This window comes from Malaclemys terrapin, chromosome 9, assembly GCF_027887155.1.
Source record: "Malaclemys terrapin pileata isolate rMalTer1 chromosome 9, rMalTer1.hap1, whole genome shotgun sequence".
NCBI lineage: Eukaryota > Metazoa > Chordata > Testudines > Emydidae > Malaclemys > Malaclemys terrapin.
The window spans coordinates 103,351,954-103,495,129 of record NC_071513.1 but is presented as its reverse complement, the minus strand read 5'-3'; the positions used below and the strand labels follow the sequence as shown (position 1 = coordinate 103,495,129).

Sequence of the window (143,176 nt, the reverse complement as noted above, 5' to 3'; positions counted from 1 at the left end):
TTATAGCACATGCCTCGTAAATGAAGTGCCTGACAAGCCCATTAAATGAGTAAAAATAAGGTTCAACGGTGGTAAAATATGACAGCCATCAGTTTTGCTAAAAGAATGTATTTGATACATGAACAATGCTGCTCGGTGCAAATGTATATTATATTGGCAGCACTCCATGCTGTGAAATTGCCTGACATTAATGCCTGAGAAAGGAATAAGCCCATTACCACAATACTGTGTATTGAGGAGATGTCTTTAAAAGGCCGCCACTGTATTACTAGGGGATAAACTCCATAATCTAATTAATTCTGTCAGCCAGAGAACTTCCTTGCAGGGCAAAGATCAAAACTCTACGCATCTTCTCCTTCACCCAGAAAGAAGAATTTCTTGTACATCCCTTAAGCTTATTTGTAAATATTTTGCCTCCCAACTCAGAAGAGTTTTCAGAACCCGTGCAACTGAGAATTGTTGGTATGCCAAAGAAAATGAATCCTTAAAGTTACAGGCTGCTTATTTCTCCCCCTGTCTTCTCTGGAGATGCATCGTGATACTGTCACTTATGCTTGTGGAGGCTTTCAAGTTTCTGCTTCTCCCCAGCCCCACCACACCAAACTCTGGCACCAAGGGCCTGCGACGTCCACTGACTTCAGAGCGATCTGGATCACGTGGTAATCTGGGCTCAAACAAACATGCATTTTAATACGGCTAAATGTAAATGGATACATCCAGGAACAAAGAATGTGGGCCAGACATACAGGATGGGGGACTCTATCATTGGAAGCAGAGACTCTGAAAAAGGTAGGGGTGTGTGTGTGTGTGTGTGTGTGTGTGTGTGTGTGTGTGTGAGAGAGAGAGAGAGAGAGAGAGAGAGAGAGGGAGAGATCAGATGAACATGGGCTCCTGGTGCGACGCTGTGGCAAAAGTGCTAATGAGATCACTGGATGCATAAACGGAAATCTTGAGTAGGAGCAGAGAGGTTATTTTACCTTGGTATTTAGCACTGGTGCGACCGCTGTTGGAATCCTGGGTCCAGTTCTGGTGCCCACTATTCAGGGAAGATTTTGATACATTCGAAAGGTTCAGAGAAGAGCCACAAGAACGATTAAAGGATTAGAAAACTTGATTTATAGTGATAAGCTAAATAGATTGTGCTCCTTGAGTCTAACAAAGAGAAGGTGAAGGGGTGACTTGATCACAGTCTGTAAGTATCTACATGGGGAACAAATATTTAATAATGGACTCTTCAGTCTAGCACACAAAGGTCTAACCAGATCCAATGGCTGGAAAGTTGATGCTAGACAAATTCAGATTGGAAAGAAGGCGTAAATTTTTAACAGTGAGGATAATGAACCATTGGGACAATTTACCAAGGGGTGTGGTGGATTCTCCATCACTGGCCATTTTTAAATCAAGAGCTCTGCTCTAGGAATTATTTTGGAAAATTCTCTGGTCCGTGTTATACAGGAGGTCACACTAGATCAGAGGAGGGCAAACTACGGCCTGCCCACGGGCCCCTCCTGCCCAGCCCCTGAGCTCCTGGCCCGGGAGGCTGGCCCCCAGCCCCTCCCACGCTGTACTCCCTCCCATGCAGCCTCGGCTCGCTCTGCTGCTGGTGCAATGCTCTGGGTAGCAGCACAGCTGCAGAGCCCGGGCCTGACCTGGTGCTCTGTGCTGCGCCATGGCATGGCTGGCTCCAGCCGGGCAGCACGGCTGCCTGTCCTGGTGCTCTGGCCGAGGGCAGGGGAGTTCAGGGTGGTGGTCAGGGTCAGAGGTGTGGATAGGAGGTGGGGCGGTCAGAAGGCAGGGAACAGGGGGGGTTGGATGGGGCAGGGGTCCCGGGGGGGGGCAGTCAGGAAGGAGAGGGGGTTGGATGTGGCGGCGGCGGCCGGGGGGGGGGGAGAAGTCAGGGACAGGGGTTCCGGGGGCAGTCAGGGGACAGGGAGAAGGGGTGGTTGGATGGGGCAGGGGTTCTGGGGGGGCAGTCAGGAATGAGAGGAGGGGTTGCGAGGGGTGGCGGGGGGCAGTCAGGGGCACCTAGGGGCGGTCAGGAGTTCCGGGGGGGCCATCAGGAGGCGAGAAGCAGGGGGGGTTGGATAGGGGGCGGGGGCCTCCCCTAACCAGCCCCCCATACAATTTTGGAAACCCGATGTGGCCCTCAGGCCAAAAAGTTTGCCCACTCCTGCACTAGATGATCACAGTCGTCCTTTCTGGCTTGGGATCTACATAGGGTTTTACACTGGCCCATTGTACACAAAGGCAAATTTCACCCTAAATGGCTTACTCCAGATCGCAGGGTGGAGAACAGAACCTAGGACTCCCGAGAACCTGTTTGGTGCTCTAATCACTAGTCTATCCCCCCACCCTGGTTTTCTAACAAGGACCACCGAATAGGTTAATAATAGTGACGAGCCTGAGAACTCCATTTGCGGGCTCCCTATAAGTAGCCATCTATTATGAACGCCATACCCTGGAAACAGAGCCATTGAAATCTAGAGATAAAACTGTAGCAGCTTTATCCAAGAGAACTGAATAATCTGTCTAATATAGTTAATTTGGTAGTAAATCAATGAATCACAAGGAATAAATTTGAAATATTACAGGAGAAGGGGACAAGCCACTATTGATTTATAATCTGTAAACAACATGCATCTTCCAGGAGTCAGCAGGGATGCATTTGCCGCTTGTGATGGTGTGTCATTGTCTCGGAGCTTTTAATTCAGCTCTTTGACCAAGTTCTTTTCATTAACCGCACACTCCCAGCCGGAGCAAAATGAATCATTCCTTGTGCTCAGAGTGAAAATTAACCCCCACAGCACCTTCCTCTACAGTTGTGTCCCCTCCTGCTCCTTCTTCCTTTTTATGTGTATCTACACGTCAGCAAAGCCACCGCACCTAGAGCACGTTGAGGGGAGCATCAGCAGGCTAACCTTCAAGCACCCAATGCTCAATCTCGAGTGCCCCATTGAGTAATGGGTCCATGCCCGTGAGTAAGGGCTGCAGGAGAGCTACTTGGAATCACAGCTCTGAATCTTGGCAGGCTCCACTAGCCCTTCATCTTGAAGTCATTGTTTGTAGGCCTGGACTGACATTAAACGTGGGAGGCCTTATTTTTTGGAAGACAGGATTAGGGAGGTAAATAGATCAGCAGGCTGAAAACAGAATGTTTGTGCTAACTAAGATAGGTCAATGGGTCAGCGAGCTAAGAGACAGAATGAACTAGCTAAGACAGGGGAATGGAATACCCAGGGCCTACGAGAGGGGGAGAAGGCGGTATAAATTACCGGGGCCTGGCGGTCCGGAAGGGGGCCCGGGGCCCGGCTTCCCCAGTTTCCCTCCCCCCCTCTCGTTGGCCCTGTTTAGCCGGTCTGCCCTTGCTGGGGGGCCCGAAAAATTTTTTTTCACCGGGGCCCGAACCTGCTCTCAGCAGCCCTGGAATCCCATTTGCAAAGAACAAGATGGCAATGGATAAAATAAGCCGGGAATGCAAAAATAAAGCGTAGGTTGAACATGGACTGTGTGAGGACAGAGCATGCAGTACAGGAACCGGTTCCTACACATTGACCAAGCCAATTCCAAGCTGTGTAATGCAATGTATAATAAATGCAATGAAAGGGGTAAATGTAGATAAAGGGAGAGGATTTCTATGTAATGTGAATCTGTAATGTGCCCTGCATCCGACCCCTATGCTTCAGTCCGATCACTTCAGCGTGGCTTTGCTGGATGCCACATAAAGGAACCCGAGTAACAAGAGTGGCGTGGAACTGAGTTCTTGTGGATCTGAGTGGAAGAGGTCTCGGGGGGAACCCCAACAGTTACGAGAGCCACAGGGACTTTTTTCTCTCTCAACAGAGTTTGGACAAAATGTGCCTTTTCGTTGAAAAAGAAAAATGTTGGGGGAAAATGTCAATTTCGGTTACGCTTGCTAGTTTTTTGAAGAAAAAACAGCAACAAAATTTTAACTGAAAAGCTTTTTTAAAACTGTTTTTGACTTTTATTGAAATGTGGGACATTTTGATGAAAATATAAATAATTTTTTTCATTGTTTCCCACAAAAAATAATTGGTACCATTCAGTTTACTACCTTGGGATCTTTTGAACACGACGTGCTCTGCAATGTTACTATCCCATAATGGCCCCTTCTTACTGTCTGGCTCAACACTGCGTGTTCAGAGTCAGACCTGCTGACATTAGTGACTAACTATATTTCTACTACTGCAGACAGGAAAAGTGAGCTGGATTCTATCCTCCTTGTGCCTCACCCACAGCATTGTATACTAAGAACCAGTCAGTTGCACCTGTGCAAACCAAGTCTCATAGAACTGTCAGGCTGGAAGGGACCTTGAGAGATCATCGAGCCCAGGTACCTGCACTAAGGTAGGAACCAAGTACATTTAGACCATCTGTGACAGGGCTTTGGTCCAACCTGTTCTCAAAAACCTGCAGCGATGGGGATTACACAACCTCCCTTGGAAGCCTCTTCCAGAGCTTGCCCACCCTTATAGGTAGAAAAATTTTCCTAATATGTAATCTAAATCTCCCTTGTTGCAGATTAAGGTAGTTACTTCTTCCCCTACCTTCAGTGGACTTGGAGAACAATTGATCACTGTCCTCTTTAGAACAGCCCTTCACATATTTGGAAACTGTTATCAGGTCCCCCTGCCGTCTGCTTTTCTCAAGACTACATAAAGCCAGCTTTTAACTTTTCCTCATAGGCCAAGTTTTCTAAACCTTTTATAATACTTTAGCTGTCTGCTGGACTCTAACCAATTTTTCCACATCTATCTTAGAATCATAGAATATCAGGGTTGGAAGGGACCTCAGGAGGTCATCTAGCCCAACCCCCTGCTCAAAGCAGGACCAATCCCCAACTAAATCATCCCAGCCAGGGCTTTGTCAAGCCTGACCTTAAAAACCTCTAAGGATGGAGGTTCTACCACCTCCCTAGGTAACCCATTCCAGTGCTTTACCACCCTCCTAGTGAAATAGTGTTTCCTAATATCCAACCTAGACCTCCCCCATTGCAACTTGAGACCATTGCTCCTTGTTCAGTCATCTGCCACCACTGAGAACAGCCGAGCTCTGTCCTCTTTGGAATCCCCCTTTAGGTAGTTGAAGGCTGCTATCAAATCCTCCCTCACTTTTCTCTTCTGTAGACTAAATAACCCCAGTTCCCTCAGCATTCTCCTTGTAAGTCATGCGCCCCAGCCCCCTAATCATTTTCGTTGCCCTCCGCTGCCCTCTCTCCAATTTGTCCACATCCCTTCTGTAGTGGGGGGACCAAAACTGGATGCAATACTCCAGATGTGGCTTCACCAATGCCGAATAGAGGGGAATAATCAATGCTCCTACTAATACAGCCCAATATGCCATTGGCCTTCTTGGCAACAAGAGCACACTGCTGACTCATATCCAGCTTCTCATCCACTGTAATCCCCAGGTCCTTTTCTGCAGAACTGCTGCTTAGCCAGTCAGTCCCCAGCCTGTAACGGTGCATGGGATTCTTCCTTCCTAAGTGTGGCACCCAGGTCTGGATGCAGTACTCCAGCTGAGGCCTCACCAGTGCCAAGTGGAGCCGGACAATTATCTCCCATGTCTTACATGCACTTCTATTAATACACCCCAGAGTGATATTCACTTTTATCTCACCTGCATCACATTGTTGGCTCACATTCAATTTTTGATCCATTATAACCCCCAGATCCTTTTCGTCAGTACTACCGCCTCGCCAGTTATTCCCCATTTTGTATTTATGCATTTGATTTTTCTTGCCTTAGTGAAGAACTTTGCATTTGTCTTCACTGAATTTCATCTTGTTGATTTCAGACCAATTCTCCAATTTGTCCATATTGTTTTGAACTCTCATCCTGTCCTACAAAGTGCTTGCAATGACTCCCAGCTTGTCATCATCCACAAATTTTATAAGCAAACTCTCCATTCCATTATCCAAAGCATTAAAGACAATATTGAATAGTACTGGACCCAGAGCTGACCCCTGTGGGACCCTACTAGATACGTCCCCAGTTTGACAGCAAACAATTGATAATGACTCTTTGAATACAGGCTTTCAACCAGTTGTGCACCCACCTTACAGTAATTTCACCTAGACCACATTTCTCTAGTTTGCATGGGGAACTGTGTCAAAAAGCCTTACCAAGATCAAGCTGTATCATGTCTACAGCTTCCCCCTAGGCACTAAGCCATTAACCCTGTCAAAGGGAAATTAGGTTTGTTTGGCATGATTTGTTCTTGACAAATCCATGCTGGCTGCTCCTTATAACTATATTATCCTCTAGGTGCTTACAAACGGATTGTTTGATAATTCCTTCCAGAATCTTTCCAGGTATTGAAGTTAGGTTAACTGGTCTATAATTCCCTGGGTCGTCTTTGTTCCCCTTTTGAGAGATCAGTACTAACCTTTCTCCAGTCCTCTGGGACTTCACCCATTCTCCATGAGGTCTCAACGTTAATTGCTTCCAACTCCAAGATTACTTCAGGTGTTTCCTTAAGTGTTCAGTTAAGTATTCAATGTTATAAGCAAAGTAATACACCTTGCATGGAATGATTTGATCTACTCCTACACTGTACTTGAGTTCTAAAGTAACTTTCAACTCAGGAAAAGGCCCCAGCATCACTGTCGACAGCATAACATTCATCAGTGGGAAAAACACAAATCTTACGGTATGCCAGGGAAAGGCCTAGAAAACACAGACGGCATTACACAAGACAATCATTCACTCTCACACAGATAACCGGCTTCAGCACTTGGCACTGTACAGCACAGAACAGAAAGATAGTCCCTGCCTCAAAGACCTTACAATTTACATCAAGAAACAGATGGATACCGACGTATAGCCTGGACCCGTTCTGAAGATGGTTGGGGTTGCACAGGTGTGGGTGGGAGGATGTGCACAGAGGGCATAACATGAAGTCAATCGAGTTGCACAGGTGTTCTGAGAGCAGAATTTGGTCTGCAGAACCTTTCTTGCTGGGGATGATGTAGGAGAAGAAAAAGACCCAGCTTGACTTCCAGGTTCAGTGTGCAGTGCTGGTAGTTAGAAAAAAATAATTTTACTTATAAACTGAACACATGTGATCTGGAGCCAATGAGCCATAATAAACGTGGAATCCCACATTGCCATTTATACAGTTGGTCAGATCCTCATTTGCCTTCACGTAGGCCAGGCAAGGCAATGGAAAAGGGAAAAGGGGACATTTTTCATTCTTGGTGGAAGCTTGGGGACCTATCCCACTATAAAAATAGGGTGTGGATTTAAATCTGTGTAATGCTCCTGACTGCCTAGTGACAACAGCTGGGAAATTTGAACTTCTTAGTCACCTCTTTTCCTAGGGAAAGAAAAGCTGAGTTATTTTGAGAAAATTCAAACGTTGTATGCAGTGCAAAGGTTTGGGTCAAGCTCTCCAAATCCCCAAGTTCGTAGAATCATAGAAGATTAGGGTTGGAAGAGACCTCAGGAGGTCATCTAGTCCCACCCCCTGCTCAAAGCAGGACCAATCCCCAACTAAATCATCCCAGCCAGGGCTTTGTCAAGCCGGGCCTTAGAAACCTCTAAGGAAGGAGATTCCACTACCTCCCTAAGTAACCTATTCCAGTGCTTCACCACCCTCCTAGTGAAATAGTGTTTCCTAATATCCAACCTAGACCTCCCCCATTGTCTAGCTCCATTGTATTTTTGGCTTATCTACAAATTTTGTGATGTGAATGAGACTTACACTTACATGGGAGATCTCTCAGCACTTTATACACTGACTTACAAATTTATTCACAGGGAATCACTTCCCTCATTGCTGAAATGCAGCTGTCTCTAGGGTGGCACATAGCAGCTGTTAAACAGCTTACAACAACATGGCACTACACTTTTTAGGACACAACATGAAGAACAGAAACAACCCTTAACTGAAAGTAAAGGCAGAATTTGAGCTAGGCAGAATATAATGAACTCCACTGGAATATGTCCAATGAACATCTTATTCTTGGGGAAAGTGCCAGGCAGTCTTTAATGCCCCCAAAGTTGGGAAGGTCTCCGTTTTACAGCTCATCCCAAAGCAAGCATCTAGGCAGCCAGAGAAATATCATCATCTGCTAAGAGATACCCAGCTTAGTTACTAAACATATTTATGGCAGTGATGGAGAACTGAGGAAATGGAAGACTCTTGGATGTGCATGTTATGGGTAGCTCCATCTTATCTATCATGACATCCCCCATCTGTGTAATTCATATCAAGATGCCAACCCACCGTGCAGAAATGTAATGAACTTCTAGGCTGGAGCCTTGCAATAGGTGTGAAAAATTAAACTACATGGTGCCAAGTCTATAGGCAGAGGTTATGGGAAGCAATATACCAGCATCGCCATGGCAACATCACACCGTGACTTTGATTTTTTCAAGGCCAGGACAACGTATGCATTTTACAGAGCTGCTAATTGTCTAGCTCTCTGCTTAATGCACACCAACACAGCAGCATATTTTTGCTAAATGTCTCGCTATTTGAGTTTTGCTGCCTCCAGCTACCATTAACATATTTTGCATTCATGCTTTGTATAAATTCCTGGTAATGCTTCCAGCTAAGGTTCCTAAATACACATGTAATTTATATTTAATGAGACAGTTAGCATGAGTTAAGCAAATGAGAGCTGGTTAATTAAAGCATATGTAGAGAGGATTGTGAGGATTAATCAGTTAATATTTGCAAAGTGCTTTGAAAAATATATGCACTTAAGTTTTGTATTATTATTATTACTGAGTTCAAACGAAGAGATACAGTCTATCACATAGCTGTTAATCTTTAATCAATCAGTTTCTCATATGATAATCTCTGTGGTGTCTAAAGGGTTAGGTGTAATAAGACATTAAGTACAGGTTATGTGAACATCTTTCCTTCCTCAGCTGCTAGGTTGCTATTCATTCTTAATGGGCTAAATCATGAAGTATTAAGTAATTTTACATGGCAGTTTAACTGAGTTAAGACTGAGAAAAAGTTGACTCCAAGCCTGAGAATTCGGCCCTAACTTAGCCGCGAGAGGCAGCGTGCTCTAACGGCTCCCACCTGGGCTGGGAGGAAGGATTCCTTGTGTTCTAATGCCACCTACGCCTCAGTTTTACTGCGGGGCCTCAGGCAAGGAGGCCAAATTCCTAATGTAGCCACAGGCTGTAGGCGACTCAGTGTTTGTGTGTCCAGGGCCCAATGGTCAGAGCTGTGAGCACCTGAAGCTCTGATACACGTCAACCTGGAGCACTGGGGGCTCAGCACCCCGAAATTCAGGCCCCACGAATCTCAGGAGCCAAAAACGGAGGCATTAGTTAGGGACCTTAGCGATGCCAAGCCTCAGTTTTCCCATCTGTAAAATGAAGCTAGTGATACGTCCTTACCTCCCAGGGGGGTTTCATTGGTATTCTTAAAACCCTCTGGCTTTGAGGAGCACCATATGTACCTGTAATGCCTATGTGTTGTTATTTCACGATACGGTAAGTGAAATAGCAGAAGTTACAGAGCACTGGACTGGGACTTGGGAGGCCTGAGTTCTATTCCCAGCTGTGCCCTGGCCTGCTGGGTGACCTTGGCAAGTCACCTCCCCTCTCTGAGACGTGGTTTCCCCATCTGTACAATGGGGACGTCCTTTGTAAAGTGCTCTGAGATCTGCTGATGAGAAGAGCTAGGTGATATTATCGCCCGTCCTCACAGATGGCCCCCAAACACCATCAGTATCCAATCCCAGCACTCCCCTTCCACAGGGGCCAGTCCCTGTCACCCCACTCTCAGACAGTCACCTGAGCCCTTCCCCCCAAGTGACATCGCTGAGACGCAGCAGCACAGGCTGTATGGGGCTCTTGGGGGGTGGCAAGTGTGGGGCAAGTCAGTGGTGTGGGTGGGTGTATTCCTGAACGGTATCAGGCTGAATCATGGTGCACAGAATCCTTACGCCAGGTCAGGCAAGCAGCACTGAGAGGACCTAACAAATTCTCTGGGAAGTCAGTGAGATTATTCACGTGCCTCAGAGCATCATGGGATCAAGGCCTGGTGCAGCTGGAATAGAACACCAGATTGGGGAGCCCTGGTTTGCCTTGTCCAACTCCTTTTCCCTGGCTGTGTTTGGCACACTCCATGCCGCCAGACGGGCGGGGAATGGAATTCTGCTCTGCCATGTAGCCGGGGCTGCATTCGTTCTAAAAAGCAGAGTTCCCCAACCCGGTCTCCCGCTTCTCTTAATACCAGTCCTTTAAATCCCCGTGGGTTTGGAAAGCTGCCTGGCAGAGCGAATAAAGAATAACTGCTGTGAAGGGGCAAGGGCGCTTTCTCCCCGAGTCTGCCCAGGGAAACAAAATCTGCTTGGTCAGTGTTAATTTGCTAGCGTACACACAGTTAGATCGGCCCTCAAAAACACCCGTGGGACCACAGACTGTCCTAGTCAGCTAGGAAATGACAACACACACATCTGGCTGCACGGCTGTATGTGTCCCACCTCCGTCTTTCATGCACCAGGGCTGGATGACAGGATGCAGATGTACTCGAGAGAAATCCGCTGCACAATGAAGACAGACCGTCCTGGACCCCCACCCCATTCCTCACTTGATACGAACCAAACTACAGGAATGTGGGTGTTTAAAACGTTCAGTGCTTAAGTCAGACGCACTTTTCAGGTCACCCAGCAAGAGCATGGGACGGAGCGAAGCACAGAAATCCCCACCACTCCATCAGACTCTGAACTAGGTTTAATTGACACAAATCGCTCTCTGGGGTGGATCGCCTGTAACGCAAACAATCTCCTAATGGCTAAGTGCCACCACGTGGCAGACTCCATGCATTGCAGCCAGAAAACAACTGCTACCTGTGAAGGATGGAGGATTATTCGTGTTATTTCCAGCCTTTATTTTCAATGTCATCAGAGGGGAATACCTGCAACCCCGACGGATGGCAAAAGAATTTGAGCCAGTGCTGAGAGATGTGCAGGCTGCTGCCAATCATTCCATTGTCAGCCAATGACAGCCAGGGTTTAAAAGGGTCACAGCAAGTCTGGCCAGAGCTGGATGCTGATTTGTTCCCATTTCTTGCAACCGGGTCAGATAAATGTCTCCTGCCTCCAGGGTTTGGTTTTTGTGTAGGTGGGGTCTGGGGCCCGAACTGCAATGCACAGAACCTTAGCTGCCTCCATCAGGGAGCCCCGTTCTGCATGGGGAGGCTCCAGTCAGCACTTCCCACAGGCATCCGAATGGCTAAGTGCCAGCTGGAAAGCCCAGCTGTGGAACTGCCCAGCCCTGAAAGTACAATGTTAATCATAAATTGCTCATAATAATAATGATTATTATTAGGCAGATCAGACAGCTACAACTTAAGACCACGTAGTCCTAAGAATAATGTGTCTGCAGTTTGTACGGCTACTCTCTGCTGTAAAAGCAAACAAGGTATTTTATTCTTTTGTAACTAGGCTGGGCCTGAGGCCCTGTTTACTCTCAACAGCAGGCAGGCCAGTGCAGGCTAATAAATGCTAGGATGGTATTTCAGTCTGTCTGCATGCTGGGTGGCAGCAGTGCTGTTGCACCGGGCAAAAGAGAGAAGCAGTCGTGTGGCAGTGGGGCCCGATCTGGCTCCGCTAGGGCCTGGTTTTCAGAAAGGCAAGCAATACCTTGGCACACCTCATTTGTATGCGCATTTACTCTGATTGTGCATGTAACTCAGGCAACTGTGTTTGCCAATAGATGTCATGGTTCCTCTCAGGGAGCACGACCTGCCTGCACACGAGCTGCACCCTGAACACGTCTGACTCGGAAGCCCAGAGTTTCTGAAGAGAAAACTCATCTCCCCCAAGCAACTACCCTGGACGCTGCTGGTTTGCTGGCGGCAAGAGGTGCACATCTCATCTGACGTTCCTCAGGTGCCCAACACATGTGACAGGATCCCACTTCATAAAGGATCACTCGTTAAGCAACTGCACCTTTCTGCCGAGTGTTTTCCTGCCTCCTCCGAGATACCTAACGAGTCACAATGGAGGGCAACGTTCTCTTTGCTGATTAGAGAATGCTCATTTACAGACGGGTGCTCCATCAGTTTAGGCCTTTTGAATATATCATGCCAACGGGCAATATAAATACAGATATGGGGTATATTTTTCCTTGTGTCACAAACAAATGGGAGTGAGCCAGCCTTGGCCAGTGGGCTGTGGGCATGTGGAGCGGTGGTGGTGGTTACTACTTGGCCTGGTTTCAGCTCGATGGATGGAGCACGAGCAGTACATTCGGAATTTGCGCAGGGCGGGCTGCTGGTCTGGGGTGTTGGTGTGTGATTTTATTGAACATGAATAAAAGTTGGATCCCTATTCTGTTACCTGGCATCAGATGGCTCATTTTTCAGTATTTTATTTACTGTTTATAATTAATATGATCACATTGACAAAACATGGGCTCGATCGGAACCTTAAATGGCATCTTACTAAAGCTCTCAACCCACTTCACGCCCAATGAAAGCCTTACCACAAACCTGTAAGGGACCATAGGCAAGCGCTGTAGTTCCCGATAGGAAAAGTGAGACATGATAATTCACTCTGCTGGGTTTATCTAATATGCTTCCGCCTGTGTCTGAGCGTATCGGCAGGCTGGCGAGAATTCAGTGCAAAAGAAATTCACCAACGAGGAAACTCAGCTTGCTGGGGCAGTTTAATTGGAAAAGATCTGACAAAGCGCATCTCCAAGAGACCGAGCCAAGGTCCCACAGCAGCCAGCAGCAGGAATAGGACCCAGGAGTCCTGTGCCAGAGTCCCTTTCCTCCAGGGTCTGATCCAAAGCCCAACGCAGTCAATGGAAGTCTCACCATCAATGGGCTCTTCCCCACCAGACCACACTCCCTATCAAGATAACAGTGAGCGCCACACGCAGATTTGCATTCAGTAGGAGATTGTGAATGACTGCTCACTGCCTGCTCTTTAAGATTCCCAGCAAGACACTGTACGTATCGTAACACAGATCAGTCACACGGCACATCAGCTCTAAAGAGCGGGACCAAACGCCGTAGAAATCTTGTCTCTGTTCATTTCGTGGGAAATTATATTCCCTCCAAATGACCCAGATCATTTAGATTGCTAAACCGAACAGCTATTCCGACTCTCTGGGTTGGCTGATGTGACAAAGTGGAGATTTTCTGTAAAACTTTTACCACCCCTGTGATGCGCTTCAGTTTCCCTCTTGCTTTGCATTGCTGCACATGGAGTGTAAAGGGTTTAGGGGTGGTTCTTGAGGCAGAGACGGAGACAGGAGATGTTGGTTACAAAACTGTCTGGGGGGTGCTATGAATAGGTTGGTAAACTGCCCCTATCCATGGAGGATCCAGAAAGGCAATGGGAACCCAAGGACTGAAGCGTCGACACCTAGCCCCTCCAGGCAGGCGGAACATGTGAACTCAGCATGGCTCCACAAGAGGAAGACAATGGACCAAGAGGTGACAGGAGGGTGGGATAAGTAGCTTGGCTGGGTGGAGCCCGACACTGGCTAGCTGTCTGAACCTTTGCTCCTCTCCGCTAACCTGAGGGCTGCCGACGCTGGCTTCCCTGGACTAATAAACCCTACTTGCTATTGAAAGGCTGTCTGGTGCCCCTGCAAATACTCGCCGAGATGCATTGATCCCTGAAGAGGGCAAAAAGTCTCTGACCAAGAGTCTGTCTCAGGTGGACTCACCGGGCAGAGCTCGAGGTTAGAAACAGGAAGACTGGAGCCTAGAGGGTCAGTCTTGGAGGCGTTGGGGTCTCATGGTCTATCGTTAAAGAAAAGTGGGGCTGCTTGGGGGTCTGACACACAGAAGGGGCTCCTCTACGGGGCTGTTTAAAAGCTGGGACATAACACCGATCTTGGGGATCTGTGATCGCTTCCATTCCCTGAGATCAGCCTCTTTGTATCAGACAGGCCCCGTCATCGGAAATTGTTTGATGCAAGATGGGTATTGTTCAGGTCTGCAGGTGCTTTAAGAGGACAATAGCTGGCTTGGCTTCTAAAAGAAGCCACAAAGTTCAGACGCACAGGCACAGTCTTGGAGGGAACTGCTATGTCCCAAGCCAGAGCGGAGCTAATTTTCACAACAGATAATGTATTGAACTCATCCCACCGCTTTCTCTTGGAGAATTCTCCATGGATGGAGCACGAGTCTCTCACACACATTCGTTATTCAGAATTATTTGCCAGATCGTTTCTTCATGGCCCCCTGGGCTCCTTTGCCAGCATTTCACGGCATACCTGAAAGGTGAGCGGGTTTGAGAAGATGCAGAGGTCACCTGGTATGGCTTCCGTGTTCCTCAGCCGGTGTCAATCAGCATTGTTCTGTTGAAGTCAATGGAATTCCACCAATTTACACCATTGAGGATATGGCACCAGAGGTTTAGATGTAGGATTTTGCTCCAAGCCAATTACTACTTTCTGTCTGTGATGGGCTGCAAACGACTTGGGGCAGGAGATACCTTCATCTTTAATAGAGCTTATCCGCTCCTCCGGGGAAATTGCAGGTACCCGGAAAGCCCAGTGTGAGTCTTTTGTCACAACAGCTCTTGCTCAAGTCGCCCTGGGGCTGTGCGGCACCTGCTCAATGGAGCTGTTTTCTTGCAGCCTCTGGCTTCCTGGTTCACCACATTCCTCACTCCCGACTCACTCTCAGAGTTTCCGAGGCGCTTGAATATTACACACTCTACAACCTTTAAAATAGGCATGTGTTAGAGGATCCCGCTGGAGAGCCAATAACAAGGTCAGACGAACAGACTGCTTCCGATAAAATAAGAACCCGAGCCAAGACAGAACCTTTTATGACATTAGAAAAAGGTCGTTCACTCATTTTAAGAATTCTTTTTCATTCCCAGGTGCCTCTGTGCGTTTTGACTAAGACAGTAATTAATAGATTTGTTGCTGCACCACCATAAAGCCTTTTGCCTGGGTAATTGAAGCCCTGGAAGAAGCAAGATTTTAAGCTTTTCAGGACAGGGCCAGTGTTTTTGTTACGTGTGTTCGCCATGCCTAGCATGGTGATCGGGGGACTCTAGGCACAACCGCAATACAGACAGTAATAATGAGACTGGAAATTGCCTTTCCTGAGACATTTGCAGCCTGGTTTTGTAGACCCAGAATGGCATCACTTCCATCTTATCTGCCACATTCGACCCCATCTCTTTCCCAGCCTCTGCCAGGCACAGGGAGAGCACAGAAACACAGCATGTGGCTTCGGCAAAGAGGAGATGTGGATCTGAATGTTATTGGCATATGGAACCCCTGTGGGAGAGCACACAGCCCCTGCGGCATCTCAGAGAGGGCATCTTTCTCCATCTACTCCCAACAGACTCCTCAGGTGAATCAACAAAGCCTTACAGCCAGTGGCTAATGGATGTAACCAGATGGTCAGGAGTAGATTATTAATCACACTCCACCAGCACCAACACTGTCCTCAACTCATTCCCCACACCACACCAGTAGGTACACACATGAGCATAAGATGCGACTGGAGTTGTTTCACTAGCTCCTTCTTAATAACATCTCCCTAAAATGATGTCACAGACTGGGATGTAACCAACAAAGCTGTTTGTATCAAGACTTTGTTTGGGTAACTGGTTTTGTGGCACCAGGACAATTGGTGCCTGGTGTCTGACTTACCTACCACTCCCCCTTCAGGAATACCAAGGGCACAGACGTAGGCACTCTAGATCCCGCACATTTCTAACAAAAATAACTTTGCATATTTTGCCTGTGCAATATTGTACGTGCATTGTTTTTCTCTAGCTATTCGCTCGTTTTTTATTTTTGTCTATGGTGAGTAGCATGCTATATAGAATTATGGAATCACAATCTTTTCTTATAAAAAAATCAAAACAAAGATCAAACAAAAACACTACACACACACACACACACACACACACACACACACACACACAAAACTAAGCTCCCACCCAGCTCTAGTTCCAACTTGAGCTGGCTTTGTTTACCAAGGATCACACCCTACCTAGAACTCTCTGCAGCAGACAGAGACATCCAGTGCTGAGTGATATAATTACTTATATACACTACCATTACAGGGAGTTTGTCCACGCAGGTTTATGAAAACAGTGGACACACAAAATGAAGCAAAATCAGACCCCTGCGTTTAGCCGCACCTGCTCACAATTCAGCATGACACAGCAAAAGATCAAATTCTACCCCCCACATCTTTATTACAGCTAGACTTGACCTGATCTCAACCGGCTCTGTAAATCTTTTCTTTTCCTCATTTCCATTGCTGAATCTGAGCTCATTTTAAAAAATCCACACACACAGAGAGAGCTGGGCAAAATTTTTTGACCAAAACTTTTTTTTTTGCCAAAAAATGCAGATTTGGGACAACTGAAACCGTTCACAAATTTGTATAGAATTCACTGAATTGTTTCGGGGGGCGGGAGGATCACCAAAATATCAAAATATTTCATTTAATCATTTTCAAAACAAAATATTTCAATTTTTCAGTTCAAAATGACTTTTCCTTTCAAAATGTACTTCCATTTTATTTTAAAAAAATTAAAATCTTTCAAAAAGCTCAAAAGCAAAATAACACATGTTGTTTGGGGTTCAACCCAAACAAAAAAAAACTTTTTTTTTTTTTACTTTTTGGTTCACTGAAAAATTCAAAAAAAAAAAATTATTTAGGGACAACCAGAAACAATTTTCTTTCAGTATTGCCAACGAACCAAATAATCCAATATTCACATAGTGCTAGAGTCCTGATGACTTTACACCCCTGCTGTGAAGAGAGTGAGGGCTTTCCACACACACTGGCCCTGATCCTGCAATTGGGCCCATTACAACAAACTTCTCCATCTCACTGGGGCTCTGCACTGGTGCGGGGACCACCTGCATGGATCCATTTGCAGGACCAAGGTTGTATGGTTCATTCACGGAAGATCTTACTTACCTAAAAAACTGACTGTGTGACTTTATTCCCTCTTCTCTCCCCGCTCCTCCCTCCCCTAGGAAGTAAACCGGTTTTTCCTGAGCTCTTGCTACACTGTTATCAGCAACACAAAACAAACCAGAAGAAAACCCTAGAGAACATGAAAGTCATTTGCTATTGTTGCGATCTTGGGAAGAAACTTCATTTTCTTCGGGAAGTCTGAAGGCCTTTCTCAGCAAAGCTCTCGTCAGCGACTGCCCCTTCATGAGCTTCCAACTTCTAACCATAAAGAAGTTCAGCTACTGACTTCAGTGGAAAAGCCATGGGATCGGTAGATGCTGGTAGGTCTGAACTCTGGTAGCCTGTGTGCTGAACGTGAGATCCTGGGAAGGAATGTACCAGTCGTGGAAGCCTCATAGAGCTCTGTTGGACTCAGCTTACTAAAGCAAAACCTTCTACCTAATGAACTGGCCCAGTGGGATTTTCAGCAGCACTGCGTTAAGCAAGGTTAGACTGTAGGAGGCAATTGGTATGTGTGTGTGCACAGAGCCTGGGGGTCAGGGCCAGGGCTTTTAAAATGTCTGACTCCAGCAGGTTCAATTTAATTCAATTCATGACATGAAAATTAAACATTCAATGTCTTGGCAGATTAAATATTAGAAGGAAGAAACACCAGGGCTCTGGCATTAACATTGGGTTTAAGTCTGGCACATTCGTTTTCCAAACCTTAAAGCCCTTGTGACTCTGGAATGTTATTCACTGTTATTGGATATTACTAATATCGCACCCACAGTGCACCAGACGCTTACAGGCGGGTATGAAGACCCGGTCCCTGGCCTGAAGAGCTTATTCTCTGAGCAGACATTGTGCCAATGGAGGCTAGGAGAAGGGATTAACTGAGCCAAATCTTCTTGGACTCTATTTCTTACTTGGACATAATGGGTGAGATGTTACCCTGCAAGCTCCTGGGGCCAAGGGAGGGAGGTTTGTGGTTGCACTGCAGCTGGAGCGCCTGGGAGGATGTCCGCCACGTGAGCCAGAATTGTAGGGCGCATACGTTAGAGCCGTCCTCTCCCACCCGAGAGGTGCAGTGGCTAGATAGCAGTGTGGGCTGCCACAAAAGGGTGGCGCTCCTGGCCCTGCTCTCCCGTCTGCTGCCCCCTTCTGGGCAGCTAGTGCTACAGGGGATGCAGGGGGAGCGGGGACTGAGCTCTTGCAGGATTCTGACCCACCCAGGCCATAGGGATGAGCAGGCACGCCCCTCCTGTGTCCTCTATCCCTTCACACATCCATACAGCGGCTGGCCAGAATCTGGGCCCAGATTTGCCACGTTTGATCAGTACCAAGTGAATTCAAAAGCAGCTCCCTCCTCTAACCCTAAAGAGGCAGAAGCCCAGAGTAATCAGACAGCGGCTAATGCTTCCCCATGCCTGTGTGCCATGCAGAGGTTTACCATGTTCTGGGAGATGGTTTCCAAAAGAAAGGAAGGGACTTTAGAGAGCAAACAAACTGCCCAAACTGCAGGCTAACGACACCCATGTTAAAGGCAGAACTCGATGGCTCCGGATTTAGCTGCCTTCGCATGAGCTGAGAAGTGCAGTGAAGGGGAAAAAGGGAGATTAACATCTTGAAATCTGATATTGTCCCTAGGCATTAGTTGCACAAAGGTTCCTGGGGAGCGCGGCACTCAGAGCCCCACATACATGGGGACAGTAGTTCTCCTTTAACCCCGACTGCCTCAAAAGAACAACCAGTGAGACAACAGAGAAGGGGCAAAAGACTGTGTCAGCCAGTGACTGTGACTATACTGCAGAAGAAGGGGCATCGGAAGGGAGCTTGGTCCTGTGAAAAAGACACCAGTGCAGGAATCAGGACACCTGTGTTCTGTTCTCTGAACTCCCCTTTGCATCATTGGGTAAGTCATTTTAATCACTCTGTGCCTCGGTTTCCCCATGTGAAAAATGGGGATAATAATACTTGTCCACCCTTCTGAAACACTGTAAAAAGTATCTAGTTATTTTTTTACAAACCTAAATGTCTCAGCTCAGTTGGCTTATGAATTTACAAATCACCTTGCTCACCACTAATGTGCAGCCACCTCTGAGGTGGAATATGGCAGCTGTAACAGCAACACTCCACAACAGGCTGTGGAGAGGGGGGAAGCTGAGATGTGCCCTATCCAGCAGGACACAACACAGTGTTCTCCCGCACTTCACGCAATCCACTCTGCTGAAAACAAACATTGGCTCAGCCTATTCCCACTAGATCAATTAACCCAAGGAGCTCTTCTGAGGGTGAAGCCTGCACTCCCAGGGCTTGGCTGCTTCTGCAGCACCATCCGCCGCTCTTCTGGGGCCCACCGAAAATGCCTGGTAGAGATAAATTCAGCTCAGAGTCTTCTGCCAAGGGCCCTGTGGCAAACAAACAGCAGACGCAGGGAGCAGCTTTACCTTTGTGAATACCAAAGCGAGACAGCCCCATTAAACTCAAAGGACTATTGTCCCTTGTGTATTTCCGCTTGGAATAAAACGATGTTATTGGGGCCAATTAATCTTCAAGATCAATTTATTGTCATGAGGCTAAATTTCAGTTGTGTCAGAAATGATGGTGCTGCGCTGTGAAGTGTTGGCTGACTGGGTGACCTCTGAATATGCCGCTCCTGCTGTGTTTTATAGTCATAGTTTTTGCTTCTAACCGTGTGTCTTTTTATGTCTCGTGTACCAATGGATCCGGCGCACTTACTGTGTCACACCCAAAATGCCCTTAGTCAAGCCAAAACCTCACTGAAGTCATTTGACAGGACAAGTATCATTGTCCCCAATTTGTTGCTTGGAAGCGGAGGCAGGTGCACTAAGTGACTTGACAAGGATCACCCAGGAAGTCTGTGGCACAGCTGGGAGTTGAACCTGGTGCTTCTGAAGCCCTGGCCTGGGCATTGAACCACTGGACCATCCTGCCACTCACCCCCTAACGGGGAGAAATTCTTGACTTCTCAGCAACACAAAGGCGCTGCTGGCGCTATTTCCAGCAAGCTAAAGGAATCTCCTGAGCTGGACAGCTGTAAAGTCCCCGTCGGCTATTTATCTTCCAGTCAACCCAACTGATTTCCACATCATCCAGTGAAACTAGGTTACTAAATTCCTCCTTGCATGGAATGGATTTTCCTTACTGTCTGGCACACTATAGACACCCAGGGATACAGTAGATGCTGAGATCTTTTATAAGTAAGGGGATAAGTCAGTGAGCCAGCAGCTACTGATCTCAATTACCCAGTGCAACTCCAGAGTAACTCCACTGGCTTCCCTGGAGTTCTTCTGGATTAACAGTCTGGCCCCAAACTCCTCATTTAAACAGGCAATCGCTGCGTGTGTTATGGTCCAACCAGCGGCTTTCACTAAGGGACGTACTTTGTATGTTAAAACACCATTGCAGTCATTGCTTTGAGAAGCAAATCCTCAGAATACCAGGTTTTCCCCTGTACTCCAAATATCTCCAAGAACAGTCCATTTCTTTTTGTCCCGCTGGAATGAATTCTGAGCTGAATCGTGGTGTTGCAGCTTCAGGAAAAAGCTCTTACAAAAAATAATATTTTTTGTGGATGTTCCTTTTTTCTTCCTTTTACCAAAAGTGAAGAATAAACTTTTCCTGCAACTGAATAACTTTTCTCTAATGACAATGGCCGTAGCTACAGCCTCAGAAGAACATGGGTGGCAAGGGGGGCAAAACCAAAGGACCCATGAAGTTCTCTCTCATTTAGTCACACGGGGTGAAATTCCTATGCAGCAGGCTAGACTAATAATGTCTGTGTACCACTGAGTCTCCCTTACGTCCTCAAAGTAGGACTTACGTGGGACTTAGGCAGTGCCTGGGCCTTGTACTGACCTGCACACGGGTTAATTTCATCCACTATGAAAGAGTGTAGGGTCTGCTGGAAAAAAAAAATCTGAAAGATTATAAAACATGTTTGAAAATCAGGGTATTAATGTCTGATATGCCCACTCTAGTTTTGTGTTTTTGCAACGTTTTTGTCTTTATGTCGCCACCCAGTGGTTGTCCCGTGTAAGTACACATACTATAGAGTAGCCAACAATTAAAGTAGTTGACTAAAGCGCTCTGGTACAGCAGCACAGTGTAGACTGGTGTCAAATTTCTTCTATTAGGTATGTCACCAAATGGATGCCAATGGTTTTAAGCTCTTTAGAGCTTCAACCACAAGAGCAGCCCGTTACCCTATCCTGGTATATTTTAAAGACGTGATGCATATTTTACACGGTCAAATGGAAATGAAGCAGATCTCGCGTGGGCTGGGAAGGTGTATTGTGCATTGTGTTTAGTTCCCTGCACGGAGATGAAAATGTGACCCCAGTTATGTTCTCATGCACCTCAGGTTACACATAAGAAATACACATAGTAATTTGATGCAAAACCAATTCTGTTACAAGGAAATCCCTTTAGCCACATATGTTTGGGCTGCTATAAGCCACAGTGTGGTCCATGAAAAATTAAGGATAACACAGACCACAAATGTGTCATGTGCTGAGAGACCCATTGGGTTGATGCATGTTTTATGTGCATTTAGGGCATAATTCAATGCTCATTCATTTTAGATCACTGCCTCGGTGAAGTAACGGCACTGGACATAAATATTTCAATGACACACTCCGCTGACCTTCTAAGTAGCAGGCTGCCTTCAGTAATACGATGCCGACATAATCCATACCAGGTAAGTACACGTGCAAGAGGGAGAACTGGAAGTTGTGGTGCTCACCAGCTCCACAGTTCACAAAGAGCAGGGTCATTCTGAACCGTCACAGCAGCCTGCCCCACCACCCGCAGTGCATAGGCAGGGGCAGAGCCCACCAGCCCCTCAGCTCTGGAACAGTTGCTTTCACGTGCCTGGGTCTTGCCAGCCGTTAGGCGGAGAAATATGCAGCTCCCGTAGAAGTTCAGAAACACGTGTCCTCTCTGATCTCTGACCATCACAGGAACCTGGCTGTCTCTTGTCTTAGAGGGTTAAAAATTTGGGGCCATGAGCATTTTTCTGTCCTGTGTTTGTACAGCACCTAGCACAATGGGGCCCTGAGCCAGGACTGGGGTGGCAAGGCACGACTGCAATGCCAGTAAATGCTGCATTCTGTCTTTAAAAGAGTGAGAATCGTTCCCAGCGGGCAGTTTAGCAGAAGGCTCGTTTTAGCCACCGCTGCCCATGTCTCATCGATCTACAGCTGCAGGTTGTAGCTTTGCCATGGGACGTAGCCCGGGGAGGGGTCAGAGGTAGGCTGTAGCTCACCAAGAGTGTTTGAGATGGTGATCTGCAATGCACAGCCACTGGAGGGCAGGGAGGGATCTCTGGAACGGTCCTTACTTCAGTCTGGATTAAGGGGAAAGGGTGGAACTTAGTCTCAAAGCAACCACCGGCTGATCCCAGCACAGGACAACATCTTGGGTCTGCCCTCCAACCAGTGTAAACTGAAACCAAATCGCTGGATACTGGGGAAAAGAAATGTGGCCCTTTGATAACAAGGCGGGGAGGATTCTGAAATCCCCAGGGCCCCATTCTCCCAGTGTGGGAAGGAAACCCCATCTGGAGGGGGCAGCCAACCCGCTTCAGGCTTATAGGAGCTGTGGGACCCTCCAGAGCGGATATCGGGCAAGGTGAGATGCAAGATCCTATCACTGCCTGTTCCAACCAGGCAGTCTCCTCCCCAGGATCACATGTGGAGGGGAGACCGGATCCCCGGGTTTCACACAGGCAAACTCCCAGCCATGTTTAGCCTGCGTAACACAGAGAGAAGCTGAATAAGGCTTTGGAGCAATAACAATACATAGCAAACAAAACCCCGGGTCACTGGCCGCCTCAGTGGAGAAGCCAAGAGTTGAGTGGACGTGGGGACTGAATTCCCTTCCCATCCCTCCAGGTCAGGAGTGAGGCATGCTCGGGTCGGGGTAGGGGGGAGGTTGCACTATCCCCACTCATGCTGTACCTGCTCTGTGGATCGACAGAGGACTTCACTCCCCAGGGTGATCAGTCAGCACCTTTCCCAGCTGCTTAATTATCATGGTGGTAATTGGTTAAAGTGCATGTGCCACACTGCCCTCTCCTGGGTGGAATGAGAACTGCTCAACTGTGCCCTGATAAGCCCTATGCTGCTAACAGCAGTTCTCCATCAGCTCATACGGTAGCGGCGTGTGCATTTGGAGCAGGAGTGGCCGCTGTCTCTGGGAGGTTCCAAACGGCCACGGCATGCAGCACGTTCCCAGCCACACAGGACAGCAGTGCACTGCAGGAATCCATCAGGAGCCCTTATCTGCAACACTTTCGGCATTATTGTAACAGCACTTTGTATTCTCAACACACTGTTCCTTTTGCAGGCGTAGCGTGTTTGCTGCACAGCACCCAAAATGTCTGGTGATGAAACAGCAGTGATGAGCCGAGATACAGACCCTGCCTCTTGGTGTGAGAGACGCGACATGATTCTCTCTCTGGGATCTGAGATTGTGCATCCACCTCACCTGAAACCGTGCCTGGAATGACATCAACCAATTTCAGTCACTGTTTCTGGTGGAGTGGGTAGTCCACTGCGTCACCTAGGAGTTGCTGTGCCTGACGGCTCTCGTAACACATCCAAAGTGCACCCCCGCTCAGGAAACCTGCTTTCTTACCGGATTACGAAGGACCAAGCCAATCATTAGAGCGTGAGCCAAACTATGCTGGTTTGAGATACTGCGTGCTGCACTCCCCGAATTGCATAGTAAGTACTGGAGGCAGCCCATTGGAATCTGGCCCAGGTCAGAGGAATCTAAACACTATCATCTGATGACTGGTTGGTGGTCCCTATGCAATACGTCTGGTGGACTCTGCCCATTTCTGGGTGGGTAAATATCCACACAAAACCCACCCTCACAACTGTCAGTGTCAGTTGTGAGGCCAAGAACCTAATGGTCACGGTAGCCAAGAGGTCGTTCTAAGTGAGGGTAGAGGCATATTGGCAGAAAATGTTGTGGAGGAAGCTTCTATTGCTACACCTATTCCATGGTTAGAGGGCTTGAGTCTCCAGCGCTATCCGGAGACTAAAGCAAATTGCCATGTCCCTTTCCAGCTGATTTTCCCTGTTCTCTGCAGATTGCGAGCTCAGCAAGGGGACTCGTTCCAGGACGGCTGAGTGAGGCTGCAGGACTGGCAGGTCGAGAGCAGGGACTGGACCCTAACTCTGCGCTCAGGAATAACTCAGAAAAGTCAATGGAGGGGCCTGGGTGTGAAGCTGGTGCCGGGGGAAACCAGGCCCATCAGGCCTGTAACTTGCTGGAAAGGTGGAAGGCAGAGAAAGAAGACGTATGGGTAATGAGGCAGCAGCTTGATTGTCCACTGACTGCACCGGATACCCAGAGAAAGTTGCGACTATGTGAAAACTCGCAATTACTTTGTAAATAACAATGCAAAGTGAAAGACACGGGGAGACCAGCCCCATGGTTTTGGCTCAGCGTCCAACCTTGCAGCTGCCCCAGGTAAATCTCAGGTAAATCTCTCATGGACTAGTGTTTTCCCCAGGTCTAAGCGGAGTCAACACCGGGCCTGTCGTCCAAGGTGCTGTGTGCCAGTCACTCTCCCACCCTTCGGCAGCTGTTCATTTCCCTGACGTCTGTAGGGGTCCATCACGGCATCTGAGAGTTCTGAATACGAAGCAATGGGCAGGAACAGGTGCTACTCTGGGTAGCCCATTCTTGATGGGCCTTCAGGCATCAGGGGGGGATAGCTCAGTGGTTTGAGCACTGGCCTGCTAAACCCAGGGTTGTGAATTAAATCCTTGAGGTGACCATTTAGGGATCTGGGGCAAAAAAAAAAAAAAAAGTTGTGGATTGGTCCTGCTTTGAGATCCCTTCTAACCCTGAGATTCTATGGTAATGAACATGTTGCATAATAATCATGGATTCTCCACAGTCTTGCACCTTCTGTAGCCAGAGGGGTGTGCAGCATGGCTGTGAACTCCTCCCACTCCCATTCAGTGTCAGGTTTGGTCTACACTTCACAAGTTTTACTGCCATAAGTGTATCAGTAAAGGGGGTGGTGTCTTACCAACACAGCTGTGCTGGGAAAAGTCCTGGGGTAGGCACATTATACTGGTACAAGATCCTTTAAACTGGTCTAGCTTATTCTGCTTCAGAGCAGAGTGAACGACGCCAGCATAAGCATTTTTGTACTAGCACAGCTGCATCTACACTGGGAAAGTTTTGTTGTTCTAACTGAGCCAGCACCGTGAAAGCGGCAAATCTTTTAAATGTAGACAAGACCTTGGTAGAGTTTTGCAGCCTTTTATATTCACTCCCCAAGGGTGGGAATGGCTATGGGAGGGGCACAGAAACCTTAATAGTCTCGGTAGGAATATGGAGGGACACTGAGTTCTCATCTTTCTCTCTCTAGGTACTGAGGTAGCTCCGGTTCCCTGACCACACCAGCACAAAAACCAATTGAGAGAAAGCAGACAGTATAACTCGTACTAGTCCAGGATACAGTCATACACAGTAACAATAAAGGTTAGTAATAGTATAATAGTGAGCAGTTAATGCCAAGTGTGGTGGACATCTTATTGTAGAAAACAGAGCTGGAACAGACAAGGTCTCTGTATTAGACTGCTTGGGGCAGGAAGTTTGCCCATTCTATGCTCGGCCTGCACTGAGCCCACTTTCCCACTCATCAGCTAAAATACTTTTGCTCTAGTAACTTATCTGTCTCCACAGCCTGGGACAGAGCTTTTCCCTACAGGATATTCTCTAGCGCTTTTGAACAACAGGGCATCCGTCATCTCTCAAGCAGTGGTGACAAGACCATACCATTCCCTGGCTTCTTCTCTGAACAATGAACGGAGTCAAACAAGGAACAAAGCACACCTTGCAATACAATGATTTGGTTTTACAGCTTTATGTGTAACAAACCCAACCAGCTGAGAGCTGCAAACAATTTCTCATGAGCACCCTCTCCCATTGCAAACCCATTTTGCTCCGCAGAGGACGTTCCCCTTCCGCGACCATTTGAACCGGCATGTTGTTCTCCCAGGAATATTCCCAGAGAACAAAGTTGCCAAGTTTGCAGACTGTAGGTGGTACATTGTATATAGGACAGGACATTGCTTGAGACCGTAGCAGAGCAGGCCAGGACTCCCCGGAGCCCAGCAACGAAATAAGCCAGAGAAGCCCTTGGTTGCTCCCTTCCCAAGGATGCAGCAGCACACGCAGGTGCTCTGCATTAATGACTGTGGTGTTGATGACAGGCAATAACAGACTAGGAGAGGTTCTGATGCTCTTGGCATCCACGAGCACGTGTCACCTCCCTAGGGAGAAGAGAAAAACTGAGCAACATAAAAGAAGCAAAATACTCACATACTAGCTGAGAGAGAGGGAGTTGCAGCCTGCAGTAATCAGAGACCCAGCAGCCATCCTAGGGCTGGAGCCAGCTCTCTTCCCCAGATTTAAAGGGCCAGCTGCCAGGAGAGCATGCTGGGAAGGGCTCTTACAAGCAGTAAACCCAAAGTGTGGGACTCAGAAATCAGGAAGATCTTAGTGAAAGCAGGATGCGTTCCTGCCTGCGTGAGGGCTAGGGAGTTGGATGAAAGATAACCTGGGGTTTTCAGGAATTGCAGCCCTGGGTTTGAGCTAGTTTGAGCTTGTGTTTGTGTATTAAATAGTCAGATTGCTTTTGGACATTAATTGATTCCCTTACATGAGATTTAATTGTCACCACACATCAAGGTTTTATCTGGTATGGGAAACTCATAATTTTCAACACAGCAGGGGAACAGCGTTCCCCAAAATCTCTACTGAGGGTCCCAGCACGGAGGCTCTGAACAAGCCCTTTCAACCTAAATTCTTCCCCCAGAGCGCTCAACCTGTGCACGGAATGACGCAGGTGTCCTGGGGAAAAATAGTATGTGATCATGTAATTAAAGACTGTAGCATGATGCATACACACAAAGGGAGCTGAATTCAGGGTGCACAGGCAACCTGAATTCTGGCATTTCCTAAGGTTTGAGTGCTTGGCTTTGCCACCTACAGAAAGTTCTTTTAGCATAGTTCTTTGGTGTGTAATTGTATAAAGAAAAGAACGCATGCACAGGTCTTTGGTGCAGTATCATTACAAAGAAAGGTGTAAGAATCCTTAGGAATTAAAAGTGTTAAGAACTAAAGATAGGTGTTCCTACCCCCTCCCCTATAAACCCACATCAACAACTTGTATGGGAAATACAAGCGCACCATCCCATTCCAATAGGGGGCTCCCTGGGACCCCCAGAGGATGAATTGTCACGGTTGCTGGTTTCCAGCTATAGGCCTGTAGAAATTAAGTACATTATTTTAGAAATGAGATATGGAGCCTTCTGCCTAGGTGACTGGTTCAATTACCGTTACCAGGAGGTGACCACAAGCCATTTCCCTTGGATAGGTGTTAAGTGGCCTACATAAAATTGGAGGGGGTCGTGGAGAGAAAAAGGCTGAGAACCCCTGGACTAGATGACCTCCTGAGGTCTCATCCAACCCTCATCTTCTGTGATTCTCTGAGGCAAACCTGAGCAAAGAGAACATTTGCTTCATGTCTCTGTGTGATTTCGACGGGACCAGCGTCCTTTCCCCCAGGAACGATGCGAATGCTGCTGTCGCCTTCATTTAAAAGCCCCGCAGCCGTTGCAAGGAGCTGCACAAGGACCGGTCACCTTCCAGTTGCTGCTTTTGCACCTGTTCCTCTTGAATGTGTCGAGCCAGATTCTGCACCGCATTGTAGAGCAATTCCACTGACCCCAGGGGAGTTAGTCCAGCTTTCTAGGGGTGCAAACGTCCTCAGAGTTTGGCCTCTAGCTTGCCGGGTGCATCACTATTGCCTTTGTCTATCTGTTTGCTGGGCCCAGCTCACCCCCGGGACCCTGCTGCCCTCAGGGCTCCTATCTTTAGAAGGCCAGACCCCCAGTCCCTGCCTCCCTCCCAGAGACCACCAACAGCTGCTGTTCCGCCCTGTGCCCCAGGGGCTGTAATTATTCATCCGCTTCCCCCAGGGACACTTTACCCTACCCCTTGCCCCCGTGGCCTGAAGAGCGAAGTCTGGGTTCCTGGCCAGCACTCCTGTGCGTCAGGCCCTTTCCGCAGCGCTGATCTGACAGTTGTTGGGGCTGGTGCGGGCTCAGCAAGGAGATTTCATGGAGTTACCCTTATCCCCCCGGCTCCCGCCCTTGGGCTTGGAAGAGGAAAAAGCAAGGTCCTTGCCAAGCCCAGCCCAAGCTAGAACCCTACTGAGCGATTCTCCCCCGCCTGGGTTGTCACCGACCTCTGTGCTAAGCGGGAGTTAGCTGCTACCAGCTCAGAACTCTGCACTCACGTTCCACTGCTCCGAACACGGGTTGCCTCTGAACTCGTGAGGAAAGGGCTATGCAGGGTGCAAGGCAGGAGAGAATCAGGCCCTCTGAACTCCTCTAGCCAATGCACAATTCTCAAGACACACTTCAGCTGCCCCCTGTGTCTACACCTGAGCTGTGATGGAAGCAGTTTGCATGGTGCAGGTCTCACTTTCCTCACTGGAGCGCGTCACATACAGTGAACCTGCCTGTCCTCCTCCCTGCACGTCTCCCCACCGCTAAGAACTGCTCGTCAACAACAAAATTCTCCCTCTGCTCCCTTTGAGGCTACCCCATCTTCTGGCCAGCCGCTGAACTGCCTGGCTAATGTAGAGTTGACACTGTGTGGTGCTCTCTGGGGTTGGTACAGCATTGAGCACAGGGCTGGTTCTTGTACTTGAAGTGCCTTCCTTGAGGGGATCTGCCCTTGTGATGCACCATCTATGGGTGGTCCAGCGATGGACATACATCAAGGCTTCCCTCCCTGGAAAGCTATTCAGCATCTCCCCGCGATCTAGAAATCAGGCAGGAGTCTTCAGATGTTGTGAGAGTCAAAGAGTCACATCTCCCAAGCACCATGGCAGGCGAGGGTCTGAGCAGCTGGGGAGAAAACGTACATGAGGCCTGGTGCAGGTAAAACATATCCCTCGGCAACCTTCATGAATGAGGTCCAGACCCAATACAAACCACTGGCCACTTTCTTTCATAGAGCAATGCAACAGTCTTCATTCCTCGGCCTAAAATCCCCTCCCCTCCCCCATGCTGCCAGCACTCCCTTGTCAGCAGCCCGGCTCTCCTTCTCGTGCGGATAGCCCAGCCGCTTTTCAAAGCTCAGAGTCTCACTAGCTGCAGCTGCCGCTCAGACAGGCCCCTAGCTAGGACTGTGTAGGGTCAGTGGGTGTCTTTTGGAAGAAGGCTGGGGTCTGATTGGGGTGGGGTGTCTCTCTTTCTTGGGCTGGGGGTAGAGGCAGCTCCCTGGGGGGAGTCCAGGGCTTTTACTGAGCTCCATCAGCTTCTGTTCTCAGTAGCCATCTGGCCACCTGTTGCCCCCACCTCCCCAGCCTCTGGCTACCACTGCTGTGGCCACCACCCCTCAGATCCAACAGTGGAACAGCCAGACGAGCGTCAGACAGGCTGCCTGAAACCAGGCTCTATCAAGCAGCCATGGGAGGAATTACAGCTCTGCTTGTGGGCCAGCTAAATGCGTGAGGATCCCACCAGTGTGCAGGAATACGTGCCAGGGCAGCCAAATGCATGGCTGTCACGTGAGCGGGGGGACACCTGGCAGGCCTAGGTGAGTGCCCTGCAGGATTAGAGATGGATTGCAGCTCTCTCGAACTCTCTTTGCAGCCGATTTCTCCAGCAAGCAGCTGCCATCTGCATCGGGTGTCTTCTGCCGCGGTGGTTCAGAAGTGGGATGGGTGGGGACAGACAGGTGTCTGGCTGGGCTCCACACAGGCATTGAGATTTGGGCTCAGTCTAATCGCAGTGGTCCATAACGGGGGGCCATCGCTGGCGATGCCCTGCCTCCGGCCACCACTACTAGAAACCTGGCTTCCGGCAGCTGCAGCATCCCTTGCTGAATGTAGCCGATACAGTGCAAGCAACACGGTCGCCTTCTGCTGTTCTGGCCATCCTAGCTGGGCTCTTGTCTGGCCTGGGGAGAGACCGTCCTGCTCGGACGCTGACTGAAGACTATTGGCAAATGACCACCCTGTCTCAGTAGCTGCTTGTATTTGGTAGAGGAGCAGAACTTGCTTTTCCTTTCAGTTTACGAGCAATACGGGCCTGGCCTTGCCGTTAAAGTCAGAGGTTGGCTGGTAGGAAGCCACGGTCTAGAGCCCCTCCACTCACACTCAGCACGTGCCCTGCCCTGCTGTCATCTGCTCTTTTCTTGGTTTGCCGACAAGATGCCAAAAAAATTCCACCCTCATGTACCTCCACACCAGCAATTCGATTGGCCCATTCTCCCTCAACAAGAAAAGTCCTGCTGAATCCAATGGTACTGCAGATCCGCGGGGTTTTTCTTCCTGCTTCTATTATTATTTGGCATGGGGATGACGACGCTTGGGCTGTGGTTACATTTTTTAAACCTCATCTTCTAATCTCGAATTATATCAGAGCAGTAGGAAGCTTTCAGTTCCTGTCTCATCCCGTCTAAGAGAATGTCCCCAACCAGGGTGGGGAAGTGATCGCTGGCACTGAAAGCGGGGCTCTTGGTCTCGCTGTATATTGGAGTGACCTCTAGTGGCAAGCAGAAGATATAACCCTGGCAATCTTTATTATCCTTGTCAGCGCACAGACTAAGCACCACTTCACACTGGTGTAGTTTACAAGCACTTCGGCACGGCTGCAGTCATATTGGTATAAAGCTGTTTACACTGGTATAGCCGTACAGGAATAGGTCTGAGCGATGGCATCTTTATACCAGCATGGCTGCATCCGGCTAAGGGATTGTCCGGGTATAATCGATACAGATTTGTTTTAAAAATCACAATTCTGCACCTCCTAGTGATACCCGTTCATTCACTGGGTGGAAGCCAGGCCTTAGTAAAAACCAAAACTAAACCCAAACTATCCAGGAAAAATTGTCAAACGGGCGCTCATCCTACCCTTGCCTTTTTAGTTAACTTCATTTCTCACTCTAGCATTTCAGTCTTCACAAGCGCTCTGGGAGGCAGGGAAGTATTACCGAGCAGAGAATGGATACTGAAGTGCTAGCTAGCTGATAGAGAAAACGAGACTGCTTTTCTGTGATAAAATTGTTTGTTATGTTCAAATTAAGTTTATTCTAAACGTCACAATTTTTCCAGTTTTTCCAGTTTCTCAACAAAACAATTTGCATAGAGACTTTTTCAATTAAAACAAACAAACACTGAAATATTTTCATTTAGGCTCCATTCAATAACAAACATGAAAGTTTCATCACAAAAATTTTATTGCAAATCATTTCATCAAAAAAACTGGAAAATTTCAACCAATAAGAATTTTTTTTCACAAAATGCTGGTACAGCTTAAAAATCCCTTTTTAAATCAAATCATCTTTTCAGCCCTCGCTAGTAGTATTTGTTTCTTTTTTTAAGGCTGAGAAATTTCACACTTTGGAGGAGAAAGAGCAAACCTTTCTCAGACAGGTTGATTAAAAACAAACAAAAAAGGTAAATAGCAGCTCTCTGACATCATTTAACATTCCAACCCACTAAGCAAGTCCCACAAATGGGCTGGTGGTCAATGGGCGTGATGCATTTATTTATTACAGCTGTTGCATTTTATCATGTGGCTCTCTCTTCTCCGGATACATAGTGCATTGAGCTGAAAGCCCATGCTGGTCCATGGATATAGTTCATAAAGTCATGTGTGTGTAAAAGCCAAAAACAGGGTGCTTGTTTCCATGCACTGCAGCGAGCATTTATGCGGTTTGAACATGTTCCCCAAAGTTTGTACACAGAGCTGACCCCTGACTGGAGACACAGACATCTCTTTGTTTCCACAGAGCTGTGACTCCATCCTTCTCTGAGCAGCTGTCACATTCCCACCACCTTTGGACTCCATCATCCCATTTGGTTCTCACGAAGCCTGGTGATGTCTGAACCTGGGGATATTCTGAACAAAAGGAGCTCTCAGCCACACCTGTAGCTGTTTCCATCACTTCCCTGCAATGCAGCAGACATTCTAGGCTTCAGAATGACACAGTGACAGTCCTGGAAGATGTGTGTTGATTTGTGCAGATGGCAAAGGGGGTGGGGGTGCTGCAGTGAGGGGCCTGTGCTTGTTTGGCATTATTTCAGTTGTGGTGATTTGTGTCTAGGTGGGTTGCCCTGGGACATTTGTGTGGGTGGCAAATTGAGAGGCTTGTGCTGCAGGGAGGAGCTTTGTGCATTTACAGCAATTGTGTGCACTGGTTGTGGTGTGGATTTTTAAAGAACTGTAGCAATTGAGTCAAGTAATTCGTCATCTGTGCAGTCTCCCTCGTACAACCAATTAAATTGCTGCATCCAAATTAGCTGCAAAGCCAGGGTGGTAATTGGTTGAGTTACTTCTGATATCCTAAAGATCTAGTACTCTTGGCATAGCATAGATACATCCATGAAACAGCACGTCACGTCACTCGAAGTCAAAACTGACGAGAATTTAAAAATTAGATGGTAATAGACTGCGAATCTCAGTGAGGACCTGCTGATATTCTGCACCAAAAAAGCTCTCAGCCGTGCTTGTAGCTGCCTCACACTGACTGTACGATGTGGAATCTTATTCTGTAGGTAATACAGCTGGGAATTCTGCACACGTGTATACAGTGAGACATGCCCTAGCTCTAATTGAGAGGGACTTTTAAAGCACAGAATGTGTTTGGAGAGATGGAAATTTGAAAAACTGGACATTTTCTACTAGAGGCCAATGGGAGACGTGGGTCTGAAAGGTTGCCAATACGAAACAAACATAGTTCTGGGGGCAGTTATTTCCTGCCGTTTATTTGCTTTCCAATGTAGCCCCTGCTACCATCTCTCTCCCGTTTTCCTTCCACTCTATTTTTATGATGTCCCAAAAGAGCTTCCCCCTACCCATGCCTGATCTCAAGACAAGGCATGTGGCAGAATGCCTGATGGAGCTGGTGGGACAAGCCAATTTGAAGAGGTCTCATCCACCCAGTCTGGCCCACCTATACCTCCCCCACCCACTACTTTTACATCTTTAGGGCTTTATCGTGCCAACAAGCATCACAATATCTGAGCACCTTCCACGGAAAAGTGGTAGCAATTGTGGAGTCCCGACTGGCCTCTCTCCCTTGGTTTCCTGTATAATCCTGTGGCATTACACCCCATATTCAGGATAGTAAAATTATGATGTGAGTATAGCATAATTATGATGTATTTTGTGCAAGAGAAGGCATGTGAGATATCATTGGAAAGGTTATGATTTACTGAATGATGATCATATTTGTATGCATGTATTGTTTTTGTATCTGACATTCAGAATACTGTCTATGCATCTATTACAAATGTGTTTACACCTGGGGAACACCCACTAGACAGAATGCAATCTGTCTAGATTGCGGGTTGGAAAGGCCCATTAGGAAGAACAATAGGTCTTAGAAGATGCTAATCTCTCATCAGGGATCCTTCCTAGTAAAGCCTTCCTGGGGACACTGCAAACAGCCTCGGATGTATGGCTGGAGGGTAAGGTGAGCAAGTCACCTGATACTGGACTCCATGATAATATTAGTATTTTTCCACTGATTGGGGAAGACTGGAAGACAAAGGATTCCTGCCATATGTAAACCCTATTTAAGGCAGAGGGACATAATCATGGTTAGTTCTTCACTGAATCCCCACCCAAGATGACTGCTGTAAATATCTAAGAAACAAAGACTGAAGGAGGGGAGAAGGACAGAGCCCAGCCTGGAAAGTTGTCTAGCCTGTGAATGAAACATCTGAAGTTTTAAACTGCAGGCAAGTACAGCTGGCCTTCAAGAATCTCTACAATCTGCCTAAAACAACATTTAGGGTGAGAAATTACTACTTGTAACCAGATTCTTTAGTATTTTAAGCTTAGATTGCGTGTTTGTTTCATTTGCTGAATAGTCTGTTTTGATCCGTTTGCTATCCCCTATAATCACTTAAAATCTATCTTTTGTAGTTAATAAACTTGTTTTGTTTTGTCTAAAACCAGTGTGTGGGGAAATTATAACTTGGGGCAGTTTGGACTCCAAATTTTGATGCTATCTTTAGGAACCTCACATTATTTTAGCTTGTTCAGCTACAAATCAAGTTGTGACTCGGGAACAGCTTCGTGTCTGATTGTGTGTTTCAGTTGCACGCATTTGGAATGTAGTCTTTGGTGCCTCTAAAGGTGGTTGATCACATGGCATTTGTCAGGTTTCCTCCCCTTTTCTGCTTCCCTAATCCCATTTTAGGCTTATTAGGTAGACTCAGGAAGTTTCAAATAGACTATTTGCAAATTATAAACCACACTTAAAAAAACCCCCGTGCAAATAAATCCACTGTTTTATTTTTTCAGTATCACAGTCTCAGTAAGGGAAACAGACCAGATTCCTTCCATGACATTACCCACCCTTCTCAATCTCTCTGGACACAATACAATCGAGTTAAAATATAACCAATATTTTGCTACTTCTATTAAGTTGGAAGAACATAATCATTGGTATTATAAGCGAAGCACCAAAAGAAGCCAAGGATGGAATGATCTGGAACGTGAAATCTCACACCTTTCCAGCTCTTACAGAAGCAACAAAAAGGGGACACTAGACAAGGAAAATGTACTTCGCAAGCCTTTTGACTCACATTAAGAAAAATAATTAAGTTCAATAGCCTTATGAATCCGTGGAGAAGAACACAGATGGATGCAGGTGGATAACAAAAGACTATGGTTTATTGAACAAGATGGACAAGGCGATATTCTCTTTACATTCAATGAGTTCAGGAAAAAAGAAGCAAAACATGCTACTCTCACACAAACGTGATACTTTGGTTAAATATCATTCAGAAGTTCTATGTTAAACCTGGTAAAACTATAGGACGAACAGTCAAAAAATAATAGGGTTGCATAGATGGATTATTGTCAGTGTACAATTTACATTTATGGGTTAGCTGTTAGAACACAGGGTGCGTTTGCAGCTCTGAGGGAGTTAGCCACTTGACTAATTAATTTTACTCTATGGCTAATATCTCCTTGCCCCAGGCTGAACGTTTACCCTGAAGAGCTACATTAGTTACTTCTCTGAGGTGGTTAGCTGTATTGCAGTGCATAAACACAGGTGGAGACACAGCAGAATCTACTTAAAGAGAACACTGATACAGTGAAACTGTTTATTGGGACAAAGACAGTACTGTAGTTAAGGGGGCAGTGTTTGTCTCCACCACTGCCCTCTGCTGGATAGAGTCTGAACTGCGTCTCATTATAGGCCCTGTGCTGCTAATTGGTAATGGAGAGACATTTCTAGCGCAAGAGGCAGGGCCCTGTGCTTTCAGCGCAGGAGGTGCTGAGTTCTAGGCCTGCTAGAGCCATTGTGTGCAGCATAGTGACCACGACCGTGACATTATTAGAGAACCACAAGGTCTGTTACAGCATCATCTTAAAAAATAAACTGTGCAACTGCTACCGATAGTGATTAAAAATATCTTCTCAACAGAAGCAACCAGCTATTGAGGGATATATACAGCTCCAAGCTGCACTGCCGAACCTCCCATCACAATCAGTGCTGCCCCATAGGTGTCTCCCAAACCAACAAAATGAGGGGAAGTCAAGAGAGCTTTGGAACTCAGGAGATAAGGGGCCCCAAGAACTGTCTCCTGCACTGGCAGATGGGCAAAATTCAACTGCAGATCTGGAAAATGATGGGGCAAGTGCAAATTCAAATGTTCCCTGGTGCTGCAGGATCCCTTCCATAACAACTCTGCTTGGATCGAGCTTCCCAGGGGGCAAGGCCCGTGGGACAACCCAGATCCCACTTCCCCCTAAGTATTGTGCCCATCTCAGTCGTATCTCAGCACAGCCGCACTGGCTCTGCAAGGCTCCCAGCACTGAGAACCTGCTTAGGGTGGCAGATGCCCGGGAGGATATGCTGCGTAAGAAGGCCACTTTTAATTATTTTACTGATTGGCCATGCTGGGTTACAAGAGCACAAGGTAGGCTGGGGATTCTGCAGCCTTAAAATAAAAACATTGTCTTTGCACTGCCTCCAAAACGTTCCCACTCGTGGAAATCATCAATCTGCAATCGACAGTTAGCTTGCACGCAGGCGAATATTAATCAACAATCCCGCATAAAAAAAATACACACGTACATACATCAATCCAGTGTGGTAAGTTGAATGAATAATCTATGCTGGAACAGCTGGTCTGATTTGGCACAAAATAAAAATCTCAAAAGTGGACTATAAAAAAATCCATTTTTTCCTGTATTAAAGATGAATTGTCTCAATTCCCATCTTAAAAGACCTGCCTTGCTGCAATATAAAAATACTGAAACATACAAGATCCTTTTGTAGAGCTAAGCAGATTTCAGCTGTTGTAGATTCTACCCTCCCTCCCCACGAAGGAAGTCAAATGATAAAAAATAACCTACCAATTAAAAAATGTTTTTTTCACAACAGTAACCAGAAAGTCCTTTAAAAGCCATGAGGTTAACCTGCTGCCTCTGTCTCCCATTGGCATCCTCCATTCTCCTCCTTGTACAGTACATGTCTTAAGATGGCAGGCTGGATTTATTTTATAGCACGCTGACTCTGATCAGAATGGCTACGGTGTCGACTACCCTGGGATTAAGGCACGATCACTCAGTTCGCCTAACCTCGCTCCTCAAAGATCGCTACAACTCTTGTGCTTTGGACGGAAGACCAGGTGGTGGCAAGAACATCGACCAAGACCGGGTATGGAAATCCGTTTGCTTCCCGCTCTTGTTGTACGAAGTGAGCTGCACACATCGAAGCTTCAGGCCGCATTAGTGATGTGTGCCTGCCAGCTAAGGAAACTCAGGAAGCAACGGGCTTCACTGCCATGCACTTTCTGTTCTGTTGCTTGTCATAAAGCACACAGGAAGAAATGCAACAGAGGTGGGAACGACACCAGCAGGGTTTTCCAGCCTTTTGCCGAATACGTTTTAATTCAGAGCAAGGCAATAGGCCAAGGTACTTAAACGGAGCAACAGAAGGGTCGGTTCCCTGGCTTTCCATCAGGGAAAGAGCACATAGCCCAGGCTGGGTCTTATTAGAATCATCACTGACACCAACCAACCAGCCAGAGCTTTAGCTCTAAGGGCCAATGTTATGTCTGGCATAAGCAGCGGCCACTCTACTGATAGCAACAGAGTCATTCATGGCTGCTTCGGCCTGTGCTGAATCAGGTCCTCGATCTTCCACCTATTGATGACCTGATCCTTGCTCAACAGATGCCTATTGACTTCAACAGGAGCAGGGCTGGGTCCTTAGGGCCCGATCCAGTTCTCATTCAAGTCAACGGGAGCTTTGCCACCTAACTAAGCATCTTACGTCCCATTGACTTCAATGGGACTTGAGCACCTTTCTTGAATAGGGATGCTTTCCAGAATCGGGCCCGGAAACAGGAGCAGGATCAGGCCCTTAAAGACTTTCCTAATGGGGATAAGATGGAAACTGCAGCCTCCAGTCGGGGCGCGGGAGGGGAAAAACATCATTAGCTGCCAATAGGAGCTGAGCTCCAGGGCTCGGATTCTCCCCGCCTTGTGACGTCCTTTAGACTTGCACAAAGCCACTGTAAAATGCAACCGTATTCTGATTTGGCAACTTTTTATACCTCCCGGATGACCCAAGGGGCAGGACCTGGTCTTGGACCATTTGAGAATTGTCAGTACAGAAACTGCCCCCAGCCCCCGTTCCATTTCACAATACATGCAGGTTGGGGGAATGCAGGAAAAGACAGAAAAGTGGCATTCTCGGCAGTAGAAATGTTGACTGTTCCATGAAATATAAAAATAAACATTTATAACATAAAAACCTTGCAAATGGCACCAGCACATTTGCCAAAATTGTCAAATAAAAAGTACACGATGCATCTTGGGATCGTTTCCTTTAAAACTCCATTAACGCTTCTGACGAGATGGATGTGGGGCAACTGAAAGAGCAGGAGACAAGGGCAGTCAAATCTAGCCACAAGCGGGGCTGTTTCCTGAGAAGAGGAAGAGAGAGCTTCCGAGTCCCCTGGAGAGAGGCAGAGGGGAGAGCAGGCGCGCTCCTGTGCAGTCTGGAGACGTCGGCCGGAGTCCATTCAACAGCAGGGGATACCAACAATGCAGAAAACCCCCAAGTTATTTCTAACTCACCTAAGCCTTCTTTTCATTCAGAACAAAGGTGCGTTCTTGACTCACACTAGCTAACAGAGGCAGTGTGGCCTGATACATAGAGCACTGGACTGGGACTCAGACAACTGGGTTCTAGTCCCCTCTCGGCCACGGGCCGGTTGGGTGACCTTAGGCACATCATCAGTCCTCTCTATGCCTCAGTTTCCCCAGCTGTAAAATGATTTGTAAACTGCTTTGAGATCTACAGCTGAAAGGCGCTGCATGGCAGCTATTGTTCTAACACAGGGTAACTAATCGGAGGTAAAGGCCTCGTGAAGACCAGGCAATTTGTATTTTTCACACGAGTTAGGTCAGGGTAAACTAGGCTGCTCCATAGCCTTGAACTCGACCTGCTAGCTCGTGGGCCAGCTACTGACTGCCCTGTCTTTGCTAGGACTTTCCTAGCTGGGAGTTAAGAACACGCCTTTTTTTTTCCTAGCGAAGACGTGGCCTTGGGGCTGGATTGGGGCCCATCCTGCAGACCGCTACAAAGGAGCAGAGGGGCAGAAGCATTCCTTACTCCCTTGTGCCAGCACGGTGCACCATCGCTTCGTGCGAGCAGGCTCTGGAGAGCCGCTGCGTTCCCCACCTCTCCGTGCGCCCAGCAGCATCGTGACCCTGGCAGGTCAGGGAACCAAGTGATGCACCAAGCACAGACTCAGTGCAGTTTACTGCCTCTCTGGGGTAGCAGCAATTCAGGGAGTTTCCCTCCCAGGCTGCTCACCAATGCACAGCCACTGACTTGCGGACTGGCCACCTAGCCCTTATTGGCTGGATAGGCTTAAGAACTTACTGTACATCTATGGTCAGTTTTGCAATTCAAATGTATTTTCACAGAGACTGACAAAAACGCTAAGGCTGAAAGACCTGGGAGGCGGTTCGGGAAGTACTCGTCTCCCATGGGGCGGGTGGGGACACAAGGATCAGTACAGGAGAGAACCTAGGCAGGTATCTTTGATTGACAGAGGATTCCTGCACTCTGGGAAGTGATTACGTCATCCTCACATGGCATCTTAAACAAACCGAGACTGGGTGCTCTTCTAGAAAACACGCTCTGGTTCAGCCACAAGTTATTGGGCTCAATGGTGTAAAGAAGACTAATTTCCCCCATTTTTACTGGGTGAGGTTCTCTGACCCGTGCCGTGCACAAAGTCACCCCAGATAATCATAATGGTCCCTTTTGGTCCTATGGTCCATGAATTTATATTCCCCTCTGGCTCCACCACTGACAGCTGCATCAAGAAATTGAAAACTTCTTAAAAGCAATACATAGGAGATGTACAGCAAGAGCTGAAGTTTTATAGCCCCTTATTCAGAGGCCTGACTCAGACACAGAAGCACGTTACGTGCGTCACCCAAAGGGTGTTTCCTAAGAAGTGACAGCACAACAGAGACTTTGTAGACAGAACAGTTTTTCCTCCAAAGGGCGTGAAGTCCGAGCAGCCTGCTGGTAGATGTACGAAGATGCGTTCACCTTCATGCCAACTACCATGGAAAATATCAGTTGCTCTGTGTTGATTTGGCTCCGTTTTCTCACTCAGTACTCGGGAAGATGTGCATTCCCGGTTACAACAGAAAGCTGTGGGTCATCTTAGTCACATGTTAATCTCCATCCTGTTTCTTGATTTCTGCATTGCCATAATCCACCTCACATCTTGGACTTTCCCCCCAATTGTCTCCCTCTCTCTCTCTCAAAAAAAGATCAAGCCACTAATTGTCAAAGATGCAGCTGTAGCTAAAAAGGGATTCAGAGGGCTGGAAAAGTGGTGTCAGATCAGCTAGCTAGGTACAGCTGGCCAGCTACACAGTGGCTAGATTTTACTGTGCTACTAAAGTGATCACAAACAACCAGGAAACCAGAATGAACATACACTACTTATTGACATGACATTTAAAAAGGAAGAAGTCCTGAGGATGGAACTCGAGTTGGGTAAAGGAAATGAGAAGCTCTCCTGGGAATTCCAGTAACGTTTGCTACAGAAGAGAGTCAGTATCAATGCAAAGTCTAGCTTTCTACTGCTTGTAATGGAAACCTATAAAACAAAAGGGAAAAATCAGTTAGCACAGAGCAGGGGTTCTCAAACTGGGGGGTCATGATCCCTCAGGGGGTCACACGGTTATAACGTGAAGTTTACGAGCTGTCAGCCTCCATCCCCAAACCCCGCTTCTCCTCCAGCATTTATAATAGTGTTAAATATGGAAAAAAATGTGTTTTTAATTTGTAAGGGGGGGTCACACTCAGAGACTTGCCTTGTGAAAGGGGTCATCAATAGAAACATTTCAGAACCACTGGCATATAGCAGAGTGAGGATGACTGGATCTAAAGCTTTCTTCTAGTTCTTAGCAGCCCTGAGGCTGGTTTAACTGTCTGAGTGTTGGTGCATTCAAAAATTCAGAAGTGGGGAAGGTGGACTATTAGGGTCAGTAAAAGGTTCGGGAAACACCTGGATAGGTCCCCGGAAAAGGCAAACCCTTCAATTGCTCTCAGTCTGCGAATGGCCCACCAGTGAGAACGGCACTAGGCACTGATTCAGCATCTAGTAACCTATATGAAGTGCCCCCAACATCTCCCCTCCCTTTCACATAAGCTAGCCCCACCCCTTCCTCTCCAGCTATGGAAGCTGGAGAATGAAGGGACCCCAGCCTCAAGTGATTTCAGAAAGCACTGTGCTGAGATGCTCTAGTGACAAGGGCTATGGAAAAACCACAGACAGGCCGATGCACGCGGCAAGTCTAGCGCTCTACAGAAAAGCCTCAGCCCGGTCATCCACCAGCCAGACAACTCTTTGAAGGTTTCCTAGTGTGTAGGATTGCTCTGTGTAGCAGGATGAGTCAGCCGAAGCCCATTGCTTTGCTGCCTTCATACCATTCCCTCATCCTGCGCCTTGAGCTAGTCACGCGTGAAAATGAAACTGTCAAACCCTCCTGTTCTTTTCTTTATTGTGTGTTCTCAAGAGGCATAATTTAGCTCTTAGATGTAAGCTCTTTGGGGCAGGGACTCGAGAACAGACGGTTTATGGAGCAGGATCGTGTGTCTGTAGGGTGTGATGTGATATTCTCTCTATCTATCCACACACAGCAGCCACCAGAAAGTAATGTTTTTCAGGCTGGTTATTTGAACTGAGTCACCAATGTGAACGAAGTGCTGAAGCAGTTATGGGCCGCTCTTCTTACCTTTTGGAGAAGACTCAGGTTTAGAAAACTGACGCACGGAGCTAGGCTGGCTTGTAAAACCATGACTGTGATCAAAGTCGTCCAGTTCTGTGACTGACGGTGGCGGCGGCCTGTCAAGAACAGAAAGGAAACAAAGTCAGGAAAAAAATTACAGCAACAATGAAGCACCCAAAATAATACCCCGGAGCACATCCTGCATGTTGGCAGCAAAGGCGTCTGTGCTGTTTGCTCTCCTGGGCTGAACTTTTATTCACAGATTTCATTCACAGATTCCAAGGCCAGAAAGGACCACTGTGATCATCCAGTCTGACCTTCTGCATAGCCCAGGCCAGAGCCCTGCCCCACAATAATGCCTGAGCAGAGCTTTTAGAAAAGCACCCAGTCCTGATTTAAAAATGGCCAGTGATGGAGAATCCACCACAACCCTTGGTAAGTTGTTTCCAATGGTTAATTACTCCAATTGTTAAGTTATGCATTATTTCCAGCCTTTAAGGCTTTTAAATAGTCTCCTTTTAATAGATGTGGTCAGAATTTATTGAATGAAAAATTGTGCCATCTAAAAATAGGCCTTTTCTCACAAACATTTCTCAATGTTCTCCAAATATGTCGCATTTATTTAACTGAACATTTTCATTGGATAATGGTTTCAATGTGTTTTCAGTAAGCGAAACATTTCAATAGAGAAATTCGATAAAAACATACCGTGATAAATTCTGCAGTGAAAATAGGTACATTTTGAACTTTGCAAAGTGAGAACAGGTCTGAAATTCTAATATTTGTATTGATTCCTCCCCCCCACTGACCAGCTCTACCTTTTATTCATTAAAAAAAAAAAAAAAAACTTTATTAGTCTCGTCCCAGTAACAGGGCTTAAAGCCACCAAGTTCAACACTAGCGTTTGACCCCCCCTTGCAGGTGCTGTATCAGTGCGTGGGAAGGTTGTAATATGGGCCCCCAACCACTCAAGCACAATGTGGCGAATCAGTAAGATTTGCCCAGTTGCAATGGATTGTCTGTACTCAGGCAGTTGTCTGACTTCAGTGTGTCTGTGAGTCCGAGAGAGAGAGAGAGAGAGAGAGAGAGGCAGTGCACGTGTCTCCGTTTATTAACGCTGCATAGAGACAACCGTGGTGTCCATTTGATTTCAGACATTCAAAAGCAGCCGCCCAAACTCCTGGAGATATTTAACCCACTCAGAGCCACCTGGCCACTTATCAAGTGCCACTGCCCAAGCTCAGCTGTCTTTGCCACTGTAAGATGGGGACCCTTCAGTGGCTAAATGCCATGGACCCATATAAGCCAACACCAAGGAGCCCCTCACAGGGCCCTGCACCTTCCATCCCTGTTCAGTGTTCAAGCCCCTGCACTCCCCCGCCTCCTGTCATCTCCCAGTATTTGCTCCCTGAGATTCAACCCTTTGATTGTTTCCTCGGCAGATTTGCCCAGTTTTACAGACTGGGCCTGCAGCTCACCGTGCGGGTTTGTCACTCTTGGGTCTCTGAGGTTCAAGCCTTTCTCTTGACCTTGGACGCGCGGATTCGCTTGTGTCACGCTGAGGGGGAGAAGAGAAGAAGGCAGGTCACTGGGGAGCCATATACTTTCCTTACAAAACATGGGCCAGATTGTCCAAAGTAGCCACCTGCGACTGCATGAAAGAAGCCGTGACCACATACACCCATTCAACAGGGAGCAAACTGGGAACTCCAAAACCAGAACCACCGGCTTCTTGAGCCAAGCTCCTTTTGCTGTAAATACAAGGCAGGTTGTTATGTTGTTGGGGCCTGTTACTAGCAGGCGACACAACTGTATGCATTAAGCCAGAGGATGACACACACAGATCCATTGTGCACAGTGAGCCAGAGATCTAGCTGACAGTTTGCATGTGCAAATACATGTCATTTGCACAGGCACATTGGGTCAGGCATATGCAAACGAGTGTCTGCAACAGTGCAAGCCTAACTTTGAAAATCTGGCCAGACAGCGGACAGGCTGACCTAGCTCAGTGGCAGACATGGGCAGACTCACGCTATGCCATTTTTAGTCTCTACAGAACCTGGAGCTACACTACTTCCTACCACCTCCCAGCCCGCCCTTTGCAGAGTTACTTCAAAAGAGGCGTCGATCCCCTGGTTAGGCGACGGTTTCTTTAGAACGGAGACTAGAGGAGCTTGGGTTGTTTAGTCTGACAAAGCGAAGGCTGAGAGGGGATATGATTGCTATCTTTAAATATATTAGAGGGATTAATACAAGGGAGGGAGAAGAATTATTCCAGCTTAGTACTAACGTGGATACCAGAACGAATGGATACAAACTGGCCGTGGGGAAGTTCAGACTTGAAATTAGACGAAGGTTTCTGACCGTCAGAGGGGTGAAATAATGGAACGGCCTTCCGAGGGAAACGGTGGGGGCGACGGACCTGTCTGGTTTTAAGATAAAGTTAGATAAGTTTATGGAGGGAATGGTTTAATGGTAAAACATAGTAGTCAAGGAAAGCCAAGCAATGGTGGGTAAATAGTATAATGACTAACGGGGTCGGGCTGGAGACTCTTGCCTATATGCTCGGGGTCTTACTGATCGCCACATTTGGGGTCGGGAAGGAATTTTCCTCCAGGGCAGATTGGCTGAGCCTCTGGAGGTTTTTCGCCTTCCTCCGCAGCATGGGGCAGGGATCTCTAGCAGGAGGGTCTCAGCCGATTGAAGTCACTAAAACACAGGATTGGGGACTTCAACAGCAGAGTCCAGGGAAGGGTCTTGCGGCCTGCAGCATGCAGGGGGTCAGACCAGATGATCATAATGGTCCCTTCTGACCTCAAAGTCTATGAGTCTATGAGTCTATGAGACGCAGTTGTTCTTCCCTCAGAATGGCCAAAAATGGACCAGGTCTATGGTGCGTTTAATCTATCTCCTTTACCTGGCAGTGGCCAGCACTGACTGTTGCGGGAGGAGGTGACTTTTCAAAGTGCAGGCCACATTTTCATACAGCGACAGTCTCACGGCCACCTCCCCGCCACGTGAGTCATATTACCCATCCCTGGGGCAACTACAGCAAATGCGTAGGTGGAGAAACACCACGAGGAAAAGTACTTAATGCCTCTTCCACTGTCTTTGAAGGCAATTTGGCAGCTGGAAATAAAGAGAAGCCAGCACCATGTGACTAGTTACTTCTCCACGAACCGCTGGTGGTTCACAGATAGCGGGGGAACCTCTGCCACACCTAATTGTCCAATACTTGCACCAAAGGGGGAACGTCCCTCGGACTTCAGCAGAAGATCCGTTTCTGCCAGCTAGCTTGGAAACTCACCACAGTTATAATTCCTCTCCTGCCTAGTCTAACTGCAGTTCCCCTTCTTGTTCGCTGAAATGGCCTCTTCCGAAACGCACGAAGGGAACACCTAAGCTGCGCTTTCAGACCCGCAGCAGCAAGTCTCGGAGCCCAGGTCTAGACTCGGGCTTGCGCTAAAAGCAGCAGTTACAGCTCAGGCACCGAAGCGTAGACCTACCCTAAGCTGCTTGTTCTCAAAGGGCTGCGCCACTGCACGCCTGGCACTGCTACCGCATCTCCCCACCCAAGACTGAGTCACAAATCTGACCCAGCTGGCGTGCAATCGGCAGAGCACCAGGCCACATAACTCCACTCTACTGCCAGCTTCCAGGAGGTTAACCGCAGGAGAGGACGGACTAATTCACGGCCACGCAGACAGCACGTTTCGAATCATATTGTGCTCCACACATCAGTCAACTCTGGTATAACAGGTCCCTCACTTCACTCTGGCTCTTCGCTCTTCAGTCCATATGATCAATGAAACAGAGCCCCATCATCGTTAACGGCTACCGCCCAAAGACGGTGAGCATTACAGCCGTGGCTTGCTGCCGCTGCACACGCCAGAGGAAATCTGCAGGGTTTCAGACACAAGCTGCAGAATTTCTTCAGGGGCTTGGGGCCAAGATGAGATGCTGAGAACCCACAACGTGAGAGGGCTTAAACAGGTGCAGCAGGTCATGGTGCTCAGCACCTTTCAGGATCAAGCCCTTTAACATTTTCCACTCGAGCTACTCTCCTGTTTTAACCCTCCAAGTGCTGGCATCTACAGCCCCTCTTGCAATCAGGACTGACACCACCTCTATCTACCCCACTTCACCTATGCCTCAGCTACCCCATCTGGAAAATGGGCACAAAACCACTTGCTTTGTAGGGGTGTTCTGAGGCCAAGCGTACCTTCCAGTCTTGGTCCTGCCTTTTCTTTTCAAGAGAGGACTTCTCTCGGTCCTTCGTTTTCTTATAAGCCTTCTTTTCCTCCGCCATCAACAGGCGAGCTATCTCCTAACAGAAAAAATACAAGACCCATGTAAGAGAGCTCTGGCTTTATTTTGATTTCAAGCAAATTGAATACTTCCCACTGTGTTTTACAATTACTGCTGTTCTCAGAGGAGCTAGGAATGGTGCTTTTTGCCCACTTCCCATCACGGGCACTTTGATCCCCCATCTGGCTGGCTGCAGAATGATAGCCGCAAAGCCCCTGGGTTTCGAATTCATTGTACATCGTATTAGCTGGCCTCACCATCGCCAGATTGAGCGGGAAGCTGGACAAAACGGCCAAACCTGCTCTTCCAATCCATTGGCTTTATGGGCACGCCAAGGGGCAAAGCGTCGGCAAAGTTAACAAGTGAAGGGTGAAATCCCGACTCCACTGATGTCAATGGCAAAGGTTCCCTTGACTTCGTGGGGGGCTAGGACTTCACCCGAAGCCCTTGCCAGAAAAGAGGCGACACTGCGGTGATGGGGCAGATTATACACTGCATGCATCGCCCATCGCTGTTGGTTTCTGATTTGGTGGCAGGCTAGTCTGAATCAGGACACCCCCTTTCTGCCCTTTGTTTCTTCCCCCCCGCCCCAAAGGTGGGGTTTCTCTGACAGTCATAGAATCATAGAATACCAGGGTTGGAAGGGACCTCAGGAGGTATCTAGTCCAACCCCCTGCTCAAAGCAGGACCAATCCCCCTCAGGGCTACTAGAGTCACTCGTACGTGGCCAGGAGCTGGCAATGGAGGAAAAGGCTGGGCTGCAATCAGGAAATGCAATTTACTGCCCTGAAGTCTTGAGAGAGTAAGAAGAGGTGACAAGCAGACAGTGCCAGAGGGGGGACCTGAGGCAGACAGACATTTCTCATGAACCACCATTCTCAGCCGTTGGGTTCAAATGATTAAACTCTTAGAGGGACAGGGGCTCACCTCATCCTGGGCTACTTGCGCTGCCCTCTTATCAACCTGGTTGGCCTAGAAAAAGAAAAGCAGAACCTGAGAGGCCTCGAGTCAAATCGAACAATAGCAAAAACACGCTGCTCGGGGCCTGCCTAGAATCACACCGCTCTCTGCTCCCCAAGCACGTCAACCCTCCCCGTGTTTGTCTCGCGAGCCAGGTTAAAGTGACCAACTTGGTTTTTAAAACCCTCCAGAGGTTTTGCTCTAGTCCTTCCCCCGCCCACCCCCAGTCACAACTCATCCTGCTCCCCACCCCGTCCAATCCCAGTCTCCTGCATGGCTTTTCCCAGCATCAGCGAGAGAGACTCCTCCTCTGCACCTTCCATCTTCCCATGCTCCCCTCTTGCATCTGTCTACCCCCTCCGCCCTGTTGCTGATCACCCCTTGGCTCTCCGCCCCGCCTGTGCCACCTAAGGTGTGTCTGTCTCGGTCATTCCCAGACTCTGCCCAGTGCTCTGGGAAAGACTGGGTGTGCGTGAAAAAAACGATACAAAATCAAGTTGCATTTACTGAAAACTGCACGAGGTCACTGGTCCAATGCATGGAATAGGACCAAAAGCATTTAGGGACAGATTTTTCAAAGGTATTTAAACACCTAACTCCCATCGCGCCTAAATACCTTTAAAAATCTGGCCCCTTACAGGACAGTTGCCCATTAGCTCTCAACAGCAGCTGACACTGGCCAAGGGGTTAATTCCCTGTCTCTCGTTAGTTAATTGTTGCCGTCTCTGCTCACCAGAAGTTCTTCCTCTTGCAGTTTCCTAGCGATCTCTGCATCATACAGCTCCAGGTCCCTACGGGCCACTCGGGGTTTGGCATAAACAGCTTCTTTCGTCCCCCTCGACTTCAATCCTGCAAAACCAGGAGAGAAATCAAATCTCTCAGCTCCCATGCAGCTCTGAATGGGACCACCCCCACCCCTCCACCTGCAATAGGCTACTTTCCCAGAGGCCCAAACCGGCTCTGCTCAGAAGGTCCAGAGATCCATTACTGGAGACAGCGATGCAGGAAAAGCCTGTCTGAAATGCTGGGCTCTGCAAAACCAGCCTGGGACAGGCTCTCGTGAGATTTCTGGCCATTACTGTCCTGATTGGTTCACAAATTCAGCAAGGACAGCCCTTCTTTTGGAGAGAAAATAATTAAACAAAAACTTCTGAATCTCATACAAGGTTCAGTTCTTGTTCTGGGCAGAAAGTGGGGTCAAACCACCCCTATTTTAGATGGTTTTCACAATGGGACATTTTTAGAGCCAGTCAAGACTCCCTTTGCACCAGGTGTTGGACAGAGAGTGGGAGGAAGCTCAGGGGGTCTCCTCATCCCTGTTGGACCAGATACAAGGATGCTGCACTTTATCAAGGAGAGTCCTATCTTGCTTGCATCTTCAGACGCTGGGCTACAATAGTCTGATCTCAGGATCATCCGGCGAGTGCCTCTCTCTGCATCTGAGATCATCCCTCTCTACCCTCAATTCAGCAATTACAGTCTGCTCCAAATTGAATAATCTCTACCTACCGCCGCAGCGCAGACTCTTCCTACATGGATGGAAGGGATTTTCCGTCCATGTAGGTAATCCACCCCTCCAAGTGACAGTAGCTAGGTCAATGGAAGGATTTTTCCATTAACCCAGCCACATCTACACCAGGGGTTAGGTCGGCGTAGTTACAGCACTCAGGGGCGTGAATTGTACATACCCCTGAGCAATGTTGCTCGACCAATTTAATTTTAAGGCAGACCAGGGCTTAGCCAATCTTTTCCCCCCTCAGAATACAAAGAGGAACGTTTATTTCATTGCTTCCAAGGCCAGAAGGGACCACTGTGATCATCTAGTCTGACCTCCTCGATAACACAGGTCAGAGACCTGCCCCACAATAATTCGTAGAGCAAAGCTTTTAGAAAAAACACCCAGTCTTGATTTAGAAATGGTCAGTGATGGAGAATCCGCCACAACCCTTGCTAAGTAGTTCAGCTGTTAATTACTCGGACTGTTAAAAATTGACATCTTATTTCCAGTCTGAATTTGTCTAGCTTTAACTTCTAGCCATTGGATTACGTCATCCCTGTCTCTGCTGGAGTGAAGAGCCCATTATCAAACATTTGTTCCCTATGTAGATACTTACAGACTGTGACCAAGTTGCCCCTTAACCTTCTCTTTGTTAAGCTAAACAGAGCCAATATAGAAAGACAGCAGTAATTTCCATATTACTCCTGCCCACCTGAAGTAGGAACATCCGGCACAAAGCGCCAGCTATAATTAATGCCCACAGGAAGAGGAGATGAGCTGCTTGGCTATTTTAATCATTGTGCAGTTACTATACATCCAGTGGAATGCTATGCCATGGTCTCCCAGAGGAATGACTGTGACCCTTATTGATACACACCCCTTATTAATAACTTGCATTTCCAAAAAAACAACTTCTGCAGGAGCTTCTAAAAGAACACATGACTCACAACACCCTGCAAGGGGGATACGTTGGATCATCTCCACCTTACGGAGAGGGAAGCTGTAGTGCAGAGCAGTTAGGTGACTACTGCAAGCTCCTACTAAGTCTGGGGCAGAGCTGAAGCTAGACCGCAAGTCTCCAAACTCTTGGCTTTTTTCTTTAGCAATGAGACCATCGTCGCTTCGCTGGTACAAGAGGCGTTCGAGTAGGTGTTTAAATTCTAATGGCATATTTGGATTTTTAAAGTGCACTTAATCCGTGGGCTCTACATGCATGTACAGCAGCACACCACAAAATGAACCAGGAAACACTTCTCTAGAAAAACAAACAAACAGAAATTCTCTCTCTTTGGCAAAACACTAAGAGCTTGCACAACAGCTCCGTACCCCGTGGCTCCCATTTAGGGATCTAAACACACAGCTGGACTTACAAAAACAAGAGCTCCTAAGGGAGGTGGCCAGCAGCCACTGAGGACAGTGGGAAAACTGCTAGGTGCTGAGCGCTTTTGAAAAGCTGTCCCCAAAGAGAGCGCACCCCTCACTCTGGGGCCAGTGTCTGCCCTCGTTTACAACCCCAGTGAACGGAACAGGGTGGCAAGAGCGTGGCTGAGGGCAGAATCTGGCTCATTCAGCTTAGGGTTTGCGTCCCCGGCCTCCACTGTTTTTGTTTTAGTGCCAGGAGACTGCGGAGCCAGTAATTATTGTTATTAGTAAAAGGCTGTTTCCACCAGACAGCGGGAGTAGAGTTCATAGCAATTCCGTTTCACCCGCCCACTAGCATATACCAGAAAGAGTCCGAATATGAATAAGGAGGGTCTTATTAAGGAAGGGAGCCGTCCTGATACAGAGAACAAGAGCCAAGACCATTTTCTATCTCTCTAGGTACTTGGGCAGCTCCGATCACCGTCGTGTCCAAAGAGTCGACGCAGAACTATCTGTATCACACTGGAGCAGTGGAGACCCGGGAACTTTCCAATGGCATTTCTAACACAAGCCTAGGAAACAAACTGGCCGTCTAGACAGATGGGGCCCAGACAGATATTCTAGACAGGGACCTTGAGAAGAACCACGACAACCTGACAAATCAGGCTCACACCCCGCATCCTTCGCCCAACCCCCTTTCTCTGTTACCTGGGTCTCGATGGCGGTCTTTGTCCCTTTCCCAGTTCTCAGCGTGGGGGGAGGGAGACGTTCTTGGCCCGTGTCCTGCTCTTTTATAATCGCTCTCCTCACCCCTCCTGTGATCTTGCCTGTGCAATTCCTCTGCGTCACGGAACCTCACTTCACAAGACCCCCTGGGGGACATGCGGTCTTGGCGGTGGGACCTTTGGTTTTCCGGGTTGGATAACCAGCTGCTGCTGTGGTCCTGAGCTGCCTCCAGATCAAGACTGGGAGGTCGCCTCGCTCTCTCCTTGCTCAGTGGCTTCCTGTCTCTCCGCTGCTGGCTTTTGCTGTGGCCCCAGGCTGCCTGGTCAGTCTCCAGGTCCAGTTGAAGAGCAGGAGGCCTCCGAGGCCTTTCCTGGCTCAATGGCCTTTTTTCTTTTTGCTCCCAGGTGGCACGTCCCACCTCTGTGCCCAGATCAAGGCTGGGAGGTCTCGGAGGCCTCTCCTGGCTCATTGGTTTCCTTTCCTGCCGCTCCCAGCTGCTGCTGTGGTCCCAGGCCTTGCATTCAACTGGTCTGTCCAGATCAAGGCTGGGAGGTCTCCTGGATTTCTCACGGTTCAGTGGCTTCCTTTCCAAGCTGCTGCTGCGGTCCCAGGGCTCAAAGTCAGCTGTCCTGTCCAGGTCAAGGCTGGGAGGTCTCCGAGGCCTCTCCCGGCTGGCTGGTTTCCGCCGCTCCCTGCTACGTTGGTTACCGTCCCTGGTCTTGCTCAGCAGAGGAGAGCTCTGAGACTCCTCGGCGGTGGGATACTCGCATTCAGTGGCATTATCAGAAAGAGCCAGGGAGGCTCTTTGGGATTCTCTCCGTTCACGCACGTGCCTGTCACCACTCCGGGCTCTGCGGGGCCTCGAGTACTCAGAAACCTGCTCCCTGGAGCTACCCCTCAGATGGTCTGAGCGACGAGGGATGGGACAAACAATGAAGCAGGTTAGTGACACACAAGTTAATGCCAGCGAATAGGGGCGAGCTCACGCAGCATGCAATGGCACAAGCGTGACATGGAATTAGCGGAAAAGGCAGCTCCACATGGAAACAGGTAAGATGGGCAGCACAAACATGCAGGGTCAGAATGGAGCCTAAGGTACAGGTGGGCAACTGAGAGTTACACAACACAGTGGGGACCTAATTAAGCAGCTAAACTAGGAGGAGTAAGTGGTGGACGAGGGACTGACGTGTTGCAGGTTTGGTTTGCTATGCACACAGCCATCTGGATCCTCATCTAAAGTCTGAGTGCCTGAAAAAACAAGGCTGGGTAACTCGAGAGATGTGGGGGGGGGGGGCCTCTTGCTGCTGGCTAGGCTGACAAAGAGCATGGGACCAGCCCATTTCACGGTATTTCCTCACTTCCGATTGCTCCTGGACCCAACCAGAACCAGGTTCGCAAAGGGCAGCTTAATGGAGAGGGGTGGAAGGGTGTGGGAGAGGAGAAACGTACTCAGGCCTCCAGAAATGTTTCAGTGTCAGTTCTGAAGAGAGGCTCAGATCGGGTCTCAGGTCTTTCAAAACCCGTTTGCCCAGCCCTAGTTTTAGCCCTAAGATTTCAGTAAAGGGGGAAAAGAAGATCATCACTATGTGTTCTCATGTGGGAGGAATAAAGCTCCATGCTGTGAAATTAAGGCAGCTTGGAGACAGGCCAATTCTACCTTTTTATAAGCTCACCCATTACCATGGTATCCGAGCACCTTGCTTGAAAAGTAAACCGAGACTAACAACCCTCCCTTTGGTGAAGCAGAAAGCAGGAGGTCTGAGGGCCTTAGTTCCCTCATTAGAGAGCTCAAGTCTAGACTCTAAGTATCACTGTGGAAATTGAAAGGCCAGATGGTACTTGACAAAACTTACACACGGAGTTCAGAAAATGGTTCCTGACCTCAGCAATGTAGTTTTAAAAAAAACACATTCCCCTTGGTCGTTTAGCAGATTGGCTTCATCTGAGCTTTCCACGAAGCGGGTGGAAATCCTCTTTGGTTTTGCTTTCACAGTGATAACTAGATACAAATGTTTAACGGTGGGGGAGTTAGACGTGTGCCTGCCCACAATCTTCTGTTCCATTTAATTTCTAAGAAAAGTCACGGGGCAGAGTGAAGTGCTCCATGCAGCAGTACGGTGCAGCATTCAGAGCACAGCCATGAAAAAGAGTTCACACTAAGCAGAGATGACTGTAAGCAGGATTGCAGCACAATGAAACAGCGAGGGACTTTCCTTCTCCATTGTGGACACAGTTTCATAATAGCTAAGAGAGACAAGGTAGCTGAAGTAATCTCTTTTGTTGGGCCAACTTCTGCTGGTGAGAGAGACAAACTTTCAAGCTACTCTGAGCTCTTCTTCAGGTCTGGGAAATGTACTCAGAGGGTATGTCTACACTGCAATGAAATACCTGTGGCTGGCCCGGGTCAGCTGACTTGGGCTTTCAGGGCTTGGGCCGTGGGGCGGTAAAATTGCTGCGTAGATGTTTGGGCTTGGCTCTGAGACCCTAAGCCTGGGCTCCGGCCACCTGTGCTGAATATCTACAAAGCAATTTTTAGCCCCACAGCCCAAACCACACCTGGGCCAGTCACGGCCATGCCCTGAGTCTTTTATTCCAGTGTAGACGTAACCAGTGTCTCACTTTAAATATATCTTTAAATATATTAGAGGGATTAATACAAGGGAGGGAGAAGAATTATTCCAGCTTAGTACTAATGTGGACACGAGAACGAATGGATATAAACTGGCCGTGGGGAAGTTCAGGCTTGAAATTAGACGTAGGTTTCTGACCGTCAGAGGGGTGAAATATTGGAACGGCCTTCCGAGGGAAACGGTGGGGGCAACGGACCTGTCTGGTTTTAAGATTAAGTTAGATAAGTTTATGGAGGGAATGGTTTAATGGTAAAACAGTAGTCAAGGAAAACCAAGCAATGGTAGGTAAATAGTATAATGGCTAACAGGGGTCAGGCTGGAGACTCTTGCCTACATGCTCGGGGTCTTACTGATCACCATATTTGGGGTCGGGAAGGAATTTTCCTCCAGGGCAGATTGGCTGAGCCTCTGGAGGTTTTTCGCCTTCCTCCGCAGCATGGGGCAGGGATCACTAGCAGGAGGGTCTCTGCCGATTGAAGTCACTAAAAACAGGATTGGGGACTTCAACAGCAGAGTCCAGGGAAGGGGTAGGGACGGTTTTATGGCCTGCAGCATGCAGGGGGTCAGACCAGATGATCATAATGGTCCCTTCTGACCTCAAAGTCTATGAGTCTATGAGGTAAATACAAAGCCCAGTTTGCCAGGGCTGAGTAAGTCTGCTGTGAAAAGTGACAGCTGTACGTTTGTTAATAACACTTTTCACAACAGACTTACTAACGAGCAATAAACAAACTACAATGATTTGGACGTGTATATGCGCATATTTATTTGGTTTTCCTAAAGCTAAATTAAGTATTTCAGGAAAAAGCGTGAGAGCGGCCACCAGCAAGAGTTGGTGGCCGCACTCTGAGGCCACCAAATTTTTTCCTGAGCAGCCCTGCTCTATGCTGACGGGAGAGAGCTCGGTTGGCTTAATAACGCCACGTCCGCGACAGGAAGTGCCTATGTCGGCAGGAGAAGCTCTATGGTCGACATAGTGCTGTCCACTCCGGTGCTTAGGGTGGATTATTCACACCCTTGAGCACTGTAAATTATACCAAAGTAATTTGCAGTGTAGACATAGCCTGAGTACCTTTCCCAGACCTGGAGCAGAGCTCTGGGTAAGCTCAAAAGCTTGTCTCTCGCATCAACAGCAGTTGGTCCAATAAAAAAATACCACTTCACCCACCTTGTCTCTCTAATATCCTGCAGCCAACATGGCTACAACGTTGCATAGGATAGCGAAGCTCATTTTAAGGTGGCTCTATTGCACATCGTTTGTGTTCTGTTTTAAGGAAAGCACAATTAAACGGTTACTATCCTATGAAACAAGGAGCCAGTCTTGGGGATCAAAACAACTGGGTCTCTTTAAATCATACTGTTTAGAAAAATCTCTTCAAAGCTATAAGAAATGCAGCCTACTGCAAACCAATCTTGAAAGCAAATCTGCGTGACTTCTATACAGGATATATATTGATTTTAAAAACAACAAAAAAAACCAAGAGCTGAAAGGATGAGTATGGCAGTGTCTGTTAAATGGTGAGTTTTCCTGGACAATTTCAAATGGCGAGTGTTATCTGCAGATGATGGATAGCGGTTTAAAAAAAAAAAAAAAAATGATCTGGATGATTTACTGAACAATGATTAGAAATGAAAGGAAAGCCAGAAAGCCAGGAGTCAGTTTCTGCACAACACTAACTAGTGCCTACAACCCAGCATCACCTATGATTAGTTTAATCTTGTCTGCACAGCTCAGGAAAAAAGCAAAAACAAGCCAACCAGCCACCTCTGACAGGGAGAAGAAAGGGAAGGACGGCATGAAATGCTGAAGCTTGGTTGGGAAAGGATTGTTTCGGTGTGGGTAACTCCGCCATGCCAGACAACCTGAGCAGGAGATTTGGTGTCAGTGAATCTTAGGACAGTTAGCTTCCACCCAACCTGCAGTTACTGTGGTGCCCTGCAGTAGATGTAACATAAGCACTCTTAGGGGTTGGTGCCACTTTATCAAACATTAAGAGACTGGTGAATAGGACAATATTTTCCAAGGCATAGATGCTTCCAGGACAGAATCGCTCTTCTTTTGTATTTCTTTTTCTTTTTAAAAATAGGGATGGTTCTGAACTAGAATCTCAGATCCACACCCACTCTGAATATGGGGGAAGCTTGGATCCAGATCAGAACACTTTGCAGATAGGACCCACAACACGTGAGGATAATACAAACCAATAACAATGGGTCCTTATCACCTGGCACTCAGGTACTTCACAGGTGCCAGAGCAACATGCTAGATGCTCTCGGTGCTTCTAGAGAACCCACTACGGTTAGCTATCTAGTTGCTAAATGCAAGGAGAAAAAAGGCCATTATTACTGGATGATTAAGGACCTTCTACCCTGCCTCTCCCATGGTTGGATCATGTTTCTAGACTGTAGATCATGACAGGTGGAAGAAGTCTGGTGGGAGGGAAATGTCACCATGCCATTTTGCAGCCTCCCTTATGATATCCTGCTCTCCAGGCGCATCACGCATGGTGCTGCATATCTTCTTAGCATACAGGTTCAGAGAATCATAGATCTTTTCCATCTCTAACTTGTGCTATGAAATCTAGCCAATCCTCTCACCCCAGCAAGAGCAAGATTATTCCCCTACAGCATGTCTCCCATTGACTTGCCAAGTCGAATTCTAAAAGCTTCCAGCAGGAGGGGTCCGTCACCACTTTCATTGGGAGAATATTTTGTGTACGGTAGATCTCATCATTCTGATGTTTCCATCTAGTTGCTGCTACGCAGTTTGTGGTATGAACTTTCTGGCCATCCTAAAGCTTATTTCTGACTGAACTTTAACTAAACATTTTACTTGTGAGGGCAGATGAAATATTTAATAATCAGACACAGATCTTAAGGTCATAAATCAGAGGTCTGCTCTTCAACTATGCAATTCCTGAATCAAAAAATGGCAAATCCTTTCCCAACACACATTTTCAGGAGGAAGAACGTCAGAAAGAACCGCCACCAGCAAATAGAGCAATTTTCACGCTGTTCAATAATTAAACACCCTGATTCTCTCCTGACCTGGAGGGAGGATGTGTTTGATCATAAAAGCAGGTCCCCAAGGAAAACAGCCCTGCAGATTACATTCTTTCCATGATTAACAGATGGAGTGATAATCTTGGTGAAGATGTTCTTTCGAGACCCTCCTGTTTTTCAGTAAGTCATACCAGTTGAATATACTGGTTCTAATGCTGGATACATACCTGATAGGAATTCTGTTTGAAAGGCCACTCCATAGACCAGTTATTCGTTACACACTTACACCACTGCGATATTTCAGATGACACCAATCAACAATGGAAACACGATCCTTAAAATTGCAGTGTCTAAATCACCTTAAGCTTTCTTGTTAGTACACTCCACGTTAATAAATTAGACACATATACTGTCTGCCACATATCATCTTTAAGCACAAGCAGGTTTTACACACATACCGTCCCAACCCTATAACCCATTTTAACGGAACATTAAAATAAAAATGGGAACAAGAGCTTTATCTAATCTCCCGGTTTTAGCCTAGGGCCCAATGAGTCAATAACAAAACCCCAATAGATGTCACTGGGTCGTTAAGCAGAGCAGAAGAAATGAATTTAAACCAAAATCCCAGCTCTCCCAGCAGGAGGTCAAACTGGCTAGCTCAGGATCACCGGTACTAGCGTGTGATCCTTGCGCTAGAGAGGAAAGGTTACCTCCGTTCTCTGGGTAGTAACTGTCCTCGTGAGCGGTGTGTCCCTGGGGTTCTGGGTAGTGCTTTTTACTTTTCTTTTCCTCCTGCAGTTCCTTCTGCTGTAGGATGCGGGCAATGTCCTAGAGGTGGAGGAGAGACAGAGTCAGGACATTTCCCGAGAGCACTGGGAATTCTCTCTCTCCTTCACTTATTATCACCAAGGAGACAATAAGTCGTAGCTGTGGACGCCTCTCCTGCTATTAGGATGAACAGAATGCCGTAAGTAACAATCCTTCACATTTCTGAAGGCCCCCATCTAAAGATCCCAATGAGCATCACAGACTGTGATTTCACCCTCGCAACATTCCAGGGATTTAGTTCATTACCCTCAGTTTACACAAGGGAAGACGAAGGCACAGGGAGATCAAACAACAACCTGACCCACATGCTGGCTGGTACACCCCACAGCTCTCTCTTACCAGAGGGAATGAATGAGGGGACTACACGGCTCTGTCCTCCTGTCCTTTGCTTTGGGGACGAGGGATCCTGCAGGTCACCCTCTTCCCCATCAACCCCCCAGTGCACAAATAAGCATGCAAGGAGCACCAGGGAGTGAATCAGCATTGACTGTGATATGGTGTTCTACTCCCCGCTGTAGTTGTGAATATCTGAATGGGTTAATTTTAGCTACTGCTGGCAGTAAGTATAGATTTTATTTTACACGAGGCCAGTTGTAGGTGCACTGGCGGAGTGGTTAAGGCATTTGGCTACAATCCCGGAGGCCATGGGCTCGAGTCTCGCTCGTTCTGACGCTGAAAGGCCACCTCCAATTACAAAATGGGCACCGGCTCCATGGGGACCATGTCACTCCCTTGCGGATAGTCAGCTGTGAAAGTGATGTGCCTTAACCAGTCAGCCTGATGAGCCATTGGTGCAGGGAGTTGACTGTTGTAGGTCTGAGCACCGGGCTGGCAGCCAGGAGTTCTCGAGTCCTATTCCCAGCCCTGATGCAAACTCCCTTGGTAGAGTCAGACAAGACACCGGTGTCTCACTTTTCCCATCTGTAAAAGGTAGTTCCACCTCCTCACATTCAAATCAGCAGGTCTCCAGCCCTAGCCACATACAGATCTTGCAACTGCTCCTCAAACACCCAATGGAAGCAGAGCTCGAAATGGCGATAGGAGGATTGGAACTGCCACACTGGACCAGAGCTGCGGTCCATCAATTCCACTATGCTGCTTGAACAGTGGCCACTGCCTGATGCTTTAGGGGTAGGTGCAAGAAACTCTGAAATAGTCAATCATGGAGTATCCAGCCCAGAGGGGAAGTTTCTTCCTAACCTGTTAATTACTGGTTGCCTTATGCCTTGAAGCGGGAGGGTTTACACATCCAATCAAAACACCTTTTTTTAAATCCTCATATCAAATTTGTCTGGAGATCTTCTCAATAACTATCTGAATGAACGATCCTTTTTTGAATCCTACACTAAGCTCTTGGCTCAGTATCTTCTTGTGGCAGTGAGTTCCACAGGTAAATTATTAATAGTGTAAACTACTATTTCTTGTATTGGGTTTAAATTTGGTGCCTTTCCATTTCACTGAATCCCCTTTATTTTATATTATAAGAATTGCTCCTTAGGAGCACCCGATTCACCTTCTCGATCTACTTTGGGTTGTATATACTTCCACCCATCGCCATAGTATCTGAGTGCCTTCCACCAAACAAAAAAATATCAAGAGCGATACCAAAATCCCTGTCTGATCCTTCTCCCTTCTTCAGGGTCAAGGCTCTGCTTTGGTAGCTAGTTGGGGTTTTTTTTTTCCCTTTCTCTTTTTTTTTTTTTTTTTTGGGGGGGGGGCAGGAAAGGGGTTTGGGAATAGAAGGGGGAGTATTTCCATCCCTACAGCCTTCATCATTGTATAGCCATTTGTCATGCCCCCATCACTTTGGTTATGACCATGGCACCTCCCTCACTGGAGGTTTTTAAGAACAGGTTGGACAAACTCCTGTCAGGGATGGTTTAGAGAATATTTAGTCCTGCCTCAGTGCAGGGGACTGGACTACATCAGCTACTGAGGTTCCTTCCAGTCCTGCGTTTCTATGACTGTATGTGGAAGGTGCGAGGTGCCCGTTCTGATGTTTGAAGGCGATCACCTGCATTGTCCAGCCCCGAAAGCCGGGATGCCCAAAGCAAGGAAGGCGAGACTGAATTTTCAAGCTCCAGGCTTTCAGGATCCACAACGAGGCTATTAAAAATAAAACCCTCTCTCATACCCACCCACGCGGCAGTGCAAAGCACCTTCCTCTTATCTCACTGCTTTTCCTCCCACTAGCATAGTTCTGGGTTGCGTCACTGCCAAATGCGAGTTGTTTATTAGCACCGGGGTTTCCAGAGGCAGGTATGAACTTGCTTCAAACTGGGTGTTAAATACAGGGACTGCTGTACGTCAAGCACAGAAATGCATCAGTGTAACGGCCAAGGGCTGGCGGGAAAGAAACGGGAAAGGGATCTTTAGAAGAAAGGAACAGTGCCTGGTGCAGAGGTGTCAATGCAGCTCACTGGACGGGCAGTAAGACAGCAGGATCTGCCACTTTCCTCACTAGTTTTCCTTCATGATGATTATTGGGAGGGCGAGACTGTAGTGCCTGCGAAGCAACCGGCTGCTTGGGGGCCTGTTCTTTGGGGGACCCCCATATTCTGCAACTCCCAGGGCAGCCTGATTGCGACGGAGGGATCAGGGCTGGGAGAGGAAAGAGGAACTCAGCACTAGATTCTGGTAGCAGGACTGGTGGGAGAAGATGCTGTCTTGGGGCACTGCACATTAAAGGCCAGGACGTGGTGCGCCAAGGCTGATACAAAAGCAGAGGGAACCAATTCAGCTGTCTCCAACTAAACCATGCCTAGAGATAGAGAAAGCTAAAGAAAAATAACATGAGGAATACGTCACGAGGTCCCCCTGGAATCCAGAAAGGCTGAGAATGAACATGGCCAGGCAGGCAGTGCTTATGGTGGGATTCAACATCCCCCATTTTGGAACTGCAGAGAGACGTCCTAACATCCCTGGCACTTGGGCCAAGGCTGCAGACAGCGAGCGGCCATTTTGGCCCCGTGAATCTGCTTTGAACACAGCCGCCCAATGGCACCTGGGACACACCATGATTCAGAACCCCAGATAAGAATGGTTTCTTAGGAGAAAAGCACCAAGGTCCTACTCTCTCCATTCCATGTCCATGTCAGCGGGCAAAGACGCTGATACAGCACCGCAGACCACGGTCTCCCTGGCCTAAATACTCTGCCCTCGTTAGGAGACGCTCCCCCACCTGGAGTGAACCCGATGGGAGAGCTGAGGAGAGAATGGCAGCCTACGGGTTTCTCTGCACGGTGGGTTAGTCCACACCAGAGGGATGGAAATTTCAGTCCACACCAGCGTATCATGTGCCAACTGGCCTGTGGACCCTGCTGGTGTGCAATAAAAGTTCCCTCGTGCAAGTGAACATAGGAGCTACATTAGCACTATGTTAATCTAAACTCCCTAGGTTTTTCTCCATGCCCTAGACTGGAGTTATGAAGCAGCTGAAGGATTTTAGAAATGCCAGTCAGGGAGAGGCAATATGGATTGGTGGCTGAAGCAGGCACAGTGAGTCAGAGGACCTGGCTGTTACTGACTCACTGAGACACCACGGCAAATCCTTTCTCCTCTCTGTCCCCATTTTGCAGATGAAGAAACTGAGGACAACAGCTTCTTCCCAAAAGTGCTGTGAGGATTTTGAAGTGCTAGCAGGAAAGGTGCTACGAAACTGCAAAAGTATTGTGGTTATAAACACTTCTGGTAAACACGCCGGAAACGCTTCTATTTCTGCTGTGGCATTGAAGGAGGTACTACTGGGATTTAAATTCACACGTGGGATTTCCATTATTTCAGGGTTTAAATCAGCCCTTTACGGTAATCTGCATTGTAGGGCAGGTGGAGGCCCCAAGTGGCATTTACAAAAACATCCTTTTGCCTGGTTGAGTTAACAACCACCCCTCCTCTATTGAGTACAGCAAGTCTATAAATAGATCGACTTAAGCATACTACCTATCGGGCTGGGACAGTCCTGGACTTGTAAATCCATATAAGCTGGTTCTTAGAAAGAGGATTTTTGACCAGGTAGGCCAAGTGCTTCATTGCAAAACCCTGTGCGACGGACAGCGGCCATGCCCTTAGCACACAGCCACTGCCATCTGCAGTCATAGGACGCTATCAGCGGGACAGGAGTTACCAGATATACTCAGTCAACAATCCACCCTTGTGTACAGTACGAGCATAAACAGTCTGGCACGGCTCCAGTGACTTTATCCACAAAGTCACAGCACAGGCTGCAACAGAACTACTAACTAAAGCCCCATCCTGCAAGCTGGTCTCCAGGAATGGACCCCTTTTATTAGGGACATAGGATACAGGATATTAAGGGGTCTCCTGGGTCAATGAGTCCAGTCCCCTGCTAATACGGGCAGCACCATCATATAATCCTGTTCCTAAACGTCACTGGGGTTCTACCCATGTAGGTCAGCTTTCAGGATCGGGACCCAAATCTGCACAGGCTAAAGAACTCCACTATGTGGTCTGTGTCTGTGCTTGCTTTGCACACGGGGTTATGCAGTCCAATCACAGAGGGCCCAATTCTGCCACCCTGACCCCTGTTGAGAGGTACCTTTCTCCACAAGGAGCCCCCGTGACCCCAGTGGGATTCCGGTGGAGCCAGAATCCACCGTGTGGAATTCTGAACTCTGCCCAATCCATACTACGGGGACGAGTACCATAAATACACCAATATAAATACATGCAAGGGCACTGCTTATCCAGAACATCTTAATAGGGCTCGGGTCTCTCTCCGTCCCTTTACCCGGAAAAAAGGCAAGAACCCCAGGTTCAAGGACAGGAGCGGTTGACAGGCTAATCCAGTGTTTAGTTAATTTCACCGACGTTCAGGTACCTCCCATGTGCCAGGGAGAGGGGTGGAGGGAAAGTGACAGACTAGAATAAGACGACAATAATACCACCACCACCAAGCTCTTACTGGGCACTTTTCATCCATAAGATTTCAATGTGCTGTACAAAGGAGGCCAGTATTATTATTCCACTTACGATCATTTCATCAGATTGTTAACTGCTGCCCCGACTATGGGCCAGGAGGCACCTGCTGCTTTTAGCTCAGTTCTATTTGTAAAGCCGCGAGGAAGGATGTGGTCTCAGAGAGAGCAGAATACACTGCCCTGGCAAAGCGAAGGGAAGGCTCTGCAGTGCTCCACCCATTGTCCCGCTAGGCAAGTTCACTGCACAAACCCTTTGGTTTGTTAATATCACTTGCTTATTTCCTGAGGGCACGTTCACACCCTCTTCGCTTTTCAGTGCGTGTCTGGGCAGCTGTTGGTCACCTGTTTAGTGTCCTGAGCCGAGATGATTCTTTGGAGTCCAATAAGGCGACAAAAATCAGATTGCCAGCAAGTCTAATTAAAGGGAGAAATTCTGACCTCTGAAGTGCTCCTAGAAACCATGCAGTGGTCAATGCCCTCTGCTAGGTTACAACGCCCCCAAAAAGCAAAAGCCGCTAGCTATCACTTGGCCTTCCTTTAGAGTCTTCATTCCTATTTCCCCGAGTTAGAAGAGAGACCGCACATCTGTTCCTCTGCAGAGGAGAAGCTGTGCCTCAGAGAATCCTTTTAATAAATAAGGGCACTGCTCCCCGGTTGGCAAGGCAGCTTTTCCCTCGCTCTGTGGCTTCCCCGGATAAATAGCCTGGAAGTTGGGCTCAGCAAAACGATTTCAGTCCAAACCCCTTGGAGAGCATGGACCCCTATGGCCAGACTGTGTTTTCTCATCCATTGGCTGCACTGGAAGCTGTGTGCGGACACCACCCCAGCAGGCGCTCCTTAAGGGATTATGCATCAGGCAGGCACAGCACATCCTAGAGTGCAAGGCGACTGACACGGCTCTTGCACACCTTGAGCACAAGGACTGATTATACCCCATTCTTGCACAGGGGCATAAGGGGCTGCATGAATTCCCCTTGCACAGCCTCTCCCCTCCTGCATATCCACACGGAGCTGGGCATAATCCAGCCCCCACCAGGCAAACACACTCTTCAGCATTGGTTTGGCCAATGGCTGGAATATGCCTGACCTGCTTTTATAAAAAACAGCCCCACTTCCCCCGCATCTTGAAGGGTTACCTCGTCTTTCTCCTCTTGTCTGCGCCGTTGTTCTGCTTCAATCACCAATTTCACCTGAATTTCCTGAGCTATCTCGCAGTCCTGCCGTTCTCTGGAAGGCAGAAGGAGGAAGAGGTTACACACTTTGGACATCAGCCAGACTGCAGAGCCAGAGGAGAAAGGTACAATGGACTCCAAGCCCAGCATTATTATTTATTCTTTGTACTACTGTACCACCTGGGACTCCTATCATGCAAGGTGCTGTACAAACACAGAACAAAGATATAGGATGTCGGCTTTTTGGGCCGGGGACTAATTGCAAGACACAAGACAGACAGCCGGAGAGCACTAGGAAACAAGGGACAGCATTGGTTGGCATGAGAGGCAGTGGTCCCCAGCACACCAACGGTCCAATCATCGTCAAGTGTTTTTGCAGGCATCATGGCGAAGGAAAGTTTTGAGGGAGGAGGAGGAGGAAGCGGCTTTGTGGATGTTTGGGGGGGGGCTCCTCCCAAGCAGGAGGGGCTGCAAGGAAGAAAGCATGAAGGCGTTTGAAAATGTAACAGCCGGGCAGCACAGGGCGATCATAGTAGAGCATCGACTGCAAAAGAGAGAGGATAGGCAGGGCAGGGCCTTGAAAGCAACAAGTGGCTTGTTTGCTGCTGTAGAGAATGGGGAGCCAGTGGAGGGGTGACAGGGTGAGAGTTGCAGGTTAGGAAAACGATCTTTGCAGCAGCATTCTGAATGGATGCGAGCGGGACTAGACTGCATTTGTCAAGGCCAGAGAGAAGGATGTCGCAGTAGCGGAGGTGTGAGATGACAAGCACCTGGACAAGACTTTTAGCTGAACGAATGGCTAGAAAAGGTCACATCTTAGAGACGGTGGTGCTGATTCTTTCTGTGTGATTTGGACAGAGCGAGGACCTAGAGTGAGATCAGAGTTGAAGAGGACATTGTGGTTCTGGGCTGAGTGACAAGTGGGGTGGTGGTGCTGGCCACAGAGATCGAGAAAGGAGGCAGCAGAAAGGGTTTGGCAAAGGGGCACAGCGATTGGGGCTCGGTTTTAGGCATGTTCAACTTGAGCTGGCAGCTAGACATCCCCAAAAGGAAGTCAGAGACACAGGCTGAAATTTCAGTTTGGACTGAAGGAGACAAGTCTGCAGTAGACAGGTAGATCTGCATGTTATCAGCACAGAGATGGTAGCTGAATTTGTGTTTGCAGATGAGGTTATCCAGAGATCTGGTGTAGAGGGAGAAGAGAAGGAGATGAAGGACAGAACCTAAATCACTAAGAAAGAATTTTAAACTCTCATCAATTTTCCATTTTTACTGAGGTTTGCATCTCTCTGCATTTCACTCAGCTCAGGCAGCGAGACTAGCTTGATACGATGCACTTGCGTGTCTGGTCACCTTCACTTTCCAGTTCTCCTGCACTAGCAACATTTGAATTCACAACTGAGTGTGTGTGAAACTTTCCTTCTGGAGCTCTCAAATGCAGGTGAGCTCACCCGGCTCCAAGCATGGATCATGGTTTGGTCTTGGGCAAACCTGATCTAAGCAGGGATTTGCAGGCTCAAGTGAATCCCATGCAAAACTGCTGCCCAACAGGCTACAACGGGGGCAGAGGAAGTGTCTCTAACATTCTGGACCAGAACCTCAGGAAACCTCAGAGGACACGGCACGGATCTAGGAAGAATAAACCTAAAGGGTCAGATCCTGAGAGGTACCGAGTGCCTGCAATCCCCCTTGACATCTCTGAGCAGAGCTGAGGGGCTCCATTCACCAATGCCAGGCAATCTCCTAAATGTGAAAAACACCCCTTCCCGCAGATGGCTAAGAGACTGCAGCACCGCTAATCACTTCCCCGAGCATGGGAGGCAAAGTCACTGCCTCTCGACGCACAGCACTGTCTAGAGTGCTTGGCTGTGTGGGAATGAAAAAAAAAAAAAAAAAAAAAAAGACACAAAAGCGTTTTCTTGCTCCTGATGAGAGTCTCTTGGAATGCAATATACTAAGCTGTTTACTAACCACTGAGTTGCACCAATGGGTTATACTTTCTCTTTCATTGTTTGGCTGGTAATAACTGGGAACTTGGATTAATTGCTTGAGGCATGTCTTTTAAAACTTTTAATGTAGTGAAGATGTTTCCATTTTAATTGAAGTGAACTTCAGCCCCCTACAAGTCAAGTGGAAGCAGCAGGTGCCAACACCTCCGGACATCAATTGTCCTTCATCCGCAGATTTTCAGAACAAAGCCCAGTGGTTCTGGCTAATGCTTCCCGGGTCTATACTTCATTTTCACTGCATTACTTTTAAAAATCTGTTTCATGAAAATACTTCTGTTCATATTAGCTCTGGCAAATAATTGGAACAGGGTAGTGTGGCACAAAGAGAAAGGGTGGGGAAGAGATCAAATCAATTTAAAATGGTCCCTTTAACAGATGCTTCGTGGGATGGGGAGCAATCCCGTGAAACCCAAAATTACATACCAGCTCAGGGTGGGTGGGTGTGGGTGTCCTTGCATTTATCTTCCCCCAGTTCTTCCTAACTTTGGAAATCTAGGATTTAAAAAACCCTCAGAAAGCTAGGATAGTCAAATATTGATTTCTTAAGAGATTGTCCGCTCCTGCTTCCTTACTCCCCAGTCCCCTTCCAATGGGAAATCCTCCAGGTTTAGCTGTGGTGGTGAAGTCGTTCTCTAGACTGGAAAGAGGCAGCAGGAGCTCACAGAGGATTAAGAAAGCGAGATCCCATTGCACACCCATCACGTCCCCGGCCTTGCACATCTCTTCTGGCAGAGAGGCTAGAGTACAGGAGTGGAACTGCGGCGGACGTGATGCTTTTCCAACCTTTAGCAGGAAGCTTCAGCCGTTCTGCCAGCAGAGCAGCTCGCTGGGTCCCAACAGCATCAAAAGCTGCTGAGAAACGGGGCTAGTCGGCAAATAAGGATGTTCGCTGCAGACGGTAACATGAACCTCATGCGCACACACACGCTCAGGCAATTTACATGTTCAGAGTAGGTAGCGGCTAGAAAAATAAGTATGTATTTTATACACACATACATTCACTCTTCCTTCGCCTCTATTCAGCCAAAGTGATTTAGGGACATCAAAACCGAGAGGGTGAACAGGGAGTTAAACGCTTAGGTCAGAGAGTGATTTATGTTCGTCCAGGCACGAAGTGAAACCCTTGCTTTCCTCGGAGAGATTTTTATCTAAGATTAAGGAAAACAAGAGAAAAAAAAAAATCAAGTCTCCATGGGAGAGGGCGAGTCGCCTCTGAAACATACTGCATCACAAAACAGCGTCTGCCTCCACAAACTCCTAAAACCTGACGGCATAGTGCAGAGGGAGCAAAGTCAGAAGATCCACTACTCAGTAGCACACACACTCCCGATGGGAACATGCCGATATCGGCAACTCTTATAACAGGGGGATTCAGCACAATACATGGCCTTTTTGTAGCCCTTTATATGCTCGAAGCTACGCCAAACATTCGCCACCAGTGACGGGGGTGACTAAGTTTCCCCACTTCACAGACAGGCCAAATGAGACAAAGGAAAATGACCTGCCCGAGGCCAGGGGGTGAATCAGATGGCAGAGCCAAGATTAGAACCCACAACCACAGCTGGGTGAAATTTTTCGGCGGGAAAACGTTTTTCAACCATACAAAGCAGATCCGAGTGGACTAACCACGCTACCTGCCATAAGCTAGGGATCCAGTGAGAGCTTACAGACACTGATTTGTATTCCGTACAGCGGAGAGAGGAACAGGAGCACAAGAAGAGCAAAAAGGTGGACTGCCCCTGGCACGGACTCTGTTTGCTAATGATCAGCTGAGAACAGCAGCTCAGAGGGCAGCGACCCTGTGAAACAAGCGCTTGCGCGACTCCACCCCCCACTCACATGTCTTTGTAGCGCTTCTGGATTTGGGCCCGTGCTTTCAGATCCTCCTCTTCCTGCAGCTGCTTGGCCACCTGCAGGTCATGTTGCACCAGGCGGTTGCGCTGAACGTTTGTTGCCAAGTGATGTTCAACTGGAAAGAAACGGAAGAGGAATGTCAGTATCAACACTGGTATGTAAATGGACAGGCGGGCTTCAAAGAGGGTGTGCTTTGCATCAGGGAAATGCCAGGCAGCACCTGAAATGATGGGAGGGGTTCTCCCGCGGGCGTAGGTAATTCACCTCCTTGAGAGGGTGTAGCTAGGTCAATGGAAGAATTCCATCCGTCTATACCGAGGGTTCAGTTGGCTTAACTATGTCGCTCAGGTGTGGGGGTCGATGTAACTTTTTAGCATAGACCCGGCCTAAGTAAAGGGAAGCAGGTTTTGAACTGGGACAGCCTCAATTCATTACAGTGCCTTTTTACCATACTGAAAGGGCTACTTATGTCCATTCCAAAATGAGATCTGCTCATCTTAGGGTTCGCCACAGAGCTCAACACGATCCTTATTAGATTAACCTCTTCATTTTCACTACAGAAGAAATTGTAAACAGCCATAACGTGATTGGCTCGCTAAAGTCATTCCTGCCCCAAACTCAGCGCTGCAACGAGCGACTAAGTAACAGATAAAGCAACTGGACAGCATCGAGGTAAAAAGGACGACCAAGGTTTCCAGGACCCAGCCTGAGACATCTTAAAGAGGCCTGATTTTCAAAGGACAGGTGCTCAACACTTCTGAAAATCAGACTCCTTTAAGGGGCCTCAGGCTGGTCACCTAAAACTTGAGGCTTCTGAACTCCTTAGGCACTTTTGAAAATCTGGGCCAATATTTTAAAAACAAAAACACACCACTGGTGTAAAGTTTTACCAGAACCACCTTAAAGAGATTTAGAACCAAAGAGATCACTTCACCCACCACTCAAATGCAGCCATCGCTGGGGTTTAGCATGGCAGCTGTTTAACAGTGCGCAGCAATTGTTAACGGTAGGAAGAATAATCTGATTCCAATTCAAAGTAGCGTTTTTGTTAGCAACACTGATCTCGTAAGGGGGTAGAACACCCAACAACAAAACATGTAAATCCCTTCTAGAAAACCCACCGTTGCTCCAGTGACTTTTCTGCCCTCTGCTTCCCTGTCTCTGCACTTTGGACCCTGCTGGGACAGAGTCAATGCAAACCGACAGACACGAGGCACTTACTCTCCTGCTCCTGCAGGCTGTGAGCGAGGGTGTGATCCTCCAGCACGGCGAAGTCTCGGCACACTGCGTGGGGGAAGGAGAGCGGCAGAGGGTCAATGCCAGGAACACAAAGGGTTCAGGAGCATGGGGAAGACAAACAGTTGCGAATAAATCGGAGAGAATCTCCCCCACCCCCACCTTCTGAACTTTCCTTTCCCACTCAGTGAGTAGTTTTAGCATGCACTTCCTTCTCTTGTCCTCACCTTCAGCCCCTATCCAGTCCCCTGCCTGCATCTCTGCTCACGTTTCTTATGACGTCCTGCCCTGCCCAGGCTTTCAACACAGCCAGCTCCAAGCATTCAAGAACCATGAGATAGATGCAAAAAGGGAGATTCATCGCGCTCTTTGTATTGGTCTTCTGGCTTTGCACCTTTTGGGGGGTCACATGTGCAAACTTGTTCTCTGCAACCATGTGCTAAAAGCTGAGATTCTGTTGCGTTCACTTACCTTCAGCGTTCAAAGGCTTAAGACAAACAACGAACGCGTGAGACTCACCATAAAACCACGAAATGTACAAGGGGTAAGGTCAGGCTAATGTCCACTGGTGACTCCTTGGAACTGACTGGGTGGGGTCCAACCACGTGGCATTAATTGATTATTTTCGCTCAGTGCCCCAGAGGAGGGCAGGAAACAGTAATAATAAACAGCCCTCTCCAAGTCAGTGAGAATATGCTCTTTATTAGGGTTACCATACGTCCTCTTTTTCCCGGACATGTCCGGCTTTTCGGCAGTCAAACCCCCGTCCGGGGGGAATTGCCAAAGAGCCGAACATGTCCGGGAAAATGGCGGCTCTGCTCTTCCCCGACTCTTCGGCTCTGTTTAAGAGCCGGGCTGCCCGAGCGCTACCGGCTTCGGGCAGCCCCCGTGCCTCCGGACCCTGCACCGCCGGAGCCCGGGAGGGGAAGTGCCTGGCTGGGGGCGCAGGGTCCGGAGGCATAGGAGCTGCCCAAAGCCCGAGCGCTACCGGCTTCACGGTTTGCCGGACAGCCTCCAGACCCTGCGCCCCCGGCTGGGCGCTTCCCCTCCCGGGCTCCAGCTGCGCTGGGGAAGCGCTGGCTGGGGGCGCAGGGTCTGGGGGCTGCCCGGGAAACCGTGATGCTGGTAGCACTGGGGCAGCCCTTTCCTCCTGGCTGGGAGTGGGAGGGAGGAGGGGGCGGAGTTAGGGCGGGGAAGGGGCGGAGTTGGGGCAGGGCTAGGGGTGGGAAATGGGCGGGGCCAGGGCCCGTGGAGGGTCCTCTTTTTTTATTTATGAGATATGGTAACCCTATCTTTATGCACACTCAGTGTCAACAGACCTTTCCTACTGTAGCACCCAGTTGATCAATTGTGGGGATTCTTGCCCACAGGCAGAGGGGAGTATCTAATCCCCTTTGCACAGACATCTCAGACCACACCTGTGCCTATGTGGTAGGACGGATTTATACTGGGAAGGGTTGGAGCCTGGCGGGGCTGGCCTTAGGGGTGGGTCACCTGGGTGACTGCCCGGGGCGCCGGTAATCTAGGGGGCACGGTGTGGCAGTGTAGAGGTGCGCACTGCCAGTGCACAACCAGAAACTGCTCCCGGCTGGCCGGGGAGTGCTGTAGATTTCTCCCTGCTCCCTCCCAGCCGAGGAACATGGGGAGGGGAAGAAGTGACGCACAGATACTGCTCAACCTCCCCCCCTCCCCCCGCAAGTTTCTCCATGTCCCCCAGGGGTGCAGGGGTTAGGGATGAAGGGTTGAGGACATGAGGGACCAGGGGAGCCCACAGGGGCTAGGAGCGCTAAAATAAATTCACTCAGGGTGCCATTTTCCCCTAAGGCCGGCCCTGCCTGGCTCCAACTCTCCAACCCTGTGGGGAGGTTTGTTGGTTTGTTTACAAAAACTCAACATTGTCTGTGGAAAAAATTGACAGAAAAGATTGGGGGGGGGGGCGGCGAGAGAGTGAAAGGGTTGAAGAATTTAAGATTTCAGCAGGAAAAAACCAACCCATTTTCCAACCAGCTGTACTCAGCACCCTGAAGGATCAGGCCTAGGAGCGCAGGCTCCCATGGAAAACAACGGCAAAACTTTCAGTAAGTGCAGGATCAGGTCCTTAGCACAAGAATAAGACAGCTCTCAGTATAAATTCTTTAAAAAGGAACTAAGAATGGCCTGAAGACAAACTAAACAGGAAGAGGTTCACTCCGCCTCCCTCCGGCTCCAGTCTGGGAGGAACATGTTTTGCATGTCACAGCTTTGGAAATGCCTGACACTTTCACACTTCGAATTTCAAAGAGATGCTATTTCCACAGCATGGGAAAACACTAGGGTTTATTTTTAACTTGTTATGCTAGCCAGCAGAGTAGTAACACACACTCTTTCTCTCATACACACACACACACACACACACACTTCATTCTCTCCATAGTATGTATGTGCCAACATCTGTATGAACTGAAAATAAACTGACTTGTGCCCCCAACCATGCAAAACATGGGCCCAATCCTGCAGGTCTTCCATGCACTGGGTATCAATCCAGATTAGTGGGAGTTACATGCAAGACAGCTTGCAAAATCAAGGAGAGAGAATTATAATACTTTGATTTTTCTGACAGGCCAATGCGATGGACAGTAAGACGCAGAAGAGGAATCTCTTATATTTATATAGTGCTACCATTCCAAGGAATCATAACTATAGCTGGGGAAAACGTTTTCAGTGAATAGCAAATTTTCCAGAAGATGCATTTTTCAGGGCTTTTTCCGAAACTACACAGAATTCTATCCAAATTTATGAGAAAGTTTCAGATGAAAAAAAGAACAAAAATATTAAAACGAACAGTTTGTTTCAGCCATGTAGATATGAAAAGCTTTGATTTTCATTTTGAAACTTAGCTTAATTTAAAGGATGCAAAATACCTGAACAAAAAATGTAAAACTGGGGGGGAAATTAAAATATTAAAAAAAAGTGTGTCATTTGGGGTTGAACAAACACATTTTGTTAGATTCAAAAGGGTGAGACAGCCCTCCCCAGAAAAATCAGTTTTGGTTTTAACCGAATTATTTTTCATTTCATCCTCTGAACTGAAGAAAAGTCAATCATTCACACAGCAATAACCACAGCAAACTTTCTAAACCGCTTCGCCCGACACTGCAATGCTGTCACTTCCCGGGTGGAAGTGGCCACTGCTTCCCGAGGATAGCAACAGTTCAGAATAGTTTTGAAGAGGAAGTGGTACACACCTAGTACCACAAGGGGACAGGAATAGTTTGGCTGGATGTTTCATCTGTAAGCCAAATCCAGCCAGGGGTGCTAGAACTAGGGGTGCTTCTGCACCCCTGGCTTGAAGTAGTAACAACAAACATCAAATACAGAGTGGGCTTTGGATCAGGCCCTGAGTAAGAGTGAGAGCCAGGTGACGAGGACAAGGGTTACAGCAGTAAGATCCCACGGTGACTCACTTTACATGTATTCCACTCTGGATGATTCAATTATGGATTTTTTTTTATAGCAGTAACAAAAATGAAGGAAGATGATACAAAAACACTGACTAATGTTAACTGCCCACAGGAAACAAGTCATGTATAAATAAACAAAATCTTTCTCTAGCTTCCCAGTTGGCCAGCTGACTGCAAAAAGCACAGTACAATCTCGACTGGCAACGGATGCGCAGGGGAGGCCCAGGACTGGAATAGCAGGGGCTGTGTGTGTAGGAGGAAGCGAACCCTGCACAATCGGTCAGCTCAGTCCCTCATTTTCATATGCACTAAATATACATTAAATTCACAAGCATCTGCAAAGCAGCAATCCTGCAGCACTGAACCATCTATCCGAGGATTTCCAAGCACTTCACAAACACTAGAGAAATAAGCCACATAGCTTTAGTCTATTCATTACACAATTGGGTAAATTATTTAGTCTGCAGAAGAGAAGAGTGAGAGGGGATTTGATAGCTGCCTTCAACTACCTGAAAGGGGGTTCCAAAGAGGATGGATCTAGACTGTTCTCAGGGGTGGCAGATGACAGAACAAGGAGTAATGGTCTCAAGTTGCAGTGGGGGAGGTCTAGGTTGGATAATAGGAAAAACTATTTCACTGGGAGGGTGGTGAAGCATTGGAATGGGTACCTAGGAAGGTGGTGGAATCTCCATCCTTAGAGGTTTTTAATGACCGGCTTGACAAAGCCCTGGCTAGGATGATTTAGTTGGAAATTGGTCTTGCTTTGAGCAGGGGGTTGGAGTAGATGACCTCCAGAGGTCCCTTCCAACCCTGATAGTCTATGAAATCAAGAGACAGAACAAATAAAAACAGGCCCAAGTCTTTAGTCCTATGCTCTATAGATCCTTATACCACAATCATCACCGTAAGCAGTGTTGCCAACTCTCACGATAATTAGTGTTTTCCTTAAAGCCCCAGCTCCTGGAGTCAAGTAGATGTGATGATTTCAGCCTTGTTTCTTAAAGAAAAAGTAAGTTTCCAACCCTCGTGGCTGTGGAGAAAGCTTCAAAACGTGACCCCAGTGCACCCTAAAGGATCAAAAAGCAGAAGGCAAATAACAAGAACCCCAAATCTATTATTATTACATAATCTCAGGATTTGAGGTGAGCCTGACTCCCGATTTTTGAACATTTGGGGTAGTATCGGAGTGTTTTTCCATAGCACAGTGAGCAACGCAACTCTCACCTATAATATGTTGCCTCATCCTCTCCCCAGGGGAGTCTTTTGTTTTGGATTTTATTTTAAATCAATCTCTCACTCACACCACTATGTGTTTATGTTAGAGAAGGTAAGTCGAAGAATTGCACCTTGCACTGGGAGCTAAAGGTGGTGAGATTTGCGATGGCCCTTTTTTTGCGGCGGGGGGGGGGGGGAGGACAGGGAGAAGAGAGGGGGAAGTGGAGTTGGTCCACAGGCTGTGTGGAGTTGGTGGAAGTGGAGTTGGTCCACAGGGAGTGGCTCCTGAGAAAACTCTCCCCCCTGCACGGATGAGTTTTCTCCTTACTGTAGAAAGTTCCATTGTGCCAGAGGAATGAAGTTGTTGACCACGGCTTTAGCTGATTTTTTGTATCCCCTGGGCCTAGGCCAGGGGCAATGGATTCTTCTTAAAAGTGGGGGGGAGGGGGGAACCACAAGGCCCCGTCCCCTCCATGGCCCTGTCCCACCCTTTCTCTTTCCCCCAAGCCCTGACCCCAGCCAAGCCGGAAGCTGTAGCCCGGCCGGGGACCCTGGGCACCTCCCCCTGCCCATTGCAGGTGGAGGGTCCACAGCTCCCCACACTGCTCTTACCCCAACCGGGTTCCGGTTCCGGCCTGGCGGCGAGGCCTCAGGAGCCAAAGAGCCAGAGTTGGGTCGGGGTAAGAGACGCCCAGGCAGCTGTGGGGAGCCACGGACCCTCCACCTGCCCTGGGCAGGGACACAGACCAGGGACTGTTCTCAGACCCCCCACCTCGGGCAGGTGTGGAGTTTGCAGCTTCTCACAGCTGCCTGGCCTCCCTGGATCACTCTTATTAGGGCCAGGCTCCAGCTTCCAGCCTGGCTGGGGGGCAGGTCTGAGGGGGGGATGAAGAGGGGAAGAGGGCCAGGCCCTCAAAAGACAGAGGGCCATGGCCCCTTGCCCTCTCTGTTCCGGCGCCCCTGACCTAGGCCATAGAGTACCTTGAAGATAAAGACAGACCCTGAACTTGACTCAGCATTCTTGGAGAAGCCAGTGCAAAGAGCAGAAGGCAGGTGTGATGTGCTCACAGTAGCTTGTGTTGCTGGGGAGAAGCACTGCAGCTCTCTGTACCTCTTGGAGTACCTCCAAAGTGTTAACAGCCGGTCACTGAGCACAGCTTTACGAAGTAAGCCATGCATACCAGGAGGAGAGCGACAGATAGCCTTGTACAATAGCCTTGTATTTGCTCAAGCAAGCATTTGGACTCAGTCTTGCAGCACTAAAGAATCCACTTGGCCATAGATGCAACGCGCGCATCTGCTCTTCTAAACCCGCTATCTGACCGCGCGAGTACAGTTCTCCCTCTGGGCGGCCAAAGCTGCTGGCTGCACCCGAGGAAGCCTTTTGCCATCGTCAGATACCAGTCTGGGTTGGACGCTGCTGTAACTCGCTGCGTACTTTATTGCCAAGGTCCCATCGTGGAAAGTAAGACGGAAGGGCAAGTACTCCCGATGGGCCAGACGCCGAACAGCTGCGACTCCCACTGAAGCTAGGAAGAATTGCAGGTGCACAGCACCCGTCAGGATTTGGCCCTGTGTCACTGGAAAGAAGTCAATATGACAGCAACGGTCAATAGGCTCAAGAAAACCCACACCGCCTTCGCTATGGACACGCGTCGTGTTAAGGGGCAAATACAAGGGACTGGTTCCCTGTCCCGTTCTCAGTCCACACCTGGCCCTTTGAAATTAAGCTCTTCAACCTCAGCCTGTGCAACTAAATCTATATGCAATGCCCTCCTGGTTACATGTGATTTGTGCGGCAGCCGGACACCATTCTAGCTGAGATGGCGTGACCCAAGGGGTAAGGGAGAAGCTCACTCTTCCATCTCTGCAATCAAACCTAAATCAAAGAAATCCCATGTCCTTAAGTTACATGCGTTAAGAAAGAAAACAGATTAATGCCTGTTCCATATCATGAATTAACTGGACTTCACCTCTTTAGACCCACACTGGGGGCTATGAGACAGTCGTAGAAGCAGCAGGGACGCAAGCAGAGATGCTCTAACTGGCAAGTTCGCATTATGCTTTGTCGGACAACAGGTTTGCTCTCCTCCAAATAAGCCGGCTTTGCCGGAGCAGGGGGCTAGGCCATGCTAAACACTTCCCACCCAGCTGGGAGAGACAGAGATGCCAGTGTAGGAATCTCAGATGCTCCCTTTAGCTCCCACAGCGGCAGGAAGTGTCTTCATGGGAGAGACCTCAGAGACGCTGCTGGAACAGGCAGCAAAGATGCCACCCCCACAAAGGACAAAGCAAAGGTGTTCAGGATGAATCCGCCCTGCTGCAGGGGTCACACAATGGACTGATCGCCACCTAGGCCCCATGTACAGGTTTTCTAGAACGGTGTGAATGAAACCGTAAATGCGGAGACCCTCCTGAAACGGGACAGCATTGCACAGCGCCTGTGGTTTATTACCGCATCCCTGGAGTCACCGCTGAGATCCCAACCTGCCAAAGGGCAAAGACAAACCAAAGGCATGAAACACATACCAATTTAAATGACACTTCAGCATTTGTAGCTTTCCCCTGTTACCTCATCTTCTTAAGTCAGCACTTCCAATGCCAGTTCGCAGCAGAGAAAATGAGAGAACCACAGAGTCAGCAGGGGGCACCGGCAAATTTAGGTCTACCTATTATTTATTTATATAAACACAACAAAGAAAGAGCAAAAGTAAAGTGCAGGGGAGAGCACAGTGTGTGTTTGTCCCCTCTGTACCATGCTGCACCAAACGGCAGCTGCCTTAATAGGTCCAATACACTGACAACAAGAGCAGCTCCCTGTGTTACACACAGCTTCACATGCCACACGAATGCCCTGAAGTCTCAAACCCTATAGCTCCGTCCATCTAATAGGCCACGTAAGCTACTGGACTCTTTCTGCTGTGTTCCGAGTTATCGCCCATTTCTACAGCCAAGGGATTGTTCAGCCTCCCCCCAGACATTTCTTTTAGCATGTACCAAAATCTAGTTTTTTTCCTACCATTTTCCATCAGCTGTTCCAGTCACAAAACAAACTCTGTTTACGAAACACAGGAGCTGCTAGCAAGTCAGAGTCACGCTTGGTGTGGAACATCTGCATTTCTAGAATCTCAAAGCCTGAGCAGGGAGTAGAGAAGGGACAAGACAAAGCCGTTTAGTCAGCTAAAAAACCCAACAGAACTGTCACATTGTTGACAAGTTAGGCCGAGAGCGGCAGGTGCACTCAGCTCCAGCCCAACGGGTTTGGAAGGAGGCTGAGTTATTCGAAAACTCTCCTGAAAGGCTCTTTTCCAATTTGGGTAACTTCTCTGAAGGCTGCAAATTGCTTCCTTGAATCACGGAGTTAAATGTGACTCAGACGACACTGATCAGAGATAACCAAGAAAGAGCCAGATGGCAGTTTCCAGAGGACTGACGTTCACCCCCAAACCATGTGTGAAACTGCTCTGCAAGACACTTGCACTGATCTCACATCCTCCCTCCCCCTTGCACAGATAAGATCCTAGGGCTGGCCCGAACAAGCACCTCTTTAGGTTGCCCATAACAACTAGGGTGACCAGATGTCCCGATTTTATAGGGACAGTCCCAATTTTTGGGTCTTTTTCTTATATAGGTGCCTATTACCTCCCACCCCCTGTCCCGATTTTTCACACTTGCTGTCTGGTCACCCTAATAACAACCCTAGAAGTTTGAACTTGGGTTCTACAGATGACGTTAAGACCCTTTTTGTTTCACGCAGTCCATGCAGGGGCATGAAATCAGGAAAGTGCTGCCGAGAGAGGAATTCAGCTTTGGGAGGAGCCAGGTACAGTATGGAAGGCAGGGTTGGGCATGAGACTAATACTTTTCCTTCTTTGCCTTCCGGCCCAGGGCCATGGAATTTAAAGACCTAGCTGCTCAGGTTTTCGAAAGTGACTTGTGATTTGGGGTACTTCTGTTTTGGGATGCCCAATTTGAGGCACCTTAAAAGGAGCCAGATTCTCCAGGACCGGGTGCTCAGTGCTTGTTGAAAATCAGTCCCCCCCTAAGGACAGTCCACCAAAGTCACTAGACCCTCTTGAAAATCCTGAATAGCGCCTCTTAGCGCGGAAGTGGGAAATGGTTCCAACCCCCAAGAGCTTACAACTTAACTTCACCCAAGATGCAATGGAGGGGGTACAAGAACACAGGTGGGTGGGGAAGGAGGATACAGGAACAAGATTATAATTACTCGGGAAACCTCCTGCATGATGAGGTGGGAGACCCCAGCCAGCCCACCCAGGAGAAAGTTTTTGAGGAGTCATCTTTGGATTATACCGGAAGAAAGCTGCCCCCATCACTAACTGCAGCAGGCCTTTTGCAAGGTTGGATTTTTTGGTATTGTATTCTCACTAGTGCCTGATCCAGCCCACGCAGAACTCAATGCCCAAACTCCCATTCACGTCAGCGACTCAGGATCAGGCCCCCAACGCATTATACTAAACCAATCAGGGATACAGCAGAGCACAGAGACGGTCTCCGAGGAGTCTAGGTTATTGTTGCCTTGCACGCCAGTGCAGATCAGAATTGGTAACATTTTACATCCCCTCTGCACTACGCGAGGCGCAGGGAGGAGTGAATTGGGCACCTTGTGTACTGACCCCAGCTCTAGGAAATCTGAGAGCCACACAGTTCCTACGGAAAGCAACAGGAGTTGAGGATGCTGAACACCAAATAGCCTGTGGCTCATTACATGTACAAAACGATCCTTCAAAAATGTCACCTGGAGATGATTAAGCAGCCTTTTTTCCTTCAGGGGATTAGCTCTGCACGACTTGGTGCCCACTGCCTCCCTTTAGACTTTCATTTAAAGTGAGTGAGTGCAGAATCAGGCCCTTCACAAAGAGAATCAGGTCACTTCTGTATGCACCCCGGTCTATGTTACACACAGCACTAGGAACAGCTGCACGCCCTGAAGATTGGACAGCCACAGAGCTAATATCTCACTAAATATTTGCACTCTTTGGGGGCATTTATTTCCTGTGTGCATGTTGTATTCTGGTGCATTTGTTTTCCTACATTAACTCGCTTTCTCTTCAGCTTTTCAAGTGATGTGCCACGCCAGGGACACGCTGGATTTCCCTGACAGGCTGCGCGTCTCATTTCTGCTAACTCCAAAAACAAATTCCTCACTCAAATTGACGCTTTCTCTTCAAATCTGTCAGTCTCCCGCAGTGGCTCCAGTGCAACACTCTGAAGAGACGGGGCGTGCATCTTGCCTGCTTCGCTAGCATTTTGAAGCTCTCGACCGTGCAGCATGGTGAAGGGGCTCGTATGGCCGCTCAGCAGAGAGATGCGCAGACAGATGTAAAGGGGACTGGGAAAGAGTTCGGTGGATAACGTGAAGTGTCAGTTCTCCCAACAGGTCACCACTGGCTCAATCCTTAGAGATAAAACTTAGAAAACAACATAATGGCAGGACTGACTGAACGAGAGAGCTCTCTATGCTCCTCTGGGAAAGATTATGGACTCCATGCTGAGCGCTTCTTCGCTGACTTCAGTAACGTCATTACAGATGACACAGACCCCGCTCTTGTGAGTCTGGACAAGAGTTTGAGCTGTGTGGATGGATACGAAAGCCCATATGTTAGAGATATTATGGGGCCAGAACTGGCGAGATTTAGACATACCCTGGAGTGAGGGCCTAGCGTGAGGCCAGAGTCGAAGATGAAACCTGGGTTCTGAGACGGAGTGCGATTGTCTGCAGCGGAGGAGGGCAAACTACGGCCCGTGGGCCACATCTGGCCTGTGGGACCATCCTGCCCAGCCCTTGAGCTCCTGGCCAAGGAGGCTAGCCCCCGGCCCCTCCCCTGCTGTCTCCCTCCCCTGCAGCCTCAGCTTGCTGTGCCGCCAGCGCTCTGGGCGGCGAGGCTGTGAGCTCCTGCTGGGCAGTGCGGCACGGTAAGGGAGCAGGGATGGGGGGGTTGGATTAAGGGGCAAGCGGTCCTGGGGGGCAGTCAGGGGACAGGGAGCGGTGGGATGGGGGAGGGTGGTCAGGGGATGGGGAACGGGGGAGTTGGATAGGCGTGGGAATCCCGTGGGGGCTGTCAGGGGGCGGGGGTATGGATAGAGGGCGGGGAGTCAGGAAACGGGGGCTTGGATGGGGGTGGGGTCTCAGGGAGGTGGTTAGGGGTGGGGGGTTCCAGGAGGGAGCGGTCAGGGGACAAGGAGCAGGGGGGTTGGATGGGTTGGGGGTCTTGAGGGGGGCAGTCAGGGGGTGGGAACTGGGAAGGGGCAGATGGGGGGCGGAGGTTTGGGGAGGCACAACCTTCCCTACCTGGCCCTCCATACAGTTTTGGAACCCCAAAAAAGTTTGCCCACTCCTGGTCTACAGAGTTGGAGAAAGGACGTAGGAGGCAGGGCTTGGGCCAGAGGGAGAATTAGGTGCTCGGGTTTAGCCACATGGAGGTTGAGCTGACAGCTAGACAGTCACAAGGAAGCGGTGTCAGGGATACAAGCAAAGATTTGACTTTGGATGGAAGGAGACAGGTCTGGAGTAGAGAGGTAGAGGTGGTAACTGAATGCGTGTTTGCAGATGAGATTACCCAGAGATAAGATGTAGCGAGAGAGGAGAAGGGGACCAAGGACAGAGCTCTAAGGAGGAGAGGGGATGGGTAAAATCCCCAGAGGACATGCCACAGGAGCAAAGAGAGGTAGGAAGAGAACCAGGAGAGGAAAGAGTCACAGAAACCCAGACACAATTGCAGGAAGAAGAGCTCAGCAGACGACGTCGAAGGCAGCGGTCAAGGAGGATGAGGATGGAGTGCTGGTCCTGAGATCTGGCTGTGAAGAGGTCATTTGAGGCTTTGGCAAGAGCGGTTTCAGCTGAGTGCAAGGGGCAGCAGCCAGACCGCAGAGGGTCTAGGATGGAACTGGAGGAGAGAAACTCCAGACAATGACTAAGAAGCATATCCAATCAGCTTAGAGATAAAAGGGAGATGGGACAATAGGCGGAGAGCAAGCGGGGTCAAGGGTGTGGGCTTTCTAAGATGGGAGAGGCTATAGCATTCTTGTATTGTGAGAAGAAAGAGCCACAGTCTAGTGAAAGGTTAAGGGGGAAACGGAGGAGCGTAGAAGAGAGGTTTCCATTCAGAACGGTGGGAGAGGCTGCCGCAGAACCATGGATTGCTTCATAGAAGTCACACATGGCCATCCCAGCCCATCTCTCTAGGAGCATCTCCGTCAGGGACATGCTCTAGTGTCTTGTCCAATCTAGCTGTGAAAGCAACATCCGCTGTGTCCTTTAGGAGCGGATTCTGCAGGAGACCACATCTCACCGTCAAGAAACTTCTTAATATTCAGTCCAAATGCTTCTTTTCTTAATTGTATCTCATTAAACTCTTGTTCTGGCCCCTTGTAGCACACTGAGTAATTCCCATCTCTCATTGGTGCTAATATGCTTCATATACCTGCAGACTTATGTCCCCTACCCCTTAGTCATCGCTCAGCCGAACTCCACAAAATTATCTCACAACAGTTTCTCATAAGCCCATCCCTCCCCCAAGTGTTTGTCCTGGTTCAATGAGGTTGGTTGATGGGGGGGAAGAAGGAGATAAACACTCACCCACATACATGTGGGCTCCACACTTTACCACACACGGTTTTCGAAACAGCCTTTAAAATGGAAGTTAATGGAAAGTGACTCACTCCTACCACACATCGGTTTTGTCCCACACAGCGGCGACCACAGGGAAAGCTGTCAGCAGTGCACAGACTAAATCCGCCATCATCACCAGCTCAAGCCAAAAAAGTTCAAGTTAGACTATTTTATTTGGCCGGCAAAGAGTTATTGGGTTAACTGGTTGCACTGTGGGTTAGCGCACAAATAAAATAATCGTTAGGGCCCGATGGAAAGTCCACGGAGGTCCGTGGAACACCGCCGTGGGTCTGTGGATCAGGCTCCTTCAATACCTGCCTTCGGAGGATCTCAAAGCTCATTACAAACACGAACTATTAATCCCCTTAATACCACCTGAGGCACGGTGCATTTAAAAGGCAGAGTAACTGATTCACAGAGAGATCCGTGAGGTCAGACAGAGCATTGGGGGGCAGACGCTGAGATCAGAATGTAATTTATTACAACCATGATCGAAGTCTTGGGAACCCACTGTGCGAGCCACCACACAAACACACAGTGACTCTCGATTGTGATCTAAACAGACACACCAGATAGAAGGGATGACAGACATGGAGCTGACGCAAAGAGACGGAGCGATCTATCCAAGGGCACAAAGGGAGCCTCTGAACCCACAGCTCCTAGGTCCTAGTTCAGTGTTTTAAGCATAAGAGCCACCTCCCTTCCCCCGGAAACTTTCATGTTTTGAGCTTGAGCTAAAAGTAGATGAGGAAGCAAGTATATCTGGTGTGAAACTGGCCAGCTGTCTGGCACACAGATTGTCAAATTCATGGGCTTAGGACTAGCGCTGTGGGGAAGATGCAGTGTGAAGCTGTTCATCTGAGCGTTGCCGGCCTGGGTGGGAGAGTCACGTGAGCCTTGCAGAGGATTTGACCTGGGCTAGAAACATCTGGTTCCTTACTCCAAATACTTTTCTCTGAACAAACAGGCTCAACTCAGAAGTCTCTGAGAAAACACGAGGCAAACCCTTGCAAAACAGGGCCATTTCCTCCTAAACTGAAAAGCATCACCATCGCCCGCAGGCCCCATGGCCCCTGTTTTTCCTTAAGCAGCCTATTACAGTCCAGGAGATGGGGGGGCACCTGAGGTTTCCCTGCTCTCCTTCCAGGATCAGGGCAGGAGAGAGACTGCTTCCCTGCACCTGAGGCCCCACGTACCTCATATTTCGGGCCCATCGGTTTTGGTTATTTTACTTTTCCCAGGAATTTACAGGTATTTATTCCTGCAACAACAAAAATAGATGAAAATCAGTGGAAAAAACTATTAATAATTTGTCTAGGTAAATATCTGGGTTATTTTGGTGGAGGGAAGGACGGGGTGGGGGAGTGCTGATTAGATTAATGCTTTGATAAATGGAATTCAATGTGGCTTGCTGCAGAACTAAAACGGAACTCAAAAACACAAGGCCACTTCTGAGTTTAAGAAAACAATATATCCCTAATCCCCAAATGAAAAGTTTTATTTGAAAAAACAGTTTACTGTTATAGACTTAGAACTATTAGGCTATAAATATTAACATTTGATAATTGGGCCACACCATTTGCAGCGCATACACTCAACTTCGGCCTTTTCTCCTGGTTTTTTTTTTTTTATTTATTTTTATTTTCTTCCCATTTTAGTATGTCAGATCTTTAAATCATTATCTGCTAACAGCTTGAAATGTGTATGTGGTGGGTGTGAGATTCATCAGTAGATTCAGATGCGCACACACTTCCGAGCTTGTGTGCGTCCCTGTTTGTTTATTGTGTGTATCCTGAGCCTAGACTAATACATAGCCTTATTCAACAGGCAACTTTGCATATACACACACAGACTAATGTGTTTTCGTAATACATCTCTCTCATGCAATGTATTGTATTTTCATAATAGAACAAGTTTATTTTTACATATTTGAATGATACAAACATAGGGTGAAAATTAGAAAAAAAGAATAATACTTTTGGTATAACCCAGGATTTTTGGGGTAGAAAAAACAGTCTACACTGAAAATGATGGGGCTTACCCCTACTCTACCATGCAGAGGCAAAGGAACCAATTGGCTGCCTGCACAAAGCATTGGAGCCAGGGGTGAGCGTACAGACAGTCCTCAGCCAAACACTGTTGTCCCTGGCTAGCTACAGACACAATCCCTAGCACTGTCAGATGTGACAAGGAGGATGGGAGAAGGCACTCAAGCCTGTTTGTTCAGGGGAAAGTTTCTGGAGTAAGGAACCAGGTGTTTCTAGCCCAGACCACACTCTCTACAAGGCCGATGCGACTCACACCCAGGCCAGCAACGCTCAGATGAACAGCTTCACATGGCAACTTCCCCACAGCGCTAGTCACAAGCGTGATGAGTCCCAGCCAAGCTCCTACTGAATTTGTGCACTTCAGAAAACCAATTACTGTTCACCAGGGCCGACTGTGAAACAGTGACCCAGATATGGAAGGCCCTATATAACCCAGTACATATCCCCCTGAGCCATCCAGTCCCCACGGCCTAGAGTGATTTCCAAGAAGAAGCCACGAAGCAGAAAACCACAACCCTGAACAGCGCACAGCTAGAAGTCAGTCACCCGGGCCCAAGCGGCACAGTGCAGGTGTTTTAGCAATGACCTCGCTGATCTTCCTCCACTTGAACAACTGCTGTCCTGATCACACTAAAACTGACAGGCCAAAGCCTGCTTGCTCTGACTTCAGAGAGACCGAAGTGAAACCTTAATGAGCAAGGTGAGCTCTGTTTGGGCTTCCATGCTGAACCTCTGAGAAATTCTAAGGCGATTCCCTGCTCCCCATACCAATAATCTAAAATTTTGAACCTATTTCCAGTCCTCAAAGACACCAAGTTGTTTTCCCTCTACCCTCACTTACTTGCAGACACACAACCCAGGCCAGAGGCAGTCACCGGAAAGCCTGACATAAGCCAATAGCATCAGTAAATCTGGGCAGATTCCAAGAGAGACTGAGAGACACAGAACACGGAGCCTCTGCTCCGTGACCCGGCCATCTGCCGGCTTCAGAGTCAGCAGCCATGCGGCTCTACTAGCGAGGGTCTCAGTAAAGGTCAGGGGAAGCTGCAGCGGTCAGAGGGCAGGTGGTGGAGGAGGAGAAAGGGGAAGACAGAGGCTGATGCTTAGAATAAATTTGTATTCAGTCATATAAGAGAGCTGTACACCGGGAGCCAGGCAGCCTGCCTGCACCGAGAAAACCATTGCCAAGACAGAACAGATCCTTACAAGCCCTTCCTGTTCCCCCAAGGCAGCAGCTGTGCCTGCCACGGGCACGTGCGGAGAAGCCAGTCAAGCTGGCATCGGCACAAAGAGCGGCTTTTGAAACTACAGCTCAGTGTTAGTAAAAAAGTCAAACTAGAGACTTCAATGAGAGCGGAATTCGTAATGCAGCCATTGTCACGGCCACCCGCCCACAGAGCCGGACTGAAACAGTCAGGCCTTGTCTACACTGGGGGCTTAGCGACAGCGACGGAGCACAGATGTGCTACACGGATGTGAAACGTCACGTGACCCAGTGCAGCTTAACCCAGTTCCAAATTGGGGGACACAGCGGGCGGCAAGCCCAGGGTGCAGACAGGGTGGTTTATGTCGGAAGGCAGGTACCCGTTGGAACCAGGAGGGGGAAACAAATGACCAGAGCTGGCACAGGGGATTGGAAATAGGCGGCTACAGAGCTGTTCACCAGTTCAGATCCACTTGGCATCATAGGCAGTGAATGAACATTTTAAATCAAGCTGGGAGGTTTTTCTAAAAGATCTGCTCTAGGCGTTATTCCGGGGGAGTTCTGTGGCCTGTGTGGTACAGGGGGTCAGACCAGAGGCTCACAGTGGAATCTCTGCTGCCTATGTCTCTGTCCCAGACGGCAGGCGTCTGCGTCGCAAAGCCAGTGGTATAACTCTCAGCCTGGCAGAAGCAGCAGAAACCAAATGCACCACGGGGACGCGACGATCCTGGAAAGAGGTGGGATCTGTGCAGTTCTGGGGGATCCCCGTGGATCTGTCTACGCTGCAAGGTAAGCCCAGGGTTAGTAGAACTCGAGTTAGCAGACCCTGGGTTTGTTAACCTAGGGCTTGAGCATCTATACTCATCTGTAACCCCAGGTCCCAACCTGCGGCTCCAGCATCTGCATTGCATTATACAGGCCTAAGTCCAACCGCCCAAACCCCAGACTTCCTAGCGCCCTCCCAAAATGTGGTCATTCTAGCCCTGTGTTTGTGGTGCAACCACCTAGCTTGGCTGTCCAGAGGACAAAGAAAGTCAGCCCGTGGGATACTTTTGGCAGACTCCTAGAGCAGAAGTCCAACGGGGCTGTGTCTACACTGCTTGAACCGCGGATCCCAGACTGACTCAGGGTCACAGCTTCCATTCCCATAGGGCCCTGGGGCCCTTGGTCCAATCCCTGACTTAACTGGATTCGTGTGTAGACAGGAGGGTTAGGCTTGAGCCGGAGCTCAAACCCGGGGCTTACACTACAATGTAGATGTGCCCCAAGAGATAATAGTTTGGATCCCCCGGTGACACCCTGACTCCAGCCCCGCTGCCCCCTTTAGGATACAAACGTGTGTACTGCATCCATGAGGTGATATGCAATGGTTAAAGCAGATTGGAACGGGGTGGGGAGCTGTGGAGAAGGTCTGGTTACTTAAGCCAGGGAGAAGAGGGGGAGCGGTGTTTTTCCCTCCACACAGTTCCCTTGCTTTAACCTCTGGTATTATGCCAGGGGATGGGGATCAGTCTGGCGTGCAACTACTTGCATCACAAGTCAGTTTCATAAGTAACTGATTAGGAATAATTGTCTATCGCCAGCATGCTTTTGTCCCAAAGGCTCTCAAAAAGGCCTCATGAAGTAGGCATATGGATCTTTTCACTGCCACCGTGCAGCCACCCCTGGGATGGAACATGACAGCGGTCAAACGGCACACAGTAACATTGCCCAGCAGCTCAGGGCTGGGAAGGAAAAAGACCGTTTCCTCTTAAAACTGCAAATATGAACCCAGACAGGAAATAGCTCAAGACGAAACTTGGCCAGGCACCGCATCTAACATGACTACTTCTGATAAATATTATTATGGTTTCCTTATTGACCACAATGGTCAGAAACTTCACTTTACATCTCGCCTAACAGATGGCAACTCCAGCAGCAAAGTGGCTTCTCATACTGGGCTGAAGCACTGAGGCCTAGTCTACACTGGAAAAGATTTGCCAGGATAGGTAGGTAGAGGCAGCTTCTACCGAAAAAGAGAGTTCTGGTGTAGCCTATACCAGCTCCCCAAAAGAAATAAGTTACACTGCCACAAAAGTGCTTTGGCTGGTATAGCTGCAGTTAGGGATTTTATGGATATAAAAATATCAATTAAAAAAAAAACCTTAACTGATACTGCCCTTGATTCATAGATTCTAAGACCAGAAGGGACCATAGTCATCATCTAGTCCAGAGAGGGGCAAGCTACGGCCTGCGGGACCGTCCTGCCCAGCTCTTGAGCTCCCGGCCGGGGAGGCTAGCTCCTGGCCCCTCTCCTGCTGTCCCCCCGCCCCACAGCCTCAGCTCACCGTGCCGCCAGCGCTCTGGGTGGCAGGGCAGTGAGCTCCTGCCAGACAGTGTGGTGGCGTGGCTGGCTCCAGCTGTGCGGCACAACTGCCAGTCCTGGTACTCTGAGCGGCATGGTAAGGGGGCAGGGAGCAGGGGTTGGATAAAGGGCAGGGGGACCTAGGGGGCAGAAAGGGGACAGGGAGCGGTTTAATAGGGGGTGGAGTTCCAGGGGGCAGTTAGGGGTGGGAGGTCCCGGGGGGGGGTCAGGGGACAAGGAGTGGGGGGGGGGGTTTGAATGGGTTGGGGGTTCAGAGGGGGGGCAGTCAGGGGATGGGAAGTGGAAGGGGGCAGGGGCCAGGCTGTTTGGGGAGGCACAGCCTTCCCAGCCCGGCCCTCCATACAGTTTCGGAACCCCGATGTGGCCCTCAGGCCAAAAAGTTTGCCCACCCCTGATCTAGTCTGACCTCCTGCAGAGCACAGGCCAGAGAGCAACCCCAAAGTTATTCCCAGAGCAGGTTTTGTAGAAAAAACATCCAATCTTGATTGTAAAATTGCCAGTGATGGAGAATCCACCATGATCCTTGAACTGTTCCAGTGGTTAGTTACCATCACTGTTCAAAACGTACACCTTATAGCCTACCTTCAACTTCCAGCCATTGGATTTGTTATACCTCTGTCTGCTAGATCAAAGAGCATGTTACTAAATATTTGTTCCCCCATCTAGGTACTGCTAGACACGAGGAGCTCAATCTAGTTAGCTTAACAAAAAGAAGGTTACGGGTGACTTGATCGCAGTCTGTCGCTCTAAGGCATGTTTTCTCATTTTTTATCATTCTCACGGCTTTTCTCTGAACCCTCTCTGATTTAAACATCCTTCTTGAACTGTGGGCACAAGAACTGGACACAGTATTCCAGGGACAGGCTCACTAGTGCCATCTACTCCTACTCAAGATTCCCCAGTTTACATATCCCAGGTTCACATTAGCCCTTTTGGCCACAACATCACACTGGGATCTCATGTTCAGCGGACTATCCAGAACTCCCAAATCTTTTCCAGAGTCTCTGCTTCCCAGGAGAGCACCACCTAGCCTGCAAGCGAGTCCTACATTCTTTGTTCCCGGACGCACACAGTTACATTTAGCTGTGTTAAAATGCATATTGTTTGCTTGCGCCCAGCTTACCGAGCCATCCAGATCACTCTGTATCAGCAACTTGTCCTCTTTCTTATTTGCCACTCATCCAATTTGTGTGTCATTTGCAAACGTTATCAGTGATGATTTTGTTTTCTTTCAGGGCACTGATAAGTGCCATGAACAGATCCTTGCGGGACCCCACTAGAAACACGCCCACTCGATGATAATTCCCCATTTACAATTGTATTTTGAGAGAGTTTTAATTCCTTTAATGTGTGCCAAATTAGTTTTATAAATCAAAATGTTGTGGGGTACCAAGTCAAAATGCCTTGCAGAAGTCTAAGTATATTGCACCAAGACTGTTACCTTCATCAACCAAATCTGTAGTCTCATTTAAAAAAAAAAAAAAAATAGATCCTGTCAAACTAGCTTCCTATTTTCCATAAACCCATGTTGATTGGTATTCATTATATTATCCTCCTTTAATTCTGCCCTATCTAAACCACTCCCTTATCTTGCTCAGGATCGATGTCAGACAGACAAGATTCTAATTACCCAGATCATCTCATTTTAATTACCCAGATCATCTCATTTACTCTTTTTAAGAGTCGACAAAAATACCGGCAAAAGTTTACGTGTAGACCTGGCTTTAATAAGAAGTCATCTGCAGATTTGAATAACCAGCACCACGTCCTGCAGCATCTAGCTACACTTCTTAGATTATCCATCCAAGGACAGAATCAGCTTAACATTTCTTAGTTGAAATGAGATTTTATATGACTGCAGCACTAAAACAGCGATGATACCCTTATTCTTCCAAGAAGTACCATGCCATCTTCTTGTCACAATGACTAGCCCCGCAGCGATAGTTCTCATCTGAGGGAGCGTTAATAAGAAATAAAGAAACTGAAGCAAAGAGTAGCAAAATGGTCTTCCAAACCGTTAATGAATCACCAAACTGACCTTTGTCCAAAATAAACAGAGTGGACATTTCTCCAAAAGGACGGACAGTGATTTTCTGCATCTGGAACAAATATTTCCCTGGTTATGGGAGCTGCTCTGCTTCCCTTTGTGTGGTGTCATAAGCAGATGCTAGAAACAGGTAGGTCAGTAATGAAGAGATCTAAACAAAGCACAATTGGGGTTCAACACTTTCCATCAGAATAAAACCTGATGAATTATGTTCCCAGTAAATTAAAGGTATTCGATTGAGACTTTACAGAACACAAAGGCTCCACCTACCCTGCACATTTTAGCCATGTTGTAACACTCCCCTAATCAAATTGTTATTTGGCACTAAGGGTGAAATCTGGGCTCCACTTAAGTTAAGTTTTCCATTAACTTAAGTGGGCCAAGATTTCACCCTAAATCTTCAGCACCTGAATGCTACCATTCTCCATAGGCAACAAACAGGAGCATTAACCCAAAATTCTTAGGGTTTGGCCTGTTTCTCCTCCATCTCCTCAAGTGTTTAAGACTAAACTGGATCTTCAAGTGTATGCTTGCTCTTTTGTATTAACTATGAACAAAATACTATTAGCTACAGACTTGGAAACACGTCTCAGATGTTTTGAATGGATGTACACAGTAATTCTAACATTCACCACTCTAAGTAACACTGGTGTAAACCCAGAGTAACTCCTTTGGCTGGTGAAGTTACTCAAGATTTACTCTGTTGTAAGCCAGAACGGAATCTGCCCCGTAAATAGTACTTTTCATCGGCAGACCTCGAGCACTTTTTAATATCCAACAGCACCCTTTCGAAGTAGGCAGGTATCGTAATCCTGGCTTTCCAGATGGAGAAATTGAGACATTGCCTGGTTGAGCTGGGCACCGAACCCAGAACTCCCAGTTCCCAGGCCTTTGCTACAGTTACTAGATCACACCCACTCTGAGTAGGGGTTAAACTGTAATTCTCAGCAAAAAACATGGTGGTTTTCCTTCTAGAACAACGCAAACCCAAGAAAGCCCCAAGAGGGAAATCCCAGCTACACTGCCGTCTAATTAGATATTTATCCGGCACTCATAACCACTACATCCGAGCACAGATACGATCGGTGACACTGGGGGACCGGGTTACCACGTGGCTAGTCCAGACACAGTCAAAAACACATTTGGCCTAGCAGCCGAGGCAGGACTGACCCATGTTTCACCCACGTCTTTGAACCGTGACACATGGGGCACCATTAAAGCGTGGTTAAATCTTACAGCAGGCATGGGACCACAGCGTGCCTGGGCACCATTCATTTGACAACATACATGGGCCCAAAAGATGAATTAACCTCTTCGCCCTCCGCAGTTCTTGTCTTTCCCCTCTGTTCCCAAGGTTCAGCCCTAACCTGCTAAGGGCAAGGGCTGTGAAGAGCAGATTTGCACATCAACGGCATGAACAGGCTCCCAGCTATTGTCTAGCAAGGCTTATTGTCTGCCATGCTTACAGATGTGCTGGAGCCCCCCCCCGGGGACAATAATTAATCCTGAGCCATACCGCCGGATCGATACAAAAGCTCCGGCCCTCTCTCCCCAGCTCTGCGGAGGTCACAAAAGGAGAAGTGCGGCTGCTTTTGTCTCCAGCCAGGCCCTGGCCCTGGCCGCACGCTGAGGACGGTGAAATTGCAAGTGACATGCGGATCTCTAGGAAGCGGAAAGTGTCGCCTGATTTGCCTTTGCCAAATCCCATCCCCCTTCCGACCTCCCCCGTTTTATGACCGGCAAAAAACATCCCACATAAGTTTAAACCAATACAGATGGGGAAAAAAAAGGCTGAGCAAAAAGCCGGATCTCCACACAGGCTCCCTCAATCTCGGGAGCATCTAATCTAACCAGACTGCAACACCCCAGGTTACTGTCAGGTCAGAGGGGTTCTGCAAGCCATGTTATAGCCCACGGACAGAGTTCAGAAATCAGATCCCCCCGCCCCGTGGGACTCAAGGGTCAGGGCTTTTGAGTTAGTCCATCTCCTCTGCCCAGGCCTCGTGACTGGACGCCTGCCCTGCATGTGGCGGGCTGGGGTTTTCCTCCTGACCAGCAAGCAGCTCCCAGGCCTGCCAGCCAAACCCCCGGAGGGAAGAGAGTCACATTTCACAACACAGACAGCACAAGACACACATTGACCCCCCCCCCCCCGCCCTCCACACACACACACACACACACTCTCCATTCATCCCTGACCGCTCCCCGAGTTTTAGCACGCAGAAATATTAACACCCCCCCTCCCATCCTATAGATGTGTGTGTGTAGTTTGTGTGTGTGGACACACACAGACAGGGAGAAACTCCACCGCTTCCCAGGGACGTCCGACTCCCGGCACAGGTGGTGGGGGATCAAACCCCCCCCGCTGACCCCTCGCCAGCTCTCCTAGGCGGGGAGAAACCCGCACCCCGCCCGCCAGCTGGGCTCGGGGGGGGCCGGGGCAGCGCCCCAGACACGCCTTACCTTCCTTGACGCCAGGTAGCTTGGACTGATCAATGCTGATTTCAGCCATGTTGGGATCTCGAGCTGCCTCCTCCTCCTCCAGCTGCGGCGGGCAGGGGGGGGGAGGGGGCGCCCCGCCCCGCCCCGCGATCCGCACACGGGGGGATCGATCCGGGGGCTCTCGCTGGGGGCTGAGCGCTGGCTGCAGCGATTGGAGCCGGGGGGAGGGGAGGCAATCACAGCCACTGATCTGTCCCCCTCCCCCCACCAGCCCCCCCAGAAAGTGCCCAGCCGCCGCCTCCTTCGCCCCACAGCTAGTAACAGTAACACCTCCTCCTGGGATGGCTACAATGTAACCGGAGCCAGGAAACGGACACTGTGTGTTCTGTACGGAGCGAGAGACGGGACAGAAAGCGGCGCGGAGAGCGGCAGGTTCCTAACCGCAACGGGCAGCAAAGCGCCTGGTGCCTTTTCCCTCCCGAGTTAAATCCCCCAGGAGAGCGGCACGTGGGTGGCTGCCCCGTGGGGCACAAGGCAAATGGTCAGGGACGAGGGTCTGTGAATAGGGTGACCAGATTTTATAGGGACAGTCCCGGTTTGGGGTCTTTTTCTTATATAGGCTCCTATTACCCCCACACACACACACCCACACCCACACCCTGTCCCGATTTTTCACATTTGCTGTCTGGTCACCCTGTCTGTGAATGACCTGGATTTTTGATCCTATAAATGAGCATTTGGGTCCAGAGGTGGCTGATAATGACAGCACAATTCTTTCTGGTTTGCAATCATCAGAACGGGCTGGTTTTCTGGCTTTGCCGCTTTAGATTAGGTTTTGTTTGTTTGTTTGTTTGTTTGAACAAGGCTAGGAGGAAAGACCGGAGGGGCAAGCAACCAGAAAGAGACATAAGGAACACAAGAAGCAACAAAGATCTGATCCAAACGCTCCCAAAATTTGAGTGTATTTTTGTTCCCATCCTGTATAAATATAATATAGTTAATTCAGAACCACAGCACAACTACAAAGTTGAAGGTTTTAGCCTTATACAGCAGCTTTCGTGCAAAGAGCCTGAAGTTTATATTGAAACTTGGAAGGATTCGATTTTTATCAGTAAACATCAGTTTCACCTTACACACAAACACACACAAACTGATGACAAAACATTTCCATTGATAAGAATCAAAATGTACAGATAAGCAAAGGAAGCAAAATGCTGCTTGAGAACTTATTAGAATCAAAATCCAGTGACTTAGACTTTTGAAATATTGCTTGTTACAAATGGACTAGTGAATGAATGGTGAAAACAGGTGTGATTTGTTGGGTTAAGGATAGTTACCTTGTGTATTTTGACATCGTGATGTTGCCAATTTGTTTTGAGCAGTTTATAAGCTTTAACTTTTTGAATCTCAGCATCTTTTGACATTAAATAACTGTCTGACCCCCTTGCACGATTTTCCACAACTGAAAATTTAAATTGAACAGATCAGAAAAACTGCTTACAAATAAACATTGATAGTATCCATCAAAATAATCAATACAATCAAGTTCTACCAAGGCTATTTATATTTAGTGACACCTGCAAACATGGTGCTTAGGTCATTGCTATTGTTATGAGCTTGTTATGGGGTGAGTTAAAACCCCGTTGAGACTGAAAGGTGTGAACTCACCCTTTAGTTAACATAACTGTGAGCATAAGCTCCCACCTATGACAAAAGGTGTGTGAACCCAGAGGCCACTCAAGACAATCTGCCGCGCTAGGCAATACTTCAGTGGGTTGTTATGCCACTCAGGTTTGGCTCAACCGCCCACCCGCCATGACAGACAGGGAACCAGGCCAAAGTTGAGTGAGTGGAGCTGTCACCTGGAGCACGGGGTCGCAATGCCACTCAGATCTGTGGCTCTTCTAACCAGCCGCCCTGAAATCTGCAGCCCTAGGCAGCTTCCTAGCTTGCGTATAGCTAGAGCCGCTTCTGTGTGAGCCCATCCAGGAGCTTTTGCCTACACATTGGTTTGGGTAGGTGTGTGTGGGAGGAGAGATCCCACAAGAACTAAGGGCCTGTCAAACTTAAAAGGTGGCAGCGGTGCAGCCGCGCTACCTACGCTGACGGGAGAGCTTCTGTCCGCGTCGGTAATCCACCACCCCAAGAGGCAGTAGCAATGTCAGCAGGAGAAGCCTTAGTCATAGTGCTGTCTACACTGGGAGTTAGATCGGTATAACTGTGTCACTCAGGGGACTGGATTTTCCACGCGCCTGAATGACGGAGTTATACCGACGTAAGTTGCTAGCGCAGACCAAGCCTAAGATCAGAGCAGACAAGAACAGAGGGACAGGGAGAGGCAAGACAACCAAGCAGGCGCCTGTAAGCACAGTGTGACCCTCGAAGAAGCTAGAGAGAGCGCTTTGGGGTGTGATGGTAGCTAAAGAAGCTTGTGGGTTGTAAGCTAAGAAACTGCTCTTATTGTTCTGTGTTCAGAGAAGCAGAATTCAGTACATACCTTATCAATAACAAGATTGCGTCAAAGAGCATGCTAGACTCCATCAGCTCCTGCAGCCATCTGAAACACCCGCAGGCCCTGAACTTTGACCAGCTACTCAGGTCAAAAAGGGACAGCACTGTTTTAAGTCCACAATTCTGACACTTGTTCCATGGAGACACCCTCCTGCTGTGGTCTTCACTGATTTCCTAGGGCCACATGTAGCCAAGGGGCCAGCCAGTTGCTGGATTAGGGCCCAAAATACCAACATAAACATAAAAGAATCAAAAGTTAATTTACCTGCTGTCAACAGCTGCCATATTGGTGCCACTGAAGTGACTTAGGCCTGTGACAAGAGTGCTCTGTGCCTGTATATATGTAAATAAGTAATAGATAAAGTGCCAGTAGATGGAGCTCGAAGTTATGTAGCATAGTTCTGGGGTGGGCAGAACCCATATAATCTATGCACTAGGCCTAGCTTCCTTGGTGCAACTTTTTACATCCACTCTCAACAGCTTTGATCCCACAAGTCTTGCTGTAGCAAGGATATAATATCTGCAGAGACCCCCAGAGACCTGACGTGGTGACACAAGACACTGCAAAGGACATCAGGAAATAATACGCTCTCAGGCTGCATCCGGCAGGCGAAACAAAGCATTTCCTTTGCAACTGTGTCCTGCTTCTTTCTGACCTGCGGGCAGCCATGTGCACTGGATGCTGAAATATATATTTAGATAAGACCTTTGAGAAAGGAAAAGGGAACTAATCATCTGGAATGCGCAGGAAATCTAAGAGATAGTGGAGAACATGACCCCAGAGGGCCTGCAGGTGGGGATGAATTAAATAGTACCAAGGAAACAGGTTGATGTTCGGAGTTTGCTACAGACTGCCAGCAGCATTGTAATCACAACTTATGGCTCTGTAGTGCTTTTCATCCTGCAGGATCCCAAAGCACCTTACAAGCGAAATATTGGAACCACTGGTCCCCTGTTCAATCTTAGGGTTCGTCTTCATGGACCGCGCTATTGTCGTGCTTTAGCAAAGACGCTCCTATGCTGACAGGAGAGCTTCTCCCGCCGGCGTAGTTAATCCACCTCCCCGAGCGGCGGTAGCTGTGTCGATGGGAGTAGCCCTCCCCCCAACGTAGCACTGTTTACACGGGGGGTTAGGTCGGTATAACTACATCGCTCAGGAGTGTGGAAAATCCAGACCCGAGCGACGTAGTTCTACCCATATGTCTGTAGTGTAGACCTGGCCTTAGTTGCGTCTGGGTGAAGTGCTGCAGTTACTCCCCAGAGGGATGGAAACAAATGGTTTATCAGTAGTGACCTTTCCTATCTCATAAAGAAGATCTTCCCCCTGCACACGCACCCTCCGAGTTCAATCTGTTACAGAGCTGGCTGGCTTCCCAGGAATCAGGATCAGTCTTTCACGAAACATCCCCGCAGAACAGGATGTCTCCTCAGTAAATGGGTGCAGAGAGTCTTCCTCCACCCTGTGACATACTGAACCCATCTTTTGTCTTTATCCACTCACAGGGAGATCCCCGTCTCCTGTAATGCTCCTGTTTACCTCCAAGTGGTTTTGATTGTTTGCAACTGTTTTTGACAGTTTTCCATTGACTGTTCTGGGATGGGGCAAGACAACTGAACCTTGCATGACATCACCAGCTGACCAGGGAGGGGTAACAACTCCCTCCCACTTAGATGGTTCATCGCGAGACATATGCTTCCCTGGTGACTTACTCCAAGGCCATAAGGCATAATTTGTGACTGTATTGAAAACATTACCCACACACACATCTCACAATGATTATGAGTATTGGTAAGTTACAAGCTTCCAGTAGAGGCCTCACATGCTACCCTTCACCGATAAATACCATGAACGTGGTATTTTAGGTGTATTGAGTTTGCCCGGTTTCAAACAGAACTTGCTTGTAAAGAACAATAAACCCAGTTTGCCCATCAGCACCAATGGGTCTCTGTGTCACAGACAAATGTTAGCCGCATCAAACCCTGCTCTGCATGTAGGACGACTAATTTGGCTTTTCTATGGTGCTCACTACTATAGGAGCCGAATGCTTCACAAACATTAATTCATTATCTCACCACACCCGGAGATAAATTGGTGCTATTATCCCCACTTTACAGGGGGCAGAACTGAGGCTCAAAGAGACGAAGGTCAAGCGTGTTCACTAATCTCACTAATGTGAGAGGCCTAGGAGCTGATTTTTCAGAGTCTTTACCTTGATCTAGCACTTCACATGTTCAGAGCCCAGCTCCCAGCTCCCCTTGACGTCTGTTGCAGCTGTGAGTGCCCAGCGCTTCTGCAAGTCAGACCCCAGGATCTAACGTCAGGCACCCAGAAAATGAGGACCACATCTTCCTACCCCTGACTCCTGGCCCTGGCCCCTCTAGTTTCTTCCTGTCCCAGACCTCTCCCAATCACAGCTCCTCCTCCCAGTCCTCCTCCACCCAGGACCAGCCTGCTTGCTCCACCAGTCCCAGTCTCTCGCTCCAGAATCCCCACGAGAGTGTCAGAATCCTCCCCACCCTGACTCCCAGTCTCCCTCCTCAGGTTCCTCACCCCAGTCTCCTTCCCAGGCTCTTAGAGTCACTCTACTCCTTCCGGCCCCCAGCACATCTATGTCTTGTTCCCACTGCAGTCCAGTCATGCTTCCCCCTCAAAGGGAGCCTTGAGGGCACAGGAGAGAGTCTTCCGGCTCTCAGTTCTGGTGCCTGGCACCAGAATGACCCACAGTACATGGGAGGAACAGTTGCAGCTTCTGTTCAGCTCCTGCAACCTATGTTCAGTGCACGAAAGCCGTGGAGAATTCAGTTGCCCCCTTCTAGTAAGTCTCGACTGAGCATGTGCGCACTGTAATTTTTTGGAGGCTTTTTCAGACAGCTTGCTCAAATGTGGTGTTTTTTCATGGGAACAGGAAAAGGCCCGTCCTGACACCAACGCCACCTATACTGGTTTGTAAAGTGCTGTGAATTCGGCTTGAGAAGTGCTCTTTCAGGAGACGGGTTATTTCTGAGTACAGACCAAGCTCCAGCTAGGAGACTGGTTGATCCCATTATGGAAGCAGTGGCCCTTCGTCACATGCGGCATTGGATCCAGATCCACCTTTCCCAAGTTCAGTGTGCTCAGATCTGGGTTTTGGTTTGAGCCTCTCTCTGTTCATTGCTATCAGGGCCGGCTCCAGGCACCAGCTTGCCAAGCAGGTGCTTGGGGCGGCCGCTCCAGAGAGGGGCAGCACGTCCAGCTGTTCGGCGGCAATTCGGCGGAGGGTCCCTCACTCCCACTCCCGCTTTTTTTCTTTTTTTGCGCTGCTTGCGGCAAAAACCCTGGAGCCGGCCCTGATTGCTATCATCATGAACAATCAAGTGGAACCCAGTCATACAGCATGAGACTTCACTCAGGTTTGCACCTGAATGCTGAGGTGTATTTCCAAGGTCCCATGGGAGGCCTGTCCCCAATACACACTGTGTGTGGGGGATTCCACCAGGAGGCTGACTGGGGAGAGAAACCTCCCCTCGCAATGTGGAGGGCTGACCGGGAGCCCCTGCTGCGGTACCTGTTCAGAGCCGTGGAAGTGTGGGGGGGCACTTGCAGCAGGGTTTGTGATGCTGTCGCTGTGGCCTTGAGGTTGAAGGCTGAGACTGATGATCCTCTGAGCTCCAGGACGGACTTGGAGATAGCACCCCCCAAATGTAATGTGGGCCAGCACACTTTTAAGGGACACAAATATCTATTACCATCGACAGGCTGCAGGGTCTGTGAAGGCACTGAGGTCCTGAACCCCTCTGCTTCCTCCCTGCCCCGGGCTGGTCCCGACCCCTGAGGAGTAGGAATCACATCGGGCAGTCTGGAAACCTTGTCCCTGCTGTGGGATACAGACATAGCTTCCCAAGGCCCAGCGGGCGAGGTGCTTAGGGTAACCAGATAGCAAGTGTGAAAAATCAGGATGGGAGTGGGGGGTAATAGGAGCCCATATAAAAAAAAGCCCCAAATATTGGGACCGTCCCTATAAAATCAGGACATCTGGTCACCCTAGATGTGCTTGACTGCCCGACAGACGTGGCATAAAAGCCCCAACAGAAGAGAAGGGAAGAGCGTTGTCAGAAGACACGAAGCACCAAGGCCTGAGGGAGCTGAAGTGCAACCCGAACCTCACCAGCTTCCCCTTGCTGCAGAGGACACAGTGGGAAAGCAACGTGCAGCGTTTACACAGGGGAATGGCCCAGATTTGCCTCCAGAATCGGTTTATTCAGTGTCCATTCGGAGCAGATGCTGATGCTATAATGTTCAGCCAATCAGCTAAAAACTCAAGACTCCTGAGGGTCAGAGCAATGGGTGGGGAGAGGAACAGGAGGGGCAGACGGAGAGAGAGTGGGGGGCATGCATTTTTAGATGAAAAGGATTTTAAACTAAAGGGTGCCTTTAGAAGGACACTGTGCTCCGAAACCAGCAACATCCTGAGGGCTGGAAAGCCCATGAGGATCCTAAAACGCCTTTATTTCCCTTGGCCTCCCCTTTAGATTGCCCTATGGAAAACTTCTTGGAAGATCAAGGGCTGGGTACAGCACCATGTGACGTATGGGCTTCATATGCATGACAGAGCAAGTGACTCTGCCCTCTGGTAGCCGGCCTACCGAAAGGATGATGAGACCTACAACTACCATCGCTCGAGGGAGATCACCCATTGCTCACGCGGCTGGTGCCTACGTTTGTGGCGGGGATGTTCTAGCGATGCTGTCTCTGGTGCCAGCAGCATGTACGTTTGTTACATCTGGTGTCACTCCCGTGACTTCCATGGCATCCTGCTGGTATAATCGGCTGTGTTCAGAGGTCAGAAACTGCAGCTGCTCCATGGACTGGGGTTGGGCCCAAGGCAGATAGGAGTCTTGTCACAACGGAGATTGATCTAAGTGGGTACCAGCCTGACAGTCGGAAATAGCTTCACTGCCTTTAGCAGCGTCACTCCAGATTTACACCGGTGTCAATGAGAGCAGAAGAGGGCCTCTTTTCAGGGCCCAGGGTTCATGGAAGTGCTACCTAGACCCCACGTTGGTCATTCTGCATCAGGACGAGGGAACGCTGTGTTCAGTGCCCTGTGGAATGGGCTGGGGTGGGGGTGTCACCGCCCACGTCATAATGGGAGGGAGCAGTACACCCGTCTCCCCGTTGTCAGTCTCAATAGAGACACCCATGCCCCTTCTGCCCCTTAGAGGAGATGCTTCCAGGTCAGGACATTGATGGGGTAGCTGGCACAGCTGCTGTGCCGTTAACCAGAGCGGCCTTCTTGAAATTCCAGTGCATTTGTATCATTGTATTTATAGCTCAGCACCTATCTGGTATCCTGCAGCTGAGGATTTCAAAGCACTTAATCAACGGTAATTACCCTCCGGGGCGTAGGTGTGCATCACTATACCCGTTATAGGCAGAGGTTAAGTAGCTTGCCCAAGAACGTCCAGCGAGTCAGGGAGAAAGCCAGGATGAGAACCCAGCTCCTTTCATTCCCACCTCTCCAATATGCCCCACCCCTGTGGGGAGCAGGTAGGTCCTTCCCTCAGTGCCCCAACTTGGTGTTAGTTACCTCGGTGCAATGAGGGGAGAACAAGACCCAGAGTGTGGGGCAGCCTGGACCCCTCCCTTCCACTTCTCTTAGCAGAGCTTGCCAGGAGACGGTTAACCCGGAGTGTCTAATTTGATAGTCATTATGGGCTGAGCAACAAGCACGTAGCGAAGGAACAAATTGCATCAGTCAGACTAAAAGCTTCATAAATATTGACTGGCTTTAACGGGCCCCTGGGGAACAGAAAGTCTCATTTTCTAATAACTACAGCTCCTGCCCCACGGAGGGCCGCTCCCAGGAGAGAGCGTGTGTATGCGGAGGGGTGTTCTACACGCCCAGGGGCACGGTCCTTTCATTCCCTCACACAGAGAATCGCCCCCTTCCACGGGGCGGGGGACACTGCGCCCGCAGGGGGCGAATGTCTGTGAAACGGGGAGACACTCGTGTCCAGCGGGGAGGGGATTTTCCATCATTTCCCCTTTGACTCTGACAGGATAGCAACGGGTGAGGCTGTGGGGCTGGGTTGGGTGGGGAGGCAGTTGGGCAGGGGGAGGGCGAAGTACTGGCATGGTGGGAGGAGCCAGGCAGAGAAACGCCAAGGGGGGAACCCGACTGGAGGAAAGGGAGCTGGGGAAGGAGGCCTGGGGGAGACGCCTGACTGGGGCGAGTCGGATGGGAAGAGGAGTCCAGGGGGGAAGGGGAAGATGCACTGGAGTGGGGGGGCGAGGAAACCTGGCTGGGTGAACGGGGAGGAGGAGGCGTACTGGGGGCCAGTGGGGACAGTCTGGCCCTATGGGAGGAACAGTGGCCCTGCTCCGAGGAAACGTTCCCCTGACCCCCACCCCTTGCCTCTATAAACAGAGGAACTGTGGGCACGAGGCCAATGTCTCTCTGAAGCTACTGCTCAACACGCAACGGGAGCTACGCCAGGGGAGGCGTCCTTCTCCCCGGCCAGTGACGCCAGCCGACCACCGTCATTAGCTACAGCCTGGGGGATGCAGCGATGGCATGTCCCTGACGGGAGGCGCATACTCCGCAGGGTGTTTTCACCGGGATCCAGCATGTGGCAGCTCAGAGCACGCTGCTCCGGCTCACAGGGGACGCACACGGAGCGGGAGCCTCCCGAGTGCCCGTGAAAAGACAAGATTTCTCTTTCCAAACCCCCCAGGTGCTGTGTGAAGCAGCCCCTCCACGTTCTCTCCCTCTCATCAGTCCAAGGCTGGTGGCACGTCTTAACAGTTATCTGAGGCATGCGTTGAATTCTCTTTGACGGATGTTGGTCCCAGAGGTGTGAATGCTGCTTTGGGATGAATCTGACGTTAGGCTACTTGGAGACTCAATCTTTCATCCGGTAGCTACTGGGTGAAATTCTGGCTCCATTGAAGATAATGGCAAAGCTCCATTGATGGCACTTCTCATGATTGAATGGTTTTATCACACAAGAACTAAGAGGGTCTTCGCCGGGGCAGAAAGAGACGAGCCGAATGCATAAAGACACGGAGGTAGGATTACATGGAGGAGCTTAACCTCATCTGTCCATACACAAAGTTGGTGCATGTTGAAGCAGCTCCTCTGAGTTTAGTGGAATCTAGCCAGCATGCCCCTGGTCTGCATATTCCCAACAATATGGACTGGTGGGTTTTGTCCATGGTTGTTCATTTCCCTTTTGACACCAGATAGATTATGCTATGCTAGCACAGCTTCACGAGCTTGTGCCCATGAGAAGCGGCCATGACAGATAAGGACCATGAAGATTAAAGTTGGAGAACTCTTATGTTAGACGCCAGCTGCCTACAAGTACAGGAGACAGTCCTTCAACAGATGACGTGCCAGACATTATTGATGACTGGAGCTGATTTTAAAAACAAGAAAAATATTACAAATATTTCATCCAAATTTGTCTCCGTTTAATTGAAATGTCAGTGCCATTTTTTGTCAACATTTTGCAACTTGACAAAGCTTCTCACAGATGGATTAATGGGCCAAACGCAGAGTCCCTTTCATTCAGGGAAACCTCTCATTAAGGCCAATCACTGCCATCCGATAATCCCACAGCAGCAATGAACCCACTAGGACCTTTGGCAACAGGCAGGGATGTACAGATCCCCCCCACTCCTCTAGATACCGCCTCATTCTGTACCAGCCCATCTCACATCTGTCTTCTCAGGCAGAATGGCTGCCCATTCGCCTTCATTCAGGTCCTTCATTTGGCTAGACACCAGGAAAAGTGACGCTGGAGGATCGGAGCCCGGCAGAAAGGAGACGGAGAGATAAGCATGTCTGCACTGTGATCACACTGCAGCACCAGACCTCACGTGCCCATCATGTTGGAGTGGTGACACAATAGATGTGAGGACACTTTGGGCGGCTGAACGGTCACATTAGCCCAGTGCTACGCCCCTGGGATTTCTCTGCAATGAAAGAGCAAACCCCAGCGAGGAGCTTTTCCAGCATCCCTCTACAAGATACTACAAGACGTCAACAAAGCCTCATTGGTACCAAGGGCTGCTGACAGATGGATTCAGCAGCGACCCCTTACTCAGATCTATCACCAGGAGAACAGCATCCACCAGCGATACCAATACAAGACTCAGTTCTACACCGGGTCTGGAGACAAGCTGAGAGGGAGTCAGAAACCCAGCTGCTGCAAGTGTTTCTGTAGCTGACCCTTCCTTCTAAAAGGGTGGTTTGAGTGTGAACTATAATTGATGAGGTTGCTAACATCCACAGTGAGTTCCTGCTTAAGGTGCTACTACTTCAGACTGAGAAGCGCTTGTTATGTATTAAATTGATCTTAGTCAAACTGGTGACATATGCTAACTTGCATGTTATCAGGAGGTACGTGCTCCCAGGAGAATGTGGGAGTTCTCATGTCTGAATGGAATAATAGTTTCAGGGGCAGTGAGGCGATAGATATTAGAGTTAGCTGATGCACTAACTTCTGACGACGGAGAAAGTCCTGGTTTGTTTGGTCTCTGAAAGATCTGAATTAGAGCTAGTGGGAAAATACCAATATTTTGCAGGAAGTTTTGAAACATTTTGAAAAATTTTCTTGCAGGAATTTTTCAGGTTTGTGCCGGTTGTTTTTCTTTGTTTGTTTGTTATTGAAAACTCCAAATTGAAAACCTACATTTTTTCAGCGTTTGGTAATTTTCATTGAAACAAACTCAGAAAATTTCATCAAAAATGAAATATCTCCATTTTGACCAAATGTCATTTTCATTTAAATTACTTTTTGACCAAACAAAAAAGAGAGAAATTCAAGCAGCTGTAATCGGCATTGTCCTTGTTTGAATTCTAGGCCTCCAGGTGTCCAGTTAATAAGATGCTAAACACACTCATAACATTATTGAGTTGCAGGATAACGTTCAGCTTCTCTGGGCTTGGAAATTAGCCTACTCACTACCTCCTGTCAGCACCCCAAAAGACAGATTGATTTCTCCTCTTGCTTTATAGTACCGCCAAAGCCAGTGTGTCATGTTGCACCTCATTTGGCTAGAGGATAATGGTTTGCACATGCCCTAGAAGGCTGATTGCCTTGGGATAGGACACAGCTGAAAATGAATACGCTGCCTTCCCAGCTATCATCGTGCCCTTCCCGTCACAGAACTTCAGTGCAATCCAGCACGATTGCCCATGTCTGTTCAGGTGAGCCTGGGCAGTGGTATAGCAAGTGGGGTGCAGCAAATCAAGATCAAGAGGGAAATGGGCACTACACGGCCTTCGTGGGCTATTGTCCCAATTCTGCGAGGATGCATTGAACATTGTCAATGCAACTTCCATTGGGAGCTGAAGCCCATTGGCACCTTGCAGAAGAGCATCTTGTGGGGTCAGGCCTATTGTCTCTCATTCTCATGACAATCGCTGTCATTTTCTGCACTTAAATAGCACCGTTCACGCAAAGATCTCAAAGGGCTTCACCAGCATTAATTTATTTAGTCCCCGTTGTATAGCTGGGTAAGGCTGGGGCATCAAAAGTGACTTGTTCAAGGTCATACAACAAGTCGTTGGCAGAGCTGGGAAACAAACCCCAGAAATCCCAACTCCACATCACTATTGCCTTCCAGTTAAGGCTACCTGCAGGTAGCACGAGGCGGCGTGAGATGGGCAATTTGGGACAGCGCTGCGGCAGCCAAGAATATCAGGTGAGTCAGTGGCACGGTGCGTAGAGATCAGCTTGTTGCTAGTGGAGGCTGTGAGTGACTCAGTTCTGCAGCTCATCTTTGCAGCGTCACTTGCGGAAAGTAGCAGGGGCTGAGAACAGAGTTTACCAGGACGGTTGTTATTGTAGCATCTCTCTGGGTATCATAAAGTTGTAATTGAAAATTCCTGACAGATCATTGAGATAGATGGGAAGGCAATAAATACAATCTAAACAAGATGGAGCCAGACCCCTAAAACAGACACTGAAAGGTTTTACAGTGCATCTTACCACATTTTATCTGAATAAAATATGGGCTTTTGCCAATAAAATGGGTCATCCAAACACCCTTCCTTCTCCCGAATGGACAAAACTGAAGGGATCTGACTCCTCTTCGATGAATTTCATATCTGATGTCAAATTTAACCCCCAGCCCGTACTTTGCCCTGAAATCAAATGCAGCATTTTGCCCGTTGATGATAAAGCTAATGCTCAACAAAGTCATTGGGATGGAGCAATGCACCGGAGTGCCAGCAATCAGTTAAATTAAATGAACAGCCCTGTCTTCCCCTCCACCATTCTGGCACTTTCTACATCTCAGGTTAATTAGCACAAGCGCTGGAGAGTGCAATAATAAATTGCAAAACTCCCTTTGAGCCAGCTCACGGAATACATTTCTATAATAGAGCCACAGATCCTGTATATGGATGCGCGCGTGTGTGTGAGAGAGAGAAGGAACAGTCATTGGATTGGTCAGATAAGAGACATATTGACCGGGTTCCTTATGACGTCTGTTCCTGGGTTGATCTGTCCATTATCCAAGGAGTGAATCATATTGACAGGTTGAATTATATTTCAGAAGATTTTTTTTCTCCCCCTCCTGCAAAGACCATTTGTAATCATTGCACATTCGCTGGCTTTTAAAAGTGAGCTCCTCTGGAGCCGGGTTGCACTGAAGTCCTCCATCGAGCGTAAGGAAGAGTTCTTTTGGGTGGCGGGAACATGGACAAAATCTGTTCGGTCCAGCGCTGCCTTGGGCTCCTAACTGTTTTCTCCATAATGCTGTTGATACCGTCTGCACATGGAAAACCTCTTGCACTACAAGGTAAGCTGAAACTCAGCCTAGATGACACAGGTAGGTACTTATCTCTGCTGGTTGGTTGGTTGGTTGGTGGATTTTCCTTTCTGCTTGACCCAACCCTACAGCACTGATTTTCACATGGGAAGGAAATAAGGTTACCCATTACTACCTCACTATACTAAACATTTAACCAACCAGTGAGCTACTGAGAGGCCTCATTATATTAGGGTGACCTACAACCATCCCTATGTCCGTTTCTGGTTGTATAATACGTCACATTTAACAGTGACCCTGTCACATCAGAAGGAATGTGTCTGATGAGAATGTCTCTTGCTATTCATAAAGAAAATCTCCTAGGAAAAAAAATGCCCTGGTATTATCCAGTGATGGTCCTGACACAGAGTGTACGAGGTCGGACAGCTCCTAAGTGTCCGCACTAGACATTTTATCCAAGGAGGCTTCTTTTTTACATGTTCTTCTTTTAGTAACTTAAGTGCGTCTTGGCTTGCTCTTATTCTGCAGGGAAATGGTGTCATTAATCTTTGTTACAGAGCCTTTGAGGGGGAAACAGGAGCAGCCAAATATAAGCTAGAAAATAACATTGCTTTTAAATTGATTTTTCCTCCTCTATTGCCTGGTTGGTTTTGTAATAATGCCTTTTATTTTGATTGTGCATTTATATTTTTTTTCTAAAGCAAACTCCAACATGCCTAACCACCAACATTTCAAAACCATCATAACTCAAATCGTCTTTAAACTCACCATGATAAACGCATCCCTCTTGTGATGCCGCTAAATTCCAGGGGGTTAATTCCTGCTTGTAACTGAGATCAGGATCGGGCCCAGTGACACCAGTCAAGGTACCACGCCAGGGATGAATTTGGCCTGCATTTATGATCATTAGAGTATGCACAGCGCCTCAGCTCCCCAGCTCCCCCAGATTTATGCAGCTATGTCTAAACAGACGTCCCCTAAGCCTCCACTAGGTTCATGAGATCAGCTATAATAATAATGTGTTGCCCCCTGTGTGTATGTTTTGCTTTAAGCCCATCAGGGTTAGATAAGGGTGAAGCCACTTTGGTGAAACGATTGCCCTGCACCTGCATGCGTGGAGGGAATGGAAGCCTGGAGGATCAGGAAAAGAAGAGGGCTGTTCCTCGGGCACCATTCTTGCCTGTCTGTGGTCTCTACAGGAGCTTTGGGATCTGAAATGGGTTGGGAGCCTGGGCACTCTCCATGAATTTCCCCTCCCCCCCCTTCCCCCCCCACTTGCCTCACAAAAGTTAACGCTGACTGTGTGCCCTACCCTTCGTTTCAGGCTATATAAGAGACTGGCTGGGCCGAGCTGGGAGCTCCTGGTCTCTACAGAGTCTCGGTGCATATGGCCCTGGACTATGGTGACTGTCCAGTGACCAGATACTGGTGGATCCATGGGGTTTGGGGAGCAATCTTTCCAGGGAGCAGTGACTCCCCACCCTCCCGACGGGAACAATACGGAGAACGCTCTGTCTGGGGGTTTCACAGAGGGCCCTGTCCCCTTTCTGGCAGCAGGCAGTTGATTTAACAGGTTCTGGGAGGATTCCCCTTGTGCACAGGGAATCCCCAGGTGGCCTAGAGTCAGCACAGGGGGCTTTCCCAGGAAAATAAAGGTGTGTCTTGGACATCCATACAGGCCGGCCCTGCCTGGCAGCTGGACCAGTCCGTGGCCCCATGGGCGGACAGGCGTGACTGCCCCCTGGCTGGCTCTAGACAGGGTGAACACAAAAGGTTTTTTGTCACCTGTGCGTGTATCTGAAGCACAGCAGGGGAATTAGCCCAGAGGTGGGGGCTCTTACGTCTAGGCTGGAGGGAACTCCAGTAAGTGTGCACCAGGGATCACCCCTGTACTGGTCTCGGGGAGACAGGCTGGACGGACTCCCAGCTCCTCTCCAGCCCCAGTATGATTCTGTGGGGACAGCTGGGGGGTGGGGGGAGAAGGGAGTCCCTAGTGGATTGCTGACGGACTAGGCAATGCAACTGTTTGACTCCCCTCTGCGTAACAGGGAGGGACCATGTTGACCAGGACCGGTTATAAGCAGAAGCAGCCACGCAGCAGCTCTGCTGGGGCTGAGGGTGAGGATTGCAACCCCCCCCACCCATGGGAGACCCCCCCCCCCCCCCACAGTACGTCTCCCTCTCCCCAATCTCTCCCAACCTGCCATTATGCGACAGTGAGATATTTCCCTCCTCCGGTCTTGTGCCGGGGAACCCATCCATCCCGGCGTCACAGCCTGAGAGAGGTGTTTTATGTGCTGCAGAAAACCTCGGGTTTCCGGAGAGAGGAGACACCAATCACCAAGACGCGCTGCTGACTCTGCTGCTTAACAAAAACCTCGGCTGGAGGCAACCCGCGGATAGCAGTAAGTGAAGGGGCGGGCGACACGCTCATCAATCCCGTCTCCAGCTTCCCACCCCACATCCCTGGAGGCAGCTTTGGTTATTTGAATACTAAGGGCCTGATCCTTAAGGGCTGAGCCCCCTAATTACCATGGATTGCTAGGGGAGTGGTGACCGCTCAGCACCTTGTAGGATTGGGACCTACACACAGTGGATCAGACCGGCTGGTACGCAGGGGTTACTTGATGCTGCTTTTCCATTGCAAGCCTGACCTAAAGCCATCTTAGCTGGCCCCCAGAGGCTCCCGCAGCACAGGGGAATTCGCAGGTGGCATTGAGTTGTCATAGAAGCTTCTCCAGTCCCCCACATCCCCGTAGCAGACACAAGTGGCATGGCTAGTGACAAGGAAGACTGACAGAAGTGTCCCTGCACCCCAGTAATCCCTGGCTGCTGGAACGAGTTCTATCCTGTGCCAGCAGACAGGTCCAGCTCAGAGCAAGCCCAGGGGTGGGGGGCGGGAAGCCACTTCACACACACACACACACACACACACGCACGCTGCAGCTAGCGGCCCTCAGAGGCAGCTCAGGGTCTGGCTGGAATGTTAAAACTTACGCAATGCCTTCAACAGGAGCTCATACAAATAGCTGATCATCATTTATATCCAGGGGTAATTGTTTTACAGAGAGCAAAGAGGTGATTGGTCTCAGCCGGAGTCCACGCTTAGGAAGGGTTCTCTGGATGAGCTAAGAACCAGGGGGAACACCCCTCAGAACCTAACATTGTTAAAGTTGGGGAAAGTTCAGCCAATGGATTTTTCTTGCTGCTCCATCCCTTTGCAGTTCTGGTTTGGCGGGGCCCGGAGGCACTGTGCTATCACAAGGGAGTTTATCCCACCCGCGAGATCTGACGTGACCAAAAATCAGAGAGAGCAATTCTAAGGGCTCCGGGCCTTCCTGTCGATTTCAGCAGGATTCCAACCCCAGAACGTGGCAGGGTACCCTGAGACTTCTCTTGGCACAAAAGGAGGGAGCATCATTCAAATTCAGGAGATAACATTTGCCCACTGAGGGCCCAGTCCAAAGCCCATTGTAGTCAATGGATGGGTTCTCACTGGCAGCGTAGGTCTTCAGAGCAGGACTGTGCTGTGTTCTCTTCACAGTGACAATTCTGATGCAAACAGGAGAGCACAGGGACAAGCAGTGACAAAATGCCCCAAGGACTGCAAGGGTCTCCACCCTTCCCTCTGCTAAACTCAGTGAGGCAGCCATAGTTCTGAATGGCTGAATAATCCTGCAAATCTAATCAATCAAGTTCTTCTGCTAATGAAGGGATTCAGCTTACAAATAGGATGCATTCAAGAAAGAACAGGCTTATGGGTTAGTGTACTTATTACTCCTAGAGGCAGGCTTCATTTTATGCCGGGCAACTGCCAACAATTAATCTCCAAGGGAAGCATAGGCAGAGGGTTTACACCAAGGCAAAGTGTCGTCGGTAAATTAGCCTTTTTTATTCTCACCCGAGACTGTCTGTTCCAATGTCAGCTGCTGTTCATTTTCGGGATGCCGCAGTCCTTGGCCAGCCCGCTGACTTGTGGAACTGTAGCCAAAGCAGATGCCAGAAATGCCGCAGGAAGAGGATGTGTGTGCAGTAACAATTGTAAGCGCTTAGGTAGCAGTTTTCATCCCTAGATCTCAGAGTGCTTTTGCAATCTCTGTTTTGCTGATGTGAAAAGCAGGTCACAGAGCCTTGAAGGCGATTTGTCCAAGGTGTCACAGGAGGCAGAGCCAGGAATAGAAGCCAGCTCTCTTGATTCCCAGCCTGTCCACTGGACCATGCTATCTTTTAAATCAAGACTGATATAATGTATTGGCTTTATGTATATTGTTGCCCCTTTTGGCCCAAGCAGTTAGCCAATATTCTGCATCTTGCGGGTTGTCTCCATTAGGAGGAGAAATTGATGGTGGAAACGGGTGTTTCTTTGGTGCATCCTGTTTATTTACAAAGACTGTACAAAGGCCTGTTTCCCTGAATGCAGTATGAACAAACAGCAGCAGATAGTTTCCGGGCTCACGGTTCCATGCATCTTTCCAGCCAGCACTCTGCCCAAAAGAAGCTCTGTCTCTTGGCTTCCTCTCAAGGCCATGTTACCAGCGCTTCCCTGGATGTCTCCTGGCTTTCTGGCCATTTTTCTGCTTCTCACAGCTCTGACATCGCCACGTTATCTAGGAGTGGGAAAAAACCCTCAGTGTAGATGCAGCTGTACCATCAGAAGAGTGATTTTGGCAGCATATCTAATGTCATTTGGGGAGGTGATGGAGCTAGGCCAGCAGAACTCCTTTCACTGGCATAAGCCTGTCTCCTGAGGGGGCTTTGCTGGCATAGTTGTACGGGCAAAGGCTCTGTAGACAGGCCCCACACAGCTGCCGTGTTTGCACTGAACACCCCGGAAACCACCTCAGCTTCTGCCTGGCCTTGCACGTAGCCTCACCCCTTGGGCAGTGTTTTCTATTGTGTTAGCTATGTTGCTCCATCAAGGCGCTTAATTGCTTCTTACTGTCCCGGGGCGCACCACTCACGGCTTGTCTGGTGCCTCCTCCTGGTCACTCTGGGGATTAGCTCTCAAGGTTGACGACCCTTCCAGGGTCACATGCCATCACACCAGGCACCGCAGAATCCTCTTTGTGACTCAGCCCTTGGGCCGGGGCACTCAGTGTTCCCCCGTTCTGCCCCTTGCCTGGTCTATGCCACACCCATGGTGGCTGGTTGGGGAACCCGGGCTCACCCACTGCTCTGGATTCCAGTCCAGTAGTCCTACACCCAGTAGTCCTGGGCCTTCCTCTCCCAGACCTCACTGCTCCTTTCCTGGACTGCATCCAACAACTCCTGGTTCCCCTTCTTGCTCAAACACTCCTCCCTCTTCCCAGGGAGTGACTGAGCCTTTCCCAGCAGCAGCCCATCTATTGCCCGCTTCCTGGCTTGATAGGCCCCACATGTTCCTGCCGAGCTGAACCTGCCTGCAATCAACTCCCTGCTCCCTGGCTCTCCCTCCAGGTGCAGCCTATGGAGTTAACAGACTTGCCTGGGCACCTTAACTCCTTCCAGTCCTGTGTGGGGTGGACACCCCCTCACACTTACATTGATCCTGAGTGAAGGGCGGTTCGACATGGCTCACCCACAGCAAGGTCTGTGATTGCCAATAACCAAAGGCATGCCTGCTGGGAGCCACCAACACTCTCCAGCATAACCGTAACGACGACTGCATTGGCTCTCTCCTGCTCTGGTCACTTAATCATAGAGACATCATTCCCCTGATGCTTTAGTCTGACAAAGCCTGAGTTACCGGCCTTCAGGGCATGGGGCTAGGCCCCTTTGTTCTGGCTTTTGCCCAACCACGGTGATGGGAGCTGCTGAGTTGGCATTGGCCAGTACATGCCCTTATTTTAGCTGTTATATTTGTACCCGTCAGGTATGTTGTATAAGTTACAAAACAAACATGACAACCTGCCCCCTTTATTATTTAGCATTAAGGGAAAGTCCTGTAGAACTTGTAGAGAATGCCAACTCTTCTGCTGGGCTTTCAACTAACCTAGATTTTCAGGGCTAAGTAGGATTTCAATGGCAAAGAGGCCTTGCACGTATAAAGGAGGAATGAGGAAATTCCTTCTCATGGGGGTTTCAGGGAGCAGTACAGATATTTACACTACCTGTGTTCTTTCTTCCAGACTTGGAGCTGGCAAAGAAATTTGAAGAACTTGAACAGGTGAGAGGTGCATGCATTGATACAGAATGAATCAGATAAAAGCCGGGAGTGAGTCAATAATCCCCAGACTGAACTAGTGGGTACGTTGCGATCCCTGGCCTGTTTTTCATCAATGTCAGTGCCCCAGTGAGAGAACGGGCCATCTCCTCGGGAAAAGGAAGAAGAAAGCACAACAGGGGTTTAAAACACTCATCGGATGGAAGAAACACATTCCTAGATTGCCAAGCCAGAAGGGACCGTTGTGATCCGCTAGCATAGCCCAGGCCCTAGGACTTCCCCCAAATAACTCCCAGAGCAGATATTTTAGAAAAACATCCAATCGTGATAGAAAAGTGGCCAGTGATGGAGAATCCACCATCAGCTTTGCACTGGGAACAAGATAGGAAATAACATTGGTTAGGTTGCAGCAGTGACCTATCTCTGCCATATTTAAAGGGCCAGCATCTGGAAAGGCACGCTGGGGAAAAAAGTTCCCGTAAGAGGGAAACCCTTCCCAGGGAAGAGGTAGAAGGGGCTAGTGACAGAGGCAGGTGCTGCTGTTTTGTCGTGTTTAATCCCATCACTGGGTCACACCAAGGAGCTATGGGTGGGGGAACTGGTTCAGATTAGAGCCAGGACCACAGCACAGAGTCCTACTCCCAGTCTGAATTTCCCCAGGTCCTTTATTATGATGGTTTGTGTCGCAGTAGCACTTAGAGGCCTACTCCAGGAGCATGTCTCCATTTTGCTGGGTGATCCACCCCACCGTGAGAGACAGTCCCTGCACCAGAGAGTGGAGGGTCTAAGCAGACAAGGCCGGTATAAACGTGTGCCCTCACCTCTAGGGAGCTTGGTCTCTTACCCCTCGGTGGCCAGTCCCGTGGCTGCGATGGCTAGTCCCAGCCAGTGTCTTCTCCCCTCTCCCTCTCTGTTTTCTGAGGCTCGGCCCTCCGGCCAGGTCACATGACAGTTCCCTCCCTTTCCAGAGTAACCAAAGATCCATCCAACTTAAAGTCCAAATCAAAGGCCCAGACTAGCAGTTCTTCTGGCCCTCTCGGGCGCCACGGAAGTTCTCGGCCTCTCCTGATTCCTGCAGAGCTTCTCTTCTCTTGCTTCTTCCCCAGCTGGACTGCCCCCCGGCTTCCCTTTACCACGTATGCCAGCAGTTTACCTCGGAGGGTCTCCCTGCTCCTTTTAGGCCACATCTCAGGGATCCCCCCACAGGAACCTACCCTGCTCCATGGGGAAACTCAGCCTGATTTCCTCAGGCTATCCTGTTTGTTCCTCCCTCCTGGGTCTTCCTCCTTCTGCTGAGTTCCCAGCTTTATTTAACTAGCGATCTCCTGGCTTCACCTCTACAGTTAATTAAGCCCATTGCAACCAGCTGCCGTCACAGAGCCACCCTTATGTTGCAAGCTCATTGGTGAGGCTAAGGGATAGCGGCTAAGTCATGGGCGAGACTGAGCCCAGCTTGCCTCAAAGGGCCAGCCAGCCCACGACAGGAGAGAAAGCATGTGAGGGGAAACTGAGGCACGGGGAGTGGAAGTGACTCACCCATGATCACATGGCAGGTCATGGGAGAACTGAGAATAGAACCAGGTCTCCTGATTCTCAGTCCAACCGGCCTCTGCAATGTGTCACTATATCACACCTAGAGAGGGGCCCCAGCACAGCGCCTTGATTCCGACAGGACCTTCCCCAGAGATCTGGGATATTAGGATCTGGCTTCCTGGGAGTTACGTTGCCGGAGCAGAAGCACAGAGTCTCTTTGCTCCTCTAGAAGCGGGAAACAATGGCCGTTAACATGGAGGCCCTGCCACAGAGAAACCAGTGCTACAGGTTCACTGCTGCCAGAAAGGAAAGTGAATGGGAGACGCGTGTGGACGGTGAGGGGAGGACATCAAAACCACAGTGGCAAGAGGAATAAGGCAGTGGCACTCTATGCAGTGATAGATGGGGGGGTGGGGTGGCTTGCGGGAGAAGGCTGGGGGTGGGTCAGGAGAGGTTAATCTAACCTTGTGTTTGTTCCAAACAGCTGGAGAAGTTAAAGGAGCAGCTTTTGGCTGGGGAAGGCTCTGAAGAGGCCTATGCCGAGGCAGGCCTGCTGCCATCACACCCTGACAAACGCGGTGGGTTTTGGTTTTAGAACAGCCTTTGGAATCTATCTGCCTGCAGCCCTCCTACCCGCCTGCCCCTTTAGGGCATTCTCTCTACACGCACGCGGGCTATAGCGGATATGCTGAGAATCCCAAGGTCCACAGAGCTCAGCCATCCATTGTGACCAGCAGGGCATCTATGGGCCTTGCCGTTGCTTGCTAATTAATCAGCCTCCTTGACTGCACCAGCAGCAGGATCTCCCTCTAGCCTGAGCTGACTGGCTGCTTTCTGGCCACATTTCCATTTGCTTCTGATACTTTAAGGGGCTTTGGCAGCATCCTAAAATGGTCCTATTTTGGTCCCTTTTGGTGGAAAATCAGAAGCTTTTAGGAGCTTGCTGGTTCATAAAGGAACTGTGGACCCCGGCTGTAAGGAATAGCTCTGTTAAAGGTCCTCATGTGGAAGGGAATTTTAGCAACTGGAACCACTCCAGGGATCCTCTAAGTGCTTCTAAAATCCATTTGGAAACTTCAAGCAGCCTTGTAGCAGACGTCGCTTTTCATTCAGGAGGGGGCATGGGGTTATTTGCTACATCTTGGCTCTCCGTCCTGCAGAAACCCCTTTGTCCGCCCACATGACACAAGCTGATAGTGAAAACGTGTCCCCTTTGCCAAGGTCACTGCTCTCTTGCGTATGGGCAAAACAAGGAGCAATTGTTTGTGTGGCTGAGAGACAGTGAGGAAGGACATGGAAATTAACCAAGAATACAGTGAATTAGAGGTGGCCAAGATCTAAGATGTCATTCCGCCCACTCCCCCTGCCAAGAATGCAGGACTGCTGCCAACTGCCAGTCGAGTTTTACATGAGCTTGCACCTAACATCTCGCTTTCTCTCCTGGCCCCCCCTAGCCTGCTTTTGGAAGTACTGCGTGTGAAGCCCAGCTGGGACTGGAAGAGAGAGAGAAGGACGGCCCCGAATCGCCTCACTGTGGTGTCCCCGTGTTAACGTATCTTCTGTACCTTCATCGTGCTGCTCCCTTGGGTGCTTTTCCCAGCGAGGAGCTAGGCAGGATTGACGGGAATTCGGACAAGACCAGGAAGCGCCCACGTTTCACCCCTTTTTCCCTCATACTTCCCTCCCCCTCCATTTTGTATAGCATCTTCCTGCCCTGTCTTCTTTCAGTCTATCACCAGTTTGGTCTTATCCCTTGACTTTTCCTCACCTCCTCTTTTCTCCAGGTCCTCCTAGTGCTTCACCCTCGCCTAGTCCCCCTGAGTGTGGGAGGGGAATGCCCCATAGGCACCACTCTTTGCAGCTGCTATTCATTGTGGTGTCCGGGGTCCCATTCCCCTTCTAAACCTGGGCCCAGGGCAACAGCACCACCCATCTCCTGTGGCGGTGGCAGGCCTGGAGCTGGGCGGGGATGTGTTTGCCGTTTAACTGACAAGGTGAATAATAGCGGGCTGAGTGCATTGTGCGGATTTGGTTGCCTTGCTGCCACAGCTTTGTAGTGTTGTCGCTATTTGTGTCCTGTCGGTGTGCACAGTGTGTATCCTCCAGTCTTTACTTCAGAGGAGAAAAGGGACAGAATACCGGCTCCTTTAGGATATAAGTCAAATAAAGGTAAAATGCTGATTTATATTTCACAGAGTCCCCTGATGTTTCCTTTCTCCTTCGTTAGCATGGCCCAGGTCTGTTCTTCCCTTCATACTCGCTCAGAATTTAGCATAGAAACGGCCACAATGGACTAGACCAATGGTTTATCTAGCCGGGTATTCAACAGTGACAAAAGTGGCAGCTGCTTCCTTTAACCAGTTTTGGGAATCAGGTCTTCATCTCTGCCACGGAAGTGCACACGTGCGAAGCCACTGGTCCAACCGCTTGGAGTTCCAACCTACCTAGGGTTCTGACTCCCATGGGTGGACGTCACCCGGGCTTTGTCCATCCCTGGCTTCACCCTCTCTGACGGTGTGTGACTCACCCCTGCGGCGCCTCCTGCTGGTCATCTAAGGGAATTAGCGTTTCCAGCCTCCAGAGCGCCCTCTGCAGGCCACTGTCCCGCTGCCGCTGGCCCCCGTGTCCCTCCCAGGACCCGGTGCCCCTTGTCTTTGGGGTGCTGCCCCCTGGCAATGCCCCCACAGTCTCAGGGTCTCCCCACCCAGGGGAACCCCCAACCCTCTATCCCCACTTTGCCTCAGTCGTGGGCTACTACCAGTCACCATCTAGCCCCTGCTCACTGGGGCAGACCGCAGAGTAAAAGCCACTTATCAGAGGCAAGGGGGGTTTGGACCTGCTGCCTCTGCCTACCCGTGGGCTGCCCCCTGCAACTCCAGTACCTAATTGGCCTTCCACTAGGCCGCAGCCTGGGGGGTTTCCAGGCCGGAGCTCCCCAGCTCCCTTGGCCTTCTCCCAGCCCTGCTCCACTCCAGGTACCATCTCTCAGCTCCCTGCAGCCAGGTCCCTCCCTCTCAAGGCTAGAGAGAGTCTGTCTCTGGCTTCTGGCCCCAGCCCTCTTATAAGGGCCAGCTGGGCCCTCATTAAGCCAGCCGCGGCCTGATTGGGGCACGGCCCCCAGCTGAAGCTGCTTTCCCCAATCAGCCCCACTTTTCCTTCCCTGCCCCAGCCCCTCTCCCCGGACTGTTTTAAGCCTTTTAAGGCAGAAGTGGGTGACCATCCCGCTACACCCTCTACCCCATAACTAAACCCACCCGCATAGAATTCACACCATGTCATGCTGCTGCCCGTGGGTTCTGCGGGCATTCATCGGAAAGGGGCACTTGTTCAACTAACCAAGGAAGAAAATATTTCGTTAATTCTTTGCAAATGAAAATACATCCAGTCCCTGGGCCATATTCCCGAGTGTAAATCCAGGATCACTCTGCTGAAGCCAATAGAGTTAATGTCAGATTCCCAATAAGAACAGAATTTGGCTTTGCAGTATGGATGAGTGACATGATTTGGGCTATCATTGGACATGTGTCTCCAGGCCTGTCTAGCCCTAGTATTTAACTGCAGGTTGCCTGGGACCCATTCTTCAAAAACACCACTTCCCCACAGAGCATCAATTATTATCCTACATCAGCTGCCTGGGCTCTGGCAGAAGGTGCAATTTTACACCAATAGCTTGGATGTTCTTCAAGAACAGGGGAACTACATGGCTTGTTGTGATGCCGAAGCTGGCACACATCGAATGTAGGCCATTGGCATATATTAGCAGTTTGCATACATTAGCTCCGTTTGATCACACCCAAAGTACACCGTGCTGCTAAAGTTAACTCTTTGGGACTTGGACTCTCCTGCTGATTATGGATCCGTATTCAGTGCCTCTGTGTAAACGTGCCTTCATGTGGTATTCTCTACCATCACAGAAGCCAGAGAGACAGGACTAACCGCAGCCCATTCTTGAGAGCAATAGCGCTCTTAAAAGAGTCGTGTAGTCCCAATAGTTTGGGGACCTGTTCAGGGCTCTATACTTATGCCTCTCACTGGCTTTCAGATCAACTGAGTGCAGTTTCACCAGTGACGAACCAGGTTTTCTAATGGCCAGAGTTGCAAAGGCCTGCTGGGTTCTGCAGCCCGGCCATGTCCTTAGCAGCATGAGGAATAGAGAGTCTGCAAAGGGAATCAGATGTTTGCAGCTATTACACAGTTGGTGTGTACCCACATGGCAGCATCTGAGGTACCGCAGCACTTCCCTGTACTTTGGTAGCTGCAGTGATCAATATGACATACCGTGGTGTGGTGAATGTTACTAAATTTAGATTTTTAAGGCCAGAAGGACTCGTTAGGATCATCTACTCTGATTTCCTGCATCGTACAGGCCAGAGAACCTCACCCAGTGATTCTTGCATCGAGTTCATTGCTGACCCTTTAATGGCAGCCTCTCGAGTTCACATGGGGCAGGCTATGGGGCTTGGGCTCCAGCATTCATGGCAGCTGGCTGGGAAGGCCGAGGGGCTTGACATGTGTCTTAGTCATCAGATTGAGGCTGTGGTGTATAGGAGGCAGCTTGTCCCCCTTCCTACGTCTCTCAAATGACAGGTTGTGGTCCTGCCATCCCCTTGGCAGCTCCATGCCCTGCTGCTGTCAGGCTGCCAGGACAGCATCGTGCCACAAGGAACAGTGAGACTGAGTAGGAAAGTATAAAGCAACCACCAAGAGCCTTGGGTTAAGTAGAAACAGCCTCCAGGGGCAAGTTAGTCCCTAAAAGAAGTTTCTTGCACTTTCCTCTGCAACTTGGAGAAGAGAAATCTTTATCTCCCTCCGGCGCCACTTGGACAGCCATGTTTTCTCACCATCACCACACTTTGTCCGTGGCAATAATGAGCTGATCTGCTGCTCTGAGAATCCTGATACTCAGGGACCACACCTAAGACATTGTAAACATATTTCCACAAGATGGTCTGTTCAGTTGTGTTGATTTATTAGCAGATACCCCCCAAAGGCATCGGAATGGTTTTGTGAACAGAGGAAAACAGGTAAAATTGCTACACAGTACATGTCACAGTATCATCACCTCATGTTTGCTAACCTCCATGCTACGTACAAAGACCTTGGCCAGTGTGATTTGTCTGTGAGAACCGCAGTGGTGCCCGGTCTTGCTCTTTTCTCTCCAGTTTTAACACAGATCTTTCATAGGCCTCCTAATGCTTCTATTTAAATAGGACTTTTCATCCATGGATTTAAAAAGTGCTTTCCAAACAAATTTAAGCCTCAGAACACCCTTTCGAGTTAGGCATTGGTGGATGAACTGAGACAAAGAGAGGCTACGTGATTTGGCCACAGTAAAACAAGCAATCCAGTGGCAGTTTGGTATAGAACCCAGGAGTCCTGACTCCCAGTTCCATGCTATTACCAACAAAGAACACTCCTTCCCCATGTTTAACGTTCTCCTCTACAGTGGAGATATCTCTCTACATGCCTGTAGACTGCAACATTTATCTGTGGTTAGAACAGAGAAAAGGGCTAACGCTGGCCAATAGTTACACAGTCCATTTTATTGTAACGTAGTTTTAGCATTCCCAACATAACGCATTAGCTCTGGATGTCTCCAGTCTGAGCCTCCCCAGGAGTGTAACGCGCTCAGACTGCACCTTTAAAGAATTAAGCAGAATTCAACATACATTTCAGCAGACCCCAGAAAAATGGGAGTAAATGAATGAGGCGACTCGTCATATCTCAGGCACAGCCCTTCTTTCTTTCTGTAACATTGCAGATTTCAGTCTGGGGCTGTGATCGTTTGTGACTATGCTACAACATTAGTGGTTAAAAGATAATCGCTATATATATATTTTTTTAAAAAGGCAGAGAACTGACAACCAAACCCATCTTTTCCTATCTGACAGAGAAAATTGGTGTGTGCCATCCCACGTTCCATTCAAAGGCAGATACAACAAACAGTAGAGCTATGTAGCTGTGAAGGTCAACGTGCCTTGGAGTACAGATTTGTGACAGGCTAGGGCTCTGGAATCCTCTGAGGCCACAGCTTTGTAAGAATCGAGAAGTTTTCTGAACTGGAAATGTTGACAAAAATAAAGATTTTTGTGAAAATTCCTTGTTTTCAACCAGCTCCAGTTCCAGTCACGGGGAACGGAGGGGGGAGGGAGGGTAGGAACTGTCAGTAAACATTCGTTCCTCTTGGGGAGTTGGCCGGATTCCTCCCTACTCAGCCAACTTTCCCCTGGTAGCCCGTCTCTCTCCTCTGCATAGTACATGAATCAGAAGGTGGATGCTTAATTCACTACTCCACATAGGCCACAGCCCACCTGCCTAAAAGTGGGGTTTGTGGCACATTGCTGCCTTGATTCAGTCACACCCAAGAGAAAGACCCTGGTATGGCCCATCCTGATGTAGTTCCTCTCCTGGATGATTATTCCTGATGACAGATTGGTACAAATCACCCTTGGAGTTTGGATCCTGATCTGAGCTATCCAGGTGTCTCCCCTTTCTTTGTAATGGGCTGGACCCAAATTCCAGCACTGAATACCCTCAGCTTCAGGAAAAATCAGATCTGGCTGCAAATCCAAACACTGGGATTGAGCCACATCTCTGTTCCCGGTAATGTTTTGCAGGGTGAGAGAAGGAAGAGGGGGTGGAATCTCCTTGCCCTAAACACTTCAGGAAGCTAAAGTCAGGTGCTCTATGAAGATGGCTCAGGGGCTGTGTCACCTCCTACTTGGAGGGCACCTCCAGTTCATCCCATGTATGTACAAGAAGGAGTGAAAGGAACTAATCAGCTCAGAGGTGTAAGGGAAGTAACAGCCTCACCAAGTTTCAGTGTCTGTCAGATGAAAAGATTCATGACATAGATACAACAGAGGTAAGGAAAAGATTGTTACAAGTATCAGGCTAAATCCTAAGGTATTTACACAGGTTTTATTCAGTAAACTCCTGCTGACATCAGTAAAAGTTTTGCCTGAATAAAAGCTGGATTTGTCCCCTTAACCAGTAAATCTCTCTCTTAGCCATATGAAACGAATAACCAACCCTCTTAAGTGAAATTTACAAAGCAATTCTGCCTTCCATAGAGTGCTGTTGGCATCTCTAAAAGTTTTATTTTTCTTCAAAAATTCTAATAGTCCTTGCTAGGATAAGAAACTTTTATGAGTTAAAAAAAAAAAATGTTCATGCAGTGAAGTTATATACAGTCATTTTCTGTTCCCTTTTATTGTCAGACCAAAACATCGCTGTGAGAGTGTTCTGATCTGATGGATGGAATCTGTTATTGTTTGTAAAATGCAATGTGAAATAGATTTTGCAGCAGGTCAATTCCTTAAATGTTGAATCATTAATCAATGACAAGACACTCTCTGAAGCATCTTCCATATCTCTGTGACATTCCCGATACAGCATCAATCATCCAGCACAGATACACCTGCAGAAAAAAAAACAGTGAAAGTTACATTGTCCTCAAAGCCCCAGACAAAGATACTCTAAAAAGGTCTATGAAAGACAAGCGAAGTTAGGTGTATTGGATTTGTTGTGGGGGTTACAAATTCCTAACTTCTTAAGGCATCAAAGCTAAATACACAGAGATAAAGCAATGTTATCTAGAATCATAGAAATGTCGGGCTGGAAGGGACCTCAAGAAGATGTCTAGTCCAACCCCCTGCGCTGAGGCAGGACTAAGTAAACCTAGACCATCCCTGACAGGTGTTTGTTCATCCTGTTCTTAAAAACCTCCAATAAGGGGATTCCACAACCTCCTTTGGAAGCCTAGTCCAGAGCTTAACTACCCTTAGAGCTAGAAAGGTTTTCCTAATATCTAACCTACATTTCTCTTGCTACTGATTAAGTCCATTACTTCTTGTCCTATCTCCAGTGGACATGGATAACAATTGATCACAGTCCCCTTTATAACAGACCTTAACCTATTTGAAGACTGTTACCAGGTCCCCCCTCCTGATGACATGAAGCCATCTTTCCACAGATCTGACCTTCCAAATCCACTGACATCACATGAGCTTGCGGGTCTGTAACCGAGAGCAGCACTGGATCCAGGCACCTACGTGGTGCCTGAACATTGCTTTGGTGAACCTGACTTACTTGCACCATCTGCTAAGCCCTGGTGCTGGCAAGACGGTTCGTTCCGATTCGGTCTAGAGGAATTCCAAATCGTCGCTTGGGCAACTCCACCACCTTCCTGCACAAAAGAACAGGGCAAAAACTGGTAAGGATACTTCACAGGAGTAACCTAAAAGTATTACATCTTTGCTTCCTCCATTTCACACCAGTCTTGGCAATGGGGTTTGGTCAGGGCAGCTCTGTTAAAACTGGAGCTTCTGGACAGTTACTCAAAATAAGGTGTTTTGCATTTCATAAACTGCAGCCTCTATAAGAAAAGCTACCCCTGCTGGGAGCATAGAGTCGCAGCTGTTTACAGAAAGGCTGAATTTGGTCCATTATCCCCATTTGGTAGTTGTTCATCTACTATTCGAAGAAGAGGAAAAAAGATTTTTAAAATGTAAAATGAGTAGTATTTATGCAAAGTTTCATTCACCCATGGAACTCATTGCTGCAGGATATTATTAAGGCAAATATCAAATATTAAGTTACAAGGGCTGGGAAACCTTATTTTTCAGGTCATAAAGTGGTCATCCTGTCCTCCTCCAAAGTACAATGGTGCACAGTCAGGTATTTTGTGGGGTTTTATACCTTCCTCTGAAGCATTCAGCATCATCCACTGTCTGAGACAAGCAACAGAGAGTCCTGTGGCACCTTATAGACTAACAAATGTATTGGAGCATAAGCTTTCATGGGTGAATACCCACTTCGTCAGACTCTTTGTTGCTTTTTACAGATCCAGACTAACACAGCTACCCCTCTGTCAGAGACAAAAACACCAAAGACAATGAACCATCAGTCTGAGTCACTGCAGCAAATCCGACCTTGCCAATGTGTCGCAGCAAAACTGAACAGTCCCTCCAAATGTTGCAAACGGCAGGAAAATATCGAGAAGGATGGACTTGTCTCCTAGTGCCAAAGAAGCAACAAGTGTTGTGTTGGCACAACTGATGTTCCATCCTACACGACCTGGGGTAAGTACACTCCCATTACGCCTTTGTAGGGGTGCGGACTCACCCCTGCGGCGCCTCCTACAGGTTGCTTCAGGGAATCAGCTCATCCAGCATCCAGAGCGCCCTCTGCAGGCCGGTGATCCGCCTCTCCTCTGGCCCCGTACCCCTCCCAGGACCCGGTGCCCCTATTACTGGGATGCTGCCCCCTGGCAGTACCCCACAGATCTGGGTCTCCCCTTCCTGGGGAACCCCCACCCACTGTCCCCACCTTGCCTCAGTACCAGGCCACTGCCAGTCACTATCAAGCCCCCGCCCCCTGGGGCAGACTGCAGCATCAGCCACTCATCACTGGCAAGGGGGATTTGGACCTGCTGCCCCTGCCTACCCAGGGCTGTCCCTTTGCAATCCTAGTACCTCGCTGGCCTTACTCTAGGCCCGCAGCCTGGAGGGTTCCCAGGCCGGAGCTCCCCAGCTCCTTTAGCCTTCCTCCAACCCTGCTTCCCTCAGCTCCAGGCAGCCAGGCCCTTCTCTCTAAAGCAGAGAGAACTGTCTGGGTTTCTGGCTGCCCTGGCCTTTATAGGACCAGCTGAGCCTGACTTCCCACTCAGCCAGGGAGCTGCTTGCCCCAGCCACAGCCCCCTCCCAGGGCTGTTTTTAGCTCCTGCAGGCACTACCTGGTGACTACCCCGCTACAGCCACCTTCTCCTCTCCCTCCTCCCACTCCTGATCTGCCTCCTCCCTCCTCTGCCCCCAGTGTCCCTTGCACCGGGGGCTGCAGCAAAGATGCTGGAGCGCTGTCTCTGTACCTGCTGTAGTAGCCCCACATGCTGGGGTTATTCTGTGGGGACGGAGGCCTCCCATATGGCCCCTTTGCACCAGCCCCGGTGGTGCAGAGGGCTGCATGGCAGTGCTGAATTGATCTCCCTCTTTTTATGTTGCTCGTGTTTATGTTTACAAGCCTGTAAAATGAAACCGATTTCTCTTCCTTGTCTCCAGGTTCCCAGTCTGGCCCCAGCCCTGCCCCTGGCTTCCTCCAGGCCCGCTCCCTGTCTCCTCTGATCTCACTCTCCCTTCCCCGCTTCCTCTTGCCTCTCTCACACCTCCAGCGAACAGTTGCAACTTTGTCAGCTTTTCCTGCTAACCCTGACGGGCCTCTCCTCCCACGGGTAGGCTGCTGGCTGCACACCCGTGCCAGCGCCGTTAGCAAGGAGCAGCACTTGCTGGCATGCACCGCGTTTCTCCGACCGTCGTTGGCAGCCCCGGGGAATCCACAGGAGCGTTCCCTTGGCCCGCAGGCAAGGCTGAGAATGTTACAGGGCCAGTGTTAGTAAAAAACGAGGCCTTTCGAGGAAAGAGGGCTGGATCCGCGGTTACGTTTCAAACCCACAGAATTCCAGGCCCTTTGAAATCTCCTCAAACACATTCTTCCGTCCTCAACTCGAACGGCAGCAGCTCGGCTCCGCGCTCAGTCAGTAGCTTACTAAGTATAACTCCAGGGGGACCTTAGCACTGAGAGCACCTCCTCCCCGCTGCCAATTTAATTCATTCGAAACAAAGGGCAGGATCTGAGCCTAAGTCCGGGCCAAACTGTGCTCCGTTTGACTGTCCAGACGCCCCTTGCATTCGGGGCTCCCATGAAGACCACTTGCCCTTTCCCTAAACTCTGCAGATGCCCAGCTCTTCCACCATGTTCCCTCCCCCTGCCGTACGGGGTGGCCAAGCCCAGAAAGGTTATGGGGTGGGACGGATTATGGGTTCTGAGGAAAGGTAGATGGAGGTGGAGCCAAGTCCCTAAAGGGTCTGAAAATCAAGGCCAGAGAGAATTATTGAGGGAGGCCATAGGGAGTAAAGTGAGGGAGGTGGGATGGGAAATAGAGGGTGAATCCTCTATTTTTATTTTTATTTAGTTAGTTAGTTATTTAGGAAATCGGCCTGACTGCAAACCACGGCTATGTGCCAGGGTGAACAAAGGGTTAACTCAAACTCAGCTCCCCACTCCCCTAGAAGACCGGCTCAAGGGAAGGGCTGTAAGGAGCGGAGGATGCCTTAGGCAGGGTCCGACTCCAAGCTCCGGGGGCCCAGATCCGGGCTGAGCCCCAGGGTGGGCCGGGCTCTTCGTGCTGAGTATTATTGTGTTTTACTTTCTTGTGATAAACATTAAGGGGCTGATCCTGTCTCCCCCGGACAACACTGTGGCAGCACATGGGGCAGGACATACGCATCGACAGGCCGCGGGTGAATTCCCCCGGTGCAGAAGGAGCGTTGGGTTAATGCCAGGGGCAGGAGGAGAGTAGCCATAGAGCTTTGGGCTGTGTAGTTACTTCACCAGCTTTCAAACATTAGCGTGTGGGACGCTCTCTGAAATGAAGTGCGTGTGGCGAGGGTGGTCCATTGTTTTGGACATTTAGAACTAGAGTCCGTAAGTCATGTGGGGGAAAGGTACAGGGGGGAAGCATCCGGCAGGGGGTAGAAGGGATGAAATAGAGGAAACCTAATAGGTGTTTTCCAGTCTCCTTTCTAAAACGGTTGTTTGCAATGCAACGTTTAGACAACTCAATAGCTGCAAACATGAGCATGAGATTTCAATCACTGTTTTTAAACAAACAAAACCAAAAGATGAGCTATTCCTAACTAAACCTTCCCTTGTGTCTTTCATCATGACCAATACGGCCATGTGTGCAGGAAAAACAAAACAATGTTGCAGGAAAAACTGAGCACGGGTTTTGAGAGTGGAGGAACTCGCATTTCACCCATAAAAGCACCGCCACTTTGCAATAAAAACCATGGTGTTTCTGCAAACACCTCGTGAATTCCCACCTGGGGACTAATCCTGATTTTTGTCCTTGGAGAAACTTTACAAAGAGATGGAGGACAGGAAAATGAACTCTCTTTGCTCTCTTCGGCCTTGTCTTCACTAGGAAACAAGGCATGTTCTGAACTCAAGGTAGTAAAATCCTAGTGAAGATCAGGCAGTTTGAAGTTTTCACAAAAGTTAGTGGATCAAGATGAACCATATGGGGGAGTGATAGCTCAGTGGTTTGAGCATTAGCCTGCTAAATCCAGGCTTGTAAATTCAATCCTTGAGGGGGCCATTTAGGGAACAGGAGTAAAAATCTGTCTGGGGAATTGGTTCTGCTTTGAGCAGCGGGTTGGACTAGATGACCTCCTGAGGTCCCTTCCAACCCTGATATTCTATAGGATTCCCCCAAAGTCTTTAACTCATCCTGCTAAAACATGTGAAAATTGCTAATTGCCCTGGTCTTCACCAGGGTTTGACCTTGAGATAAGAACACACCTTTTTTCCTAACGACGATGCACCCTTGTGAGGGAATCAGAGGCATCAGGGCAGCGTGCAGTTCTGCTCCCTGACTGTGATTGGTTGGGTATAAGGAGGACTTACTTTTCCGAACTGTCAATCTGGTGCCTTTCAGCATTGCTAAATTCACTGTAAAACTGGAACTCAAAACCCAAACTGTCACAAGGGCCCCAGACCCAGCCTAACCAACGTGAACTTAGTGCACCTGCAGAGGGACCCATCTCAGAGGAGCCCCCAGCCCCCAGAAAAACCCCCAAACCGAGTAGTGCTATGATGTGGTGTCCCAGATCACAATGGCACTCACTCAGATTTGGCCCGGCTGCCCCTCCATCATGTCGGAGGAGAGGCCAGGCCAAGCCTGTGAGCATAGGGTGGGCGATGGGAGCCAGCAGACCTGGATGGCCGGGATAAGGAGGAGCCATTGTCACCCGGAGTGGAGTGCTGAGTTGTGGGGACATGCCGGTGAGTGGCCAGGAGGGTCCGGGGGGCAGTGGGTGAGGACTATGGGGCAGTGGGGTTGGGGGCTGTAATCAGCGGGATGTACATCAGGGCTGCTGGGAAGTGCGTGGGGGACTCTCGGGATCACTGGGGGCTGGTGGAGGGGTAGATGTGAGGTGCAGGGCATTTAGGGGGTCTGTATGGGGCTGGATACATAAGGGGCAGTAACAATTTAAGGAATCTGGGGAGCCCCCCAATTTCCATAGTGGTCAGGACCCCAGAATTCTTTAATTTGGGCCTGATGTTTCCCATCGAAAGCATTGGAACAAAGTTAAAGTGTTTTACGGCTGAGCTGATCCCTCTTGTGGCCATCTGCAGCAATGCCAGGGACTTTCAGCCCATCCTGCAGAGTGTCTGTCTGCGGAGCTTCTGTGCATTTTCGCCTGTCGACCAAGCAGGCCTTGGTATTGGGCAGGAAAAGCAAATGGAATTTTGTTTAAAAACATTATTTATGCCTTTGTGACGCTTCCTGGCGTCTCCATCGCTTCAAATCTCATCTAAAAGCTCCTCCTTTCTTGCTTTTGACTGTGCTTTCCAAAGCTTCTTAATGTTAACAAAGAATAGGTGAAATCCGGGATGAAGTGAAGGGCCACTTTGCCATTGACTTCAATGGGACTAGCAGCATTTCACCCAATCTCCGCTGTAAGTTTCTTCTATGTGAGTGTATATCACGGCACTGTATTAATTCAGGGCGTAAAGTCTTTTTCAGCATCTGAGAGCTTTTCAAGCCATTACATTCAGGATCTCTAAACCTCCTTGAGCTAAAGGTGTAACAGCAGCAGGCTGTCATCCCATGTGGACCCACCACTGGAGAAGGCAGAGACTCTGTCATTGGTTTACACTTGCCCTCGTTTAGATGCTAAGAAACATTTCTGATTTGGTCTATATGACCAAACAGCATTCCCTTGGTCTGTACACTAGTGTGGTCATTGTATAGGGTGACCCCAGGATGCTGGGTAGAACAGTAGCTGTGTAAAACGTAGTGATCAGAGAAACTCAAATGGCTTCAACATTTGGTTCATCCAGGAACAAAAGCTTGTCTGCTCCTCCACGCAATGAAACCGGGGCTGGAAATGTCATGAAAGGAGATATTTGATTCACTACGCAAGAGGATAAATGGACACAAGTCAGATATCAGGAATGGCAATATACAAAAACCTGTAGGAGAACACTTCAACCTCCCTGGCCACACAATAGCAGATGTAAAGGTAGCCATCTTACAGCAAAAAAACTTCAGGACCAGACTCCAAAGAGAAACTGCTGAGCTCCAGTTCATTTGCAAATTTGACACCATCAGATCAGGATTGAACAAAGACTGTGAATGGCTATCCAACTACAGAAACAGTTTCTCCTCCCTTGGTGTTCACACCTCAACTGCTAGCAGAGCACCTCACCCTCCCTGACTGAACTAACCTCGTTATCTCCACACTGATATATACCTGCCTCTAGAGATTTCCATTACTTGCATCTGAAGAAGTGAGGTTCTTACCCACGAAAGCTTATGCTCCCAGTACTTCTGTTAGTCTCAAAGGTGCCACAGGACCCTCTGTTGCTTTTTACCGATTCAGACTAACACGGCTCCCCCTCTGATACGAGATATTTGATGATACTCTGGCACTTCTGAGTTCAGCTAGACCTGGATGAAACTGGTTTTGATTTAAGAAATGTCATGAGAAATATTGGCCCATTTCTCAAACTTCCTCTTCCCCTTCCTCAGATATTTTGTTTTCTCTGTAATTTAGATCAAATCAATATTTTTACATCTAAAATATGAATTTCCACGGCTTCTTTTGAAAAAAGGGCTAATTTTTGCTCCCCAAAACAGCCAAATTTTGCTTATAAACCCCACGCACTTACCGCAGTTATTTTCTTTTCACAGAAATGGGCCCATTTTGAGTTCCTAGTGAGCTGTAAGGGCAAAAAACCCTGCCTGAGGTTTTAATCATTTCACCTTTCACCCCCTACCGCCCAGAGCCTGGAAGTGCAGAGCGAGTATTAAAGCTGGTTAATTGCAAAAATGTCTTTGAAAAAAAAAAATTTGGAAATGTTGGCTAGCTCTAGTGAATATTTTTCACTTCCAAATTAAACATAGTCAGCCAAACTTTTACAGACCTCAGTAAAAATTCTGGTTCCAGGTTTGTGGTGAGTTTTGGGTGAAGGCTTGGGTCAGGTTTTATTTGATCTTAACTTTGTTCACCCATCCATACGAAGGCCCCTCTCCAGCAAATCACTTAAGCGAGTGCCTAACTTTAAGCACGTCACTAAGTTCTTTGCTGGATTGGGGCTGAAAGGTGAGGGAAGATGGTCACCAGCAGCAAATAGCAGGGGAGGCGAAAGAGAGAGATCTCAGTGAGCGCTTTTCGTTACGATGAACAGCAGACACCCTGCAAGTCTTGCCCAGCAGCCACACGCATCTCCTTTACCTTCTTAATTCTCATCTCCTTGGCTCCTTCCGACATAAAGCCCCATCTCCTCTTAGGTGAACAGTCAAGATATCAGGCCTGAATATTAACAGGTGCGTTGTAGGATAGGGCTTTGCTCAGACCCAATCTCAGTGAAACCAATAGACCAGGATCCTGAAGGCCTTACTCAAGATGCCATTCCTATCATGTACTGTCCATGACCTGTATGCGCACTACAGTGTCGGTCAAGATTTGCTGTGTAAGATGCCCTCTCACCAGCCATCTGTTCTTGGAAACATTTACCCCCCACCCCCGTTCACTTTTAAACCCCAGACAGTATATATTCCCTGAACGGTTTTACTGCCTAAATAGCCTTTTAAACAGAAGGGCCATTCACATGAATGGAAAAGGATGCGCTGGAGGAATAAGTTTACCTGGATGTCTCTTGCAGGTTGATTAGGGCTACAAGGATAAATCAGGGGCAGAGTGCATTCATTACTTACCATAGCTGAAGAGCTTTAACTCTTGCAGCAACATTGAGAAGATGAGTAGTGAGCAGTGACTTCAATATACTGACAAATGAATTATCCACAGCCGACCACAGAACTAGCTAGCTAATAAAACGAGTAGCTTGCATTTGGAAGGTCTATCTAACAATATTCTTTATAGCGCTCATCACTATACCATCCGATCACTCAGCTTACCTCTGCTTGCCTTTCAGATCGACCGAGCTAGCCGAAAGCCTGTCGAGAGGAGACCCAAATCCTGGGAAACTTCTTTTCTTCTTGGTCTCAATCACGTCGTTTTCAAGAGACGCTAGCTCATCAAGAAGCAGCAGTTTAGCTGCTAGGTCAGTGGCTGACTTCTCTTCGCTGGATGTGGAATGTGCTTCCATGCCTACTACTATGGAAGAGTCAAAGGGCTGCAAAGGAAGAGGGGTGGGTTTGCTGGATGTTTCTGTTTCAGGTAAAGAATTTCAATCAGCAGAGTGAGCACAGTGGTTGGTACAGCCCATAAGTACATTAGAACCGACAAATACTAACGCTGGAGGAAATCATTTGAATGAGAAGATTTCTTATTGAAAATTGGCCACTTTTCCAAGAGGCATTTTTTTTAATGTAAGGTTGTTGACATTGTTGAAATTCTTCATTTTTCACAAAAAATTGCGTGACTTTTTAATAGAAATTTTTCTCTAAAATGTTATTCAAAATGGTTATCAACATTTTTTATTTACTGAAACCTGGGTTTTTGGTAAACAAAAACTTTCCATAATCATTTCAATAACATTTTTAATAATATATTCAATATTTTTTTGAAATTCAATTAAATAATTCTATGAATTTTGGAGGGAAAATTAAATTTTTATTTTCAAACTTTTTGAAATGAAAAAGCTTCAAAAATCTGACATTTTCAGGAAACTGTTTTTTGGTTTATGACCAGCTGTAATACATGCCTATACAGTATTTTCCATCCCAAATCACTTTGCAAGTTTGACAAATTGTTATGCAAAGAATACATCAAAATAATTTCACCTAGCACTGAAATGCTACCAATTCAGAGGTAGGACATGGCATGGCAGCCTTATGCACGTTTAGGACAGGAAATAAAGAACAGCGTATCCTCTTGAAACTTACAGGGAATTTTGATAGGCAGGATGGTTTTTGAACTTCATTTAGGACACTTGCTGATTGCCCTGTTCTGTTCATTCCCTTTGAAACACCTGGCATTGGCCACTGTCGGAAGACAAGACACTGGGCTGGATGGACCATTCGTCTGACCCAGTGTGGCCGTTCTTATGTTCTTATGACATTGAGTTAACACCCTTACTAGACTATATTTATGCATATTGGGTAGCTGACAAATACTGACTGGCCTCTGTCAATACCGAAGACATAAAAACAGACAATGAAACAATTTGCTCTGCTTTGTAAGAGGCAAAAAATATTGCTCCATGGTTAGTCTTTTTTAAAAACAGATATTAAAGCTGATGCCCTGACCACTTTTGGTCATTAAAGAGTCTGTGGCACTTTTCAGCAGATTAAGGATGTTAGCCTCAGTGTCTTGCTCAACGATAATGTAGGTGATTATTCTCTGCCTACTTCAAATTCCCCATTCACTTTCAGTTGGATACAGTCTTCTTCTTCAGTTCCCGACCTAGACACTGGTTTTATTCTGTTGTGTGACTATGCTCAATTCCAAGGGAGGCAGCATTTCAAAGGCAATATATGTCTCCTTCTCAGAGGACAGCACCTTGACACGGTGGGAAGGCTGATAGCTATGCTGGTTGGAACTTTAACTCCTGGTAGGGCCACCCAAGCCATACAGCTCAAAGGATAGGGACCAGAAGAAAAGCTGCCATTGGTCCCCTAGGTCAGGGATTGAGTGATAGCCCAACAACTTGTCCTTGTGAAAGAGTGAAGTTAGAAACACAACAAAGGAGCCATTCCAGCAAACAGCCTGAAAGATGGGGCTGAGGCAGTCTTGTTCATGGTTCCTGGGATATCATGGTCTGATATCCCAGGAATGATTCAGATTCAGATATAAAGGTAAGATAGTAGCAGCATTTCTTCTGTAGTTACTGTAAGAATACCCACATTCATGCGGCCTATATTTGAAAAATGCAGATGAATTACCTAACCTCCTTCCTTTTGTGCTTCCGCTGTGTGCATTCAGGGAGCCAGTCAGAAATCATGAAAGAAATGGAGTTTACAAATATCTCGTTAGGTTGGATGGTCATGGATTGGATGAGGAAATGGAACCCACGGCTAAGGATACAAAGGGTGCTCCTGAATTGCTGCATTACACCGCAATATTTGTAAAGTGTGTAATCTGGAACAAACGGGTGTCCCTTGATCTTAACAAGCCATCAGGGAAGTTCTACAAGTCCATATGCATGTAGAGCTACGTGAACTGTATGCACTCCACATAGATCACAGGTAGGATGTGTTTATTAGGTTGTTTGAGGGTTTAAAAGTAGTTCATTTAGGTAACTCTTTTGCACATGTGAATACTAGTCTGATGAGACTTTAAGGAAGATTTAAAAACTTTCAAGGAAACTTGAAAACTTTAACCATTTAAAACCCTTCATATATAACCCACTTTAACAGGAGATCTTGCCAGATATGAAGGCAAAATCCTTAGAAGCTGAGACCTGTTCAAAATTATAAACTCCTGATGGCTGTTAGGGCTGGTTGCAATTTTTCCATCAAAATTGTTTTTCTGACTAAACAAATTTTGTTATCAAGGGGTCAGCTTTCTGAAGAGAAATTTGATTTTGTCAAAACAGAACACATTGATTCAGAAATGCTGTTTCAGAGCCTGATGGGAGTTGTTTGGGTGTCTCATGAAGCTATTCTCCTCTGTGCTGGTCTTCCGGCTAGACTGCAGCTCCCATGTTGCATTGCAATGGCACAGCAAGAGGGCAGATCATGGTGCATCATGGGAAATGTAGTCCGGCCAGGGAGTCCAGCCTACAGAAGAGACTGAGAGCAAGTGGCACTCAAACTACAATTCCCCTGAGGCACTGGGGTGCCATGTCTGAATCAACATCTGTTGGGTTTTGGCTCTCATTTTTTCAGTTTTTGATTTTTGGACCAAAAATTTGGTTTTCTATGGAAAATAAAAACATTTCCCTACCAGCTCTACTGTATTTTAATTCCTCTACTAAAGAATGCCCAAAGTCTGGCCTCTGGGTCAGATGTGCCCCATTCATGTTTTACAGTGTGGCCCACAGAATCCCACAGCTTTAATGGCAGGACTATAGGTCTCCATCCAATGCTCCTTCTTGATCCCAGCTGAAGTCCACTCAAATAAATAAGCAGGATGATATGTGGCTTTTTGGCCAGCACAGGCTGCACCTGCTAAAGAACAGCATGGTGCAATCCTTGGGCTCCTGGAAAGATGTCAGGGAATCCATCATTTGAGCAAAGTATTTGCCTGTTTACCCAGTCTCCATGGAGCTGGGTAAATCGTCACAACTTCTATCTGATGAATTTCACCTGTTTGTCTCTTGATAAACAGATCCCCATCTTCCTCAAATCACCATCCGATACTCCCCACTGCGAATAAGTGGTCACGGATGGGGCAGAGAGGGTGCCAGCCTTGCATCCTCCTCCCCTATTCCCGGGCCAGAATAGCTGGTGCCAAGGGGGGCGGGGAAGTTACTCCACAGGGCGGGATGAAGTACCCTACTCTTCCTCCCCACAGCGAGTGAGTGGCACGGTGACTCTGGTTCACACGTCATCCTCTCCTCTGCTCCTGGGGCAGCGCAGCTCTGTGCCACCCCTTACACTCGGCACGTGGTTCCGTCACTGTCTAACTCGAACACCACCCTTAGAGCCCGCTGCCCATCTCAGCCCCGTCCTAAGGCGATACCTGCCTCTCCAGCTGTCCCTGGCTTCGAGCTCCCCAGGAAGGGAAGGTGCATGCGGCAGTGTCAGGAATAGCCTCTTACCTGTGGAGCTGCCTCAGCGAGGACAGCAATGCCGATGTGCCACCGCAGCAGAGTAAGCGCCAGGATAAAGTGCACCACCCCAAACCGAACCTGCAGCATCTGCAAAGCAGAACAACCTATTGAATCACTCCCCACCGACAGGCACAGAGGAGGAAGGGCACGTGACAAGGGCAGCAGAGAGCGGGTACAAGGACAAGGATGAGCCAACTCCAAACAGACCAGACACATGGAGGGGAAATGACTTGCCCAGGGTCACTCAGCAGAGCCACGAAGACCCCCTGACTCATAGCTTAGTGCCCGATCCTGCCTTCCTTGATGCTTAGGAGCTGATCCAGCTCACACCGACCAGGCTGGGAATCTTGCCATTGATTTGAATGGGAGTTGGGTTGGGGCCTCCAGCCCCAGAAGAAATCTGCTAATCTGCTTGTTAATCTTCTTTCCATGCCCAGCCCCAGAGAGCATAATTCAACTCTGACTCTGCCACTCTCTGTTGACTCTCCTGCTGGAGCCGGCAGAAATAGAAAGGCTGTGTAAATATATTCTGATGATGTACGAGAGTTGTTTTATCCTCACTTTCGCAGATCTCTCACGAGATCGGGCAGAATATACCCAGCAGAAATGTTTGACTTTGCTCTTGTTTCCCACACTACAAGAGAGACGAAGCAAAGTGTTTGGACTCCTGTTTTAAAAGTCCAGCTATAACATGTGTCTTCATTTCTCTTGGGGTGACCAGACAGCAAGTGTGAAAAATCCGGACAGGGGGTGGGGGGTAATAGGAGCCTATATAAGAAAATCGGGACTGTCCCTATAAAATCAGGACATCTGGTCACCCTAATTTCTCTCCTTCTCACACGGGCTTTCCCTTAAGTGATCAGAACAACAAGCCACCTTGCCTATTACCCTTGCACTGACATTTGCTAGTACCAGACGCTGTAGAGGAAGGTATAAAAATGGTATTAATTTTAATTATTTTTACATGTGCTTTTGTTATCTGGTTTCATACCCTTTTCTTTTGTCCATAAGGTTTAGGAAATGGCTGATATGAACCGGAATAACTCCAGAGGAGTCAAAGGAGAGAGACAAAGGAATGAATAAGGCGAGACTGATGTGTCCACACATTCTGAGCAGTGATACAGAAGCCAACAGAACTACACCAATTTACAGCACTTGAGCATCTGGCCCATGGTACCCCTCCCCCCCCTTGTGGTGCTTTATAATGTGTATTTTTGTACTTGGCTGTGCATTGAAATGAAAAGTCGCCGTCTATCACCTTGCAGATAACCACATCCTGATTATTTGGATATGGGGAAGTAAAAATAAATGGTGAGGTTAAATACACCCGTTTCATATGGTTTAATGTCTGCACTGGTATTCATTCATCCCAAAGACCAAAGAGCTAAAAATGGCATCTGGTGTACTAATCAAAATAAACACTACGGCACCTGCATCACAAAAGACATTTGATTAACCAGCTGGAACTCAACTCCGGCAAAATTAGAAGGAGGGGAAATCGTAGGGGCTAAGGTCCTGCTTCTGCTCTCGTTGAAGTCAATTGCAAAAGTAGGGTCTCATTGACTTACATGGGAGCAAAATCTGGGCCAGCCTGAGACCTTATTAACCCCCCCACTCCTCAGCCCTTGCTTCTGAACCCTTCTGTCTGAGGACAATGAGCGTGCTGCTCCCCTAAACGCTGTCCTCCCCTGCAGCAGAGAAGGATATTGGTTCCCCTGGATTTTGGGCCTGCTGAGGTGGGAGAAGGAAGCAGGATTTTCCCTTCTGTGAGTGATTTGGCCCTAAATCATTTTTGCCACTGAAAGCAAGGTCAAAGCCATTGATGATGGCCTCAGCTGAACTCACCAAAGTCAGGGGCGTTACATTTGTGTATGTCAGACATGATTTTGACCCACCACTTTTAACCATATTCCCGGAGTTTAGCTATTTACACTAGTTACTTCTCTTTCTTCGGTTGTTCATCGATTGTATATTCCGATGTTGCCTGAACAATTCCACTCAGTTCCTTTGTCACTTGGATTTTGTAGATGCCTGTTCCCCTTCGACTTGAATTGTGACTCAAGCTTAATCTCGGGTAGGTGTTGGACACTACTGTTCTACCTCCCCACTCCAAAAGAGATGTGAAGTTAGATCTGAACTGCTCTGAGTAAACTTATGACTGCAACACCGCTCTTGGCAGGACTTGTCCTCCTTGTTGTGGGCTAGATTCCAATAGCTTTACTCATGCTGAGTAGCATTTACTCGACAAATACTCCCACTGAATTCGCTGGGTCTACATGAGGAGGTAAGGTGCTACTCCATGTGAATGCGTGTCTCAGAATCTGTGTTATCTGAAATAAATAAAATACTGTCCAGCTTTCAACAGATAAAATTGCATGTCTGAAATTTAGACATATTTATGGGTTTCACCCATATTTTAGCTCAAAATTCAGCAAAGCTTAAATTCCTGGTGTAATTCAGCATCTTTGTTGGCGTTCCAATTAAAACAGATAAAAGAAAGAACATTTTTCTGCCATATCAAGACAGGCTAAACAGCTGCAACCTTTGTCAGAAATCTGCACGTACCATCGAAGCGCCTTTCCAACAGAAGGCCAAAACAAAGTAGAGCTCTTGACCATCCACAACATGGTCACTCCCTAACATCAGACCCGAGGGCTCTGCAGATATGTTTTCCTTTTTTCTTTTTTTCTTTTAACAAAAGCGAAATGACATCCGCAAGCCAAGATGGCTGAGCAAAAACCAGACAGTGTAATTCATCGCAGAGTTCAAAACTATTCCCTATCAAAAATGTGAACAGCCATCATTGTTCTTTCCGATTCAAACGATCATATTTCACACCACTCTGAAGATTACTCTGAGCATAAATCACAAGTGGTTTATTTTTCCTGCTTGACAGTTAGCAACAGACCTGAGGCAAGACTTCATACACTGCACCACAATCTTTCACTCTCCTGCCGTTGTGCATTGATTACTCTCTCACGCAAATTTTAATAGCAAGATTGTAACATCTCCGCACTCCTCCAGAAATGTAGACCTTACTCTTGCAGTGACCTGGAGCAGGCAGGCCCCTGAAGTCAATGGGGCTTTGCAAGGATGTGCGTGTATGGTGTTCAGAGGCAGGATCAGGGTCACAGACTGTCACGTACTGCGCATCATAGACATTAGGTTCTTCATGGCAACAGCATGAAAACTCAGATCTTCCTGCTCTAGAAAGCATAGGCCTCTACTATTAGAGGTAAAGGAGAATCTCCATTACCGTTAGTCATGCAGGGCCTCTGACATCATCCTCAGCAATTGTAATTCCATCCTGTAGAGGGCAGTGGTGTGCACGTTCAACAACCAGCTCATTGTACTAGTCTGCAATTACTCAGGTGCCATCAAAAATGGTCTGTTACTACCTGTGCCAGTTAAATGTATCATTTTGTGAGTCTCTCCACTGAGGGTCTAACCCATTGTTCTTAAGATGCAGATGGCAGAGTATTTTATCTGAAACAAGGATATGAGCTACTAACAGATGCACTGGATGCTCTATGAAAATCCTGCTCCCATTGAGGTCAATGGGCAAACTCACAGGGATTTCTGTAGAAGCAGGACTGTGCCCGCAAGTGCATTCATTACCATAAAAGCCAAGATACTCCCATCTCAGAAATGTCAGTGATTTCACAAAGTTCTGGGGAGCCTTGGTTAAATGCAAGTGGAATGATCAGTAATACCATGAAAATGTACGAGGAAGGGGAAAAAGACCACTGCTGAATCCAGCACACAAATAGTTTAGCATTGCTCTTTTGTTCTCATCCCACAGATGAGATATGACACACGCTGCGGAAAGCAGTCCATTATAAAAAGACATTGAAGTACGGGACTTACTGGAAAATGCATTCCATAAATTATAAACAGTAAAAGCCAGATACTTCAGCAAATGCATTATTAACAACATAGGGTAGGTTTTGATTTCTAAGTTTTGGAAATCCACATCAATTCTTTTATTATATATATGATGCAGTCAGAATTAGCTTTTCTCTATGATCATTTCAAACTGCCTTTTACTATTAATCTGGTTAGTGCAATGCCCATTCAGACCCCTGAGAATGTAGGTAAATAGCTCACGGCAGGCTTCGTCTACTTAAATCTGCTAGGATCTTCCAAATCTCATATTTAAAATTGATGAACTTTGGCCAAGAATCCAAAAGTGATGAGCGATGTTGGGGGGGTCCATCTGGGGGAGGCTTGCTTTTCAGAGGGCGAGTACTCAGCAATTGCTGAAAATCAGGCTCCTTCAAGGTGTCTCAAGATGAGCACCCAAAATCATTAATCGCTTTTGAAAATCTTGACTTTGATGTATACCTTCGCTCTAACAACACAGCTGCCAATGCTTTATCCTTATTGCGTGTGTTATCTTGCCATCTTGGCAATTATTTCCCTGCTATTTTGATCTATGTTCAATTGTGCTTAAATGTTTTCTTGCATTTAAACTTTGGGAAGAAGGCGATGTGGTGAGAACACGTGCATGTAGATGGTTGCTCTGGCTGTCTTTAGTCAGGCAAAACTCTCATTGACTTCAGCTGGAAGTCTATCATCGTGAGGACCCCCAGGGTATGTCTGCCCTGCAGCTGACCTGAGCCTCTCAGCCCGTGGTAGACAGATGAGCTAGCTCCACTGAAGCTAGTGCACCAAAAATAGCAGCCTGGATTTTGTGGCCCCAGCTATCGACCTGAATACAAGGCCTGTTATTTTTAGTGCACTAGCTTGAGTGGAGCTCACAGGTGTCAGTCTCCCTGGGCTGGAAGGCTCACTTCCAGCTGCACTGTGGATATTCCTATAATAGCAACAGGCATTCTCTTTGCTTCCCTTCACTAGGGGACTTGTAAAAGGCCTGATCCTTCAGGTCTACAAAGGAGAGAAGCCGCTTTACTTCAGTAGGGCTACTCATGTGAGTAAGGGCTGACTCTCAGAATGTCAAATTCTCGTCAGTGCTACAGGATGTCTACAAAAAAATACCCTGGGTTTTTAAGAGGAGATTAGTCCCTCCCACCCCCGTGTGAACATCTGAACTTGCACCAGCATAAATCGGGAGTAACTCAGCTGCAGTCCATGGAGTTACACAGATGCAAAAGCAGTAGGAAGAGGATAATCAGGCATGGTCCCTGTTTGCTCATTTGAATATTTTGTACAGCCCAAATAGTCCATGCGGGATATTCTGGGAACGTTTTCCTGGGAATTAGCAGAAGTTACACAATTTGGACAGCTTGCAAAGCTAAGAACAATCTGTACCTGACTATCACCCACCACAAACAAACATTTAATAACAGCAAATGAAAAGCACTTTGTCTGAAAGCAATCATGCTTGGACACCAAATGTATCAGCCACAAATGACTCTGACAAAATCCACCTCGAAGGCTAAGGAAAAAGTGCTAAATAAGCAGATTTTTTACAACATACAAGAAAAGAGCCATTAATGAGAAGTACCGATTTCCACCTTTGCTAAGCAAGATAATTGAAGGAACTTTACAGCATTCTTGGTATGCACTATGGAAAACAAAACTTCATTAGACTGTTAGCATTACCAACAAATGCTCAGCTCCTAAATCATTTCTATATTTACCAAATAAGCAGGCCAACTTTTCTAAATGTTTCTAATCACAGTTACATTTACATTTTAAGGCTTCTTTTTAAAAAAGTTTTCTTTGCTCTTCAGGATAAGAACTAACAGCGCCTCAGTGTCACAGGCTTGCATGCCTTCAGCTTTTAAAAATAAAGAAAATAAACCTTTAAAACAATCAGAAAGAGGAAATCTACACAGAGGTGAAACGTACAGGGATAGATACTAGGTTTTTATTCACACGTGCAGAGGAAATTTCTCTTTTCTTAACAGTGGAGGGACATAAGTGGAAGTTCTGCATACAGATAAGTGCAGACTATGTTATTTGAGCAGAGAATAGTGCCCATTACAACCAGTTAAAATATACTTCCATAATTATACAGATAAAGCTCTCAAGATCAGCTCTGAAAACAAGAAGAATGTCATTACAGTGGTAAGATAAATGGCTCAAATATTACATGTGCTGTAATGGATGATAGACGTATATTACCCTTTTGAACAAAGATCAAAACTGATTATTGGTGAAGAAAAGATTGACAGCTGGGGGAAGATGTATTGTAGGTTGAAATGGTAGGTGATCTATTTCTTTGGGCAAACTCAGAAGAATATAAAGGTGAGTTACAATCATATTACAAGCAATCTGTAGACAGCTGATGCATGTTTTGAACTTGCTCAGTAAAATAACAGTCCTAGAACTCAGAGATACACTTAGCAGTTAGACGAAGTTCGAGTTATACAAATCCTGATCCATCTGAAATCAGCAGGGCAGGATTTTACCATGAGTACTGATAAGCACCATTGCTCCAAACAGTAATACTTTGCACTTATATAATCTTGATAATTTATTTCACAGTGGGGTTTTTTATCCATAGACTTCAAAGTGTTCTACAAAGAACGGCCAGCAGGATTATCTCCATCATATAGATGGGAAATTGAGATCCAGAGAAGTTAAGTGAACTCGCCCCAGCGTCATGAATAATCCTCCTGATTCTCAACCCTATGTTCTCCCCATTAGAGAGGATGCTGCTTCTAACGTGAACAGCCAAATAAGCCTGTAGTGCACGCTCCTGTGTTTTAAGAACTGCAGAGATTTGAACCCCAGTGAACAAAGCCCATGTTGGCTCCCCAAGAAAACTCCCCCTGTCCCCTCAGGAGCCTCCAGAGTGCGGACCTGAAAGTGCTTTACATTTACACACTAAGTGACCCCAGTTATGGAGGCAGAGAGAGAGAGTGTGAGATTTTGAGCCCAGTACAAAGAAAGCGCAATTACAATCACTGGGCCAGACTACAATTACAACAGTGCAAACCTGAGTTACTCCAAATCTGGCCCATCACTGATATTAGGACGTCCCTTGATCCTTAATGCTCTTCTGTAGACTTAGGAGCTTTACAAAAAGAAAAGAATAAAGAGTTTGCTGGCTTAGCTTTCCCTGATCTAATTTCTTCACCTTGTGCCTTAAAACATGTTCCAGGTAACAGCCATGGAAACATGTCACTAAACATATGTTAGTTATTAAAGCAAAGCAATCAATCTAGCTATTTAACTAGATTGGCTCTTTAATTCCTTTAGAGCCATAAAATGCATTTGATTTATTGTGAGTAGAACATAACACACAAAAGGGAAACATCAAGGAAAAACCAGTAAAATACCACTATTATCTAGCATCTAGAGAGCACTTTACATCTTTCAAGCACTGCACAAGCATAAAAGCAAACAACCTCTTCAATAGGGATGCGCTGTTTGACACTTCTTGTTTAAATGCTAATGGAAATATGTTTCTGTCTTCTATTATTAGTTCATTTCCAGTACCCAAATTACTGGGAGATGTGCTTCTTACTGTCATACCCCGAAATGCAAAGAGAAATTGCACTTTTCCCATCAGACATGTGCACGTGTGTCTTTTGTGCTTGCTTGTTAATTTCAAACTGTTGAGTGTTCATATGCTTAACAAATAAAGCAAATATTGAAAGAGTTTCTGTAAACAAAGCAGCAGACACACACAAAAATCCCAGACCCCCCCGAGCCCAGTTCCTCGCTTATCTTACCTTGCCTTGGAGACAAGCAATCCCAACTTTGATGGATCTTGCTGGGATCTCCCACCCTAACTGATCCCTAAGCTCAGTTTTCTTTCAGAGTTTTTATAGTCTCTGCTGTAGGCTCCAAACTCCAATCCCTGCCTTTGCTTTCACTTACATCATTTCTAAAGATTTTCCACTGATCCTTGCCCTAAACCTTTCTCTCCCTCTCACTCACACACACACAGTCTTGCCTCACATTTGTTATATTTATTGCTCGGATCGAGATGATTAGGTTGTAATTAAAGGTCTAGGTTTTTTAAAAAAAGAATCAGAGACATTCCTGGGAGAGGAATAATCTTTGGTATCATTACCTTTCCTCTGAGCTCTTAGTATTGCAACCAATAATAGAGAAAACATGATGTCCTGGAACGTCTTTAAACAACAGTAATTCATGGGACTACAGGAATGAATGTAGAAGGGCACTATGTACTTTAGAGAGAAAAAATACAAATAGTGCATTTTTATTAGCTGGTTATTGCTGTTGTAAATTAAATTAGGTGTGTATAGAAAGGCAGGCTGTTTGGTACATCTGTCATAGGGACTTAGGTCTTTCAGTGGCATGTACTGTTATCTTCATTATCGCAACAGCAGCGGAGTACTGGCTGTGAATGCAGAGGGACATTTTTTAATAGGCAAAGCCATGGTGCCCATTTAGTAGCCTGAAATGCCAGGCAAATATCAGTCTGTCTTCTTCTTTATTGCCTGTCCTTCTTCTTCCATTTGCAAAATGGCCCATACAATGCAAAGTGCTCTTTGTCCCAATCTTTAAGAAGCATAAAATTCCTGCTTGTGGAGAATCCATTATATGAACATCTGCAGACCCCTTGTTTATTTGACAAAGGAAGCTGACCAATAGAGAGTCTTTTTTTCACTGCTGGTGCTTGGATTTTGCTATAACCCTACCAAAACTCAGTAGGTAACAAGAAGAAATTTTATAAGTAACTTCTTCTTATGTGTTTGGCTTGCAAAACTGTTCTGAAAACTTGGTAGCCCCAGAACTAAATCTACTGGATCACCATCTACCCTTATGAGGATGATTATAAAAGAAGAAATGGACAATATTTTAACCAGCTGTGAAAAAAAGTATAACTCCCTCTCAAGGCAAGGAGGACAGCAAAATGTGGCAGACCTGATATAAACCACACAACTGGAAATGTCTGTTGCAAAATAACTTTCTTCCCATCCACGTCTGGTTCCAAAGCTGCAGCCCTTCCTTTCGGATGCGGAGTGTGCCACTGTTATCCCTGCTTTTCTGACCTTACGATTAAGCGATGAACTGTGCTCTACATGGGGCTGCTGCATCTCAAAACCATTCAGAGGGTGAAGCTGGCCCAGGACACAGCAACTTACTTATGGAGCAGAGCATCTTGACACCTGTGCTCTGGGGTCTGCATTGGTTCTCCGGGTGCAATTTAAGGTTTATAAAGCCCTAACTGCCCTGGCACCAGCCTACCTAGGGACCACCTCTCTTGCCAGGTCACACCGCCACAGTCCCAGGCAGCGCAAGCTGGATCCCCCTGTTATAAAAGAGAGGGAGCGGCTGGCAGGGTGTTCACCCTGTAGGCTCCAAAACCTCCCTCCCACGCCCACTGATCCAACATAGAATCATAGACTATCAGGGTTGGAAGGGACCTCAGGAGGTATCTAGTCCAACCCCCTGCTCAAAGCAGGACCAATCCCAACTAAATCATAGCCCAAATCTGGCGACTTTCTGGGCATGCTGCAAATGACACCTATTGGACAGGGCTGCTGGAGAAGGCTGAGTGCACACTTCCTAGATGATGAAGAGAGCAGGTGACTGGCTGACTGAGCTCCTGTGGAACTGCTAATTTTAATGCTGGTGCCCTTTCATCTCATTGTATTACTGTATAATTATGTTAGAGCACCTAGAGTCGTAGACCGGCCTCTTTTATCTTAAATGCAAATAAATAAAATAAATAATTCAATTGAATGCAGCGTTTCTCAACTCGGGGGCAATGGGGAAGCGGAGGTCATGAGATGTTGAAAACTTCATAGCAATCCGAGGAGACGAAAATCTGGCTCCCCCACTCTCCTGAGGCCCTGATCCTTCAGGATCAAGTATTTTCTGTCAAACTTTCCAAACCCACAAAATTAGTGAGACAGGCTTGCCATCGGCACAGATGCATTTTTTTTACTCTTAATTTTATAGTAAATGTAAAGGGGATGCAGAGCTTTTTGACTTTGAATGAGAGGCTGCCAACTTGAAAGGGTTGAGAGACACTGGTTTGAGCCATTTTATTTTCTTCTAATACTTGATGGCAACCAAAAAATTAACCCCTGGAGGTGGCTTTTCACCAAGGTGTGTCAGGAATTCATGTTAATAGGGGGCCCAAGAGTCCAATCAAAGTTCTTTGAAGTCAGAGGGGGTTGGACTGGGCCCTAAATACCACATACAACAATATGCTGCAAAGTTACCCCATAGTGTAAGCATTTATATTCAACATTGTCCGCCATGTGCTGCCATTGGAGGTCTGGCCCTCTCTTCGGGCATGTCACTCAGCATCCCACAAACCTCTTTTCCATTTACTAAAAGAGCTGGCGCATCCTGGGTTTTTAAGCTTCCTCAGCTGAAGTCAATGATTAAATCTGCTTCAAGATGACTGGCCTTCACCAGCCGGGGCTGTAGGAGAATTTTGTCCCCACAGACACTTGCTCATGTTGGTGAGAGTTTACTCAAAATGGGACTATGCTAGGCATCGCCTGCCTGAGGTGGTGCAGTCTAGCCCTTCATCAGCCTGACTTGTGGGTTCGTTTGGGGTGTTTCAGGGTGGCACCGTTCATATCTTATGAGCTATATGTAGGTCGTGTGACATGATCATCTTGCTAGCTGCTGTGTCATGTCCCAGGTGCCACCCCCCTTCCAACTGACCCATAGTCTTCTCCTGGTGCTCCTCCAGCCCCCAGCGCTGTTGGCTCACTGGGATGCCTTAGCCCACCTGCTAAGACACAAGAGTCCGCCCCTTCCAGACTCAACAAATCAAACCAAATGGAAACAATAGCTCCCCTCCCTCCTTAGACTCCATGGCTCTTCTCCTGCTTGCCCAAGCGGCAGCCTCACAGGGTCACAAAATATATTCTCCCTCGCTGGACCCCAGCTCCTCTTCTAGCCCCATCCTAGACTCAGCAGCCCATTGGCCTTGTGGGTGCAGGGCCACAGAAGGGAGACTCGACTCTACCCTGGCTGCAGGTCCCCACCGGGCTCCAGAAATAAGTACAAGCATTATCTCCCTTCAACACCATACAACACCCAGGCAACTTCCTTCTGATCCCTCCTGGGGGTCTTTCTCTGTCCAGTCCCTACAGCCCTTCTCGTTCCTGCTCTGTCTTCCCAAGTCTGCTACCATGGGCAGACCAACCTGAGATCAACACCTCCACTCCCCCACCTGCTCCCCTGAACAGCAGGCTGCTAGTTATATTATCATCTTGGCCAATCAACTAAGCCCTCCCCCAGTCATATGACCACCAACAATCTCTCCTGGAGTGTACATTTCCCAGTGCGCCCCCCCTCTTAAAGGGCCAATTCTCCAATTATGCCAGGGCTCGCAGGACCTGCTCGTAAAAGGGCTGCCTGATTGTGTTATGGGGACGTTATTATTACTTCAATGTTACTGTGGAAAGAACAATAGTAACTAGAATTCTGCTCATTTGTCTGGAACAAACATGAGTATGTCGAAGTTGAAGAAGAATTCTAGTCTCTACACACAAAGCACTGGGCCATGATTTCTAAGCGGATTTACTCACTGATTTAAATTGGCTTCAGTGGGCCTGCTCCTGTGAGTAAGTGCTCACCAGGTGAGTAAGTGTTGCAGAATCAGAATGAGCGGCTGCATGGAAAAAACGGAGCTCTCCACTATGATGCATTTGCGGCATAGCTGGCACTCCAGAACAGGCAACTTCATTCAAGCAGTCTTCCTGCTATCACCAGCTTGTGACATGATGACAGGGTACATCGGTGTGGTTCAGTCCATCACACGGCAAATTCCAATGATATATTCTCCCGGGGATTCATTCATGTTGATTTATTGTTTGCAGTTTAGTAGCAGGCAGAGGCTCCAGTAAGGAGGGAAGTCCCAGGCGTGGCACAATCTCAGAGGAAGACACCCTCTTTACAACAAGGAGCTTCACCCATCATCCCACAGATTGAACTCCACCAAAGTCAATGGGCATTTTGCATAAATCACCATGGAATGACATGTAAAAGTTTGCAGTTTATAACTCAGTCTATATAGTGCCTGCTTTTCATAGATTCCTAGATTGCAAGATCAGAAGGGACCAATGTGATTATCTAGACTGACCCCATGTAGAGCACAGGCCAATCTAAATTTTAAAATGATCAGTGATGGAGAATCCACCACAACCCTTGGTAAATTGTTCCAAGGGTTAATTATGCTCACCATTTAAAATTTACACCTTATTTGCAGTCTGAATGTGTCTAGCTTCAACTTCCAGCCACTGAATCAGGTTAGACCAGGGTTTCTCAAACAAGGGTCGCCGCTTGTGTAGGGAAAGCCCCTGGCGGGCCGGGACGGTTCGTTTACCTGCCCCGTCTGCAGGTCCGGCCGATCGCGTCTCCCAGTGGCCGCGGATCACTGCTCTGGGCCAAT

At 48.2% G+C, this 143,176-nt stretch overlaps 3 protein-coding genes and 1 long non-coding RNA gene across 5 annotated transcripts; 2 read left to right on the top strand and 2 right to left on the bottom strand.

The window, feature by feature from the left end:
• Positions 1–23,484: 23,484 nt before the first annotated feature.
• Positions 23,485–33,853, top strand: LOC128843377 (uncharacterized). Its single transcript, XR_008446242.1, has 4 exons — positions 23,485–23,642; positions 24,014–24,396; positions 25,310–25,422; positions 31,756–33,853. It is a non-coding gene; the product is annotated as an uncharacterized LOC128843377 (long non-coding RNA).
• Positions 33,854–34,246: 393 nt separating this feature from the next.
• Positions 34,247–90,501, bottom strand: CCDC50 (coiled-coil domain containing 50). Of its 2 annotated transcripts, XM_054038855.1 has the most exons (12): positions 90,203–90,501; positions 67,773–67,835; positions 66,537–66,666; positions 62,653–62,743; positions 56,462–56,579; positions 50,098–51,021; positions 47,263–47,378; positions 46,497–46,541; positions 45,484–45,588; positions 42,740–42,819; positions 41,268–41,377; positions 34,247–40,126 (listed from the first exon to the last, which is right to left on the bottom strand). In XM_054038855.1, the coding sequence occupies exons 1-12, from the start codon at positions 90,249–90,251 to the stop codon at positions 40,107–40,109; spliced, it is 1,851 nt and encodes a 616-aa protein (XP_053894830.1). In that variant the 5' UTR covers positions 90,252–90,501; the 3' UTR covers positions 34,247–40,106. The 2 variants fall into 2 exon arrangements, with proteins under 2 accessions (XP_053894830.1, XP_053894831.1); XM_054038856.1 differs by lacking the exon at positions 50,098–51,021 and having other exon boundaries at positions 90,203–90,496.
• Positions 90,502–103,289: 12,788 nt separating this feature from the next.
• Positions 103,290–113,207, top strand: UTS2B (urotensin 2B). The gene is made up of 5 exons (XM_054040707.1): positions 103,290–103,484; positions 105,758–105,859; positions 109,562–109,599; positions 111,614–111,707; positions 112,584–113,207. Exons 1-5 carry the CDS (start codon positions 103,382–103,384, stop codon positions 112,607–112,609), a joined length of 363 nt encoding a protein of 120 aa, XP_053896682.1. The 5' UTR covers positions 103,290–103,381; the 3' UTR covers positions 112,610–113,207.
• Positions 113,208–116,077: 2,870 nt separating this feature from the next.
• OSTN (osteocrin) lies at positions 116,078–138,673 on the bottom strand. Its single transcript, XM_054039788.1, has 5 exons — positions 138,519–138,673; positions 130,861–130,959; positions 127,112–127,329; positions 119,221–119,317; positions 116,078–118,549 (listed from the first exon to the last, which is right to left on the bottom strand). The coding sequence occupies exons 2-4, from the start codon at positions 130,957–130,959 to the stop codon at positions 119,233–119,235; spliced, it is 402 nt and encodes a 133-aa protein (XP_053895763.1). The 5' UTR covers positions 138,519–138,673; the 3' UTR covers positions 116,078–118,549; positions 119,221–119,232.
• Positions 138,674–143,176: the final 4,503 nt, after the last annotated feature.

Coding starts and splice junctions, on each gene's coding strand:
- UTS2B (XM_054040707.1), top strand. CDS start 103,382: ATGGACAAAATCTGTTCGGTCCAGCGCTGCCTTGGGCTCCTAACTGTT. Junction 103,485..105,757: donor AAAACCTCTTGCACTACAAG/GTAAGCTGAAAC, acceptor TATGTGCTGCAG/AAAACCTCGGGTTTCCGGAG. Junction 111,708..112,583: donor ATCACACCCTGACAAACGCG/GTGGGTTTTGGT, acceptor GGCCCCCCCTAG/CCTGCTTTTGGAAGTACTGC.
- CCDC50 (XM_054038855.1), bottom strand. CDS start 90,251: ATGGCTGAAATCAGCATTGATCAGTCCAAGCTACCTGGCGTCAAGGAA. Junction 47,379..50,097: donor AGACCGCCATCGAGACCCAG/GTAACAGAGAAA, acceptor CTGGTTTTGCAG/GATTGAAGTCGAGGGGGACG. Junction 45,589..46,496: donor CGCAAGTAGCCCAGGATGAG/GTGAGCCCCTGT, acceptor TTTTTCTGTTAG/GAGATAGCTCGCCTGTTGAT.
- OSTN (XM_054039788.1), bottom strand. CDS start 130,959: ATGCTGCAGGTTCGGTTTGGGGTGGTGCACTTTATCCTGGCGCTTACT. Junction 127,330..130,860: donor TCGCTGAGGCAGCTCCACAG/GTAAGAGGCTAT, acceptor CTTCCTTTGCAG/CCCTTTGACTCTTCCATAGT. Junction 119,318..127,111: donor GATCTGAAAGGCAAGCAGAG/GTAAGCTGAGTG, acceptor TCTTTTGTGCAG/GAAGGTGGTGGAGTTGCCCA.